Raw genomic sequence first — 121,896 nt, forward strand, 5'->3', positions numbered from 1 at the left:
GAGGCCTCCCACCCCCCTGCCCCCCACCGCAGATCCACACCTGAAGGAGCCACAGCCCAGCAGGCAGAGCTACGCACAGGCTGTGAGAGGAGCAACTGGCCCAGCCCCCACCAACCAAATGAGTGACATTAAAAGATGCTGAGTCTACTATGCTCACATGTGATAGGCCGAGGGTCATGGTAAGATGAGCACAAAAACTCCACCATCCTCACACTACATCCACCCAAGTGGCATGACACAAATTCTATCTTAAATGATATACAAATCACATTTGCAAAATAAGAGTTTACTTTAATTGAAAAATCCTATTTTAATAGTTCTAGTTGGATTGTGAGTGTTTGTCTCATTTTGAAGGTAAAGAGAAAAAAAAAGTTAGGAAATCTTTTTACGTTGCATGTTGGAATTTACAAGGTTTGAAGTCCTCTGCTTTTGGGCTAAAGAGCAGAAACCCAGACTTCCTGAAATAAATTGATGATGTTGATATTGTAGTACTACAGGAAACATGGTGCAGAGGTGATGTTTCCACTGGCTGTCCACTAGGTTATAGGGAGATAATCATACCATCCACTAAATTAAAAGGAATCAGACAGGGCAGAGACTCAGGGGGAATGCTAATATGGTATAAATCTGAACGAATGAATTCAATCGAATTGATCAAAACAGGATTCTTTATCTGGTTAAAAATCAACAAGGAGGCTATCTTGACAGATAAAAACGTCTTCTTCTGTGCCACATACATTCCCCCCTCAGAATCACCCTACTTCAACGAAGAGAGTTTCTCCATTCTAGAGGGGGAGATTAGTCACTTTCAGGCCCAAGGCAACGTACTGGTCTGTGGAGACCTGAATGCTAGAACAGCAGAAGAACAAGACACTATTAACAGTCATGGGGATAAACACCTACCAGGAAGCAACAACCTTTCCCTCCCCACATACCCCCACAGAAACAACTATGACAAAGTGAAAAACAAAAACGGAGTACAGCTCCTGAAGCTCTGTCGAACACTGGGTCTGTACATAGTCAATGGCAGGCTGAGAGGAGACTCTTTTGGTAGGTACACCTACAGCTCATCCCTTGGCAACAGCACTGTAGACTACTTCCTCACCGACCTAAACCCAGAGTCTCTCAGAGCCTTCACAGTCAGCCCACTAACACCTCTCTCAGACCACAGTAAAATCACAGTGTATCTGAGAAGAGCAGAACCCAACCATGAAGCATCACGGCCCAATAAATTACATGGTACTAAACAGGCCTATAGATGGAGTGCATCTACCAAAAAGCAATTAGTAGCCAAAAAATACAATCTCTCCTGGACAACTTTTTAGCCTTAACATTCTCCTTCAGCAATGAAGGTGTAAATTTGGCCATTTGGAACATAAACTTTATATTTGACAAATTAGCCTCCTTGGCTAATTTAAAGAAGCATAAGAGCAAACCAAAAATAACAGATAATGAAAAATGGTTTGATGATGATTGCAAAAATCGAAGAAAGTCATTGAGAAATATATCTAATCAAAAACACAGAGAACCAGACAACAAAAATATACGCCTTCAATACGGGGAAACACTGAAGCAACACAAACACACCCTAAGAACAAAACATACACCTTCAATACGGGGAAACACTGAAGCAATACAAACACACCCTAAGAACAAAACATACACCTTCAATACGGGGAAACACTGAAGCAATACAAACACACCCTAAGAACAAAACATACACCTTCAATACGGGGAAACACTGAAGCAATACAAACACACCCTAAGAACAAAACATACACCTTCAATACGGGGAAACACTGAAGCAATACAAACACACCCTAAGAACAAAACATACACCTTCAATACGGGGAAACACTGAAGCAATACAAACACACCCTAAGAACAAAAAAGGAACAGCTGGATGTAATTGAGGAATCTGTAACGGCTGTCGTCCTCCTCATCTGAGGAGGAGAAGTTTACAGGATCGGAAGACCAATGCGTAAATCAGCTGGATGTAATTGAGGAATCTGTAACGGCTGTCGTCCTCCTCATCTGAGGAGGAGAAGTTTACAGGATCGGAAGACCAATGCGCAGCGTGGTAAGTGTCCATAACGTTTATTTTAAAACATAAGCTGAACACTATGAAATACAAAACAATAAATGTGAACATGAACGAAACCGAAACAGTACCGTGTGGCAACAAACACTCACACGGAAACTAACACCCACAACCCCAACAGAAAACAGGCTACCTAAATATGGTTCCCAATCAGAGACAATGACAAACACCTGCCTCTGATTGAGAACCATATCAGGCCAAACGAAAACCCCACATAGAAACAGAAAACATAGAACCCACCCAAATCACGTCCTGACCAACACCAAAACAAAGAAAATACAAAGAACTAGGGTCAGAACGTGACAGTACCCCCCCCCCCCCCCAAGGTGCGGACTCCGGCCGCAAAACCTGAACCTATAGGGGAGGGTCTGGGTGGGCATCTGTCCGCTGTGGCGGCTCTGGCGCTGGACGTGGACCCCACTCCACCATAGTTTCAGTCCGCTTCTGTGACCTCCTAGGAACGGCGGCCCTCGCCGCCAACCTAGGACTGGCAACCCTACTAAAGGGCCCCACTGAACTGATGGGCGCCTCTGGACTGAGGGGCAGCTCCGGACTGAGTGGCAGCTCAGGACTGAGGGGAACCTCAGGACTGAAAGGCATCTCCGGACTGAAGGGCAGCTCCGGACTGAGGGGCAGCTCCGGACTGACGGGCAGCTCCGGACTGACGGGCAGCTCCGGACTGACGGGCGGCTCTGGCGGCTCCGGACTGACGGGCGGCTCAGGCGGCGCTGGACACACGGGCAGCTCTGGACTGAAGGGCAGCTCAGGACTGAGGGGAAGCTCAGGACTGAAAGGCATCTCCGAACTGAGGGGCAGCTCCGGACTGAGGGGCAGCTCAGGACTGAGGGGCAGCTCAGGACTGAGGGGTAGCTCAGGACTGAGGGGCAGCTCAGGACTGAGGGGCAGCTCCGGACTGAAAGGCAGCTCCGGACTGAAGGGCAGCTCCGGACTGACGGGCAGCTCCGGACTGACGGGCAGCTCCGGACTGACGGGCAAAACATAGAACCCACCCAACTCACGTCCTGACCAACACTAAAACAAAGAAAATACAAAAGAACTAGGGTCAGAACGTGACAGAATCCATAGAATCAAACCACTTCTGTGTTACGAATCCCGCTTCCTGAGTCTGTTTTTGCCTGTGTTCTGTCCTGGAGTGTTTTTTCCGGTGTCCTGGAACGCACCCTGTCTGGTTGCCGGGCGACGTAGCTAGTTGGAGGATCTCTGAGTACCCGCACCTGTATCCCATCAGCTATCTGCACACCTGGTCCTGATCATCACCCCTCCACTTCATAAGCGCTGACCTGACATCCATTCCCTGCCGGATCGTTAGCCATGAACAGTATGTTGTGCCAGCGTATCAGCCTCCAGTTTGATAGAGTTTGTTTTGTTGTTTTGTACGTCTTGCTTGCCTTGAACTTACCTCCGTTTTTTCTGTCTACAGTCATTCACCCGGAACACTCATACCATCCCTACCTGGTCGTCGGTGACTTCAGTTACTTCCTTGGATCTGCTTACTCAATTCCATCAACTCACCTCCGCTGCCCGCTCCGCTACTTGGATTTTTCTATCACTACATTTAAACTTGTAAATAAATACTCACCTTCGTCTTACTCTCCTTGTCCTGGTCTGCTTCTGGGTTCTACTTTAGAGAACCGTGACATTCTGGGAGAATTGGAATAAATTAAACAAACCTCATGATGAGGAATTGGCTATCCAAAATGGGAATATGTGGAGAAATCACTTTGCAAACCTCTACAGCAATATAACAAAGAGCCCAGAACAAAAATATATACAAGAAAAATTACAAATCCTTGAATCAGCAGTCAAAGACTATCAGAATCCTGTGGATACCCCAATTACAGAAGAAGAATTATTGGAAAAACTATGCACTCTCCAACCCAAAAAGGCCTGTGGTGCCTATGGTATTTTAAATGAAATGATCAAATATACAGACCACAAATTCAAATTGGCTATACTCAAACTCTTCAACATTATCCTGACTGCAGGTATTTCCCCCGATATTTGGAACCAGGGATTGATCACACCAATCTATAAAAATGGAGACAAATTTGACCCAAACAATTACAGAGGAATTTGCGTTAACAGCAACTTGGGGAATATTCTCTGCAGTATTATAAATAGCAGACTATATCATTTCCTTGACGAACACAACGTCTTGAGCAGAAGCCAGATTGGATTTCTAAAAAGTTATCGTAAAACAGACCACATTTACACCCTCCACACTCTAATTGATAAACAAGTTAACCAAAACAAAAAAAACAAATCGTGTTTTGTAGATTTCAAGAAAGCATTTGATTCAATTTGGCACGAAGGTCTTTTTTATAAACGAATAGAAAGTGGTATTGGAGGGAAAACATATGATTTTATTAAATCAATGTACACTAAAAACAAATGTGCGGTTAAAATTGGCAACAAGCAAACAGACTTCTTCTCTCAGGGACGGGGAGTGAAACAGGGCTGCCCAATAAGTCCAACACTATTTAACATCTACATTAATGAATTGGCAAAAACATTTGAAGAATCGGCAGCACCTGGTATCACCCTACACAACACTGAAATCAAGTGTCTGCTGTACGCAGATGACCTGGTGCTGCTGTCTCCCACTAAAGAGGGGTTACAGCAGCACCTAGATCGTCTTCACAGGTTCTGTCAGACCTGGGCTCTGACCGTTAACCTAAAAAAACCAAATATAATGATATTCCAAAAAAGGTCGGGAAATAAGGATGACAAATATAAATTCTATTTGGACACAGTTCTATTAGAACACACCAAAAACTACACATATCTAGGACTAAATATCAGCAACACAGGTAGCTTTCACATGGCTGTGAATGAGCTGAGAGACAAAGCAAGAAGAGCATTCTATGCCATTAAAAGGAACATCAAAATTGAAATTCCAATTAGAATCTGGCTCAAAATGTTTCAATCAGTTATAGAACCAATTGCTCTATATGGCAGTGAAGTATGGGGTCCACTCTCTAATAATGAATTTACCAAATGGGACAAACATCCAACTGAAATATTGCATGCAGAGTTTTGCAAGACTGTATTGCAAGTACAAAGAAAAACTCAAAATAACGCATGTAGGGCAGAATTGGGCCAATACCCCCTCCTCATTCGAATAGAAAAAAGAGCCATCAAATTTTACAACCATCTAAAAACAAGTGACCCTAAAACATTCCATCACACAGCTCTACAATGTCAAGAGATGAAACCAGAGAAGAGTCCCCTCAGCCAGCTGGTTCTGAGGCTCAGTTCACCAACCCAAACCAACCCCATAGAACCTCGGGACAGCCCTCAGAAAATCTGGCCCAACCAAATCATCACAAAACAAAAAGAAAAATATATAACCTATTGGAAAGACACCACAAAAAATCAAAGTAAACTTCAATGCTATTTGGCTCTAAACAGACAGTACATGGTGGCAGACTATCTGACCACTGTGACTGATAGAAAACTGAGGAAAACATTGACTAGGTACAGACTCAGTGAGCACAGTCTGGCTATAGAGACCGGTCGTCACAGACAAACCTGGCTGCCCAGAGAGGACAGGCTGTGCTCACTCTGCTCCAGGGGAGAGGTAGAAACAGAGGTGCATTTCCTACTACACTGTGACAAATACTCAGACCTAAGAGCATATTTCTGTCCCAAAATTATAACTCAATACAAAGAATTTGAAACTATAAAAGATGAAGAAAAAATCAAATATTTATTGGGTGAAAAGCCAAATGTTTTGGCAGCCAAATATGTGTCCTCCTGCCACAACCTGAGGGACAGCCAGTGAAAAATGCAAAGTAATGTTGATAATATTTCCCATCTTGTTTTGTTTAGTCTTTCATACCAGGTCATGTGTCTTCTCAGTCACATTGACACTGGTCTACTATCAGGTCATGTGTCTTCTCAGTCATGTTGACACTGGTCTACTACCATTGCTTTAATGTATTGTTGTTCTGATTAATATTGTTGTTGTAGTTGTTGTTAATGGTAATCCCATGTCCACTACTACTATTATTATTACTGTTGGTCCCACCATTTATTTATATATAAATATATATATATTTTGTATATATATACATATATATTTGATTTTTATTTTTCGATATGTATACTTTGACAAAGTAAGTAATAATGAACTTGCCATGTCAATAAAGTCAATTGAATTGAATTGAATTGAATTGAGAGAGAGAGAGAGAGAGAGAGAGAGAGAGAGAGAGAGAGAGAGAGAGAGAGAGAGAGAGAGAGAGAGAGAGAGAGAGAGAGAGAGAGAGAGAGAGAGAGAGAGAGAGACGCAAGGAACAAGGAAAAACTGCAGCCTCCCATATGCCCCAACTGCTTTCCAGATTCCACCTTGAGGTGGCAAGTGAAGGATAAATCCATATTGTGCCTTCTTGATGCACAATAGAGTACCACAGTATGAGTCGTAATACTCGTAAAAACCTAGTGGTCAAACGGGGAAATAGTTCCAATATTTTTTTCCACTATTCATGTTTCCCATAGGGCATTTTAGAAACACTGAAAATAAGGGCTGTGTTTCATGTTGGCTTAGCCTGGCGTGACATTCTGGTAACTGTGTAAATCTCTCTAAGACAAGGTGACTTTTATCAATATATTTGCCTATATTTACCCCAAAGAATTTAACACTCATTAGCTGCTAATGTGGCTATCATAAAGAACTACAAATGCCATGATGATCTGGATGAGACTGCCAAATCATGGCAAAGGTAAGAATCTCTGGATTAACTATCTAATGTTAGCTAAATGTAGTAATGAATAAATTGGCTACATTTCTTTAAATGGACAATTCTGTGAACTGTCTTGTGCAAGTTTTAAATTGACACAGTACCTGTTAGCAAAGGTGTCAGCTAGAGATGATGTGCAGGAGCTTGCAGCGATTTGTAGTTTTGCATGATGTCTTACTTTGATGCTAATTAGCATTTTCCAATCTGAGAGTAAATAGAGCCGAATATATTGCTAAAAGTCACCTTGTCTGAGAGAGATTTACATGGTTATCAAAACGTCACGCCAAGGTAAGCCTACAAGAAACACAGCCCTTATTTTCAGTGTTTTTCCTATGGGAAAAATTTATGGTGGAAAAATTATCGGAACCATTTCCCTGTTTGACTGCTAGGTTTTATGGGTATTATGACACCTCCACTCTTGGGCTCTATAGCAGTTGGGCAATTCCATGGAAAGAATTATGCTGAGACTCAAAAACCATTGATTTCTAAGTTTAGCAAACCAAACTCTATTCACAAGTACTACTTTTAACAATTTTTACAGAAAATGTAACAAAAACACATTGACTGGAAGAACTGTGCAGACGCCAAGTTTGGTAACAGAATAAAAGTAAAACCTCAGTTTTTTTATGAGAACATTTTTTCCCAAAACTCTGTTATATATCTGTTCTGAGATTCAAAGATGTCTGCAGAAAAAATGGGTGTCAGCTATGACATGAAACCTTGAGTTTGAAAAAAAAGCTATTTTAGTTATTGAACTACAGTAAGTGAAGTGGATTTACACCCAGTAACATAATTATAGGAATAGCAGCATGGGTCCATGATCTTTACTATACATAAATTAATATTTATAAATATGAATGTCATTCTCTTCATGGTGATCTATCCTGAATAGGTACACAAAGGTAGAAATATGCAATATCCTCGTTTGCATGTTTGGGTACTATGTTACAAACGGGCTATTATTCTAATGTATGTACAGTACAGCACAGTACAGCACACTTCATTATAGTACAGTAGAGTTCAGTACAGTAGAGTGCAGTAGAGTTCAGAACAGTACTGTACAATCCACTACTGTACTCTAATATGCTCTACTGTATTCTACTGTACTGAACTCTACTGTACTCTACTCCACTGTACTGTACGGAACTCTACTGTACTGTACTGTACTAAACTCTACTGTACTGTACTGTACTGTACTCTACTGTGCTTTACTGAACTCCACTGTATTGTACTGAACTCTACTGTACTGAACTTTACTGTACTGTGCTGTACTCTACTCTACTGTGCTTTACTGAACTCTACTGTACTGTACTGAACTCCACTGTATTGTACTGAACACACACACTGTACTGTGCCGAACTGAACTCTACTGTACAGTACTAAATTCTACTGTACTGAATTCTACTGAACTCTACTGTACTGAACTAAACTCTACTCAACTCTAGTGTAATGTACTGAACTCTACTGTACTGTGCAGCAATGACCTCTACTATACTGTACTGTACTGAACTCTATTGTACTGTACTGAACTCTCGGGTCCTCTACTGTACTGTGCTGTACTGAACTCTACTGTACTGTACTGAACTCTACTGTACTGTGCTGAACTCTACTGTGCTGTACTGAACTCTACTGAACTGTACTGAACTCTACTCTACTGAACTCTACTATACTGTACTGTGCTTTACTGAACTCTACTGTACTGTACTGAACTCTACTGTGCTGTGCTCTACTGAATTCTACTGAACTAAACTCTACTGTAATGTACTGAACTTTACTGTGCTGTACTGAACTCTACTGCACTGTACTCTACTGAATTCTACTGTACTTTACTCCACTGTACTGTACTCTACTGTACTCTACTGTGCTTTACTGAACTCTACTGTACTGTACTGAACTCTACTGTACTGTACTGTACTCTACTGTGCTTTACTGAACTCTACTGTACTGTACTGAACTATACTGTACTGTACTGTACTGAACTTTACTGTACTGTACCAAACTCTACTGTACTGTGCTGTACTGGACTCTACTGTACTGTGCTGTACTGTACTGTGCTGTACTGAACTCTACTGTACTGAACTATTGTACTCTACTTTTATTTACTTTACCTTACTGTACTCTTCTGTGCTCTATTGTACCGTACTGTACTGTACTGTACTGAACTGTACTGTACTGTACTGTACTGTACTGTACTGTACTGTACTGAACTCTATTGCACTGTGCTGTGGTGTACTGTACTGAAATCTACTGTACTGTACTGAACTGTACTGTGCTGTACTGAACTCTACTGTACTGTGCTGAACTCTACTGTGCTGTACTGAACTCTACTGCACTCTACTGAACTCTACTGTACTGTACTGAACTCTAGGGTCCTCTACTGTACTGTGCTTTACTGAAGTCTACTGTACTGGGCTCCGGGCAGCCGAGCGGAAATGGAGGAAAACTCGCCTCCCTGCGGACCTGGCATCCTTTCACTCCCTCCTCTCTACTTTCTCCTCTTCTGTCTCTGCTGCTAAAGCCACTTTCTACCACTCTAAATTCCAAGCATCTGCCTCTAACCCTAGGAAGCTCTTTGCCACCTTCTCCTCCCTCCTGAATCCTCCTCCCCCTCCTCCCTCTCTGCGGATGACTTCGTCAACCATTTTGAAAAGAAGGTCGACGACATCCGATCCTCGTTTGCTAAGTCAAACGACACCGCTGGTTCTGCTCACACTGCCCTACCCTGTGCTTTGACCTCTTTCTCCCCTCTCTCTCCAGATGAAATCTCGCGTCTTGTGACGGCCGGCCGCCCAACAACCTGCCCGCTTGACCCTATCCCCTCCTCTCTTCTCCAGACCATTTCCGGAGACCTTCTCCCTTACCTCACCTCGCTCATCAACTCATCCTTGACCGCTGGCTACGTCCCTTCCGTCTTCAAGAGAGCGAGAGTTGCACCCCTTCTGAAAAAACCTACACTCGATCCCTCCGATGTCAACAACTACAGACCAGTATCCCTTCTTTCTTTTCTCTCCAAAACTCTTGAACGTGCCGTCCTTGGCCAGCTCTCCTGCTATCTCTCTCAGAATGACCTTCTTGATCCAAATCAGTCAGGTTTCAAGACTAGTCATTCAACTGAGACTGCTCTTCTCTGTGTCACGGAGGCGCTCCGCACTGCTAAAGCTAACTCTCTCTCCTCTGCTCTCATCCTTCTAGACCTATCGGCTGCCTTTGATACTGTGAACCATCAGATCCTCCTCTCCACCCTCTCCGAGTTGGGCATCTCCGGCGCGGCCCACGCTTGGATTGCGTCCTACCTGACAGGTCGCTCCTACCAGGTGGCGTGGCGAGAATCTGTCTCCGCACCACGTGCTCTCACCACTGGTGTCCCCCAGGGCTCTGTTCTAGGCCCTCTCCTATTCTCGCTATACACCAAGTCACTTGGCTCTGTCATATCCTCACATGGCCTCTCCTATCATTGCTATGCAGACGACACACAATTAATCTTCTCCTTTCCCCCCTCTGATAACCAGGTGGCGAATCGCATCTCTGCATGTCTGGCAGACATATCAGTGTGGATGACGGATCACCACCTCAAGCTGAACCTCGGCAAGACGGAGCTGCTCTTCCTCCCGGGGAAGGACTGCCCGTTCCATGATCTCGCCATCACGGTTGACAACTCCATTGTGTCCTCCTCCCAGAGCGCTAAGAACCTTGGCGTGATCCTGGACAACACCCTGTCGTTCTCAACTCACATCAAGGCGGTGACCCGTTCCTGTAGGTTCATGCTCTACAACATTCGCAGAGTACGACCCTGCCTCACACAGGAAGCGGCGCAGGTCCTAATCCAGGCACTTGTCATCTCCCGTCTGGATTACTGCAACTCGCTGTTGGCTGGGCTCCCTGCCTGTGCCATTAAACCCCTACAACTCATCCAGAACGCCGCAGCCCGTCTGGTGTTCAACCTTCCCAAGTTCTCTCACGTCACCCCGCTCCTCCGCTCTCTCCACTGGCTTCCAGTTGAAGCTCGCATCCGCTACAAGACCATGGTGCTTGCCTACGGAGCTGTGAGGGGAACGGCACCTCCGTACCTTCAGGCTCTGATCAGGCCCTACACCCAAACAAGGGCACTGCGTTCATCCACCTCTGGCCTGCTCGCCTCCCTACCTCTGAGGAAGTACAGTTCCCGCTCAGCCCAGTCAAAACTGTTCGCTGCTCTGGCACCCCAATGGTGGAACAAACTCCCTCACGACGCCAGGTCAGCGGAGTCAATCACCACCTTCCGGAGACACCTGAAACCCCACCTCTTTAAGGAATACCTAGGTTAGGATAAAGTAATCCTCCTAACCCCCCCCCTCCCCCTTAAATGAGTTAGATGCACTATTGTAAAGTGGTTGTTCCACTGGATATCATAAGGTGAATGCACCAATTTGTAAGTCGCTCTGGATAAGAGCGTCTGCTAAATGACTTAAATGTAAATGTAAATGTAAATGTACTGTACTGAACTCTACTGTGCTGTGCTCTACTGAATTCTACTGAACTCTACTGTAATGTACTGAACTTTACTGTACTGTGCTGTAATGAACTCTACTATACTGTACTGTACTGAACTCTACTGCACTGTACTCTACTGAACTGTACTGAACTCTACTGTACTGTACTGTACTCTACTGTGCTTTACTGAACTCTACTGTACTGTACTGAACTCTACTGTACTGTACTCTACTGTGCTTTACTGTACTGTACTGAACTCTACTGTACTGTACTGAACTCTACTGTACCAAACTCTACTGTACTGAACTCTACTTTAATGAACTATTGTACTCTACTTTTATTTACTTTACCTTACTGTACTCTTCTGTGCTCTATTGTACCGTACTGTACTGTACTGTACTGTACTGAACTCTATTGCACTGTACTGTACTGTACTGAACTCTATTGCACTGTACAGTACTGTGCTGTACTGAACTCTACTGTACTGTGCTGAACTCTACTGTATTGTACTGAACTCTACTGTGCTGTACTGAACTCTACTGAACTGTACTGAACTCTACTGTACTGAACTCTACTATACTGTACTGTGCTTTACTGAACTCTACTGTACTGTACTGAACTCTACTGTGCTGTGCTCTACTGAATTCTACTGAACTAAACTCTACTGTAATGTACTGAACTTTACTGTGCTGTACTGAACTCTACTGCACTGTACTCTACTGAATTCTACTGTACTTTACTCCACTGTACTGTACTCGACTGTACGGAACTCGACTGTACTCCACTCTACTGTACTCTACTGTACTCTACTGTGCTTTACTGAACTCTAATGTACTGTACTGAACTCTACTGTACTGTACTGTACTCTACTGTGCTTTACTGAACTCTACTGTACTGTACTGAACTATACTGTACTGTACTGAACTTTACTGTACTGTACCAAACTCTACTGTACTGTGCCGTACTGGACTCTACTGTACTGTGCTGTACTGTACTGTGCTGTACTGAACTCTACTGTACTGAACTATTGTACTCTACTTTTATTTACTTTACCTTACTGTACTCTTCTGTGCTCTATTGTACCGTACTGTACTGTACTGTACTGTACTGAACTGTACTGTACTGTACTGTACTGAACTCTACTGCACTGTGCTGTGGTGTACTGTACTGAAATCTACTGTACTGTACTGAACTGTACTGTGCTGTACTGAACTCTACTGTACTGTGCTGAACTCTACTGTGCTGTACTGAACTCTACTGCACTCTACTGAACTCTACTGTACTGTACTGAACTCTAGGGTCCTCTACTGTACTGTGCTTTACTGAACTCTACTGTACTGTACTGAACTCTACTGTGCTGTGCTCTACTGAATTCTACTGAACTCTACTGTACTGATCTAAACTCTACTGTAATGTACTGAACTTTACTGTACTGTGCTGTAATGAACTCTACTATACTGTACTGTACTGAACTCTACTGCACTGTACTCTACTGAAGTCTACTGTACTCTACTCCACTGTACTGTACTCGACTGTACTGAACTCGACTGTACGGAACTCTACTGTACTGTACTGAACTCTACTGTACTGTACTGTACTCTACTGTGCTTTACTGAACTCTACTGTACTGAACTCTACTGTACTGTACTGTACTGTACTGAACTCTACTGTACTGTACTGAACTCCACTGTATTGTACGGAACACTACTGTACTGTGCCGAACTGAACTCTACTGTACAGTACTAAACGCTGCTGTACTGAATTCTACTGAACTCTACTGTACTGAACTAAACTCTACTGAACTCTACTGTAATGTACTGAACTCTAGGGTCCTCTACTGTACTGTGCTGTACTGAACTCTACTGTACGGTGCTGAACTCTACTGTACTCTGCTGGACTCTACTGTACTGTATTGAACTCTACTATACTCTACTGAACTCTACTGTGCTGTACTGAACTCTACTGCACTCTACTGTACTGTACTGAACTCTACTGTACTGCAATGACCTCTACTATACTGTACTGTACTGAACTCTACTGCACTGTACTCTACTGTACTGTACTGAACTCCACATTTACATTTAAGTCATTTAGCAGACGCTCTTATACAGAGCAACTTACAAATTGGTGCATTCACCTTATGATATCCAGTGGAACAACCACTTTACAATAGTGCATCTAACTCTTTTAAGGGGGGGGGGGGTTAGAAGGATTACTTTATCCTATCCTAGGTATTCCTTAAAGAGGTGGGGTTTCAGGTGTCTCCGGAAGGTGGTGATTGACTCCGCTGACCTGGCGTCGTGAGGGAGTTTGTTCCACCATTGGGGTGCCAGAGCAGCGAACAGTTTTGACTGGGCTGAGCGGGAACTGTACTTCCTCAGAGGTAGGGAGGCGAGCAGGCCAGAGGTGGATGAACGCAGTGCCCTTGTTTGGGTGTAGGGCCTGATCAGAGCCTGAAGGTACGGAGGTGCCGTTCCCCTCACAGCTCCGTAGGCAAGCACCATGGTCTTGTAGCGGATGCGAGCTTCAACTGGAAGCCAGTGGAGAGAGCGGAGGAGCGGGGTGACGTGAGAGAACTTGGGAAGATTGAACACCAGACGGGCTGCGGCGTTCTGGATGAGTTGTAGGGGTTTAATGGCACAGGCAGGGAGCCCAGCCAACAGCGAGTTGCAGTAATCCAGACGGGAGATGACAAGTGCCTGGATTAGGACCTGCGCCGCTTCCTGTGTGAGGCAGGGTCGTACTCTACGAATGTTGTAGAGCATGAACCTACAGGAACGGGTCACCGCCTTGATGTTAGTTGAGAACGACAGGGTGTTGTCCAGGATCACGCCAAGGTTCTTAGCACTCTGGGAGGAGGACACAATGGAGTTGTCAACCGTGATGGCGAGATCATGGAACGGGCAGTCCTTCCCCGGGAGGAAGAGCAGCTCCGTCTTGCCGAGGTTCAGCTTGAGGTGGTGATCCGTCATCCACACTGATATGTCTGCCAGACATGCAGAGATGCGATTCGCCACCTGGTTATCAGAAGGGGGAAAGGAGAAGATTAATTGTGTGTCGTCTGCATAGCAATGATAGGAGAGACCATGTGAGGATATGACAGAGCCAAGTGACTTGGTGTATAGCGAGAATAGGAGAGGGCCTAGAACAGAGCACTGGGGGACACCAGTGGTGAGAGCACGTGGTGCGGAGACAGATTCTCGCCACGCCACCTGGTAGGAGCGACCTGTCAGGTAGGACGCAATCCAAGCGTGGGCCGCGCCGGAGATGCCCAACTCGGAGAGGGTGGAGAGGAGGATCTGATGGTTCACAGTATCAAAGGCAGCCGATAGGTCTAGAAGGATGAGAGCAGAGGAGAGAGAGTTAGCTTTAGCAGTGCGGAGCGCCTCCGTGACACAGAGAAGAGCAGTCTCAGTTGAATGACTAGTCTTGAATGACTAGTCTCTACTGTACTGTGCTGTAATGAACTCTACTATACTGTACTGAACTCTACTGTACTGTACTGAACTCTACTGTACTGTGCTCTACTGTACTCTACTGTACTGCTGAACTCTACTGTACAGTACTAAACTCCACTGTACTCTGCTGTAATGAATTCTACTGAAATGAACTAAGCTCTACTGAACTCTACTGTAATGTACTGAACTCTACTGCACTGTGCTGTGATGAACTCTACTATACTGTACTGAACACTACTGTAGTGCAATTAACTGAACTATTTTGTACTGAACTGAACTCTACTGTAATGTACTGAACTATACTGCACTGTGCTGTAATGAACTCTACTATACTGTACTGAACGCTACTGTACTGCAATTAACTGAACTATTTTGTACTGAACTGAACTCTACTGTAATGTACTGAACTCTACTGCACTGTGCTGTAATGAACTCTACTATACTGTACTGAACTCTACTGTACTGCAATTAACTGAACTATTTTGTACTGAACTGAACTCTATGGTACTATACTGAAATGAACTCTACTGTAATGTACTGAACTCTACTTGACTGTACTGTACTGTACTGAGCTCTACTGTACTGTACTGTACTGTACTTTACTCTACTGAACTCGACTGTCCTGAACTCAACTGTACTGTACTGTACTTTACTGTATTGAACTCTACTGTACTGTACTGAACTCTACTGTACTGTACTTTACTGAACTCTACTGTACTTTACTGTATTGAACTCTACTGTACTGTACTGAACTCTACTGTACTGTACTGAACTCTACTGTACTTTACTGAACTCTACTGTACTGTACTTTACTGTATTGAACTCTACTGTACTGTACTGAACTCTACTGTGCTGTATTGAACTCTACTGTACTGTATTGAACTCTACTGTACTGTACTGAACTCTACTGTACTGTACTTTACTGTATTGAACTCTACTGTACTGTATTGAACTCTACTGTACTGTACTGAACTCTACTGTACTGTACTGTACTTTACTGAACTCTACTGTACTGTACTGTACTTTACTGAACTCTACTGTACTGTACTTTACTGTATTGAACTCTACTGTACTGTACTGAACTCTACTGTACTGTACTGAACTCTACTGTACTGTACTGAACTCTACTGTATTGAACTCTACTGTACTGTATTGAACTCTACTGTACTGTACTGAACTCTACTGTACTGTACTTTACTGTATTGAACTCTACTGTACTGTATTGAACTGTACTGTACTGTACTGAACTCTACTGTACTGTACTTTACTGTATTGAACTCTACTGTACTGTACTGAACTCTACTGTATTGTACTGAACACACACACTGTACTGTGCCGAACTGAACTGAACTCTACTGTACAGTACTAAATTCTACTGTACTGAATTCTACTGAACTCTACTGTACTGAACTAAACTCTACTCAACTCTAGTGTAATGTACTGAACTCTACTGTACTGTGCAGCAATGACCTCTACTATACTGTACTGTACTGAACTCTATTGTACCGTACTGTACTGTACTGTACTGTACTGAACTGTACTGGACTGTACTGTACTGAACTCTATTGCACTGTGCTGTGATGTACTGTACTGAAATCTACTGTACTGTACTGAACTGTACTGTGCTGTACTGAACTCTACTGTACTGTGCTGAACTCTACTGTGCTGTACTGAACTCTACTGCACTCTACTGAACTCTACTGTACTGTACTGAACTCTAGGGTCCTCTACTGTACTGTGCTTTACTGAACTCTACTGTACTGTACTGAACTCTACTGTGCTGTGCTCTACTGAATTCTACTGAACTCTACTGTACTGATCTAAACTCTACTGTAATGTACTGAACTTTACTGTACTGTGCTGTAATGAACTCTACTATACTGTACTGTACTGAACTCTACTGCACTGTACTCTACTGAACTCTACTGTACTCTACTCCACTGTACTGTACTCGACTGTACTGAACTCGACTGTACGGAACTCTACTGTACTGTACTGAACTCTACTGTACTGTACTGTACTCTACTGTGCTTTACTGAACTCTACTGTACTGAACTCTACTGTACTGTACTGTACTGTACTGAACTCTACTGTACTGTACTGAACTCCACTGTATTGTACGGAACACTACTGTACTGTGCCGAACTGAACTCTACTGTACAGTACTAAACGCAGCTGTACTGAATTCTACTGAACTCTACTGTACTGAACTAAACTCTACTGAACTCTACTGTAATGTACTGAACTCTAGGGTCCTCTACTGTACTGTGCTGTACTGAACTCTACTGTACGGTGCTGAACTCTACTGTACTCTGCTGGACTCTACTGTACTGTATTGAACTCTACTATACTCTACTGAACTCTACTGTGCTGTACTGAACTCTACTGCACTCTACTGTACTGTACTGAACTCTACTGTACTGCAATGACCTCTACTATACTGTACTGTACTGAACTCTACTGCACTGTACTCTACTGTACTGTACTGAACTCCACATTTACATTTACATTTAAGTCATTTAGCAGACGCTCTTATACAGAGCAACTTACAAATTGGTGCATTCACCTTATGATATCCAGTGGAACAACCACTTTACAATAGTGCATCTAACTCTTTTAAGGGGGGGGGGGGGGTTAGAAGGATTACTTTATCCTATCCTAGGTATTCCTTAAAGAGGTGGGGTTTCAGGTGTCTCCGGAAGGTGGTGATTGACTCCGCTGACCTGGCGTCATGAGGGAGTTTGTTCCACCATTGGGGTGCCAGAGCAGCGAACAGTTTTGACTGGGCTGAGCGGGAACTGTACTTCCTCAGAGGTAGGGAGGCGAGCAGGCCAGAGGTGGATGAACGCAGTGCCCTTGTTTGGGTGTAGGGCCTGATCAGAGCCTGAAGGTACGGAGGTGCCGTTCCCCTCACAGCTCCGTAGGCAAGCATCATGGTCTTGTAGCGGATGCGAGCTTCAACTGGAAGCCAGTGGAGAGAGCGGAGGAGCGGGGTGACGTGAGAGAACTTGGGAAGATTGAACACCAGACGGGCTGCGGCGTTCTGGATGAGTTGTAGGGGTTTAATGGCACAGGCAGGGAGCCCAGCCAACAGCGAGTTGCAGTAATCCAGACGGGAGATGACAAGTGCCTGGATTAGGACCTGCGCCGCTTCCTGTGTGAGGCAGGGTCGTACTCTGCGAATGTTGTAGAGCATGAACCTACAGGAACGGGTCACCGCCTTGATGTTAGTTGAGAACGACAGGGTGTTGTCCAGGATCACGCCAAGGTTCTTAGCACTCTGGGAGGAGGACACAATGGAGTTGTCAACCGTGATGGCGAGATCATGGAACGGGCAGTCCTTCCCCGGGAGGAAGAGCAGCTCCGTCTTGCCGAGGTTCAGCTTGAGGTGGTGATCCGTCATCCACACTGATATGTCTGCCAGACATGCAGAGATGCGATTCGCCACCTGGTTATCAGAAGGGGGAAAGGAGAAGATTAATTGTGTGTCGTCTGCATAGCAATGATAGGAGAGACCATGTGAGGATATGACAGAGCCAAGTGACTTGGTGTATAGCGAGAATAGGAGAGGGCCTAGAACAGAGCACTGGGGGACACCAGTGGTGAGAGCACGTGGTGCGGAGACAGATTCTCGCCACGCCACCTGGTAGGAGCGACCTGTCAGGTAGGACGCAATCCAAGCGTGGGCCGCGCCGGAGATGCCCAACTCGGAGAGGGTGGAGAGGAGGATCTGATGGTTCACAGTATCAAAGGCAGCCGATAGGTCTAGAAGGATGAGAGCAGAGGAGAGAGAGTTAGCTTTAGCAGTGCGGGGCGCCTCCGTGACACAGAGAAGAGCAGTCTCAGTTGAATGACTAGTCTTGAATGACTAGTCTCTACTGTACTGTGCTGTAATGAACTCTACTATACTGTACTGAACTCTACTGTACTGTACTGAACTCTACTGTACTGTGCTCTACTGTACTGCTGAACTCTACTGTACAGTACTAAACTCCACTGTACTCTGCTGTAATGAATTCTACTGAAATGAACTAAGCTCTACTGAACTCTACTGTAATGTACTGAACTCTACTGCACTGTGCTGTAATGAACTCTACTATACTGTACTGAACACTACTGTAGTGCAATTAACTGAACTATTTGTACTGAACTGAACTCTACTGTAATGTACTGAACTCTACTGCACTGTGCTGTAATGAACTCTACTATACTGTACTGAACGCTACTGTACTGCAATTAACTGAACTATTTTGTACTGAACTGAACTCTACTGTAATGTACTGAACTCTACTGCACTGTGCTGTAATGAACTCTACTATACTGTACTGAACTCTACTGTACTGCAATTAACTGAACTATTTTGTACTGAACTGAACTCTATGGTACTATACTGAAATGAACTCTACTGTAATGTACTGAACTCTACTTGACTGTACTGTACTGTACTGTACTGAGCTCTACTGTACTGTACTTTACTCTACTGAACTCGACTGTCCTGAACTCAACTGTACTGTACTGTACTTTACTGTATTGAACTCTACTGTACTGTACTGAACTCTACTGTACTGTACTTTACTGAACTCTACTGTACTTTACTGTATTTAACTCTACTGTACTGTACTGAACTCTACTGTACTGTACTTTATTGAACTCTACTGTACTTTACTGTATTGAACTCTACTGTACTGTACTGAACTCTACTGTGCTGTATTGAACTCTACTGTACTGTATTGAACTCTACTGTACTGTACTGAACTCTACTGTACTGTACTTTACTGTATTGAACTCTACTGTACTGTATTGAACTCTACTGTACTGTACTGAACTCTACTGTACTGTACTTTACTGTATTGAACTCTACTGTACTGTACTGAACTCTACTGTACTGTACTGAACTCTACTCTACTGTACTGTACTGAACTCTACTGTATTGAACTCTACTGTACTGTATTGAACTCTACTGTACTGTACTGAACTCTACTGTACTGTACTTTACTGTATTGAACTCTACTGTACTGTATTGAACTCTACTGTACTGTACTGAACTCTACTGTACTGTACTTTACTGTATTGAACTCTACTGTACTGTACTGTATTGAACTCTACTGTACTGTATTGAACTCTACTGTACTGTACTGAACTCTACTGTACTGTACTTTACTGTATTGAACTCTACTGTACTGTATTGAACTCTACTGTACTGTACTGTACTGAACTCTACTGTACTGTACTGTACTGTACTGAACTCTATTGAACTGAACTATTATACTCTACTTTTCTTTACATTGCTGTACTCATCTGTGCTCTACTGTACTGTACTGTACTGTGCCGTACTGTCCAAACTGAAATATTCAGACCAAATCTGAACCCCTCATGGACGTCTATGTTTGGGCCAAATCAAGGCCGGTCAGGACCGGACCATAAATCCATGTCTGTGGAGGTTGAAATTAAGGCTGGTCCGGACCAAAAAACTACCTCTGTGGACATTGAAATCAAGGCCAGGGTGGAATGACTAAATGTCAACTACTTTTCGATGTCCATGGACGTCCGGTGTCGGTGTGTGCTCAGTGGGTGAGGATGCTTGTTACAGTAAATGGAAAGAGCGTAGGTGGTAGGTGTCATGGTAGGTATAAGCAAAGCTCGGGAGAGCCTTAACTGGACAGAGAGAAGAGAAAGAGCAACAGAGAGAGGGGGAGAGTGAGGGGTTGTCTAGACTGTTTTCACAGTATTGCGTTGACCACCAGATGACAGAAAAATTAAGAAAACAGTTATGAGCTGAACACAACCAGTATGCCAGTGGAAGGGAGGACAGTAGCAGGTGACCCGATTGTGGTTTGTGACTACTATGATTTCCCATTGTAGAAAATGTAATTGCGGTAATTCCGTTACCGATTTGACAATCACTTAATAATTCATAAACAAACTTGATATCAGTAAAAGCACTATAACTAATTGGTAGGTCTACCTTTACTTGTTACTTCTGTGAACTTTCATTTTCCTCCCTCCTCATGAGGGAGAGATTAGAAAATATCTTAAAGATATTGGGGCAGAATTACAAGGCCCAAGGGAATGTTTCTTACAGAACTTACAGAAGGCAAATAATTTATCCAAAACTAAATATATGTTGATATCAGTTGGCAGGGGTCTTTACTTCAACATTAATGTGTTTTGATGATCTATTTCTAATACCTTTTAAGACTTTTTCTGGTGGATGTTTTCGATGACCCCTTTTCCGTATGTTTTACCAGAAATCAAAGCCTTTACTTTCCCCAGAAATATAGACTGTTAGCTTTCATTTATTATTATGCTCCTATGAACTTCACATGTTGGTCCTAATGGGGCGTTTTACAAGGAAATGCCCAGTTAGACGTTTAGAATACCAAATCCATGATCTTAAAACTTTTGTTGCATTTTTATGGCCGAAATGTTTAAATATGACGTCATTACGAAACAGCCCTCAGCAGCACATGTGAGTTGTTGCCAGTTAGTGTCCACTGTCCATACTTCAACCCATATGAACATTATTAAAATAGGTATTTTATTTGACTGTAAGGTTTTTTTATTTGACTGTAGGGTATTCTTGTCTAATGGTAATGATGCTATATGAAAGAAACTAACTCCACCGTTGTTTAAATGAAGGACAAAAATCGGCCTCACCACAAGCCCGTATACTCCCGTCAGAGAGAGAGAGAGAGAGCTTGCTGCTGCCGAGACCATAGAAGCAAAGATTTTTTATAACTAACCCAAGATAGACGAGAGCCTGTCGTTTCCAATGGGAGCAAGTTAATCATAGTGGGCAGAACAAGCAAGGAGGTGGGCAGAGCCAAGCACGAGCTAGCGAGATGCGCGTTCTAACATATATTTGCATATTTGAGTTAGGGAACTTCTACTCAGCGTGTGCAATGACTCAATTCGCCTTTGCACTCCTTCTAAAGAACGCAATTTTTTAAAACTTTGGCAAAGGGTAAAATCTAATAAACTTAGTCCAATCTGTTCGTAACGGATTGTAGTTTTGGAAACAGAATACTGTATGGAGATAAAATGTTTAATCGATGAGGAAATGTACAGAATGTCGGCCCAAATCCATTTCGCTCCATCTTCTCCCACTGCCGGCCACTGGGCTTCCTCTCATCATCAAATTTGGTAGTGATTGGAAACGCTAACCGGATGCTTCACATTTGTACATCCGGTGAAATATCTGGCTCATTTTCTATATGTGCTAGAACTCTTGTGGGCGAGACATTCGATTCATACAGAGCAGCAAAATGGCCGACCGTCAACCAACTGACTTTTCAGAGCTTTAAAAACGAATTATTCTGCACATTAGCTAGGTTTACGTTATCATAGTATTTACAAATCAAGAGCACCAACGAGTATTTGTCTTTGTTAGCCACATACTTCATTATTCGTTTAGGTTGTTTTTCATGTTTCTTCAACTAGGATTTCGCACTGAAGCACTTTAGCCACAGCAGATGAAAGGGGTAATAATATTTGCTTCTTTAGCTAGCTAACACGCCAGCTATATTTCATGTGATTCCTGAGGTGAGTATCATTTAGTTAATATGTCTAAAGTTGTTTGTTAGCTGCATGCATATTCCATAGTTGTAACGCAGACATTTTCTGTCGACAAAGGTGCTAAAATATGACCAACGTTAGCTAGTTTGCTATGCAACCGAATGGATGTCGTTGCGCGAGTGAGCATCTAGAGAAGTTATCTTGCCTTTGGATAGATTGCTTTGATTCCGCTCACGAATGAAGTAATGTAGCTAGTTAGGTAACTCAGGAGTCTGGGTCGTAATCTTGCAGTAAATTATGCTGGTATACTTGCATTTTCAAAAATATAGACGGTGGTGTTGTCTTGGTAGTTAGCTCAGCTTAGCAGTTAGCCGTTACAATATGTCTAACTAGCTGGTCGATATAGCTAGCTAAATAGCTACGTCTTATTTCATTTACTTTGCTTGATCGGTGCAAGACCCCGCGTGCACTAAAATATGAGTATTGGTTCATTTCCATTAGCAAGTTAAGCTAACGTTAACTAGCTACTCGGTTTCTTGATCTGAGCCCGTTTTCCGTGTCATGTGTCAATTCTTTAGCCCGCCATACCTTCATAACGATAGCCAACAACCATCGACATGCAGAATTTTTGTTGCTAGCCACGGTTGCTGAATGGCCAACACCAGGGCTTAGCATTAGCAAGCTGCGATTTTCGATAAGTTAGCTAGCTATATTGTTGCACCTTCATACTTGTATAGTTAGCTAGCTATGTCGTTTATTCCCATGCACGAAAGGTTGACATATGTACATGCTTGAAGGATAGCTGTTGCAGCTAACTAGTTACATAAGCCTTCCTCTGACCAGAGCCTCCGAAATCATGACCACTGTGGCCCGTGGCTTTAGCTATGTCACTGAGAAAGAAGGGCCACAAACAGCTGCACACTCTCATCATTATTAGTTTCGTTTTCCGTTACAGGTAATTTGCAAAGCATTGTCCATTATGTCCACTTAACTCTTATCAATAGTGTGGTGTCATGTCTATTTGTGATGTGCAAACACGGTTTTTGGTTGTAATGCATGGTTATGGATTCCTTTAGCTACATAACAACCTTATTTAGCATGTCTGGCCTTTCAGAAACAGTACCTGAATTCTAATAGGTGTGTCAATGCAGCCAGACTTCAGATCCCTTACCATAGCCCTGATGACAGCATTGTATAGGCCAGGGTTTCCTGGGTCCACCCCTGGGAGCATGTTTTTTTTGTTTTTTTGCCCTAGCACTACACAGCTGATTCAAATAACCAGCTCATCATCAAGCTTTGATTGTTTAGATCAGCTATGTAGTGCTAGGGCAAAACCTAAAAGGTGCACCCAAGGGGGGCCCCAAGACCGGGTTTGGGAAACGTGGTATAGGCTAGCAAACATTAAGACATGGCTTTAGAAATGTTTTGGAACATCAGAGCAACCTTGAGGTAATCCTATTTGAGTCGCTAAAGGATGTTCATATGATTAAGAAGAAATACAAAACCTTGCAGAGAGCATATCTAACCGACAATCTCGTTGAAAAATATATAAACGATTGGAACCAAGACTTAAAGAACTGATGTTGGCACAAGATGGAGGGGAAAGTTGGAGCATAACTAACGAAATTATAGTTAATGAAAATGTATGCTTAATACAGAATAAACAAATGTATAAAATGTATTATGCAAGAGAAATAATTCACATTCTACAGCTCAACGGCATGTAGTATAAAACTAACTTAGTATAAAACTAATAATGACTCAATAATCCATGTTTTCTGGGAATGCTCAGTCCAAAGTTATGGGTGTAGCAAGAACATTTCTCTCTGCATATTTCAAGACATGGTATATGGGGTGTAGTGAGATACCCAATGGGCTGGATGATTCTCTTATCACTCACCAAGAAAAAAAAACATACTAACAATGTTGAAATCACTCCCCCTTTAACACAAACAAATCTAAACTATTTATTGTTGAAATAGCATGGGCAACTGAGAAACACATTGGTACTTTTTAAGGCCAAGTGGCCAACAATAATGCAGGCACTCGGAATGGGGGTGTTAACATGCTGGGGTAGGGGTGTGAGCATGCAGGTACTAGGGATGGGGCTGTTAACATGCTGGCCTGGGGTAGGGGTGTGAGCAGGCACTAGGGATGGGGTCAATAGTGTGGGCATGCAGGCACTAGGGATGGGGTAGGGGTGTGAGAATGCTGGGGTGGGGGTGTGGGCATGCAGGCACTAGGGATGGGGGTGTGAGCATGCAGGCACTAGGGATAAGGGTGTGAACATGCTGGTATGGGTGTGAGCATGCAGGCACTATGGCTGGGGTATGGGTGTGAGCATGCAGGCACTATGGACGGGGGTGTGAGCATGCTGGTCTGGGGTAAGGTTGTGAACATGCTGGGCTAGGGGTGTGAGCATGCAGGCACTAGGGATGGGGGTGTGAACATGCAGGCACTAGGTCTGGGGGTGTGAACATGCTGGTCTGGGGGTGTGAACATGCTGGTCTGGGGTAGGGGTGTGGGCACTCAGGATGGGGTGTGAACATGCAGGCACAAGGGATGGGGGTGTGAACATGCTGGGGTAGGGGTGTGAGTAGGCACTATGGATGGGGTAGGTGTGTGAGCATGCTGGGGTAGAGGTGTGAGCATGCTGGTCTGGGGTAAGGTTGTGAGCATGCAGGCACTAGGGATGGGGTAGGGGTGAGCATACTGGTCTGGGGTAAGGTTGTGAGTATGCAGGCACTAGGGATGGGGTGGGGGTGTGAGCATGCTGGTTTGGGGTAAGGTTGTGAGCATGCAGGCACTCGGGATGGGGGTGTGAACATGCTGGTCTGTGGTAGGGGTGTGGGCACTAGGGATGGGGGTGTGAACATGCTGGTCTGGGGTAGAGGTCGGCCGATTTATGATTTTTCAACGCCGATACCGATTATTGGAGGACCAAAAAAGCCGATACCGATTAATCGGACGATTTTTATTTGTTTATTTGTAATAATGACAATTACAACAATACTGAACAAACACTTATTTTAACTTAATATAATACATCAATAAAATCAATTTAGCCTCAAGTAAATAATGAAACATGTTCAATTTGGTTTAAATAATGCAAAAACAAAGTTTTGGAGAAGAAAGTAAAAGTGCAATATGTGCTATGTAAGAAAGCTAACGTTTCAGTTCCTTGCTCAGAACATGAGAATATATGAAAGCTGGTGGTTCCTTTTAACATGAGTCTTCAATATTCCCAGGTAAGAAGTTTTAGGTTGTAGTTATTATAGGGCTATTTCCCTCTATACCATTTGTATTTCATTAACGTTTGACTATTGGATGTTCTTATAGGCACTTTAGTATTGCCAGTGTAACAGTATAGCTTCCGTTCCTCTCCTCGCTCCTCCCTGGGCTCGAACCAGCAACACAACGACAACAGCCACCATCGAAGCAGTGTTACCCATGCAGAGCAAGGGGAATAACTACTAGAAGGCTCAGAGCGAGTGATGTTTGAAACGCTATTAGCGCGCGCTAACTAGCAAGCCATTTCACTTTGGTTACACCAGCCTCATCTCGGGAGTTGATAGGCTTGAAGTCATAAACAACGCAATGCTTGACGCACAACGAAGAGCTGCTGGCAAAACGCACGAAAGTGCTGTTTGAATGAATGTTTACGCGCCTGCTTCTGCCTACCACCGCTCAGTCAGATACTTAGATACTTGTATGCTCAGTCAGATTATATGCAACGCAGGACACGCTAGATCACAGGTGTCAAACTCATTCCACGGGGGGCCAAGTGTCTGCGGGTTTTCGCTCCTCCCTTGTACTTGATTGATGAATTAACATCACTAATTAGTTAGGAACTCCCCACACCTGGTTGTCTAGGGCTTTATTGAAAGGAAAAACCTGCAGACACTAGGCCCTCCGTGGAATGAGTTTGACACCCCTGCGCTAGATAATATCTAGTAATATCATCAACCATGTGTAGTTAACTAGTGGTTATGATTGATTGTTTTTTATAAGAAGTTTTTAATGCTAGCTAGCAACTTACCTTGGCTTACTGCATTCGCGTAACAGGCAGTCAGTCTGCTTGTGGAGTGCAGGTCGTTATTGCGTTGGACTAGTTAACTGTAAGGTTGCAAGATTGGATCCCCCGAGCTGACAAGGTGAAAATCTGTCGTTCTGCCCCTGAACAAGGCAGTTAAACCACCGTTCCTAGGCCGTCATTGAAAATAAGAATGTGTTCTTAACTGACTTGCCTAGTTAAATAAAGGTATAAAAAAAATTATATATATATTTTTTTAAACGGCAAATCGGCGCCCAAAAATACCGATTTCCGATTGTTATGAAAACTTGAAATCGGCCCTAATTAATCGGCCATTCCGATTAATCGGTCGACCTCTAGTCTGAGGTAGGGGTGTGGGCACTAGGGATGGGGGTGTGAACATGCTGGTCTGGGGTAGGGGTGTGGGCATGCAGGCACTAGGGATGGGGCTGTTAACATGCTGGTCTGGGTTGGGCTGGGGTAGGGGTGTGAGCAGGCACTAGGGATGGGGTGGGGGTGAGCATGCAGGCACTAGGGATGGGGGTGTGAACATGCTGGTCTGGGCTGGGGTAGGGGTGTGAGCATGCAGGCATTAGGGATGTGAACATGCTGGTCTGGGCTGGGGTAGGGATGTGAGCATGCAGGCACTGGGGGTGTGAACATGCTGGTCTGGGGTAGGGGTGTGAGCATGCAGGCACTGGGGGTGTGAACATGCTGGTCTGGGGTAGGGGTGTGAGCACGCAGGCACTGGGGGTGTGAACATGCTGGTCTGGGATAGGGCTGTGAGCATGCAAGCACTAGGGATTGGGGTGTGAGCATGCTGGTCTGGGCAGAAGAGATGTAGTCATTGTTTGTCTGTAAGTTGTTCGTATGTAGAAGTTTGTATCTGGAGTAAAAATAAATAAATAAAGATGCACATTTTATTTTAAAAAATAAGAGCAACTGTGACCCTGCCTTTTCAACAGGACTGGGCCTTTAGCCTTTGAAGCTTATGACAAGACCTGAAAACTCCTTCCTTATTACATTGGCTAACAAGGCTTTGAGGGGAGGATAAGCCTGGAATTTCCTGCATGTTAATTATGTGGATAATTACTGTATGAACAGTACAGCACGTGTCCAGTAATCATCTGAGACCTAGGTCATGAATCATTTAGCAATTGTGGCGGCACAAGGAACACTGATTGTTCTAAGGACTGTTGCACGGGTTTGTGGTTAGCAATGTGTTTTTCTTCTCTCCCCCCAGAAAGGAGTATCAGGAAAGGGAACAGTAGTTCATGGAAGACAAAAAAAGGAAGAAAGAAGACAAAAGGAAAAGGGAAGCCTCTCAGAAGGTAAAGATGTTTCCATGCCAACATCCAACTTTACACTGAATGATGCTTAAATAAAGGTCGAGAACAAAAATGGCAAGTTTAAATTGTTGCAGTCTTGCCATTTTTCTTAGAACTGAAGTTTGCACACAAGTCTCACCTAGTTGTGATGGCCTGGCCAGCTGGGGCACATTCAGTATTTCAAAGTTGTATTTAATTTAATCTCTCTTGTGCACGTGAGACGGTAGCGTCCCACCTCTTCAACAGCCAGTGAAACTGCTGGGTGCCAAATTCAAATACAGAAATACTCATTATAAAAATAAAAAAAACAAGTCAGAAAACAAAACATATTTTACATAGGTTTAAAGATTAACTTATGAATCCAACCACGGTGTCAGATTTAAAAAATGCTTTACGGCGAAAGCATACCGTACGATTATTTGAGAACATAGCCCACTAGACAAATCATTACAAACAGTTGCTAGCCAAGTAGAACAGTTACACATGTCAGAAATAGAGATAAAATTAATCCCTTACCTTTGATGATCTTCATATGGTTGCACTCAGCAGACATTCATTTACTCAATAAATGTTCCTTTTGTTTGATAAAGTCTCTTTATATCCAAAAACCTCTGTTTTGTTTGCGTTTTCTTCAGTAATCCACAGGCTCAAACGCAATCAAAACAGGAAGACAAAAAAATCTAAATTGTATCTGTAAAGTTCATAGAAACATGTCACACAATGTTTATATTCAAACCTCAGGTTGTTTTTAGCCTAAATAATCGATAAAATTTAAACCGGACAGTAACGTTGTCTATTTAAAAGGTAAACAAGAAACGCACTCTCTCGGTCGCGCGCATGAAAAAGCTCTGTGACACTTTAGGGTCCACTCGTTCAGACTGCTCTTACTTCTTCATTTTTCAGAATACAAGCCTGAAACAATTTCTAAAGACTGTTGACATCTAGTGGAAGGCATAGAAACTGCAATTTGAGTCCTAAGTCAATGGATACTGTAATGGCATTGAATAGAAAACTACAAAACAAAAACAAAAACTACTTCCTGATGGCATTTTTCTCAGGTTTTCACCTGCCAAATCAGTTCTGTTATACTCACAGACACTATTTTAACAGTTTTGGAAACTTTAGAGTGTTTTCTATCCAAATCTACCAGTTATATGCATATCATATCTTCTGGGCCCGAGAAGCAGGCAGTTTAATTTGGGCATGCATTTCATCCAAAATTCCGAATGCTGCCCCCTACCCTAGTGAAGTGAATTACATTTAATGACTAGATCGTCAATTAGTCTTGTTATGCCTGGCGCTCTGTCCAGACCACAGTACTCTTTTAACGAGTCAATGCCACTGCCACACACATTTTACTGGTTTTCATCGCCCACCTGTGTAGGGATGGGCATTTAAAATTAAGTTTGATTAATATCATAATTTTTTCAGATATCTGTACTTTGGAAATCCATGTGTTTTAAAGAGATTAAAAAAAAACAACGTTTTTTGTATATTTTTTACTTGAATGGAGACCTGCTTATGTGACTCGAGTGGGCCGCTGGGCTGCACGGAGGGGGGGGGGGGGGCAGCCAAATCGACTCGCGATAGTTAGACCAACTTGTTGCTGCCATAGGTTATCTATCGTACCATCTGGTAGTGCCTTTCTTGACTTCATCAAATCGTTGTAAAGAAGCTAGCTAGCTACATTAGCCAGCTAGCAAGCTACAGTAGCAAGGCTATTTGAGGCTCTTTTGCTGCACTCCCCATCCAATGTCTACAATAACTCCATTCATATGACAACCTACCTGTTGGTTGAACAGTGTAGTCAACTCTTTCTCATTTAGCCAACTTAATTCCGTAAATGTAATTCTGTTTTGCATTGATTAGAAATCTCCCTCTTTACTTGCTGCACATGAAGCCTCTGACTGTAGCGCCGTTTTGATTGACCGACAGTAACAACAAGCTACACGTGTGAAGGCTACTGGTGATTTTTATTTTTATGGGGCACACTCATAACATTTTTAATGTAACGCTCTATCCTTATAGGCTCTGTAGCAATGTCATATATAATTTTATTGAATTTTAGGCAAAGCCTTTAAAATAAATTATACTCTCCCAAGTAATCTAATACTAACGTCCGTTTGGATATTTGAGTACTCAAATAACCGTGCCTACCCCTGTGCTGTTCAAACAGTGCTGTTTGTGATTAATGAATGAGTAAGAATATGCACATTCATGGTTTCTTGACGTTTTCTTGTAATATTTCCATATTTGGCAACTGATGTACATTTGTCTTGTTTCAGGTTGCAGAGCAAAAAAACAAAGGTGAGCAGTATCTTTGTATCCTCTGCTAGATTCACCTGGTTGCTATGTTCACAAGGTCCCACCTGTTTGTCAGCTTATGCCGGTCTTGTCATTATCAACGCTAGCAATTTTTGTGTTTGAGTCTTATTCCTTCAGTTTGTTTATAAGTTCTCGTAGACAGATGCACGTAACATAAATGGTAACATCTGTCGACAAACTTTGGGTTAAGACTACTAATGAGGAAATTTGTTCCAGTATGCAGATTTTTCATTACTTGTTGTTTGGACGAATCACGATTTCGCAGGTGCTCGCTTCTTTCGAATTTTGTAAGGGGAGGGTAGATTGGCCCGAAACTGGCTGAGTTTCCGTTTAGAGGGGTGGAGACCTTGCTAGTCTCTAAAGTACATTTTCTAACATTCGTCTCTCCCCAGAACTTCATCAAGCATCTGACACAGTTATGAAAGATTTTAGTTCTGGGTGTCCTAGACTGTTTGTTTATGCTGTTGGTTTTGTACTTTGTCACTGCAGTGACACACTATCCAGCAGATAAACAACAGTTTCTTTCCCTCTTCCGTCATTCTCACAAGTAGTTGAATATTGGAATACATTTGGAAAGTATTGGCATGTACCAGTCAAAAGTTTGGACACCTACTCTTTCCAGGGTATTTCTTTATTTTTACTATTTTCTACATTGCAAAATAGTATTGAAGACATCAAAACTATGAAATAACACATGGAATCATGTAGTAACCAAAAAAGTGTTAAACAAATCAAAATATATTTGAGATTCTTTAAAGTAGCCACCTGTTGCTTTGATGACAATTTTGCACACTCTTGGCATTCTCTCAACCAGCTTCATGAGGTAGTCACCTGGAATGCATTTCAATTGACAGGTGTGCCTTGTTAAAAGTTAATTTGTGGAATTTCTTTCCTCCTTAATGCGCTTGAGCCAATCAGTTGTGTTGTGACAGGGTAGGGATGGTATACAGAAGATAGCCCTATTTGGTAAAGGACCAAGTCCATATTATGGCAAGAACAGCTCAAATAAGCAAAGAGAAACGACAGTCCATCATTACTTTAAGACATGAAGGTCAGTCAATCCGGAAAATGTCAAGAACTTTGAATGTTTCTTCAAGTGCAGTTGCAAAAACCAGGTGCTATGATGAAACTGGCTCTCATGTGGACTGCCACAGGAAAGGAAGACCCAGAGTTACCTCTGCTGCAGAGGATACGTTCATTAGAGTTAACTGCACCTCCGATTGCAGCCTAAATAAATGCTTCAGAGTTCAAGTAACAGACACATCTCAACATTAACTGTTCAGAGGAGACTGTGTGAATCAGGCCTTCATGGTCGAATTGCTGCAAAGAAACCACTTCTAAAGGACATCAATAAGAAGAGACTTGCTTGGGCCAAGAAACACGAGCAATGGACATTAGACTGGTGGAAAACTGTCCTTTGGTCTGGTGAGTCCAAATTAAAGATTTTTGGTTTCAACCGCCTACTCTGCATCTTTGTGAGACGCGGAGTAGGTGAACGGATGATCTCTGCATGTGTGGTTCTCACCGTGAAGCATGGAGAAGGTGTGATGGTGTGGGGGTGCTTTGCTCGTGACACTGTCTGTGTTTTATTTAGAATTCAAGGCACACTTAACCAGCATGGCGACCACAGCATTCTACAGCGTTACACCATCCCATCTGGTTTGAGCTTAGTGGGACTATCATTTGTTTTTCAACAGGACAATGACCCAAAACACACCTCCAGGCTGTGTAAGGGCTCTTTGACCAAGAAGAGCGTGATGGAGTGCTGCATCAGATGCCCTGGCCTCCACAATCACCTGACCTCAACCCAATTGAGATGGTTTGGGATGAGTTGGACCCCAGACTGAAGGAAAAGCAGCAAACAAGTGCTCAGCATATCTGGGAACTCCTTCAAGACAGTTGGAAAGGCAATCCAGTTGAAGCTGGTTGAGAGAATGCCAAGAGTGCAAAGGGTGGCTACTTTGAAGAATCTAAATTAAAAAATATTTTTTGATTTAACACCTTTTGTAGATGCTACATTTCATGTGTTATTTCATTGTTTTGATGTCTTCACTATTATTCTACAATGTAGAAATTAGTAAAAATCCTTGAATGAGTAGGTGTGTCCATACTTTTGACTGGTACTGTATTTGAAAAATTCTCAACTGCACAGACAAGTGTTTTTTTCAAATACAAATGTTGAAATACTCCATGCATTTGAACCCAGGTCTGTATGGCCCTAGGGGAAATAAGTAGAAAGTAGTTTCAAGTTAGGCTTGGGTGGTATCCAGATGGTCATACCTTCATACCAACCTTGTGCCATCCTGAGATATTTGGTAATACTGGCACTGAACACAATGACCTCTTGCTGTTTTTTGAAGTTTAGTAATGCTAACAAGTACTTGTAAAATCCTATAGAGAATATTAGCTAAATGCTAACGAGCACATTGCAAACATTTTAAACGGTCTCTGACAAACCATTTGCAGGACAGACATCCCATCGCATAAAGTTATACATGTAACAAAAAAAATGCTACTCACAGTTTGCTGCACACCCAAAACAAATATTAGACAGCAAGATTCTTGATCCAGGAGGGGATTCTCTGTAACTAGATAACCTAGTGTGTGCTGCACAACAGTGAAGTGAATCAAGGCTCCGGTCTCCCGTCGTTGTGTGCTTGTAAACAAACAGCATGTGACTGGGGACTACCAGTAAGTTTCATAATGTGACTGGTGAAATCAACAATGCTATCTGCTTGAAAACCCTCAAATGTCGCTGAGTTAAAGCAGTTCTGCATGAAAGAGTAGGCCAAAATTCCTCCACAGCGATGTGAGAGACTGATCAACAAATACACAAAGCATTTTGTTGCAGTCATTTCAGCTAAAGGTGGCACAACCAATTAATGGTTAGCAATTACTTTTTCACACAGGGGAATTGGGTGTTGCGGATATTTTTGATATTTGTAGACTCCAGTTCCCTTTATCTAATATTAGGTTTTGGTTGAAGATCTAACATTCACAATCAAAAATATCCAAACTAGAGAAAATTAGAAAGGCGGAAATACTTTTTCACGGCACTGTATATTCGGCCACATTATTTGAACCCCGGTCTGGCCCGTTGTTTAGTTGCATTCAACAAAAATATGTCTTCTGAATTTAACTCAACCCCTCAGAGGTGTGGGGGGCTGCCTTTGTTGGTGGTGGTTAACTGCCTTGTTCAAGGTCAGGTTTTTTCACCTCGCGGATTCGAACAATTAACCTTTTCATTACTGTCCCAACAGTCTAACCACTAGGCTACCTGCTGCCCTTATTTCAAATGAAGATGATGGCTACATGCAATGCTGTACACTGTGTACAAAACATTAAGAACCCCTTCCTAATATTTAGTTGCACCCTCTTTTGCCCTCAACAGCCTCAATTCGTCTGGGCATGAACTCCACAAGGTGTCAAGCGTTTCACAGGGATGCTGGCCCATGTTGACTCCAATGCTTTCCTCAAGTTGGCTGGATGTCCTTTTGGGTAGTGGACCATTCTTGATGCACACATTGTTGTGCATGAAAACCCAGCAGTGTTGCTGTTCTTGACACAAACCGTTGCTCCTGACACCTACTACCATACCCGGTTCAAAGGCACTTCAATCTTTTGTCTTGCCCATTCACAATCTGAATGACACATACACAATTCATCTCGATTGTCTCGGGGATTAAAAATCCTTCTTTAACCTGTCTCCTCCCCTTCATCTACACTGATTTTGAAGTGGATTTAACAAGTGACATAAGGGATCATAGCTTTCACCTGGATTCGCCTGGTCAGTCTGTCATGGAAAGAGCAGGTGTTTTTAATGTTTTGTACACTGTTTATTATCCGTCAGGACATTTCCTCTGAATTTCGCATCACTATTTCTTTCCTCTATGCACCTTAATGACTTCTATAACTCTCTTCTCCTTCGTCATGCAGTGCCAGAATTGACCAAGCCCTCGTCCACCCAGTCTCCTGCTGCCCCCAGCTCTGCTTCTCCCAGCCCTGGACCCACCCCCTCGGCGTCCCCCTCCCCTGCCACCGCGGCTGCAGGCGTCGCCCCCCCCCAGGGTGGGAACAATGCGAAGCGGCCGGCGGTGGCCAACGGACAGCCCCCCGCAGCAGGCACCCAGGCCTCCCAGCGCTACATGCCCCGCGAAGTGCCCCCGCGATTCCGCTGCCAGCAAGACCACAAAGTGCTACTGAAGAGGGGCCAGCCGCCGCTGTCCTCCATGCTACTGGGAGGAGGCACCGGGCCAGGGGGAGGAGGGGGAGACTGCCCCAATGCAACCATGGCTGCTGCCTCAGGTAGGTGTCTGGAACGAGTCCCGACATGGAGCATCATGCAAGTTTAGACTCTGTTCAAATACTTTAAAAGTGAATCCTATACCTTCCTATTTCATTCTTGGTATAATGTTTTGGTAAAAAAAATAGTTTTTTCTGTGTCCAAGACTTATACAATTGGGCAACAGTAGATGTTTATTTAACCTTCCATTTTAATAATGTGCCTTTTATGTTTCCCGTTCAGATTCTAGTCCAGGCTATGTGGGTCCAGCTGCACCCTCACTGCCCCTCACCTCATCCTCCTCATCAATCGCTGCTTCTTCTACTACTTCTTCCAATTATGCAAATTCCACGTGGGGGGTTGGCTCTGGCAGCCTTCCCTCCTCTCAGGGCAGGGAGAAGGTCATCGTGGACGGCTCGGACCTGGAGGAATGGCCTAGCATTGCCGTTGGCGACGGGAACGGAGCAGGAGGAGGTGAAGCTTCGGGGACAGGAAGTGGTAGTGCTTCGTCGGGTGAGGGCGGTGGTGGAGTGCCGAACAGCAGTGCCTCGTGGAAAGGTGGCAGTCCCCCATCACCCACTTCCTCGTTCTCAATGCCCAATGAATGTATGCTGTCCGTCAGTGTGGTGTGGGGATCTGCTGCCTCACAGGGTCCTCCAGGGGCATCATTGCCCTCCATTCCCAAAGCCTCCCCTCTGCCAGTGGGCCCTGATGGCTCCCTTGGTGGCAGTGGGGTGATCCCTGGTGCCAACTTCAACCCAAATGCCAACCCTTCCGCCTGGCCTGCCCTGGTGCAGCAGGATGGGGCTGGGGCAGCTTCCTCTGAGGGTGCCCCCCCCCCTTCCCTTCTCCAGAGCCTGGCTGGGTGTCTCTCTGCCCCGGGTCTGGGGAACCCACCTCTAGCTGTGAATCAATCCGCTCATCAGCACCAACTTCACCAAATGCAATCCAGAGACAGAGAGCACCCGTCGGATGGGGGTTGGGGTGGAGCGGCACTGGAGACCGGAGCAGGACCAAAAAACGTGGGGACAGGGGAGGGAGCCGATACAGACTGTGGGGGAGGAGGCAATGGTGGAGAGAACCTCGCTGCCTCCCAAACCTCATCCTCCTCTTGGGGAGGCCAGCCTTTCCCTGCTGCTAACTCCAAAACGGGTGCCTCAAGGACTGATGGTTGGGAAGGGGGAGCTGCTGAGGGTGGTGGAGGCTCGGGGTGGAAGTACAGCGCGCAGGGGGGTAGTGGAGGGAAATCATGGGGCGCTGGAAGTGGGGGTAGCACTCAAACCCCCGGGGTATCTCAGGGAGGGGTTGCAGGAGTAGAGCGAGGGTCTTCAGTTGGAGACTGGGGAGGTAATTCAGGTGGGATGGGTGGAGGTGGAAATCCAGGAGGGGAGGCTGGTGGTGTCGGAGGCCGCAGCAGTAGCAGCAGCAGCAGTGGGGGCAGCAACCCCCCTGCCGCCTCTTCCTCTCTGACAACATCCACCACTACGACAAGAGCTTGGGACAATCAGAAGGGGGACGGAGGGGCAGGGGGGGACACAGGGGAGTGGGGGGGAGGCAAGGGCGGTAGAGGAGGAGGTCATTCATCCAGCGGTGGGGGAAACTCCAGAGGCAGCGGCAATCAGCACCACGGGTACGGTCACCACCGGTATTCCCACCCCCCGCCGCCCAACCCTGACGTGGCCTTACAGGCAATGCTGAGCCGCAGTGACCTGGACCCGCGCGTCCTCTCCAACACGGGCTGGGGCCAGACCCAGATCAGACAGAACGTGGCCTGGGACCTAGAACCAGGAAAAGGAGGGTCTGGGTCGTCTGCGTCATCCCAAAACGCTCCACCTCCCATAGGTCCATCTTCTCAATACTCCACTGGCTCTGCTACAACTACTGATCCAATGGCTCCTACCCCTCTCCCTGGCTCAGCTTCCAACCTGAACTCCAACCCTTCCCTGGGGACCCCTGGTGGCTCCGGGGAGGGCTGGGAGATTGGTAACAACGGCAGCAGTAGTGGCAGCAACTCCATGCCCAACCAAGGACCACCTCCCCTAGGCTCCAACATGAGAAACCCTCCTGGCGTCACTCAATCTGGGTCAATGACCACTGGAGCGGGTATGGTAGGAGGCGGTGGCCTTGGACCAGGCCAGGGGAAGCCTACAGGAGGCTGGGGTGGGGTAGGACCAGGGGAGAGTCAAGGAAAAGGATGGGGGAACGAAGGGTCGGAGTGGGGTGGTGGGAGGGAACGCAGTAGAGGAGGTGGTGGAGGAGGGTGGGGAGATAATGGACAACAGGGTAACCAAGGTGGAGGAGGAGTTGGTGGCTGGGGAGGCGGCCAGGAGGAGAAGGGGACAGGAGGAGGATGGAAGGAGATGGGGCGGGATGGAGGAGGGTGGGGTGGGCAGAGGGACAGGGGTGGGGGAGACTGGGGAGAGCCTAAATCCAGCGGTGGAGGATGGGGAGAGGATAGGAAAGGAGGAGGTGGAGGTAACTCCGGTGGGGGAGACTCAGAAGTTGATACGTGGGGTAGCTGGGACGAGGGAGTCCCGAGGAGATCCTGGGGGGCAGGAGGTACAGGTGGGGGGGGCGGAGGAGGGGTGGGGGGGGACATAGGATGTACCAAACCCCACCAGGGGCGTTGGGGTGGAGGTGGGAAGATGCACCCGTCACCGATGCCAAACAGCCAGACGGCGTCTGTGAAAGGCGCCATGGCACCGCAGCAGCAACAACAATCACAGCCCCAGCAGCCCCCACCGCAACAAGCGCTGGAACCTGGAGGAGGAGGGGGCTGGGTGAGACAACCGGGCCCTCAGCACCAGAACCAAAGCAGCTCGGGCTGGATTGCCGGACCCAACCCCAGTGGCCCTGGGGGAGGGGAAGGGCCAGAGTCCAGCGGGTGGGAGGAACCGTCACCGCAATTCATTAGCCGGAAGATGGACATTGACGATGGGACGTCGGCTTGGGGAGACCCCAGCCAGTTTAATAACAAGACTGTCAACCTGTGGGAGAAGAATGGCACTCCCGCTGGTCATCAGCCAGAAATGCAGGGGCAGGGAGCAGGACCACCGACCCAACAGCAGCAGGGGCCACCAGCTCTACAGCAGCCTGGACCTGGGAGGCAGCCCACTGGGATAGGAGGCAGGGACATCAACTCTGTGCCTGGGAGGCAGCCCACTGGGATGGGAGGCAGGGACATCAACCCTGGGAAAGCTCCAGGGATGGGTAAGAGATTAGGTGTTGGGCTAATGTGCTATACTTTATGATGATTCTGAGCTGTTCGTATTGATGTGTGAATACGAGATGTAGCCTATTATTTTGTAGACATGCGTTACCTTATGGTAACAATTTACCATAAGGTTCCATTTGTAAAGGGGTTATTATGTTATTAATCATTATTTAATCATTTGTAAATGCATCAGAAATAGGGATTCAAATTTTGGTCAATTTTGCTGCCGACTAACGGACCCTCATTAACTGGTTAACAAACGGGTACATTTTCTTCTAACAGTAAAATGACGTGACCAACAGAAAATACTATCAAGCGATGTGTATATAATGTTAAGATGCTTATTTTACCGCCCTAACAATGGTAGTCGTCCCAAGGCTGGAAGGCAGGCGACACAAACGCATTTGTCTTGTTTTAGACAGATTTTGCCGCAAGTGAAACCTCTCCCTTCACCTTTTCCGGACATTTTTCATTAAGCGCTTAATGGAACATTCAACAATTACAAGCATATTGTCTTACAGACAAAATGCTACAGCCTATAATTGAACATGCAACTCCTGTAATGAAGCTGCTAATAAAAAGTAATTTCCCGCAATTTAGAAACACCGTTCTAAACAGCGTACCTAATGTAAGCTGTTCCATATGTGACAGACATGAAAATCTGCGTTAGAAATGTAGCAAGATGGGGAATCTGTAACAACAACTAGGATGTGTTGCCAATATGACAAGGATTGTGCCGTTGACTTTTGGACAATGAAAGAAAGTTGATATGAAAACCAACAGAACAGTTTAGAAATGCTGGTTAATGGCATCAGGAAGTCTTTCTAAAATAATTGCCTCAATGTTTCAATGGATGGATTTTTGCAAGGCTACTTTGAAGCAAGGTAAGACATGCCTCGTTATTTGAAGTAAAGTAAAAATGTGCAGCTTTCAAATAACTGCCTCAGGCTCACATTGCAAAGTGGTGGGTGGCACACTGGTGGCATGCCTACTGTTGACTATAGCCTATATACTCAAATGAGAAGCATGCTTTAATTGAGAGTTGAGAAATAGAAATGGCTCCCTTTTTAATCGTGTTCGTCAACGTTTTTAACACATGATTGCATTTAGAATTGTTATTTGTTGTGCAATGACTGGGCTTGCAAAAGCAGGTTGTACTCCTGTGAGGAGCTGCTCTGGCGCTGTCTGACAGGTGGTAGGCTACGCCGCTCCTCAAACTAGGCTCTGTATGCATGTGATAAATAAGATGACTAACGGAAATACACATGCGGCAATTGAATTCCACCAAATTATGCAAATTAACCTATTCGATAAGCATGACTGGTCAAATGTATTTTCCTATTAATGGTTAACTGTTAACATCCCTAATTATAAACCATTTACTAAACGGTCACATCGCATTGGGTAAAATAGTGCAATAACTGGTCAGTGTTTGCCAAATGGTGAGCCAATATTTACCTCTAGTTATTAACCATTTTATAAATGCACTTACAAACACTTATAAGACCTTATTTTCAATAGTTGCACATTTGACCAATACTTTTCCCCCCCACTTTTGGGTGTGATCCATTGTTGCTCTGTCCCAGGAACAGTAGATGTTGGTAATCATGATGTGTCTTGACCCACCTTTGAAACCCTGATCCCTAGCCAAATTTACATCCAGGATGTTATTCAATCATCATTCCTAACATATTACCGCTTACCAGATTATATTAACACATTTACCACTTCTCTGTGATAGTGCCAAGTATGGTGAACGCCCTGGTGTGAAATGGTAACCGTAGTACCATTTCTTCGTGAAACAATAGAGGAGGTATCCTGTCATAACTTTGAATGTTTTGGTCTTCATACCCACCATTCATTGATTGAACATGTTTAACAAAGTGTTGAATCTTCTCTCTTAAAAATATATATATACTTTATATGTGACAGACCTATAAACATTGATATATTAGTTATCAACGTAACTGCTAAAAGTATACCTTATGCCACTTACTTTGATGTCCACCTCACCAACAAACTATCATGGTCCAAACACGCAGACGGTCATGGAGAGGGCACAACAATGCCTATTCCCCCTCAGGAGACTGAAAATATTTGCCATGGGTCTTTAGATACTCAAAGTTCTACAGCTGCACCATTGAGAGAATCCTGACTGCATCACTGCCTGCTATGGCTATTGTTCGTCATCCGACTGCAAGGCACTACAGAGGGTAGTGTGTATGGCCCTATACCAGGCGGTGTTCTCTCTGCTACCGCACAGCGAGCGTACCGGAGGGCCAAGTCTAGGTCCAAAAGGCTCCTTAACAGCTTCTACCCCTAAGCCATAAGACTGCTGAACAGTTAATCAAATGGCTACCCGGACTATTTGCAAAGTAGCTGCTGCTACTCGCTGTCGTATTATCTATGCATAGTCACTTTACCCCTACCTACATGTACATATTACCTCGACTAACCTGTACCCCCGCACATTGATTCTGTACCGGTACCCCCTGTATATAGCCTCGTTATTGTTATTTTTCTTAACGGCGTTGTTGGTTAAAGGCTTGTATGTAAGAATTTCACAGTAAGGTCTACCTGTTGTATAGATTTGACAATCCACTGACCATTAACAAATGAGTTACCAACATTTTATAACTGCTAAAAATATATCTTTAAAGAAAGTGGGAACCTACTGACCATTTATGACTGACCGGCTTGATTCAGTCTTATGTAGCAAAATTTGAAATTGTGTTTTTTACATTGGATAAAATTAGACTCAGAGCTAGAAAATTATATCATACACTACAGTTGAGGAACAATGGGAAAGTAATTCTGCTTTGAAAGTTGATAAACTTGAAACCTCACTTTTGACAAAATGGCCTTTGAATGGCTGCACCCATCTCGTTAAGGATTCACATGTGAGGCTATGTACTAAAACAAACAGATTTCAAGACTAACGACTGGTTTATACTACGGGTGTGTTTGTAAATTCAATCTGGAGTGCCAGAGTGCTCTGGGCGTTCGTAAACTCAGAGCGTTGTCAGATTGGCCGTTTGTAAATTCGTAGTGTTTAACTCTCGGGGCGCACACTGGACGCTCTGGCCTAAAAGTAGGGTTGATCCGAGCCTTCTGACCTACCAGCAGTCAAGCACCCAAGCTAACTGGCTAACATTAGCTAGCTTGCTAGCTACTTTGACACATGAGAACCGCTCACTCTGACCATTTTACTCGCCCTAGCAGAGCTGGTTATCCAGAGCGTTGGTGACTGCAGCTGTGCTGCTGGCAACAATTTAATTAAGCTTTTTTTTTGCAAACGTTTACTGACACTGGCCGTATTCCACAGGTGTTGAGCGTTCGGAAATTCGTCGGTTATTCTGCTCTCTTGCATATTCGGACGAGAGTGCTCTGAAATCGGAGTAGATAGCCAGAGCGAATTTACCAACTACATCTATCGACAGTTGTCACAGTAACATCAAATATTCTATTGAAATAGTTACTTGCATATTGGAGTCTCTTGTTTAGACATCTAGCTAGCTAAACAATGAACCCCATAATCCATAATTTTTATTTGTTTATTTAACCTATATTTAACTAGGCTAACGTTAGCTTGCTAGCTAACAGAACACTAACTTGAAATGAAAAAGACCTGACAATTTGAAACTTGTAAAACCGGAAATTACCCGTATACATGGATGGACGCTTCTCCCTCTGTCGCAGATGCCATGTTTGTCCTTAGTTTGAAGATGTAATCCAAAGCCTTCTGTGTTCTTTTTGACTCCATCTGCATATTTGCAATCAAACGCCAGAATTTTATCCTTAGCTATCATACTCTTAATTCCACTGATTTCAAAACTCAGTCCTCCAGAAGGTGGAGAGCAATACTTATGCAGAAAAAAGCCTCTTTAGGATTAACTACACATGCTGACTCATATTATAGACAGAGGCGTGCTACATGGCAGACTCATCTCAGCATGTCCAGCCCACTCATTATCTCAGCCAACCATGGCTAGCTGGAAGGTTGCCAACTTTTTCAATGGCTAAGCCACTCTGCTTGTAATTTTAACAATTTTATTTGTATTCGTAGATGGCATACAAGTTTGTTATTAACTTCTTATGGCTGCAGGGGCAGTATTGAGTAGCTTGGATGAAAGGTGCACAGAGGTGCCCAGAGTAAACGGCCTGCTCCTCAGTCATAGTTGCTAATATATGCATATTATTATTAGTATTGGATAGAAAACACTCTGAAGTTTCTAAAACTGTTTGAAATATGTCTGAGTATAGCAGAACTCATATGGCAGGCAAAAACCTGAGAAGTTCCACTTCCTGTTTGGATTTTTTCTGGGGCTGCTAGATTTTCAACCAAGCTCCCAATGAAATTACAGCAAGATATGGATGAGTTTTCACTTCCTACGGTTTCCACTAGATGTCAACAGTCAATAGAACTTTGTCTGATGACTCTAATGTGAAGGGGGGCCGCAGGAGACAGGAATGAGTAATCACTGCCATGAGGTGACCACGTATTGAATACGTGCGTTCACGTGATAGGCAGCTCTGTTCCATCTCTCAACTGAAGTCAATGTAATTCTCCGGTTGGAACGTTATTCAAGATGTATGTTAACAACATTCTTAAGATTGATTCAATACATCGTTTGACATGTTTCTACTGACTGTTACGGAACTTTTGGACATTTCGTCACGTTATATTGGACGCGCTTTTTGACTTTGGAATTGTTTACCAAACGCGCTAACCAAAGTAGCTAATTGGACATAAATAACGGACATTATCGAACAAATCAAGCATTTATTGTGGACCTGCGATTCCTAGGACTGCATTCTGATGAAGTTCATCAAAGGTAAGGAAACATTTGTCATGTATTTTCTGGTTTCTGTTGACCCCAACATGGCGGCTAATTTGGCTATTGTTCTGAGCGCCGTCTCAGATTATTGCATGGTTTGCTTTTTCCGTTAAAAAAAATTGAAATCTGACACAGCGGTTGCATTAAGGAGAGGTATATCTATAATTCCATGTGTATAACTTGTATTATCATCTACATTTATGATGAGTATTTTTGTTGAAACGATATGGCTATGCAAAATCACTTGATGTTTTTGGAACTAGTGAATGTAACGCGCCAATGTAAACTCAGATTATTTGTTATAAATATGAACTTTATCAAGCAAAACATGCATGTATTGTGTAACCTGAAGTCCTATGAGTGTCATCTGATGATAGTCATCAAAGGTTAGTGATTCATTTTATCTCTTTCTGCTTTTTGTGACTGCTATATTTCGCTGAAAAAATGGCTGTGGTTTGGTGGTGACCTAACATAATCGTTTGTAGTGCTTTTGCTGAAAAGCATATTTGAAGTCGGACACTTTGGTGGGATTAACAACATGATTACCTTTAAAATGATATAAGACACACGTATGTTTGAGGAATTTTAATTATGAGATTTCTGTTTGAATTTGGCGCCCTGCACTTTCACTGGCTGTTGTCATATCGATCCCGTTAGCGGGATGCAGCCATAAGAAGTTAAGGCACATGAAAGTTCACATGTTCAGGAAGGAATTTTTGCCAAAAAATGCTGTTTACATTCAAATGGCGCTCCTGTGAAATAGTGACATGCGCTTAGTTTTCTGAAATTAGTCACATTTATTAATGTGTTTGGCCTACCAATATTTAACTTCTAAAAATATAGCTTAAAAAATTTGGAAACCTTGTGGCCATTTCGTGAGTTGGAAACATAACAGCATATAATCTCAAACATGCAATACATAGTAAGAACAAAAATGTAATTTAATATGATACATTGGGGTGGGAGATAATGGCAGTGACTCATGTAGCCTATCATTGATACAGTGCGTAGCCTAACTAATTCAGATAAACAGGTGGTGTCTTTCTCTACTTTACAAGTCAGCTTAGAAATTGACAAGATATTAACTATTTAAAATACAACATTGGGTCTCATGGTCCCCTTCTACAGTTGAAGTCAGAAGTTTACATACACCTTAGCCAAATACATTTAAACTCAGTTTTTCATAATTCCTGACATTTAATCCTAGTAAATATGCCCTGTCTTCGGTCAGTTAGGATCACCACTTTATTTTAAGAATGTGAAATGTCAGAATAATAGTAGAGAATTTATTTCGGATTTTATTTCTTTCATCACGTTCCCAGTGGGTCAGAAGTTTACGTACACTCGATTAGTATTTGTAGCATTGCCTTAAACAATTTAATCTTTGGTCAAACGTTTTGGGGAACCTTCCACAAGATTCCCACAATAAGTTGGGTGAATTTTGGCCCATTCCTCCTGACAGAGCTGGTGTAACTGAGTCAGGTTTGTAGGCCTCCTTGCTCGCACATGCTTTTTCAGTTCTGCCCACACATTTTCTACAGGATTGAGGTCATGGCTTTGTGATGGCCTCTCCAATACCTTGACTTTAGTTCTTAAGCCATTTTGCCACAACTTTGGAAGTATGCTTGGGGTCATTATCCTTTTGGAAGACCCATTTGTCACCAAGCTTGAACTTCCTGTCTTGAGATGTTGCTTCAATATATCCACATAATTTTCCTGCCTCATGATGCCATCTATTTTGTGTAGTGCACCCGCCCTTTCTGCAGCAAAGCACCCCCACATGATTCTGCCACCCCCGTGCTTCACTTTTGGGATGGTGTTCTTCGGCTTGCAAGCATCCTTCTTTTTCCTACAAACATAACAATGGTCATTATGGCCAAACATTTCTATTTTTGTTTCATCAGACCAGAGGACATTTCTCCAAAAAGTACGATCTTTGTCCCCATGTGCAGTTGCAAACCGTAGTCTGGCTTTTTTATGGCGGTTTTGGAGCAGTGGCTTCTTCCTTGCTGAGCGGCCTTTCAGGTTGTTGATATAGGACTCGTTTTACTGTGGATATTGATACTTTTGTACCTGTTTCCTCCAGCATCTTCACAAGATCCTTTGCTGTTGTTCTGGGATTGATTTGCACTTTTCGCACCCAAGTATGTTCATCTCTAGGAGACAGAACGCGTCTCCTTCCTGAGCGGTATGACAGCTGCGTGGTCCCATGGTGTTTATACTTACGTACTATTGTTTGTACAGATGAACGTGGTACCTTCAGAGTTTGAAGGTAGTCCTTGAAATACATCCGAAGGTACACCTCCAATTGACTCAAATGATGTCAATTAGCCTATCAGAAGCTTCTAAAACATGACATAATTTTATGGAATTTTCAAAGCGGTTTAACTTCTCTGGGAGAGGGCATTGCAGTGTTACTGTAATTCCAAAAGTGTACATTCAGATTTTATTTTCTTTCGTTGAAAAGCCAGTAAAAATGCAGAGCGCCAAATTCAAATAAATTACTATTAAAAATCAAACTTTCATGAAATCACACATGAAAGATACCAAATTAAAGCTACACTTGTTGTGAATCCAGCCAACATGTCAGAATTCAAATAGACTTTTCGGCGAAAGAAAACGATGCTATTATCAGAGGATAGCACCATAGTAAACAAAGAGATAAGCTTATTTCAACCCTGCAGATGCGACACAAAACGCAGAAATAAAAATATAATTCATGCCTTTGACGAGCTTCTGTTGTTGACACTCCAATATGTCCCATAAACATCACAAATGGTCCTTTTGTTCGATTAATTCCGTCGATATATATCCAAAATGTCATTTATTTGGCGCGTTTATCCAGAAAAATACCGGTTCCAATTTGAGCAACGTGACTACAAAATATCTCAAAGGTTACCTGTAAACTTTGCCAAAACATTTCAAACGACTTTTGTAATACAACTTTAGGTATTTTTTAACGTAAATAATCGATAAAATTTAAAACGAGATGATCTGTGTTCAATACAGGATTAAAACAAACTGTAGCTAGCTTTCTGGTCATGCGCCTCTAACAAGCAGTACACAACAAGTGACCCTCGTTCAAGATGGCCGTACTTCTTCATTACACAAAGGAAAAACCCTCAACCAATTTCTAAAGACTGTTGACATCCAGTGGAAGCGGTAGAAACTGCAAGAAGGTCAATTAGAAATCTGTATTCTCAATAAACTCATTGAAAAGAGTGACCTAAAAAAAAAAAAATCTGAATGGTTTGTCCTTGTGGTTTCACCTGCTAAATACGTTCTGTTATACTCAGACATGATTCAAACAGTTTTAGAAACTTCAGAGTGTTTTCTATCCAAATCTACTAATAATATGCATATCTTATCTTCTGGGGATGAGTAGCTGGCAGTTGAATTTGGGTATGCTTTTCATCCAAACGTGAAAATGCTGCCCCCTATCCTAGAGAAGTTAAAGGCACAGTCAACTTAGTGTATGTAAACTTCACTAGCGACCACCAATTAAAGGGGTTAGCTAGTTATCACAAATACGCTAGCTAGCTAGATTCTAACAATTGGAACCACTAGTGTGCTGATAGGATGCTAGTTAGTTGGGGGTGGCAGGGGGGGTGGCAGGGTAGCCTAGTGGTTAGAGCGTTGGACTAGTAACCGAAAGGTTGCAAGTTCAAATCCCCGAGCTGACAAGGTACAAATCTGTCGTTCTGCCCCTGAACAGGCAGTTAACCCACTGTTCCTAGGCCGTCATTGAAAAATAAGAATTTGTTCTTAACTGACTTGCCTAGTTAAATATAAAAAAATAAAAAAGGTAAAAATTTGTAAGTCGCTCTGGATAAGAGCGTCTGCTAAATGACTTAAATGTAATGAAATGTAGTTCACTTACCAGGTACCTAGCTAGACAGACATGAGTTCTGATGTTAAATAATGAGCATGCTAATCTAAAAAAGATAGCAAAACAAATTGCATGGAATTTCTATCATGTCGATGTTCGCTAGCTGGCTGGTAACGTTTGCTAACTTGTGAAGCTAACTAGCCAGCAAAGGTGAACAACTTAGCTAGTTAACAATATCATGCCCAAGATTATCTCATGCTAAATCATCTAGCTGAATTCTTATATTTATAAAGCCATTTTAGGTTTGACCTAATGCTAGCTAGCTAATGTTTCCTAGCTAGGTAGGACAGAGATGCTACTTAGCTAGCTGGGCAGGAAGTTAAATCATCCATCAGAAATTATGTATCCAAAAGGGAAAAATTAAATTTATCTTGTTAATGTTTATTTTGCGTAATCTCTTCTGTCTGGCCTTTGCACACTTCTCATAGCCACGTCCATCCTGATTCTTCACAAATCACTGTCACATTGTCAGTATCAACACATAATTCTGAGCACGTCCCAGGTATTTATTTCAAGCGCAGATTCGAACATGTGCAGATGCTGTATCACAAAGTAGGTAATTTCTCAGAAACCAGTGAAACACGCCAATAATATGGCTTGAGATCTTCAGATGGAATAAATGGCTAAATTGACCAAAAATCATCAGGGGTTTAAACGTGGAGCAAGACACATCATGGGAGTTGACCATTGATCTGAAAACCAACCATTTCTGTTCCTGGGAAAGAGAAACGATGCATCACACCGAAGTGAGAAAATAAAAATTGTGTAACTGCAACCATTGAAAATAAGGTTGCATAGGGCCTCCTGCGTGGCAGAGCATCGCAGTGCTTGAGGCATCACTACAGACCCGGGTTCGATCCCAGGCTGTGACCGGCAGTCCCATAGGGCGGTGCACAATTGGCCCAGCATTGTCCGGGTTAGGGGGGGTTTGGCTCGGGGGGCTTTACTCAGCTCATTGCGCTCTAGTGACTCCTTGTGCAGGTTGACTTCGGTCGTCAACCTGCACATTGGTGCAGCTGGCTTCCGGGTTAAGCGGGCAGGTGTTAAGAAACGCGGTTTGGCGGTTCATGTTGGGGAGTTGCAGCGATGAGACAAGATCGTAATTGGATCGCAATTGGATATCATGAAAAAGGGGGTAAAATACAAAAAAAGAACATAATAATAATGTTCCATTATGATACATAAGGGTTCAATATTATATGCATTTAATAGCTGGAGGTAAATAGTGGCTCACTATTTGGCAAGCACTGACTATAGCACTACTATAACCCATTTATTAATGTTTTATAATGCATTTACAAATGACTAACCATTAACGTAAATATAAACCCTTTACAAATGGAATGTTACACTTTTTCATAAACCTATAGAGTACATAAATCAAACAAACCACTCACTGATGGATTGATCCCATTGTTTTCCTGTGTGTAGGTCCATCGTCCGGCTGGGACGGTGGCTCTCCCTCGGACCCCCCGGTGGACAACGGCACTGCAGCCTGGGGGAAACCTACTGAGACCCCCACCGGCTGGGAAGATCCTGGGAAGACCACCTCTGGCTGGGGAAACCCCTCACCCAACCCCATCAAATCTGGTAAGGGAACTGACCACTGTAAATCCTCAAAGATATGATGGCTGATTTTCTAACTATAGGTGCAGTGCATTCGGAAAGTATTCAGATCCTTTATAACTTTTTCCACATTTTGTTACGTTGCAGCCTTACTCTAAAATGTACAAATTTGTTTTTTCCCACATCAATCTACACACAATACCCCATAATGACGAAGCAAAAACTGGTTTTTAGGAATGTTTGAATGTGTGTGTGTGTGTGTGTGTGTGTACCTGTATTTGGGGAGTTTATCCCATTCTTCTCTGCAGATCCTCTATTTCTCTGTCAGGTTGGATGGGAAGTGTCGCTGCACAGCTATTTTCAGGTCTCCCTAGAGATGTTCGATCAGGTTCAAGTCTGGGCTCTGGCTGGGTCACTCAAGGACATTCATAGACTTGTCCGAAAGCCACACCTGCGTTGTCTTGGCTGTGTGCTTAGGGTCGTTGTCCTGTTGGAAGGTGAACCTTCGCCCCAGTCTGAGATCCTGAGTGCTCTGGAGCAGGTTTTCATCAACGATCTCTCTGTACTTTGCTTCGTTCATCTTTCACTCAATACTGACTAGTCTCCCAGTTCTTGCCGCTGAAAAACATCCCCAGAGCATGCTGCCACCACCATGCTTCTCCGTAGTGATGTTGCCAGGTTTCCTCCTGACGTGATTTTGGCATTCAGGCCAAAGAGTTCATTCTTGGTTTTATCAGACCAGAGAATCTTGATTCCCATGGTCTGAGACCATTGGGTGCCTTTTGGCGAACTCCAGGTGGGCTGTCGTGTGCCTTTTACTGAGGAGTGTGGTTTGGCCACTCTACCATAACGGCTTGATTGGTGGAGTGTTGAAGAGATCGTTGTCCTTCTGGTATGTTCTCCCATCTCCACAGAGGAATTCTTTAACTCTGTCAGTGACCATCGGGTTCTGGGTCACCTCCCTGACCAAGGCCCTTCTCCCCCGATTGCTCAGTTTGGCCGGGTGGCCAGCTCTATTAAGAGTCTTGGTCGTCCAAACTTCTTCCATTTAAGAATGATGGAAGCCACTTTGTTCTTGAGGACCTTCAATGCTGTACAGGATTCAAATTGAATCCTACTACACCGGCTCTGACGCTCATCGGATGTGGCATGGCTTGAAAACTATTACAGACTACAAAAGGAAACCCGGACGCGAGCTGCTCAGTGACACGAGCCTACCAGATGACTGCGATAACGCACCCGCTATGCCTTTAATGCTCGCTTTGAGTTAAGCAACACTGAAGCATGCATGAGAGCACCCGCTGTTCCGGAAGACTGTGATAACGCTCTCGGTAGCCGATGTGAGCAAGATATTCACAAAGCCACGGGGCCAGGTGGATTACCAGGACGTGTACTCAAAGCATGTGTGGATCAACTGGCAAGTGTCTTCACTGACATTTTCAACCTCTCCCTGAGTGAGTCTGTAATACCTACATGTTTCAAACAGACCATCATAGTCCTTGTGCCCAAGGAAGCAAAGTTAACCTGCCTAAATGAATACCGCCCCGTAGTACTCACGTAGGAAGTCAGGAAAGGCTGATCATGGCTCACATCAACAGCATCCTCCCGGTTACCCTAGACCCACTCCAATTCGCATACCGCCCCAACAGATCCACAGATGATGCAATCTCAATCGTACTCTATACGGCCCTTTCCCACCTGGACAAAAGGAACACCTATGAGAATGCTGTTTATTGACGACAGCTCAGCGTTCAACACCATAGTGCCCACAAAGCTCATCACTTAGCTAAGGACCCTGGGACTAAATACCTCCCTCTGCAACTGGATCCTTGACTTCCTGATGGGCCTCCCCCAGGTGGTAAGGGTAGGCAACCACACGTCAGCCACTCTGATCAGATTACTGCACCTGTACATAGCCCATCTATAATTTAGCCCAAACAACTACCTCTCCCCTTACTGTATTTATTTATTTATTTTTGCTCCTTTGCACCCCATTATTTATATTTCTACTTTGCATTCTTCCACTGCAAATCTACCATTCCAGTGTTTTACTTGCTATATTGTATTTACCTCGCCAGCATGGCCTTTTTCTGCCTTTACCTCCCTTATCTCACCTCATTTGCTCACATTGTATATAGACTTATTTTTCTACTGTATTATTGACTGTATGTTTTGTTTATTCCATGTGTAACTCTGTGTTGTATGTGTCGAATTGCTATGCTTTATCTTGGCCAGGTCGCAGTTGCAAATGAGAACTTGTTCTCAACTAGCCTACCTGGTTATATAAAGGTGCAATAAAAAAAACACTGGGGCCCCTCAGGGGTGTGTACTTAGTCCCCTCCTGTACTCCCTGTTAACCCACAACTGCATAGCCAAACACGACTCCAACACCAAGTTTGCTGATGACAGTGGTAGGCCTGATCACCGACAACGCTGAGACAGCCTATAGGGAGGAGGTCCGAGAACTGGTGGTGTGGTGCCAGGACAATAACATCTCCCTCAGTGTGAGCAAGACAAAGGAGCTGATCGTGGACTACAGGCAAAGGCGGGCTGAACAGGCCTCATTAACCTCTCTGGGATATGTGGGACGCTAGTGTAGACTCCGTCTCATGCTACCACTAGAGTGAAAGAACCGCCAGCATTCAAAAGTGACCAAAACATCAGCCAGGAAGCATAGGAACTGAGAAGTGGTCTGTGGTCACCACCTGTAGAACCATTCCTTTATTGGGGGTGTCTTGCTAATTGCCTATAATTTCCACCTTTTGTCTATTCCATTTGCACAACAGCATGTGAAATTTTGTCAATCAGTGTTGCTCCCTAAGTGGACAGTTTGATTTCACAGAAGTGTGATTGACTTGGAGTTACATTGTGTTGTTTATGTGTTCCCTTAATTTTTTTGAGCAGTGTATATATATACAGTGGGGAGAACAAGTATTTGATACACTGCCGATTTTGCAGATTTTCCTACTTAAAAAGCATGTAGAGGTCTGTAATTTTTATCATAGGTACACTTCAACTGTGAGAGACGGAATCTAAAACAAAAATCCCGAAAATCACATTGTATGATTTTTAAGTAATTAATTTGCATATGTGTATATATAATTTTTTGTAATAAATGACAATTACAACAATACTGAATGAACAATCAACACTTTTTTTTATTTTAACTTAATATAATACATAAAATCAATTTAGTCTCAAATAAATAATGAAACATTTTCAATTTGGTTGAAATAATGCAAAAACAGTGTTGGAGAAGAAAGTAGAAGTGCAAGATGTGCCATGTAAAAAAGCTAACGTTTAAGTTCCTTGCTCAGAACATGAGAACATATGAAAGCTGGTGGTTCCTTTTTAACATGTTTTCAATATTCCCAGTTAAGAAGTTTGTAGTTATAGGAATTATAGGACTTTCTCTCTATACTATTTGTATTTCATATACCTTTGACTATTGGATGTTCTTATAGCCACTTTAGTATTACTGGCCTAATCTCGGGAGTTGATAGGCTTGAAGTCATAAACAGAGCTGTGCATCAAGCATTACTAACAGCTGCTCTTTGAGTGAATGCTTGCGAGCCTGCTGCTGCCTACCACCGCTCAGACTGCTCTATCAAATATCAAACCATAGACTTAATTATAATATAATAAACAGACAGAAATACGAGCCTTTGGTCATTAATATGGTCAAATCCGGAAACTATAATTTCGAAAACAAAACTTTTTTTCTTTCAGTGAAATACGGAAATGTTCTGTATTTTATCAAACGGGTGGCAACCCTAAGTCTAAATATTACTGTTACATTGCACAACCTTCAATGTTATGTCATAATTATGTAAAATTCTGGCAAATTAATTACTGTCTTTGTTAGGAATAAATGGCCTTTCAACAGTTCGCAACGAGCCAGGTGGCCCAAACTGTTGCATATACCCTGTTTCTGCTTGCACTGCACGCAAGAGAAGTGACACAATTTTGCTAGTTAATATTGCCTGCTAACATGAATTTCTTTTAACTACATATGCAGGTTTAAAAATATATACTTGTGTACATTATTGCAACGATTGTGCTTTTTTTTGCAAATGTGGTTTTGTTAAATAACCCATTTGGCGAAGTTGAAGTAGGCTGTGATTCGATGATCAATTTAACAGGCACCGCATTGATTATGTGCAACCTAGTAATTATTAGTTAATTAGTTAACCTAGTAATATCATCAACCATGTGTAGTTAACTAGTGATTATGTGAAGATTTTTTTGTTGTTGTAATAGATGAGTTTAATGCTAGCTAGCAACTTAACTTGGCTCCTTGCAGCCACAAGGTCCTTTTAACGCTGCACTCGCGTAACAGTTGGTCAGCCTGCCACGCAGTCTCCTCGTGGATTGCAATGTAATCAGCCATAATCGGCATCCAAAAAGGCTGATTACCGGTTATGAGAACTTAAAATCTGCCATAAATAATCGACCTCTAGTCCAAACACACCAAGACAGTCGTGCCCTCTTCACGACTAACACCTTTTCCCCTTCAGGAGACTGAAAAGATTTGGCATGGGTCCCAAATCCTCAAAAGATTCACCATCGAGAGCATCCTGACCGCTTGCATCACTGCCTGGTATGGCAACTGCTCGGCATCTGACCGTGAGGCGCTACAGAGGGTAGTGCGTATGGGCCAGTACATCACTGGGGCCAAGCTTCCTGCCATCCAGGACCTAAATAATAGGCGTGTCAGAGGAAAGCCCATAAAATTGTTAGACTACAATCACCCAAGTCATAGACTTTTCTCTGCTATTGCATGACAAGCGGTACCGGAAGGCCAAGTCTAGGACCAAAAGGCTCCTTAACAGCTTCTACCCCCAAGCCATAAGACTGCTGAACAATTAATCAAATGGCCACTGGACTATTACATTGACCCCCCCCCCCCCCTCCTCCATTTGTTTTGTATACTGCTGCTACTCACTGTTATTATATATGCGTAGTCACTTCTTCCCTACATACATTTACAAATGACCTAACCTGTACCCCCGCACACTGACTCTGTATCCCCTGTATGTTTTTTTGTTTACTTTTTATTATTTTATTTACTGTAGTTTATTTGGTAAATGTTCTTAACGTGCAGTTCAAGAAGAGTTAAGGGCTTGTAAGTAAGCATTTCACAGTAAGGCCTACACTTATTGTATTCAGCTCATGTGGCAAAGTTTGATTTGAATAAGGCTGTAACAAAATGTAGAAAAAGGGAAGGTCTGAATACTTTCCAAGTGCTCTGTATGTCATAAGCGTAGCTGTGTGACGAGTCACCCTTGCAGAGTGACATGGTTTTGTCTCCCAAAATATCCAGACAGTCACAGATTTGCATTGTCATCATAACACAGCATTTTGTTAATATGGTATTATGTTCTTATGGTGTAATAATGCTACTCATTGTTATATCCCTAGCAGGTTCAAAGTCTATGCAAGAAGGAAGCTGGGGTGAGGGTGACCAGGGCTCTGTGGCGGCCTCTCGTCACTCCAGCTGGGAGGAAGAGGAGGAGGGAGGTGGAGGGGTGTGGAGCAGCGCTGGTTCCCAGGGTAGCAACTCTTCCTACAACAGTGGGGGCTGGGGCCAAGGTCACGGGGGCAAGAAGCCCAACAAGGTAGAAAAGCATTCACAATGGGGGTGGTTTGTTTGGTTGTTGCCTCATTCAAATACTTGATAGGAGTTGGATTTTTGATGAGGTCTTTTGGTTTGAAGATGACTATTTGTTTGACAATGTTTGTGCCAGAACAAAAAACTACTGCCAGAAATGTTATATCTGTATGTTTCTGTCTCAGGCTCCATTGAAGAGTGGAGGAGGAGACTCCTGGATGAACCCCATGAACAAACAGTTCTCCAACATGGGGCTCCTGGTAAGTTCCAGAGCAAATACAAGGTTTAGGGTCCATGGGCAGGCATAGGTTGTGTGTTGAGATACTGGACATAGTGAGATGTTTTGTTGTAGTTATTACAGTGAGGATGTCATGCCAAGCAGGGCCTAAAATTTACTTTTTGGTCCATAAACCTGGCAGGTAGATGGCGAGATATACTCAGCAAAAAAAGACGTCCTCTTTTCAGGATCCTGTCTTTCAAAGATAGTTCGTAAAAATCCAAATAACTTCACAGATCTTCATTATAAAGGGTTTTAACACTGTTTCCCATGCTTGTTCAATGAACCATGAACAATTAATGAACATACACCTGTGGAACGGTCATTAAGACACTAACAGCTTATAGCCGGTAGGCAATTTAAGGTCACAGTTATGAAAACTTAGGACACTAAAGAGGCCTTTCTACTGACTCTGAAAACACCAAAAGAAAGATGCCCCTGCTCATCTGCGTGAACGTGCCTTAGGCATGCTGCAAGGAGGCATGGGGACTGCAGGTGTGGCCAGGGCAATAAATTGCCGTACTGTGAGATGCCTAAGACAGCGCTACAGGGAGACAGAACGGACAGTTGATCGTGTCGTGGTAATTTCCTGTATTACTCAATAAAGAGAGATAGCCAACCACACACAAGTCAGTTATTTTATAAAGTACATCTTTAATATATATATAAGCTTCACCAAAGCCCTTTTTTGACTCAGATCAATTCAGTGTCTATAAATGAATTCTCTGAGTGCTTACAAAACAATTCTTAGTTTCATTTATAGCCAAGATACACCCCTCTCAACTTACAAAGAATCCTTTACCCGAAAGAGGAGTATCCTATCGCTAGACAGCATCAGCTATAAATCATCGTTCAGTTTGGTCTCCCAAGACAAGGTTTCAATCTCATGCTTGATACTTCACTGTCTACCAAAACATTACCTCATCCAATGGCATATATCAATTGTCATTTGAGATACTCCCATCTCAAATACACCCCCTCCTGGATAAGCTCAGAAAAGACAGTGAGCCTCTTAGGTCATATACTAGATCAAGATAAGGGCAACCTCAGAGGGGACATACAATGGTTCCAAACACGGCCAAACTCCTTCCCCCTATGGGAAAAGTAGGGAGTGACTGGCGTACAGCCATTGTATGAGAACTAACTGGTTCCCCAATTAATAACACCATCCCTTCACATGGTTTAGGAATAGTTACAGACACATTCCCATAAGAACACAACGTTCCACTCTGTCCTCCTCCCCTTCTGATATTCTACATAGCACCACATGGTTTAACATATACATTGACTTATGTAGACAAGCCTGACCTCTCCCCTCTCTGGCCCCAAGTTACTAAGTCCTATCACAGAAGGGGAAAATGCACTGCCAATCCTATAGTCCAAAGGGCACCATTCTAATGACAAGTATCTCACAAGCATATGATGAAAATAACATCTTATCTATCTATGTTACTTAGCTAAATCTGATTCTGCCACGACAATCGTCCTCGCAGTGGCAGACCACGTGTAACACCTGCACAGGATCGGTACATCCGAACATCACACCTGCGGGACAGGTACAGGACGGCAACAACTGTGCGTTCCTGGTGTAACTCGGGCAATCTCTCCATCAGTGCTCAGACTGTCCGCAATAGGCTGAGAGCGGCTGGACTTTGGGCTTGTAGACCTGTTGTAAGGCAGGTCCTCACCAGCAACATCGCCTATGGGAACAAGCCCACCGTCGTTGGACCAGACAGGACTGGCAAAAGTGCTCTTCACTGACGAGTCACGGTTTTGTTTCACCAGGGGTGATGGTCGGATTCGCATTTATTGTCGAAGGAGTGAGCGTTACACCGAGGCCTGTACTCTGGAGCGGGATCAATGTGGAGGGTCTGTCATGGTCTGGGACGGTGTGTCACAGCATCATCGGACTGAGCTTGTTGTCATTGCAGGCAATCTCAATGCTGTGTGTTACAGGGAAGACATCCTCCTCCCTCATGTGGTACCCTTCCTGCAGGCTCATCCTGACATGACCCTCCAGCATGACAATGCCACCAGCCATACTGCTTGTTCTGTGTGTGATTTCCTGCAAGACAGGAATGTCAGTGTTTTGCCATGGCCAGCGAAGAGCCTGGATCCCAATCTCACGATCTCACGTCTGGGACCTGTTGGATCGGAGGGCTAGGGCCCCCCCCCAGAAATGTCCGGGAACTTGCAGGTGTCTTGGTGAAAGAATGGGGTAACATCTCACAACAAGAACTGGCAAATCTGGTGCAGTCCATGAGGAGATGCACTGCAGTACTTTATGCAGCTGGTGGCCACACCAGATACTGACTGTTACTTTTGACTTTGACCCCCCCCCTTTGTTCAGGGACACATTATTCCATTTCTGTTAGTCACATTTCTGTGGAGCTTGTTCAGTTTGTCTCAGTTGTTGAATCTTATGTTCATACAAATATTTACACAGTTGACAGTGAGGATGTTTTTTTGTTGCTGAGTTAGTTTTTTTTGAAAATTATGGAGAAAACAAACTGACTATGCCTAATATTTATAAAAAATGTATTGTGACGTGAGTCTTTAAATCAAAATATCAGATGAGTTAAAGGGCGAGAGGTTACCGTGGTAATGGTGTCACTGAAGTCTCAAGTGTGTCTGAGATTTTGGATCTGACTAGTAGACAGCGGAGAGATGCTATCAGTTGAAGCAGCAGACTCAAACTAACATTGAAAAACAACCGACCTTGTGATCAAAACAATCTAAATTGCCAAGAAACACGAGGACAAAGTCTCACTTTGTAGACTTTGGAGTAAATTAGACCAGCTTTTATGCCTGTGCGCAGTCTCCAAAAATGAATCTATCAGCACACTGCACAAAGCTCCCTAGCCAGGCAGTGTTGCTGCGCGACGTGGTTTATAGATTCGTATTTCTTTGTGCGATTAGCAGCTATGCAACATAACCACAGAAATACTCTCAAAACAAGCTACTGTAGGGCCTCCCGAGTGGCGCAGCGGTCTAAGTAGACGCGTCACTACAGACCCAGGTTCGATCCCGGGCTGTATCGCAACTGGCCGTGATTTGGAGTGCCATAGGGCGGCGCACAATTGGCCCAGCGTTTTCCGGGTTAGGGGAGGGTTTGGCCGGGGGAGCTTTACTTGGCTCATCGCGCTCTAGCAACGACTCGTCAGTTGGAACAGTGTTTCTTCCGACACATTGGTGCGGCTGTCTTTCAGGTTGAGGGCGGGTGTTAAGAGGTGCGGTTTGGCGGGTCATGTTTCGTAGGACGCATGACCCGACCTTCGCCACCAGATCGTACACGTGTGCTCATCCTTTACTTTTTACTCCTATTTCTATTCGTGAATGTAATGCTCGCCCTGTAGAGCCCTGCAAATCGACCACCCGCCTACGTGGCTTGTGAAATATAAATTTTTACTCTCCAATACCTCAATTCACCCTCATTTGGCAGGTGTTAATTTTACGCCACGTCATAACTATGTTGGGGTTGATGGTGGTAGTGAAGATATGTGCTGTGTTTGTAGGGTGATGATCCTAGCGGGCGGCCTCTGGACCTGGCCCCTGGTCCTCCTCAGGATAAGAAAATGGAGGGAGAGAAGCGAGGGATGGGCCTGAATGACTACAATGGAGAGATGCGTAAAGGAGGGCAGAGAGGAGTGGGAGGAGGAGGGATGGTCTACCGTTCACCTGGTTCCAAAGAGATTGGACCTGGTGACCCTGGGCCTTATGACAAGGTTTGTACCTCAGACACATCGCAAACCTCTCTGGATACGTCCCAAATTTCACCCTATTCCCTGTATAGTACATTAGTTTTGATCCGAGCCCTGTAAGCCTTGGCCAAAAGTAGTGCACTATAAAGAGAATAGGGTGCTATTTGAGGCGCACACCTCTGTACTGACTGACTTCTCCAAGTCCCTCTTGTCCCGTTAACATTTTCTTCTCTGTATTTCTTCCTTTCCCGTCTTCTTTTGGTATCCTTCTTCCTGCCCCATCATTTGGTATCCTTCTTCCTGTCTTGCCTACTGCTTCCCCCAAATTGGGCAACTACTTCGATTGGCTGTCACTGCGATCAGCAGCCCTTGCCGTTCACCAATCAGGATGGGTGCCTTGGGGAGGAGTACTCTCCACCCACTGTCTACAAGCCCTCCCCCCTCTACAGCCACACTATCCCCCCTAGACAAGTAAGGCTGTGTCCCTCTGTCTCCATCAGACCATCAGCTCATTGCTTCACTGCTAACCTGGTCCCCGATCAGTTTGCTAATTTATATATTTTTAAACAATAATTGTGAAAAGTATTCAGACCCTTTACTCAGTACTTTGTTGAAGCACCTTTTGCAGCGATTACAGCCTGGTCTTCTTGGGTATGACGCTACCAGCTTGGCACACCTGTATTTAGGGGCGGCAGGTAGCCTAGTGGTTAGAGCGTTGGGCCAGTAACCGAAAGGTTGCAAGATCAAATCCCCAAGCTGACAAGGTAAAAATCTGTCGTTCTGCCCCTGAACAAGGCAGGGGAACAATAACCCACTCTCCCTAGGCCGTCATTGTAAATAAGAATTTGTTCTTAACTGACTTAAATAAACAAAAAAAATTGGGAGTTTCTCCCATTATTCTCTGCAGATCCTATCAAGATCTAGTTGCCGCACAACTATTTTCAGGTCTCTCCAGAGATGTTAGATCAGGTTCAAGTCCGGGTTCTGGCCCAAGGACATTGAGAGACTTTTCCTGAAGCCACACCTGCGTTGTCTTGGCTGTGTTTGGAAGGTGAACCTTCTCCCCAATCTGAGGTCCTGAGCACTCTGGAGCAGGTTTTCATCAAGGATCTCTCTGTACTTTGCTCCGTTCATCTTTCCCTCGATTCTGACTAGTCTCCCAGTCCTTGCCGCTGAAAAACATCCCCACAGCATGATGCTGCCACCACCATGCTTCACCGAAGGGATGGTGCCAGCTCAAGGAAGAGTCTTGGTGGTTCCAAACTTCTTCCATTTTAAGAAAGATGGAGGCAACCGTGTTCTTGGGGACCTTCAATGCTGCAGATATCTTTTGGTACCCTTGCCCAGATCTGTGCCTCGACACAATCCTGTCTCGGAGCTCTACGAACAATTCCTTCGACCTCATGGCTTGGTTTTTGCTCTGACATGCACTGTCAACTGTGGGACCTTATATAGACAGGTGTGTGCCTTTCCAAATCATGTCCAATCAATTGAATTTACCACAGGTGGACTCCAATCAAGATTTTGAAACATCTCAAGGATGATCAATGGAAACAGGATGCACCGGAGTTCAATTTTGAGTCTCATAGCAAAGTATCTGAATACATAAGTAAATTTAGTATTTCAAGTTTTTTTTACTTATAATATATTAGCAAAGATTTTTTTTTTAACTGTTTTTGCTATGTCATTATGTGGGGTCAAGGGGTCTGAATACTTTTCAAAGGCACTGTCTATGAGATTATTATGGATAAGAGCGAGTTTGTCAAACAGTAACCAAGCATCGATCATCATGTCACCAGAATAAGTCCCTCGATATTTATTGGAAAGTAGCATCAAGCTCATCGCCTTCCACTTTCACCATCCTGTGAAGTTCATCATTTATTTAATCTGTAGCCTAACAAACTGCGTGCTTTCCCGAGTCATAGTGGGAGGACCACACAACATAACATGGGGTGACTCCAAGTTTACTTCGATATGATAGTTATTATAATAAAAATGTATTTTCACCTCCATTTCTCACAAAATGTATTTTACCTACACAAAACGATCCCAGCTAGTCTAGTGTGTTTTGTTGTCATTTAGAATGTTTACCGGCAAATGTTCTGTTTCAGGCCTGCCGTAACTTTTTTTTTATCCGACATGTACTTTACTCTCGCAAAAAGTTTGGATGGAGACCTGTTTATTGTTGTACCGTTCTCTTCATCTGTAATTTCCTACCTTATCTCCCCCGTCTTAATGTCTAAGAGTCAGCCATGTTTGTAACCCTCTCCCTCTCTGTTCCCCTGTCAGGGTGGTCATAACATGTTTGGTGGCAGCGGTGGTGGGATGACCCAGTCCAGACACCAGCCCGGTGTGCCACCCATCAACACGTCTGCTGGGATACGAGCGCAAGTGCCTCATCAGTACCTGTCGCCTCAGGTACCATTGTTGTATTTGATCAGACTGTAAAAGTAATCAGCTGTTTTAATGTTAATCTTTTCTCACAGCTTTTTTCACAATACTTGCTGATCAATATCCCTGGTGCAAATCAGTCTACTATATGCCACAACATCTGCTCAGGAACAATAGATTTTTGGTCTTTTGGCTTCTTAGTCAGAACTTTATGTGCAACATGTTTCCAGGGATGTGATTTATTTTGCCAGCTTGCTCTGGATCATTAGCTAATGTGAGTGATTAGGTGAACTCACTCGGTGGAGGAAGAAAACCTCACCAAATCGATAGTAGTAGTGCACCACTGATTTTCTGTTTATTAGAGGGAATGTGCTAGACAGAAGGTGCTTTGTGTTTATGTTCCACGTTCCCATGGTAACACCGATGTTCCAGGTGCCAGGTTCCATGCTGAAGCAGGTGGCACCTCCCAGTGCCGGCGTGGGTGGAATCGGGGGTGTGGGTGGGGTGGCGGGTGTAGGAGGGGGTGTCTTCCCCCCTCAGCTGTCCCCCCAGCACATCGCCATGCTGAGTGGCATCTACCCCCCCCATATTCAGTTCCAGCTGGTGAGTAGCTGTACTCCTATACAACTCTAGAATGAAAACCGTAGTGGCCAGAGAACATAGCCTTGAGGAACACCAAAACTAACCATAGATTTGTTCTAATTAAAGCGTTGTTAGCTGACACGTCAATGTTTTTATATACCTATATAGGCCTATGACAAGTCAGTAAAAGTACCAATTTGTTTTACAAATTAGAGACGTTACAGCTCTATCAGACATCTACCTCTGTTCATACCCCTTCTTCCTCTAGCCACTGTCAATGTTTCCTCTGGAGAGAGAAATAGCAGTGGGGGGATTGTTTTGGGGTCCCTCCCCAAATACATTTTATGTAGAAGGACTGAGAAGCTTAGTTGTGGAGACTTTTTAAAATGACATTCTACTCCAAAATAAAATTATGAACATGAGAACATATGAAAGCTGGTGGTTCCTTTTAACATGAGTCTTCAATATTCCCAGGTAAGAAGTTTTAGGTTGTAGTAATTATAGGACTATTTCGCTCTATACGATTTGTATTTCATATACCTTTGACTATTGGATGTTCTTATAGGCACTTTAGTATTGCCAGTGTAACAGTATAGCTTCCGTCCCTCTCCTCGCTCCTACCTGGGCTCGAACCAGGAACACATCGACAACAGCTACCCTCGAAGCAGCGTTACGCATGCAGAGCAAGGGGAACAACTACTCCAAGTCTCAGAGCGAGTGACGTTTGAAACGCTATTAGTGCGCACCCCGCTAACTAGCTAGCCATTTCACATCAGTTACACCAGCCTAATCTCGGGAGTTGATAGGCTTGAAGTCATAAACAGCGCAATGCTTGAAGCATTGCGACGAGCTGCTGGCAAAACGCAGGAAAGTGCTGTTTGAATGAATGCTTACGAGCCTGCTGGTGCCTACCATTGCTCAGTCAGACTGCTCTATCAAATCATAGACTTAATTATAACATAATAAAACACAGAAATACGAGCCTTAGGTCATTAATATGGTCGAATCTGGAAACTATCATCTCGAAAACAAAACGTTTATTCTTTCAGTGAAATACGGAACCGTTCCGTATTTTATCTAACGGGTGGCATCCATAAGTCTAAATATTCCTGTTACATTGCACAACCTTCAATGTTATGTCATACTTACGTAAAATTCTGGCAAATTAGTTTGCAACAAGCCAGGCGGCCCAAACTGTTGCATATACCCTGACTCTGCGTGCAATGAACGCAAGAGAAGTGACACAATTTCACCTGGTTAATATTGCCTGCTAACCTGGATTTCTTTTAGCTAAATATGCAGGTTTAATAATATATACTTCTGTGTATTGATTTTAAGAAAGGCATTGATGGTTATGGTTTGGTACAGTCGTGCAACGACTGTGCTTTTTTTGCAAATGCGCTTTTGTTAAATCATCCAACGTTTGGCTAAGTTGGCTGTCTTTGTTAGGAAGAAATAGTCTTCACACAGTTCGCAACGAGCCAGGCGGCCCAGACTGCTGCATATACCCTGACTCTGTTGCAAGAGAAGTGACACAATTTACCTAGTTAAAATAAATTCATTTTATTAGGCAATATTAACTAAATATGCATGTTTAAAAAATATATACTTGTGTATTGATTTTAAGAAAGGCATTGATGTTTATGGTTAGGTACACGTTGGAGCAACGACAGTCCTTTTTCGCGAATGCGCACTGCATCGATTATATGCAACGCAGGACACGCTAGATAAACTAGTAATATCATCAACCATGTGTAGTTAACTAGTGATTATGATTGTTTTTTATAAGATAAGTTTAATGCTAGCTAGCAACTTACCTTGGCTTCTTACTGCATTCGCGTAACAGGCAGGCTCCTCGTGAAGTGCAATGTGAGGCAGGTGGTTAGAGCGTTGGACTAGTTAACCGTAAGGTTGCAAGATTGAATCCCCGAGCTGACACTGTAAAAGTCTGTCGTTCTGCCCCTGAACAAGGCAGTTAACCCACCGTTCCTAGGCCGTCATTGAAAATAAGAATGTGTTCTTAACTGACTTGCCTAGTTAAATAAAGCCGTAAAAAAAAAAAAAAAAAAAGTTTTTGCCAAATCGGTGTCCAAAAATACCGATTTACGATTGTTATGAAAACTTGAAATCGGCCCTAATTAATCAGCCATTCCGATTAATCGGTCGACCTCTAGTCCATATTATCAGTTATGCAATAAGCATATTACCTGCAGCCCAATTGATTCAGAATAGTGGCTGGCTATAAATAGGCTGACGCATGGGGTTGCCTATTGGGCTAATCATTAGCTAGATACCAAATGTCATCTTTTATCTAGTTAGCATCCTATTGATGTATTTTATGTCCCAAAAAACTTGGATAAACACAGTAAATATAATGGAGGCCTTCCTGTTAAGGAAACTCGGGGTAACATGCCTGTACTTCTCGCAGAGACCACTTCATGTCACTATTTTCTCCCCCTAACACTTTCCCTGGTTACCACTACTCTTGCTCAACAAAACATTTCACCTGTCATCACAATTAGTCACTCCCCCAAATTATTTCGAGGTAGTCAGAATGCATGTTTCCCTCCATATGGCACTCGTAACTTGAATGCGCCTCAAGGAATATTTCTCTCCCATAGAACACGACAACAAGCCGACTAGGTAAACAGATGAACTATTATACTATGGGGTTGTCAGATTTTTCTGTTCATTGCTCATTTTGTTTGCAGAGGAAAAGTAATGTGGACTGTTCTAGTGTCTTAAATGTGGACTGTTCTAGTGTCTTAAATGTGGACTGTTCTAGTGTCTTAAATGTGAACTTCGCCAGAAATATTTGTTCATGTTCCATATTTTTGGGGGTGTGGCACCAATGAGTTTGCCGTGGCGCCGCAGCAAACACTGCACTGTGTTGAGACTGCCTTCCTCTTGGGGTGTTGTAACAGGTCTCTCCCTCTCCCCCAGGCCTGCCAGCTCCTCCTCCAGCAGCAGCAGAACCCCCAGCAGCTCACCTCACCACAGCAGCTACAACAGCTCCTACAGAACCAGAGAAAGTTCCCCCAGAACCTACGCCAGCAGGCCGACCCACAACAGGTCAAACTGCTATTACTGTTACAGCTGCTACTAATACTACTGCACTGGAAACAACACAACCAATGTTCCCTCTAAGCAGCGAGCGTGGCCGTTCTTCTGTGATCTAATCAACATATCGGTCCCTTTTCAATGCAACAAACCAAAACACATCTAACTTTGCAAGATTGAGTCTGTGATTTTGTTGTAGGCAGAGCCAGAACGCAACGGAGTAGAATTCTATTGGCAGGGGTGGCCCATAAGCGGTCTTTCAATCAGCTGCGAGTGAAGGCACTTTTCAGATCAGTGAGTTATTATCCCAGTTATACATAAGTATAGGTCAGCAATGGGGAGTTGCTGCTTCCTACAAGAGCACAAAACATGTAGGCTACATTTCTTTGAAAAGCCAGTCTTAAGGTAAAAAGCTTGTCTTAATCAAAGGGGCAGTGTTGTATTTAGAGACAGGCATGAATAAGCCAATAGGCAGAGGGGTAGCCTACATTATCTAATTCTCTGTATGGTAATAATAATACATTTTATTTTATAAAGGGGTTTCTTGCATCATACAATGCAATTTTACAGTAACCTATTTGGTCCATGGTGTTACAGGCCAAGTAAAAAATCATGAATTAATGTCAAGCCCTTCATAATGTAAAAGTCTCATGCAATGTAGGCCTGCATTGAACACCACATATAGGCCAGGTCATATAATTCAAAAGCTATTTCGATGTGAAATTGTTATGGGATTTGCTCCATTGGTTTTGTTCGTAGGCCTACATTATGCTCAAATAGCTTATTGGCTACTGTCAAACTGTAAGGGTACAGCCTCAGTGTTCACTGTGAATGCGCACCGGAAGTTGCATGAAATTCTCACACTGTTCAAGTTTCCGCTCGCAAGAACCTAAAATTTGCTCAGTGCCTCAAAAAATGTGAATGAACATTGAACGAAACCCTAGTTATTTCAACGGAGAATGAAACGTGCCCGCTATGAATCAGGTGAACCTCTGTACTTGAGAAAATACTATATGTTTTGAACACAAATGTTGAATTCTGATTTGTATGACTTTTCACATGAATAGTCATAGGCTGGTGTTGCACCCATGTTGCATGTCTGCTCACAGGGTTCCCAATTCCACTCATCCCTCATCTCTCTCCTCAGCTGGCCAGGATCGTGGCTGTTCTCCAGCAGCAGAGGCAGCAGCAGGGTGTCGGAGGGGGCTCCAAACTATCACCCTCTGACCTGGGAGGAGGAGGCCCCAAACTGCCTATGGCCGACTCCCTGCCCCATCCAGGCATGGGTGGCTCTGTGGACCTGCACCAGAAAACACAGGGCTACTCTGGTGAGCGCTGTAAATAATGACATGAAAGGACGTAAAGGATAGATGATAATCTTTTTTGAAAAATGCTTGATTTTCCTTTTTACCCAAGAGAACGTCCCACTCGTTTTGACACAACTGTGTTATACATCTTATTTTCAATACAAACCACTAACAATGTTAGTTTTATTTGTCGTATGTACAGGGTACACACCGTCCAACCAAATGCTTACTGTCAGTGTAAACCGTCTTGAGGATTTTCATTGCATACTGACTGATTCTCTGCATGTAATTGAGTCATACAGGCCCCCTGCCATCAGCTCTAACCCCTACCTGTCCCCCTCCCTCTCAGGCTATGGTGGAGGAGTGAACCTGTCTGGTCTGGACATGGGTGGCTCGGTGATGGGAGGCCCAGGGGGGATGAAGGACATGGGGGGGCAGCAGTCCCGCTTCAAATGGATGATGGAGGGTCACTCTCCTGCCCCCTCCCCTCCTGAGAGCCTCAACAAAAACGGTGAGAGAGTCCTAACACTGTAGTGAGTTTACGGAATTAATTATAGTATGACATGGGGCAGCAGGTAGCCTAGTGGTTAAGAGTGTTGTGCCAGTAACCGAAAGTTTGCTGGTTTGAATCCCCAAGCCGAAAAATATGCTGATGTGCCCTTGAGCAAGGCACTTAGCTCCAATTGCTCATGTAAGTTGTTCTGGATAAGAGCGTCATCTAAATGACTAAAATGTAAATGCCAACATGTATATGTTGATTGTTGACCCATCTTCTGCTTTTTCATCTGGCTATATTTGTCTTTCTTCATCTCTCTCTCCTCTGTATCGCTCTCTTATTGTCTTCTCTTCTCCCTCTTTCAATCCCCCTCTTCCTCTCAGGTCCTATGTCCACCCCTATGAGAAGGGTGGGCTCTCCATACTCCCAGTATGACATGATGGGAGGGGAGGGGCTAGGCATGCCCCTCCAGAGGGACAACTGGCACCGTACGCCTGGGAACAAGATGGGCTCCAAGCCCCAGGGCACGTCCAGCTGGCCTCCTGGTGCGTGGCCATTCTAAATACCAACTGAATCTGCCGGATTTTGATCTATCCAACCACTAACACACCTGATTTGACCAAATCCCCTGAATCAGTTAGTGTTGGGCTGTAACAAAAGCCTGCAACACCCTGTAGCTCTCTGGGACCAGGGTTAAGTCGATGAGGTGGCTTCATCTGTTTTCAAAATAAAAATCAATAATTTCTGTTTGTCAGAGTTCCAGCCCGGCGTGCCCTGGAAGGGGATCCAGAGCATCGACCCCGAGTCTGACCCCTACATGACCCCAGGGAGCATGATGGGAATCCCTGGGCCGTCCAGCCTCAACGACACCGAGCACCAGTTGCTAAGAGACAACACGGGTACCTACCGAGACTCAAGCAGAGTTGCAACTATCTATGACTAAGTCCACTTTCTGAGCACCTGTTGATAAGAGACCAGCTGACCTGACATATTACATAACAATAACACATTACATAAGTATGCTGTCATCAGCCCTCGTCCTCACAAAGTCAAATAAACTAGTATACCACTGAAATCATATCCATCAATGCATGCACCAGTTAAAAGTCAAGTTGTTAATAATATACTCTATTTTACTATATCCGGGATGGACAACTGGTGGTCCGTGGACCAATTTCAGATTAAAAAAAATTGGGAACTTACAAATTTGCTTTAAAACTGCTAAATTGTCTCTATGCCCTGTGGAAAAATTTGTCGAATTGCATGACATAAAATATAAAATATTTGAAGTTAATCTTCGCTGTCACGAAGGGGGCCGCTAAAATGTTTTGCTCACAAGGTGGGGGGTATGGATGTGGGTACGCAGACCCACGAGCCACCGTGGCCCCCATGAGTTAAGCTTGTTGTGTTTGTGTTCCAGAAGCCAACCCCTCCCTGAACACCTTGCTGCCTTCACCTGGTGCCTGGCCCTACAGTGCCTCAGACAGCCCCCTCAACAACGCACACAACTCGGGTAACAGACTGAAAACGTAGTAACACTATGAATGTGCTATGTATGCTTTATGGATGTGCTATGTATGCTTTATGGATGTGCTATGAAGTCCAAAGGTGCCTTTCACCAAAACAGCTATCACGTTAACTTAGCGTGCGTCTGTAAATTCACTCTGCCTATCTACTCTGATTTCAGAGCACTCTCTTCTGAGTATGCCAGAGTGCAGAATAACTAATAAATTTACAAACACTCAACACCGGTTGAATGTGTTAGTAAACGTCGACAAAAACTCGTGATTAAATTGTTGCCAGCAGCACAGTTAGTCACCGACTCTCTGGATAACATGAAAACAGCCTTACCAGCTCTGCTAGGGCGAGTAAAAAGGGTCAGAGTGATCTGTTCTCTCGTTTTTCTCTGGAAGTAGCTAGCAAGTAAGCCAGTTAGCTTGGCTGCTTGACTGCCGTTGTGAGGTCAGAACGCTTGGATCAACCCTACTTCTCACCCAGACCGTCCAGTGTGTGCGCTCTGAATGCTCCGAGAGCGAAACACTCTGAATTTACGAACGCCCAGAGCGCACTCTGGCACTCCAGTTCGAATTTATAAACACACCCTAAACATTCTCCTGGGGTTCAAAATAAACACTCTGCTTTTCCTTTTATTTACTCTCAAATGTTGTCGTTCAGGGTGTCAAGTTTCAACTGTCTGTCTGAGTTTAGTCTGGCTGTATTCATCCTGCTGTTAGTCAGACCCAGGTCTGACTAGTTAATTTCCTGTTGCCCATAGCAAAGTACACAGAGTACAAGACCAGCTGGCCCCCTGAGCCCATTGGACACAACAAGATGTGGAAGACCAATCGCAACCAACAGTCCCAGCAGCTGTCACGCCCACCCCCGGGACTCACCAATCAGAAGCAGGCCTCGCCGTCCCGTGGCCCGTGGCAGGCCCGTGGCTGGGGCAGCTCGAGCGGGAGCCAGGAAACCAGATATGGCCCTGGTAATGTCATAACAGGGTGTTTGAGTCTTTCCACTCTGGTCTGTCCTGCCTGCTGCCTGGTGAAGTATTAAATGTACCCAGATGTCCGTTGCCTTGATCTGCTTCCACATCCCTAATGGCACCCTATTCCCTATTGGCCCTGGTCAATAGTAGCGCACTATAAAGGGAATAGGGTGCCATTTGGGACAGAACCCCAGAGAAATTGCATAGCTAGGTGGTTAGGCCTTTTATTCACCAAGCTTGAAGTACAGGGCTTATTTCTCCATTGGTCCAGAACTGGCTGCCGCAGGTACAGAGGTAGGGGTTGACTACTATGTGGAACTGATCCCCGTGTGTGGTTTGGTGCTAATAGGCTCTGCTTGGAGTGATGGGGGGACCTCCAGAGGAAGCTGCTGGCTGGTGCTCTGCAATCTCACTCCACAGGTACACACACACACACACATCATCCCTCATAAAGACTACACACACACCATTCCTCAGGACAACACACACGCATGTGCACAGATACAGCATCACTTCTCTTGCACATATCACCTCTACCGCACAAGTCATCCCTAACCCCAGTCCCTCCATGTTGTCCCCTCCTGCAGATCGACGGCTCCACCCTCCGTACCATCTGTATGCAGCATGGCCCCCTGCTGACCTTTCACCTCGGCCTGACCCAGGGCAGCGCTCTGATTCGCTACAGCACCCCACAGGAAGCTGCGAAGGCCCAGAGCGCACTACACATGTAAGCCCCTCTTAGCCTGTCAATCATGGTGTAGTTCTGTAGATGAACAGGCAGCAGCTCCACTGTGTTTTATTGCCGGCTTTACAGATGATTACAGACTCCTTTTCAGACAGATACTTTTTCCACTTAAATTAACTAGGCTACTTTTCAGTTTTCTAGTTAGAAACAAGTCTGCTGAGCCCTCTCCCGCTAGAATGAACGTCATGCATCTTCTACCCATATTTTGATAGGCAGTGTGCCTGTCGGTCACAAATTGAGCGACGACAGACAAACACTGCTGGTTTGACAGTGCTGTCTGTCCCGCCTCTCGGTACCTGGGTTTGTGTTGTGATTGCAGTTGATTTTCTACACAGAGGGAGAGAGGATGAATTTGCACATCCTGTATAGTCGAAATCCACTTATTGTTTTCTGGCACAGTCATTTATTTTCTTTAGCGTGCAGGGTCCAACATTAACGATGGCCCTTCGGGGCCAGTAAAAACCCTTTGGGCCAGTGGATCTCATCAATGGCCAGTAACTTTTTAGATCATTTTTGCATTCGTGTAAAATATTTACCTGCTCTTTCAGTCTACCATTGAAGACTACACTCGTAAATGTCATGCTATTTGTAGTTGATCAATATGATTGGCCGTTCATTCAAGCACCACCACACTTCCGTTAGTCACAGCTGTCCAGAGCTAAAAGAAACGCCCATCAATCTACTCAGAGTTTATTTATTTTAGGGAAAGTGATTTACAAAAGTTAACCTTGAGTAGTGAACATACTAGCAATATGCTGGCTACTGTTAATAGTCTGCAAAAAGAATGCTACAAATAAACAGCTAGCCTACTGTCACCATGTCTATCTCTTTTGGAATGTTGGTCTTAAAGGGCGTTCGTTTTTACTCTGTTTATTTAGAACCTAACGGACAACTAGGAAAAGTGCAAACCAAGTTTATTCACCCAATGGGTCAGACAGCTGAAATGTTCCCACCAGCACAAGTATTTATACCCCACTTTAGGTGAAATCTCCTTTTCTCAAAACATTACATCTTTGTTGCTAGGCAGGCTAAGTGATGTGTGTAATAAACTGTTCCTTCTCCTTTCATCTGACCTGACCTCGGCCCACATTCCTCACTAATCCATAGCTATCCAACCTTATCAGTGACCGCAACCATGTGATTGCCTTTTCCCTTACTTTGTAACTCTCAAAGCCCATGGCTCATATCCACCCTTAATTGACCCCCACCATATACATTCCTCATATATGTAACCATTAACTTCTGGTGTAGCAAGTATTTCAAACTACAACCCAACATCCCATTTTCTAATCTTCTCTAAGTGACATACTTTAGAAACAAAATACATGAATACATTGTAGTCCTGAAGAATATAGTAATGACTTGCTTAATTATATTACACAGCTTTAATACACATCATCATAACCAAATGTAGCCGATTAATATAAAGTATGCCAACCTATAGGCTAGCGTTTCCCCAAACTCTGCCCTCTGCACCCCAAGGGGTGTGCACGTTTTGGTTTGTGACCTAGCACTACACAGCTATTTTTATTTGTCAAACTTGATGATTATTTGAATCAGCTGTGTAGTGCGAGGGCAAACACCAAAACTTGGGGTCCCGAGGACCGAGTTTTGGAAGCGCTGCTATAGGCCCTGCATGACCCCAATGCATTTAAGAACTACACCATATAGAAATTCTGTTCGGGCCATTCGATTTTTGGCCAACTGGCCCTGCCACGGATTGGTGGTGCCTAGGCTATTTACTGTGCTTTGATTGACAAACAGCGAGCTTGACTAGTTTATAAAAGGTGTCGAATTGACTGAATAAAGTCTTTCATACAGTGCATTCGGAAAGTATTAAGACCCCTTCATTTTCCCACATTTTGTTACGTTATACCCTTATGATAAAATTGATTAAATAGTTTTTTCTCCTCAATCTATACACAATACCCCATAATGATGAAACAAAGAGATTTGTTGGAATTTTTGCAAATGTATATAAAATGAAAACACATTTACAAAAGTATTCAGACCCTTTACTTAGTACTTTGTTGAAGCACCTTTGCCAGCTATTACAGCCTTGAGTCTTCTTGGGTATGATGCAATAAGCTTGGCACGCCTGTATTTGGGAGTTTCGCCCATTCTCTGCAGATCCTAAAGCTCTGTCAGGTTGGATGGGAAGCGTTGCTGCACAGCTTTTTTCAGGTCAATTCCTTCGACCTGATGGCTTGGTTTTTGCTCTGACATGCACTGTCAACTGTGGGGTCTTATGTAGACAGGTGGGCCTTTCCAAATCATGTCTAATCAATTGGATTTACCACAGGTGGACTCCAAGTTGAAGAAACATCTCAACAATGATCAATGGAAACAGGATGCACTTGAGCTCAATTTCAATTCTCATAGCAAAGTGTCAGAGTACTTATGTAAATAAGGTATTTCTAAAAACCTGTTTTCGCTTTGTCATTATGGGGGTGTTGTGTGTAGATTGAAGAGGGAAATTTCGATTTAATCCATTTTAGAGTAAGGCTAACGTTACAATGTGGGAAAAGTCAAGGGGTCTGAATACTTTCCGATTGCACGGTATACGTCCATTGTATCTCATTCGGACAAGTAAACTAAAGAGCTCGTTTGTCAGGACTTGCCAGACACCTGCCCGCCCGCACAGCATCACTACTCTGGACGGTTCTGACTTAGAATATGTGGACAACTACAAATACCTAGGTGTCTGGTTAGACTGTTAACTCTCCTTCCAGACTCACATCAAACATCTCCAATCCAAAGTTAAATCTAGAATTGGCTTCCTATTTCGCAAAACAAAGCATCCTTCACTCATGCTGCCAAACATACCCTCGTAAATCTGACCATCCTACCGATCCTCGACTTTAGCGATGTCATTTACAAAATAGCCTCCAACACTCCACTCAACAAATTGGATGCAGTCTATCACAGTGCCATCCGTTTTGTCACCAAAGCCCCATATACTACCCACCACTGCGACCTGTACGCTCTCTTTGGCTGGCCCTCGCTTCATACTCGTCGTCAAACCCACTGGTTCCAGGTCATCTACAAGACCCTGCTAGGTAAAGTCCCGCCTTATCTCAGCTCGCTGGTCACCATAGCAACACCACCCGTAGCACGCGCTCCAGCAGGTGTATTTCACTGGTCACCCCCAGGGCCAATTCCTCCTTTGGCCCCCTCTCCTTCCAGTTCTCTGCTGCCAATGACTGGAACGAACTACAAAAATCTCTGAAACTGGAAACACTTATTTCCCTCACCAGCTGTCAGAGCAGCTCACAGATCACTGCACCTGTACATAGCCCAAACAATTACCTCATCCCCTACTGTATTTATTTAGTTATTTAGCTCCCTTGCACCCCAGTATTTCTACTTTGCACTTTTTGTTGTGATTATCCGCAAATATATTATTAAAACATTCAATGAGGATGGTGAATCCTCCTCACTGCAAGAACCATTGGTAGACTAGAAAGAGCCTCACTGGTCCAAAATATGATAAAAGAGAACTGATTTAATTGTTTTAAAAGCTAATGATACTTAGATGGTATTTTCAAAGATATTAGCATAGCATGTCGCAACCGGCCGTGACCGGGACACCCATGGGATGGTGCACAATTGGCCCAGCATCGTCCGGGTCAGGGGAGAGTTTGGCCGGCAGTGATGTCCTTAAAAAGGGGTGAAAGTTTTTTAAATTCAAGAAAATTACAAAAAATGCCTCTTAAATGGAAGCTTGAAGCCTGTGGAAGTCAGCATAATTACAGGATTATTTTAAAGACCGAGTGCAGTCAGAATGTACTTTCCCTGTGTTTTATATCATATTGTACAACAGCTGATGAATCGAAACCTCTAAAAGTATGTAAACAAATGTGACCAGCATTATGTCCTGATAGTTGCTGGTTGTAAACGCAATCTAGCATTAGAATGTACCAGAGGCCACTAAAATAGTTTTTTTTGCCGAACAAGCTCTATCTCAACCCACTCCCCACCGGAGCCTGGCCGGCTACTTATTCGATTTGGCTGGCTACTCCATGTGCTGGTGGAAAGAACACTGGTTCAATAGACCAACCATAGACTGAAAATCAATGACATTCCATGCAGACTGTCTGGTGAGCTAGGAATAAAGTAATTTCATAGTAAATGGGAAAAACCTGCATGGACTTAATGAGGGGGTTACTATAATAGAATGTTACGACTAATAGATAACAGCCAGTGAACACAAAACAACATTAAATCACTCGTTACACTCTCCTCTCTCTTTCCAGGTGTGTCCTGGGCAATACCACCATCTTGGCCAAGTTTGTGAGCGAGGAAGAGGTTGCTCGCTATTTTGCACATTCCCAGGCGGGAGGAGGGGCCAGCGGAAGCCAGGCGGGGCCCACAGGGACAGGTGCAGTGGGGGCCAATAGCAGCGGAGGGAGTGGAGAGAGGGAACGAGACAGAACCAGAGGAGGAGGAGATTGCTCTGTCCCTGGAGGAGGAGGCAGCTCGGGGCCCGTCAGCTCTGGCTGGCAGAGTTTGGACAGTACAGGAGGCTGCCTGGATACTACCCCTGCCCAGGGGCCTGGCCTGAGCATGTTTGCCCAGTGGAGCAGCAATGGTGCTGGGGTGGCTGGGGGTGGTGAGCCCAGCAGACAGGGTTTGTGGGGAGGGATGGGGGGTGGAGGGTACCCCAGCAGTAGTATGTGGGGGTCCCCTGCCATAGAGGATCCACACCAGATGGGGAGTCCTGCTGCTCTGCTGCCTGGAGACCTGCTAGGAGGAGGGGCTGATTCCATCTGAATGACCACACCTAATACATGAACCTACACGCGAATACAGTATAAATGTATTTATACTGTGTGTACACACCGAATAAACATGCACTTACACATGTTCTCACACACATATACATACTTAAACACACACAGATGAAATGACACTAGTCACAAACACGCAGATCCTCTGACGTTAACTCTCACACATTGTGTCATTAATAGACCGTGACATGCCAACACTACTCAACATACATACATCTTTTTCCCTTAAATGAAGACTTCAACAGCAAGACTTGAACAGACCAAGGTGGAATCCGTTAGACTCACTCATCTGGATGACGACTCTTCACCCATTAACCAGACCTCACTGAGATCCTATCATTCAGGCCTGTAGAGAAACCAACAACGTGACAACACATGGAGCTCTTCCTATGTGATGTGTAACACCTTATTACAACACCCCTCTACAAACCTACAGGATCTTGTTTTCACAGTACCTACCTACCTGGCCCAACCCTTTCTGACTCTCTCTTTCTCACCAGTTACACACTGCTATGTCACTGCTATGATGTCTAATGTATCTTGTTGTATGTTGGTTAAATTGTGGAAAAATCCAAGATGTCCTTTATCTCTTTAGTTTTTACTTCAAAATGCTGACCTCGTTACGTTTTCTTACTCAATCAAGTTGGTTCTTATAATGCCATGCTGATGATGACTGATCACTTGTTACAAGCTGTACAAGGTGCCCTCCTGCCTGCCTGTGGAACTGTGCATGAGACGAGTGACGGGATAGGAGGAGTCTGTGGGTGCGTTTCACAGCTAAGACGAGGTGACGCAACAACCAATGTTTGCCTGCCACGTCATCGACTGACAAATTGTTATAACATGAAGTGGTTAGCTGATACTCAAAATACCTATCCAGGCGTAGTAAGAACTGTCAGGCATCAGCAACGTCTAAGCATAGGAACGCGCCCTGTGTGTGTCGTTGCCGTGGTCAATTCCTTTTGGCGATGAGAACATGATTAACAAGCGCGTGATGGTGTGTGGGCTGGTGATGTGTGATAGAGAAAGTGTGTGTGTCTGAAATGCTCTTCCCTTTCAGGGAGGCAAATGTTTGTGTGACCGCTTACATCAGGTGTTCTGTGTGTGTGTGTGTGGCTGGAAGTTCAACAACATAGGCACTAATGCATATTTCTCTTAAGTTGTGGTTTTAGCAGCATTTTTTTTTTGTTGGTCTGAATTGCAATAATCATTTTTTTTTTTTTTTAAGAAGCAACCAACTGAAGGCATCCATGTTAAGATGCCAAAACCTACCAAACCAAGCAGAGCTGGAGCAGTGTTTCGCAAACACTTTAAAGTTACTAATTGTAAAATGTTTTGTGTATCAATTTAAATTAAGGTGGGCTTTATCACTCCTGTTCAGGTTATTTTAGTTTCTTTTTGGATTTTACAAAGGAGGACATTTTAATTTAAGCAAACAAGAACAAGACAATAAAGGTTGTATTAAAGTCTGGTTGTCATTGGTTTGTACCACACCACTACTTCAGTGACCTGTTGTCCTTGACTGAACATCAAGTAAACCTTTACCGTGGCTTCTCTGTAAACTTTTACCATGAGCAGTCTATTGGCTTGCCTAGTTAAATAAAGAATTAAATGAGAACACCATGCACAGACGAACTAGAACGCTTTCAGTAGAATGAGCAGCCTTGGACCGTGCACCAGCTCACGACGTTCACAACAGTGCGGCAGTTAGCCTAGCGTTTAAGAGTGCTGAGCCAGTAAAATAAAGTTACCTGGTTCGAATCCCGAGCCGACTAGGTGAAAAATCTGTCGATGTGCCCTTCAGCAAGGCACTTAAACCTAATTGCGCCTGTAAAATAAGAGCTTCTGCTAAATTACTAAAATGTACAGGTGACAGCTGCGTGATGCGTGGTGTCTTTAAGGCAATCCGGGCATTTTCTTATGGTTTGTGCTGAATGACATCATTGATATTGTCAATGGTATAATAACAGGTGAGCGAGAGGGGATAGCTGGATTTCTGAGTTTACACCAAAATATCTGTAATTCGCAGTGCAGATTAGACCAGATTATACCGCGGGACGTTGACATCTGGGTCAGGACGGCGGTGAGGAATGGTTTGTAAAACTCCGCGGTCGTCTTTCTCTGTCCATGGTGCTGTTTGAATGATAACGTCCTGATCAGCACCTCGGTGGAAGGAAGGCAGCAGTCCCTGAAGAGCTTGATCAAACGGGTGAGGGGAGGAATGTCACGGGTCCACTGCTAAATCGGGGAATTGTGTTTGTGATTGGGGTTTGAACAGGAACCTAAACAGGCGAGTCAGAATCAGAAGGTAGGTTAATAGTTTTTCTCGACCGAGGTTTTCCCAAGCCAAGGGTGCGGCTTTGTGCAAATTTTGACACACTGAACCTGAATGCGAATGTTTCTAATGTAGCCCTAATTATATGAATTAGACTTTTTGGATAGGTTTCATCTAGCTTCCCAGGTCTGGTTTACTCTTAGATCTACAGTAAATTACGTTGTTGCCCCTGGCATCTTGCTACAGAGCAGCGCTACAACCTTGCAACAACAATAGGGCTACATTTTGTAATAGGCTTGTAGGGTAGGCTAGGCTATTTACCGTTGACTGACTTGTGGATTCATGAACAAGAGTTTGACCTTAAATTAAGTTGGTTTTACAGTGTAAAATGATCATGGTAAGATTATAAGGGATTGCATGTAGATTCTACAGATGTAGGATCTTAATTTGATCACACTGTTGCAGGAAATTCAAACTTATAGTATATTTGAGGTTTAAAAGGCTTCTGAAGTTTGAAATTTCACACTTGATTTTTCTTTAAGAAAAATACACCAACCCCTACGAAAATGTCCGTTAATTATAATACACATGATAATTCATATTTACTCTTGCTGCAGGATTATTTTCCTGCTGTAGCAAACTGGCTCAAATTAAAATCCAACATTTGTGTCATCTATCATTACCTTGCTTCATCTTCATCGTCTTCTATCGATGTTAGGATTTATCTCATCCACCACCATTATGTATGACTGTGGAATAGTAGAACAGAATACAATGGAACTATATTAGTTCATCTGTACTAATCTGTATAGAGTTCATCTGTGACAAATCACAACCTTTACAGATAAGACACCAGCGGGGCATCTTGAGTGCACTGCCCTTACAAAGCATAAATAGAAATGGTAAATGTGTTAAATTGCTGTCTTTATCATCAGTGTGCCTTCGCTATGTATGTATTTAAACACCACCACAGCCATTTTCCAGTGTTAACTTCTCCCTGTATTGTGATGGAAGAAAATGTATTTCACTTAGTTTCTTTGGGGACTCAGATTATTAGGCTATGCTAATTGTTTGTGTATATATTGGTTTCCTTTGAGGTGAGATGGCTTGTTCAAAGTGCTGAATTAATGAAGTCACATTCACACTGAGTTTTCTCCTACATTTGCCCTCTCCCAACTCATGATCCTTCAAATCCATAGGTAAATCACCCAACTTTCTTCTAAGTAGTAAGAAACTTTTTTCTAAATCACCATTTTAACCACACTTTTTTTCCCCACTCCCACTCCCACTATTTTGGCTTAAATCATGTTTTCTCCTTTTTCCATGCCTGGCTCTGTCTTCATTTTGGGCCTTCTCTTGTCCCAGCTCTCATTTTGTAACCAATTCTCCCTTTTGTAACATCTTATTTGAGTTGGAGCCCTTTGAGATTGTGGTGGAACTGGGCTGCGTCACATTTTCCTTCTGCTATATCGATCTACAGTTTGATTGATGACAGTTTGTGTGTCCTCCTGTATGTCTGCCCCCTCAGTGAATTGTGAAGACAAGCAGGAACCATGGAGCTGAGAGTGGGAAACAAGTACCGCCTCGGCAGGAAGATAGGGAGCGGCTCTTTTGGAGACATTTACCTGGGTAAGACCTTCATTTTAATGGAGCTCTAACACGACTTATTCCCACAAACCTCTTAATTAACATACTCTAGGATGGACTGCCTTCCATACAAACGTTAAATTCTGTCCCAACACATTTAATCATTGAACACATCAAAGCTGGGCATAAAAATAAAATATTGTGTCAGAGTAGGCCATGGTGATTGCATCATCAAAAAGGTGGTCATGGTATGTGTCACTTCCTGTGTCTCTGTCAGGCGTTAACATTGCCACGGGTGAGGAGGTGGCCATTAAGCTGGAATGTGTGAAGACCAAACACCCACAACTCCACATCGAGAGCAAGTTCTACAAGATGATGCAGGGAGGAGGTGAGAGAGGATTAAGACAAGAGGGTGTGGTCAGGGGTGGGGGTGGGGGGGCGACTGTTGGGGAAACCCTAACCTGAAGACTTGTGTTGGTTTTTCAAGCTAATGCCTAGGCTTTAGCTTAGAAGGGCTAACTCCATTTTGTGACACGTAGGACCTGGGATCAAACCCCAGTCAGTCACATTAGCTTATACAGTGCATTTGGGAAGTATTCAGACCCCTTGACTTTTTCCTCATTTTGTTACGTTACAGCTTTGTTCTAAAATGTATTAAATACATGTTTTCCATCATCAATCTACACATAATACCTCATAATGACAAAGCGAAAACAGGTTTTTAGAAAATGTTGCTACCTTTGCTATGAGACTCGAAATTGAGCTCAGGTGCATCCTGATCCTGAAAACATGTAATCGCTGCCAAAGGGGCTTCAACAATGTACTGAGTAAAAGGTCTGAAATACTTACAGTTGAAGTCGGATGTTTACATACACCTTGGCCAAATACATTTAAACTCAGTTTTTCACAATTCCTGACATTTAATCCTAGTAAAAAATCCCTGTTTTAGGTCAGTTAGAATCACCAATTTATTTTAAGAATGTGAAATGTCAGAATAATAGTAGAGTGATTTATTTCAGCTTTTATTTTTTTCATCACAGTCCAAGTGGGTCAGAAGTTTACATACTTGGTAGCATTGCCTGTAAATTGTGTAACTTGGGTCAAATGTTTCGGGTAGCCTTCCACAAGCTTCCCACAATAAGTTGGGTGAATTTTGGTCCATTCCTCCTGACAGAGCTGGTGTAACTGAGTCAGGTTTGTAGGCCTCCTTGCTCGCACACGCTTTTTCAGTTCTGCCCACAAACTTTCTATAGGATTTAGGTCATGGCTTTGATGGCCACTCCAATACCTTGACTTTGTTGTCTTTAAGCCATTTTGCCACAACTTTGGAAGTATGCTTGGGGTCATTATCCATTTGGAAGACCCATTTGCGACCAAGCTTTAACTTCCTGACTGATGTCTTGAGATGTTGCTTCAATATATCCACAGCATTTTCCTCCCTCATGATGCCATCTATTTTGTGAAGTGCACCAGTCCCTCCTGCAGCAAAGCACCACCACAACATGATGCTGCCAGCCATGGCTTCACGGTTGGGATGGTGTTCTTCGGATTGCAAGCCTCCCCCTTTTTCCTCCAAACATAACGATGGTCATTATGGCCAAACAGTTCTATTTTTGTTTCATCAGACCAGAGGACATTTCTCCAAAAAGTACGATCTTTGTCCCCATGTGCAGTTGCAAACCATAGTCTGGCTTTTTTATGGCGGTTTTGGAGTAGTGGCTTCCTCCTTGCTGAGCGGCCTTTCAAGTTATGTCGATATAGGACTCGTTTTACTGTGGATATTGATACTTTTGTACCTGTTTCCTCCAGCATCTTCACAAGATCCTTTGCTGTTGTTCTGGGATTGATTTGCACTTTTCGCACCAAAGTATGTTCATCTCTAGGAGACAGAACGCGTCTCCTTCCTGAGCGTTATGACGGCTATGTGGTCCCATGGTGTTTATACTTGCGTACTATTGTTTGTACAGATGAACATGGTACCTTCAGGCGTTTGGAAATGGCTCCCAAGCATGAACCAGACTTGTGGAGGTCTACAAAAAAGAATTCTGAGGTCTTGGCTTATTTAATTTGATTTTCCCATGATGTCATGCAAAGAGGCACTGAGTTTGAAGGTAGGCCTTGAAATACATCCACAGGTAAATCTCCAATTGACTCAAATGATGTCAATTAGCCTATCAGAAGCTTCTAAAGCCGTGACATAATTTTCTGGAATTTTCCAAGCTGTTTAAAGGCACAGTCAACTTAGTGTATGTAAACTTCTGACCCACTGGAGTTGTGATACAGTGAAATAATCTATCTGTAAACAATTGTTGGAAAAATGACTTGTGCCGTGCACAAAGTAGGTGTCCTAACCGACTTGCCAAAACTATAGTTTGTTAACAAGACATTTGTGGAGTGGTTGAAAAACGAGTTTTAATGACTCCAACCTAAGTGTATGTAAACTTCCGACTTCAACTATATGCAATATTTCCATTAAAAAAATTGCAACAATGTCTAACCTGTTTTTGCTTTGTCATTGTGGTATTGTGTGTAGATTGAGGAGGTAAACAATTAAATTAATTTTAGAATAAGGCTGTAACGTAACAAAATGTGGAAAAAGTCAAGAGGTCTGAATACTTCCCGAATGCACTGTAAATCACTCTCACCTCCATTCCCTACAGTGGGCATCCTTATAAATCACTCTCACCTCCATTCCCTACAGTGGGCATCCTTATAAATCACTCTCACCTCCATTCCCTACAGTGGGCATCCTTATAAATCACTCTCTCACCTCCATTCCCTACAGTGGGCATCCTTATAAATCACTCTCTCACCTCCATTCCCTACAGTGGGCATCCTTATAAATCACTCTCTCTCTCCCTTCCATTCCCTACAGTGGGCATCCTTATAAATCACTCTCTCTCTCCCTTCCATTCCCTACAGTGGGCATCCTTATAAATCACTCTCTCTCTCCCTTCCATTCCCTACAGTGGGCACCCTTATAAATCACTCTCACCTCCATTCCCTACAGTGGGCATCCTTATAAATCACGCTCTCCCTTCCATTCCCTACAGTGGGCATCCTTATAAATCACTCTCTCACCTCCATTCCCTACAGTGGGCATCCTTATAAATCACTCTCTCCCTTCCAATCCCTACAGTGGGCATCCTTATAAATCACTCTCACCTCCATTCCCTACAGTGGGCATCCTTATAAATCACGCTCTCCCTTCCATTCCCTACAGTGGGCATCCTTATAAATCACTCTCTCACCTCCATTCCCTACAGTGGGCATCCTTATAAATCACTCTCTCCCTTCCAATCCCTACAGTGGGCATCCTTATAAATCACTCTCTCACCTCCATTCCCTACAGTGGGCATCCTTATAAATCACTCTCTCCCTTCCATTCCCTACAGTGGGCATCCTTATAAATCACTCTCTCCCTTCCATTCCCTACAGTGGGCATCCTTATAAATCACTCTCTCACCTCCATTCCCTACAGTAGGCATCCTTATAAATCACTCTCTCCCTTCCATTCCCTACAGTGGGCATCCTTATAAATCACTCTCTCACCTCCATTCCCTACAGTGGGCATCCTTATAAATCACTCTCACCTCCATTCCCTACAGTGGGCATCCTTATAAATCACTCTCACCTCCATTCCCTACAGTGGGCATCCTTATAAATCACTCTCACCTCCATTCCCTACAGTGGGCATCCTTATAAATCACTCTCACCTCTATTCCCTACAGTGGGCATCCTTATAAATCACTCTCTCACCTCCATTCCCTACAGTGGGCATCCTTATAAATCACTCTCTCCCTTCCATTCCCTACAGTGGGCATCCTTATAAATCACTCTCTCCCTTCCCTTCCCTACAGTGGGAATCCTTATAAATCACTCTCCCTTCCATTCCCTACAGTGGGCATCCTTATAAATCACTCTCACCTCCATTCCCTACAGTGGGCATCCTTATAAATCACTCTCACCTCCATTCCCTACAGTGGGCATCCTTATAAATCACTCTCTCCCTTCCATTCCCTACAGTGGGCATCCTTATAAATCACTCTCTCCCTTCCATTCCCTACAGACAGTGGGCATCCTTATAAATCACTCTCTCCCTTCCATTCCCTACAGACAGTGGGCATCCTTATAAATCACTCTCTCCCTTCCATTCCCTACAGTAGGCATCCTTATAAATCACTCTCTCCCTTCCATTCCCTACAGTGGGCATCCTTATAAATCACTCTCTCCCTTCCATTCCCTACAGACAGTGGGCATCCTTATAAATCACTCTCTCCCTTCCATTCCCTACAGTAGGCATCCTTATAAATCACTCTCTCCCTTCCATTCCCTGCAGTGGGCATCCTTATAAATCACTCTCTCCCTTCCATTCCCTACAGTGGGCATCCTTATAAATCACTCTCTCCCTTCCATTCCCTACAGTGGGCATCCTTATAAATCACGCTCTCCTCCATTCCCTACAGTGGGCATCCTTATAAATCACTCTCCCTTCCATTCCCTACAGTGGGCATCCTTATAAATCACTCTCCCTTCCATTCCCTACAGTGGGCATCCTTATAAATCACTCTCTCCCTTCCATTCCCTACAGTGGGCATCCTTATAAATCACTCTCTCCCTTCCATTCCCTACAGTGGGCATCCTTATAAATCACTCTCTCCCTTCCATTCCCTACAGTGGGCATCCTTATAAATCATTCTCTCCCTTCCATTCCCTACAGTGGGCATCCTTATAAATCATTCTCTCCCTTCCATTCCCTACAGTGGGCATCCTTATAAATCACTCTCTCCCTTCCATTCCCTACAGTGGGCATCCTTATAAATCACTCTCTCCCTTCCATTCCCTACAGTGGGCATCCTTATAAATCACTCTCACCTCCATTCCCTACAGTGGGCATCCTTATAAATCACTCTCACCTCCATTCCCTACAGTGGGCATCCTTATAAATCACTCTCACCTCCATTCCCTACAGTGGGCATCCTTATAAATCACGCTCTCATCTCCATTCCCTACAGTGGGCATCCTTATAAATCACTCACCTCCATTCCCTACAGTGGGCATCCTTATAAATCACGCTCTCCCTTCCATTCCCTACAGTGGGCATCCTTATAAATCACTCTCCCTTCCATTCCCTACAGTGGGCATCCTTATAAATCACTCTCACCTCCATTCCCTACAGTGGGCATCCTTATAAATCATTCTCTCCCTTCCATTCCCTACAGTGGGCATCCTTATAAATCACTCTCACCTCCATTCCCTACAGTGGGCATCCTTATAAATCACTCTCACCTCCATTCCCTACAGTGGGCATCCTTATAAATCACTCTCACTTCCATTCCCTACAGTGGGCATCCCGTCCATAAAGTGGTGTGGAGCAGAGGGAGACTACAACGTGATGGTGATGGAGCTGCTAGGCCCCAGTCTGGAGGACCTGTTCAACTTCTGCTCCCGCAAGTTCAGCCTCAAGACTGTCCTGCTGCTGGCTGACCAGATGGTACAGCACAACGCCTTCTCTTCATCATCACATTTACATTTGAGTCATTTAGCAGACGCTCTTATCCAGAGCGACTTACAGTTAGTAGGATAGGTAGGTGGGACAACCACATCACAGTCACAGTACGTACATTATTTCTTAATGAAGTAGTTATCAACACGGTTAGAGCTAGTTAGAGTGGAAAAGCCAAGTGTGAGTGTTAGTTTAGGAAAGGCATTTTCCTCCTCCATCTCCTCCTCCACCTTTTTATCATATCATATGGTTTATAGGTTAATCTGTAAGCTTTATTGTGATGGCATTTTCAAAGGATACCCCTTGATTATATACACTGAGTGTACAAAACATTCGGTACACATTCCTAATATTAAGTTGCATCCCCTTTTGCCCTCAGAACAGCCTCTACAGGGATGCTGGCCCATGTTGATGCAATGGCTTCCGACGGTTGTGGCAAGTTGGCTGGATGTCCTTTGGGTGTTTGACCCTTCTTGATACACACGGGAAACTGTTTAGCATCAAAAACCCAGCAACATTGCCGTTCTTGACCCACTCAAACCAGTGCGCCTGGCACCTACTACCATACCCCGTTCAAAAGCACCTACATCTTTTGTCTTGCCCATTCACCCTCTGAATGGCACACATAATCCATGTCTCAAGGCTTAAAATCCTTCTTTAAGCTGTTTCCTCCCCTTCATCTACACTGATTGAAGTGGATTTAACAACTGACATCAATAAGGGATCATAGCTTTCACCTGGATTCACCTGGTCAGTCTATGTCATGGAAAGAGCAGGTGTTCTTAATGTTTTGTACACTCAGTGTATAACGTTAGTGGATTTAATCAAGAACTGGAACTGATGATAGTCAACATTCCCTATCTCCTACCCCTCCCCACTTTCTCCCCTCCTCTCTTCTCCTCCAGATCAGCCGGATTGAGTACATCCACTCTAAGAACTTCATCCACAGAGACGTGAAGCCTGACAACTTCCTGATGGGCCTGGGCAAGAAGGGCAACCTGGTGTACATCATCGACTTTGGCCTGGCCAAGAAGTACCGCGACGCCCGAACACACCAGCACATTCCCTACCGCGAGAACAAGAACCTGACCGGCACCGCGCGCTACGCCTCCATCAACACACATCTGGGGATAGGTTCAGTACTACTTGCAGTATTGTGTGTTTGTGCATGTGTGTTTGTGCATGTGTGTTTGACCCTTTATAGGCTGTGTGTAGTCATGGCTGGATTCTCAGAACTACTGTAGTAGGACTCTCACCAGTATTGCCCCTTCTCTATCTACTCTCTCTTCCTCCTTCCTCCCTCACTCCCCTCTTCTTTTCTTTCTTTTCCTTTCTCTCTTCTATTCTCACGTCCTCTTCTATTCTCCTGTCCTCTCTCTTCTATTCTCACGTCCTCTTCTATTCTCCTGTCCTCTCTCTTCTATTCTCCTGTCCTCTCTTCTATTCTCCTCTCTCTTCTATTCTCCTGTCCTCTCCTCTCTCCTCTTCTCCTCTCCTCTTTCTCCTGTCCTCTATTCTCCTGTCCTCTCCTCTCTCCTGTCCTCTCCTCCTATTCTCCACTCTTCTATTCTCCTGTCCTGTCCTTCTATTCTCATGTCCTCTCCTCTCTTCTACTCTCCTCTCCTCTCTCCTCTATTCCCCTGGCCTCTCCTCTCTCCTCTATTCTCCTTTCTTCTCTTCCTATTCTCGTGTCCTCTCCTCTCTCTTCTATTCTCCTCTCCTCTCTCTTCTCCTCTCTCTTCTATTCTCCTGTCCTCTCCTCTCTCCTCCTTTCTCCTGTTCTCTATTTTCTCCTGTCCTCTCCTCTATCCTATATTCCCCTGTCCTCTCTCTTCTATTCTCATCTCCTCTCTCTTCTACTCTCCCCTCTCTTCTATTTTCCTGTCCTCTCCTATCTCTTCTGTTCCCCTATCACCTCCCCTCTCTCCTATTCTCCTCTTCTCCTGTCCTCTCTTCTCCTGTCCTCTCTTCTATTCTCCTATCCTGTCTCTTCTATTCTCATGTCCGCTCCTCTCACTTCTATTCTCCTGTCCTCTCCCTTCTACTCTCCTGCCCTCTCCCCATTCTTATATTCTTCTGTCATCTCCTCTCTCCTTTCATCTCCTGTCTCTTCTATTCTCCTCTCCTCTCTTTTCTATTTTCCTGTCCTATTCTGTCCTCTCCTATTTGTCCTCTCTTCTATTCTCCTGTCCTCTCCTCTCTCTTCTATTCCTCTCTCCTCTATTCTCCTGTCCTCTTCTCTCTCTTCTGTTCCTCTCTCTACTATTCCTCTCTCCTCTATTCTCCTGTCCTCTTCTCTCTCTTCTATTCCTCTCCTCTATTCTCCTGTCCTCTCCTCTCTCTTCTGTTCCTCTCTCTTCTATTCCTCTCTCCTCTATTCTCCTGTCCTCTTCTCTCTCTTCTGTTCTCCTCTACAGGCATTCATATGGTTTTGTTTGAAATAAGATCAGTATAGTGTGTCTCCTCTCCTCTCTCCCTCTGCAGAACAGTCTCGTCGTGATGACCTGGAGTCTCTTGGTTATGTCCTGATGTACTTCAACCTGGGCTCTCTGCCCTGGCAGGGCCTCAAGGCCGCCACCAAGAGGCAGAAGTACGAACGCATCAGCGAGAAAAAGATGTCCACCCCTATCGAGGTGCTCTGCAAGGGATACCCCTGTGAGTAGCTGAAGTTTCATCTCTGATATATAGGGTTTCTTTATCCTGGGTTTACAACACTAACTATGAGTGTGTTAGTTTAGTTAACTCACTTCAAGTAGTCTTTTAACACCAAGCTAAATCAATAGCTGTGTTTGAATACTCATTCTAACCGTACTGTTTGTGACGTAAATTGAGTATATAGTACGCATATTGGTCATAGTATGGCTTCAAAAAGATTTCAGATTTGAAAGAAATGGCAGAAAATATGCAGCCGACGTGCGAGAGTGCATATACAAATTCGTTGCTTTAACTAATTATAAAAATGTTGAGCAATGTAATAAAGTAATGAATTTTCTAAGAAGTTAAATTACATTTTACATTTTACATTTAAGTCATTTAGCAGACGCTCTTATCCAGAGCGACTTACAAATTGGTGCATTCACCTTATGATATCCAGTGGAACAACCACTTTACAATAGTGCATCTAACTCTTTTAAGGGGGGGGGGGGTTAGAAGGATTACTTTATCCTATCCTAGGTATTCCTTAAAGAGGTGGGGTTTCAGGTGTCTCCGGAAGGTGGTGATTGACTCCGCTGACCTGGCGTCGTGAGGGAGTTTGTTCCACCATTGGGGTGCCAGAGCAGCGAACAGTTTTGACTGGGCTGAGCGGGAACTGTACTTCCTCAGAGGTAGGGAGGCGAGCAGGCCAGAGGTGGATGAACGCAGTGCCCTTGTTTGGGTGTAGGGCCTGATCAGAGCCTGAAGGTACGGAGGTGCCGTTCCCCTCACAGCTCCGTAGGCAAGCACCATGGTCTTGTAGCGGATGCGAGCTTCAACTGGAAGCCAGTGGAGAGAGCGGAGGAGCGGGGTGACGTGAGAGAACTTAGGAAAGTTGAACACCAGACGGGCTGCGGCGTTCTGGATGAGTTGTAGGGGTTTAATGGCACAGGCAGGGAGCCCAGCCAACAGCGAGTTGCAGTAATCCAGACGGGAGATGACAAGTGCCTGGATTAGGACCTGCGCCGCTTCCTGCGTGAGGCAGGGTCGTACTCTGCGAATGTTGTAGAGCATGAACCTACAGGAACGGGTCACCGCCTTGATGTTAGTTGAGAACGACAGGGTGTTGTCCAGGATCACGCCAAGGTTCTTAGCACTCTGGGAGGAGGACACAATGGAGTTGTCAACCGTGATGGCGAGATCATGGAACGGGCAGTCCTTCCCCGGGAGGAAGAGCAGCTCCGTCTTGCCGAGGTTCAGCTTGAGGTGGTGATCCGTCATCCACACTGATATGTCTGCCAGACATGCAGAGATGCGATTCACCACCTGGTTATCAGAGGTTACATGTTATGTTGACTAACAATTTGTTAGCTACGCTATCCTTACGAACTACATAGCATATCATTACAGCAGTATGTACCAGGTATGTTAGCTAGCTACTGTAGTTGGCTACTAGTACATCGAACTTGCCAGTATATTTACTTTATGCTATCTAACTACCCAACGTTTATTGACTTGATTATTCACGTCATTCATAGCTTAGCTAACTAAGCTTAGCTATCTACTCCGATTTCAGAGCACTCTCGTCTGACTGCCAGAGGTTGAGCGCAGAATAACTGATGAATTTCCTAACGCTCAACACCGTTGAATGTGGCCGGTGTCAGTAAACGTTGGCAAAAAAGTGTAATAAAATTGTTGCCAGCAGCACAGTTAGTCACCGACTCTCTGGATAACATGAAAACAGCCTTACCAGCTCTGCTAGGGCGAGTAAAAAGGGTCAGAGTGATCTGTTCTCTCGTTTTTCTCTGGAAGTAGCTAGCAAGTAAGCCAGTTAGCTTGGCTGCTTGACTGCCGTTGTGAGGTCAGAACGCTTGGATCAACCCTACTCCTCACCCAGACCGTCCAGTGTGTGCGCTCTGAATGCTCCGAGAGCGAAACACTCTGAATTTACGAACGCCCAGAGCGCACTCTGGCACTCCAGTTTGAATTTACAAACACACCTGATGTCTAGCTAGTAATTTGTTATGCTAACAAGCTAGCAAGAGGTTGCATAGCAACAGCATCAACTTCCGGTAGACAGGCGAAGCGCTAGTACACTCAACTGAAAGGATACCGTTTGTTTACAGTATACTAAAATGAACTAATAGTATATACTCATTAAGTATGTAGTATACAGTATGTTAGTATGGGTAATTGAACACAGCTAATGTGTATTTGACCCAAGTCTTTGGTGACCCTTTGTGGCCCACTTTATCCACAGCTGAGTTCTCCACCTACCTGAACTTCTGTCGCTCTCTGCGGTTCGACGACAAGCCAGACTACTCGTACCTGAGACAGTTGTTCAGGAACCTGTTCCACAGACAGGGCTTCTCCTACGACTACGTCTTTGATTGGAACATGCTCAAGTTTGTGAGTACTGTATCCAGTGCGTGATTTGGGCAGGAGCTCACTGCAGCTGAGTACCGGCACCACAATGTTCTACTGCTTGAGCTCCTGTTCCTCTTCTAGAATATTAAATAAAAAGTGTTGTGGAGCTCCTGCACCTAAATATAAACAGTTCCAGCACCCAAAATGAGTACCTCCACAATATTTCAGTCTAGAACTGACTGCATCCCTATGAACAATTATTGCACGTCTATTATTCATTTATTAACCATTTATCTATTTTGTCCTTATTTTTCATTCAATTTCCACTCATTTTAAATGCAATTACACATGAGTTCTATATTACATGAACACAGTTGATTATAAACATGGTTCATTTTGAATCCCTGCCACCTTTCCTAACTTGCATTTTCATCTTTCTGCTTCAGGGGGCCAGCAGGACAGCCGAGGATGGGGAGCGGGAGAGGAGAGAGGTGGATGAGAGGATCGGAGGAGGACCTAGGGCATCCCGTGCTCTACCCCCGGGCGGCAACCCCCCAGGGGGCGTAGACAGGATCCGAAATGGCCCCAATGCAGCAGCTTCTAACCCTGCCTCCAGAGGAGTCCCACAGTCAGGTGAGTCATGAGGCAGACAGTAACCCTGCCTCCAGAGGAGTCCCAGTCAGGTGAGTTATGAGGCAGACAGTAACCCTGCCTCCAGAGGAGTCCCAGTCAGGTGAGTCATGAGGCAGACAGTAACCCTGCCTCCAGAGGAGTCCCAGTCAGGTGAGTCATGAGGCAGACAGTAACCCTGCCTCCAGAGGAGTCCCACAGTCAGGTGAGTCATGAGGCAGACAGTAACCCTGCCTCCAGAGGAGTCCCACAGTCAGGTGAGTCATGAGGCAGACAGTAACCCTGCCTCCAGAGGAGTCCCACAGTCAGGTGAGTCATGAGGCAGACAGTAACCCTGCCTTCAGAGGAGTCCCAGTCAGGTGAGTCATGAGGCAGACAGTAACCCTGTCTCCAGAGAAGTCCCAGTCAGGTGAGTCATGAGGCAGACAGTAACCCTGCCTCCAGAGGAGTCCCACAGTCAGGTGAGTCATGAGGCAGACAGTAACCCTGCCTCCAGAGGAGTCCCACAGTCAGGTGAGTCATGAGGCAGACAGTAACCCTGCCTCCAGAGGAGTCCCAGTCAGGTGAGTCATGAGGCAGACAGTAACCCTGCCTCCAGAGGAGTCCCACAGTCAGGTGAGTCATGAGGCAGACAGTAGTAGAAAAAGAAGGTCTGCATTCTTAGAATGAAGGCGAAATAACAAAGAAAAATGTTATTCCATTTGGACTAAAACATTATTTTCATTTGTACTTTAATTCTAAGAGTCTGGACCTTCTCTGTTTCTACTACTGAGTATATACAGGTCTATGCCCCAATTACTTAGGAATACTACGAGTGTGGAAGGTTTTTACTTACTTCATAAGTTAGACATGAAATGACTGTCTAAACACGAGGGAGGGGAGGGTGTGTAAACTAAACCACTTGCTGAATTCATGACTCCAGTTTGTAGCCCTCTAGTTCCCCATTAGTCTCTTAAACAATCTGTTGTGTTTGGACTCAGCTGAGGAAACTATGAGGAAAGTCCAGGATGTGCAGGCTTTTGTTCCAACCCAGCACCAGATTCCATTTCACCAATTGTGTGTGTGTGTGTGTGTAGGGAACCGGTCCCCGCAGGCTGTGTCCCGTGCGGAGCGAGAGAGGAAGGTGGCCATGAGGCTCCACCGCGGCGCCCCCGCCAACATCTCCTCCTCTGACCTCACCGCACAGATGGGCCAATCACGCATCGCTACATCACAGGTCAGCTACCTACCATTGTATAGCTCTCTCTCGCTCTGCTCCCCTGAACCCCACAGCTTCCCTTGCTGAAAGTGATTGACGTTTGTCTGCCTGTGTATGTGACTGTATAGTATGTCTGTTGAATGCACTGCACCTTATACTAACCCTATGCCGTCTGTTAACCCCCTCTCCTCTTCGTCAGGTCAGTGTGCCATTTGAACACCTGGGGAAGTGAGCTGCTCCTCAGGCCCTCTCGACACTGGCAGGTAAGGACCCGTCAGACAACACTCAGTCAACTATGGACCAACTGTAACCTGTAATATCAATGCATAATTGAATATAATAGAATATAGACGGGTTGGTTGTTTAGCAACAAAACCGACTTGAGCGCAACTATGAGGCAAAACAGACGGGGTTGGCTTAGATTGGAGACATGTCAATTATATTTAGTCTCCAACGTTTATTGAAAACAAACTCATTTTCATAATGAGCACTTGTTGTCTCTCAAATACATCGTTACAGTTGTTGGTTAGCTAGCTAGCAAATTTTAACGATATTAGCATAGATATCAATTCAGTCAAAACACCTTGAAACAAGTCACCTATTATTTGCCACATGGCAGCTTCTTGTCATTGTTGCTATCTGACTGTTAAGAATCACAACAAAGCACGGCCTCCGGCCCCATCAATGCGCTCACATCATTTTCGTGACGCTGTTAGCCAACCCGTCTATCTGTGTGTGTGTGTGTGTAATAATAATGTATATAATCATAATATACAGTATAATATATATAATTATAATATACAGTATAATAATAATATATATATATATAATCATAATATACAGTATAATAATAATATATATAATTATAATATATATATAATCATAATATACAGTATTATAATAATAATATATGAAATTGAGCAGACGCTTTTATACAAAGCAACTTAGTCATGCATGTAGACACTTTATGTATGGGTGGTCCCAGCAGGAATCGAACCCGCGCCATGCTCTAGTCTACCGTCTTTTCCAGACAGGCCCTACTCATGTTAGTGAGTTAAATACACAGCTCTCAAGTTTGGATTTGCCCCTTAGTATGCTTATGCTTAATTGAATGAAATTTGTTGCAAATGTGTGTAAAAAGGGAAGTAAAAACAGTAAATGTATTACTATTTTTTGCAGCCATGGTAGCAGGGTATCAAATACCTACTCAATTACTTTTGAAATTGTTGGATTAAAAAACATGAGTGTGTCAACGACACTGAAGACGGATTAAAGAATGAAGACAGAAGAGAATAAAAGGAGAGGAAGTTCCAATGAATGTGAGAAGGGAACGCCTGTCCAATATGACTGTAGTTAACTGGGAGAAAAGATGAAGGATTGACAAGTGAAAGACACTCTCTTGGCCTAGCCTTGCTTCCCAGGCTTGTGAGACCTTCGCCTCGGCTGGTGAATGAGTCCTGGTTCACTCTCATTATGCTGGCTATGTGATCCGTGGGACCAGACACGTCTCTCAGAAGCTCAATGCCCCAAAAAACATGTCAGTACAAAATGGACAAATTCTGATTATTCTAGCTGTTTTCATTGCTGAGGTGGTGTTGTATGGGCAAATGTGTTGGTTGAAAAACACACACAGTCGAAACCGTTTGTCTCACGTTGAATGTCTAATTTATGACAGCTACATTTCGAGCTAAGGTGTATGTTTATAATAATAATATCTGGGAATATTACAGAGGGTCAAGTAGTCGGCAAGAAGATCTGTCAAGAGGAATTTTGGGGAAATGGAAGATATGCAGAGAGAAGGTAGGAAGAGATGTGGAACAACATTGTTCAGGAATGAGGGGGAAATGGAAGATATGCAGAGAGAAAGGTAGGAAGAGATGTGGAACAACATTGTTCAGGAATGAGGGGGAAATGGAAGATATGCAGAGAGAAAGGTAGGAAGAGATGTGGAACAACATTGTTCAGGAATGGGGGGGAAATGATGAATAGGAAAGAAGGGAATGAATGTGAAAGTGTTTGAATCAGAGTTGCCTATAGAGGTGGGGTTGCATATAGTCTGTATATGTCAATGTCTTATTGTCTTACTGTTTGTTTTTCGTACTCTTGGTTTCAGCAAGCCAAGGACCGACCGCAAGTCAGAGGAGGAAGGGGATGGTAGGAGACTTAGAGAGATGGACTGTCACCCATTTTCTCTTAATGTCTTCGCTGTTTAGGAATAATTATGAGTAGTTTTTAACAAAGCGTTAAACAAGGACATTTTGGTTCTACAACACTTCCTATTAACATTATTGACACATTTACATTGAGGTTTCACTCCCCTTTGCTGTGTGTGTGTGCTCACAGTATTCTATTACATTAGTCAACAGCAGAGAGCTAATAATATCCCTTCAAATGATGGTGGACAATGTAATAAAGGACCTTATCATTAAGAGGTGGAGGCTTTGCAAAAGCAAGAATATTGTTGAGTATTGAAGTATTGGTCTTGGTTATTATGATAATAAGTCAACAAGCCTTATTACTCTGAAGATGTGAGAAGGAGCATGGGAGAAATGAAGAGGTTGGATTTCAAAGTTATATGCTCAATTGCTGTTATTTATTTTTTATCTCTGTAAATATGATTTTGTGTAAAGCCAGAATGTGCTAGGTTGTTTTAAGATGTCAATGTAGTAATAGAGATTTATTGACCTGCTGGAGAGCTTGGTTGGGTGGAGGGAGTCAGATGAAAGGTAGGCCTATGCCTGCATGGGCCAGGGCAGATAATAATAAAGATGGAATGTGGTTTTGTGGGTTCTTTACCATGCTTAGTCTTTATTACAACAATATTGTGTATAATAATTATAATAATTATTATTTTATTGTGTCCCTTTTCATAAAGTTGACTTGTTGCATCTCAAACTCAACAGCACAGCATCACCACATATCGTGCATAAATACATAGATATAACGATGTAAATCACGTGCTATAATACACGAATCAACACTTGTGGACACAGTTCATGGGATAGGGCTAAACTACAGTTCGTACCGTTTATATTCATGGGGGGGGGGTGGTATATTTTGAGTCAATAAAGATATGCACAACTTATAATACTGTGTTTGTTTTTAGGTAATTATTTTGAAGTCATTTTGATTGTTTCTTCATTATTATTTAAGAACTATGTAAAACTTAACAGACCTAGGATCAGATCTGGCCGTAAATGTGATTCGACTCAAAATAGATGTAGCCAATCGCATGCACATTGTCACAAATCACGACCCATCCACTTCCTGGTCCTAGCTGTTCATTGGCTGTGATTGGTGTAAATAGGAGGCTACATCTCATTCTAAAGTACCCACGGTACGCAATGGACGGGACCGAACAGAGTTGATCTACTGTAGCTAATCCTAGTGGATTCCGTCTGTGTGGCAAACGCCTAGGTAGGAAAAAGGGGAGAAAGGAATATCGGAGTTTACAGAGCAGGACAAAACTGATATGTTACCTGTATTGTTCATAACAGAATGAAGAAAATACCAAGACACATTCAAATTAGATGCAAACCTTAAAAACATATATTTTTTAACGGATTTAACTCTTGGATCAGAACGAAAGATTTCTAGTCGAGCAGGACTGGAAAATGAACATGGATGTCGGAGTAACGATGGCATCTTTGTGTAATTAAATCAATTTCTATCTTCTTTCTGGCACTAAAACTGCGCCGGCCGAAGTTTGCTCTATATTCAACTATCGATTATAGGTAAAGTGATTTTACTTGCCCATTTGAAGGGAAATAAAACAGATTAAAGTAATGTATTGTTTTACTGCATTAGTCGCTACTACTATGTTTCTCTACTGAAAACAATGTTTCTCTTCCAGTTGTTTAGCCTCTTGGCATGAATAGACCTCCGGAGTGGCGCAGCGGTCAGCACCACCTGAACAATCCGAATTAAAAAATAATATTATTATACTGAACAAAAATATAAACGCAACATGCAACGATTTCAAAGATTTTGCTGAGTTACAGTTCATATGTATAAGGAAATTAATTAATTAGGCCCTAGTCTATGGATTTCACATGACTGGGAATACAGATATACAACTGTTGGTCACAGATACCTTAACAAAAGAGGTAGGGACGTGGATCAGAACACCAGTCAGTATCTGGTGTGACCACAGTTTGCCTCGTGCAGCTTGACACATCTCCTTCGCATAGAGTTGATCAGGCTGTGAATTGTAGCCTGTGGAATGTTGTCCCACTCTTCAACAGCTGTGCGAAGTTGCTGGAAATTGTCTGGAACTGGAACACGCTGTCATACACGTTGATCCAGAGCATCCCAAACATGCTCAATGGGTGACATGTCCGGTGAGTATGTAGGCCATGGAAGAATTGGGACATTTTCAGCTTCTGGGAATTTTATTTGTATTTATTATGGATGGCAGCAGCTACTCTAACTTGGGTCCAGCAAAATTAAGGCAGTTTATACAATTGTGTGTACAGATCCTTGCTACATGGGGCTGTGCGTTATCATGCTGAAACATGAGGTGATGGCGGTGGATGAATGGCATGAGAATGGGCCTCAGGATCTCGTCACGGTATCGCTGTGCATTCAAATTGCCATTGATAAAATGTAATTGTGTTCATTGCCAGTAGCTTATGCCTACCCATGCCCTTATGCCTACCCATACCATAACCCCACCATGATGCCTCAGAAGTCCTCAACTGGCAGCTTCATTAAATAGTTACCGCAAAACACCAGTCTCAACGTCAACAGTGAAGATGGGACTCCGGGATGCTGGCCTTCTAGGAAGAGTTGCAAAGAAAAATACATTTCTCAGACTGGCCAATAAAAATAAAAGATTAAGATGGGCGAAAGAACAGACACTGGACAGAGGAACTCTGCCTAGAAGGCCAGCATCCCGGAGTCGTCTCTTCACTGTTGACGTTGAGACTGGTGTTTTGCGGTAACTATTTAATGAAGCTGCCAGATGAGGACTTGTGAGGCGTCTGTTTCTCAAACTAGACACTAATGTATTGTCCTGTTGCTCAGTTGTGCACCGGGGCCCCCCACTCCTCTTTCTATTCTGGTTAGAGCCAGTTTGCGCTGTTCTGTGAAGGGAGTAGTACACAGTGTTGTACGAGATCTTCAGTTTCTTGGTAATTTCTCACATGGAATAGCCTTCATTTCTCAAAACAAGAATAGACTGACGGGTTTCGGAAGAAAGTAATTTGTTTCTGGACATTTTGAGCCTGTAATCGAACCCACAAATGCTGATGCTCCAGATACTCAACTAGTCTAAAGAAGGCCAGTTGTATTGCTTCTTTAATCAGAATAACAGTTTTCAGCTGTGCTAACATAATTGCAAAAGGGTTTTCTAATGATCAATTAGCCTTTTAAAATTATAAACTTGGATTAGCTAACACAACGTGCCATTGGAAAACAGGAGTGATGGTTGCTGATAATGGGCCTCCGTACGCCTATGTAGATATTCCATTTAAAAAATCTGCTGTTTCCAGCTACAATAGTCATTTACAACATTAACAATGTCTACACTGTATTTTTGATCAATTTGATGTTATTTTAATAGACAAAAAATGTGCTTTTCTTTCAAAAACAAGGACATTTCTAAGTGACCACCAAATTTTGAATGGTACAAAAGTAGTGCACTGGACCTTTACTAGTCCTGTATTAGCCATCTGTAGTGCGTGCAAACAAATTATAATCAGCGCCGCCCCCCCACACACAAAACAATTGACTTTATGCCATTGAAACTTTTTTATTTTTCTTGTTGCTGCCAAGCATCATCTGTTCCCTACCTGCGGAATTCAATTTTCTTCCTCTTTTCTCAGCCACTAGCTGGCTGTAACCCATATCATTTCTTAATATTATTACTTCACTCACACACTTCCATCTGTTGCTTTATGTGTTCCTCAGTCTGTCAGGCAGCCACATCATTCCACTGACTGCCCTTTTGCCTTTCAAATGAGACACAATGTCCCTTTGCCTCAGCAGAACTTCACTTCCCAGTCGTGTGTGTGTGTGTGTCCCTCTGTCTGTCTGCCACTGATGCATTCACTCCAGCCCTTTTCTGCATGTTGATCTGCTGATTCTCTGCAAACCAATACAAATGACCCCTGTATCTCTCTCACTCACTCATTCTCACTCACACTCACACACACACACCTGTGTGTTCGCATGCCTGTGTGTGTGGAAACAATATACTGGCACAGTTTGTCATGACTCATGCTATGCTGCTATTAATGTGACTTATGGTTGCTATGCAGTTTGGCAGCCAAGCCCTGATAGGTCAGTTTAGACACGTCCTCTATGTGCTGTCCACTGTTGTGGTCTCAAGGTCTCTGTTGTGCTTGAGAAAGGTATTATGAGTCATAGCAGACTATTTTTAGTCTCACGTGTTATTGTGTGGCCTTTTGAAGTGGACTGTATTTCTTATTTTTCTATGATTATGTCAATGACAGCACCAACTGACGTTGAGTTTGTTATCGCCTGGCAGATCCTGGCAATACAAACATCTGATGCTAAACTTTGAAATAGGGATTAATGATGATAAACCTTGTGTTTGGTCTTCCATAGAAAAATACTGTAGTTAACAGACAAGTTGAATGATACAGTACATGCTTTCAGATCAGTTTAACCCAAAACTGTCAATAGAAACCAAATGATTTTAGGCAGGAGGGAAAAGCCCTGTCTATACAGTTTAGTAGTAGGGTGAAACACTGGTTTGACAGTGGTCTCTCTCCATCTCTCTCTCTTTCTCTGACTCTTCAGTAAACAGTACTACCCACCTGACTCATTGTGTCTTTCTTCCTTTATCAGATGCTCTCATCAACGTAAATTACAGTATCGATAACTGGTTGATGATTGATAGTTACAGTCTCTCCAATAATGCTCTGCTTTCCACATGTACAGTATAACTGGAACGTATCAGAACGTATGTCTACACTGTTTATGTATCATTAATGTAGACATAAAGGACTTGCGTTCTCTCTGTTCGCTGGTCTCCAGATGAGTCGTCTGTGGAGGCGTGACGTGCCCCTGTCTGAGCGGCTAGGACTAGGTGTCGGGGTTGGAGAGGACCACCCCCTGGGTGTGGCCCCTGGTCCCCGTCCCACCATGACCCCCCCGGGCCCAAACATCTCCTGGTTCCCAGAGGCCCCCCTGCTGACCTCAGAACAGCCCACCTTCCTGATGACCCCCGCTGCCCAAGCCGTATCGGGCTTCTTCGTCTGGACCGCCCTACTCTTCACCTGCCACCAGGTAATACACACACACAGACTGACACACACTGTATCACCGCCTGGTACGGCAACTGCACCGCCCGCAACCGCAGGGCTCTCCAGAGGGTGGTGCGGTCTGCCCAACGCATCACCGGGGGCAAACTACCTGCCCTCCAGGACACCTGCAGCACCCGATGTCACAGGAAGGCCAAAAAAACAACCACGAGAGCCAGTGCCAAAGCTGGGCCCGAGAGACTGAAAAACAGCTTCTATCTCAAGGCCATCAGACTGTTAAATAACCATCACTAGAACCTTAGAGGCTGCTGCCTATAGACATAGACTATGAATCACTGGCCACTTTAAGGAATGGAACACTAATCACTTTAATAATGTTTACATATTTTGCATTCCTCATCTCATATGTATATACTGTATTCTACTGTATTTTAATCTATGCCGCTTCGACATTGCTCGTCCAAATATTTATATATTTTTAATTCCTTTACTTTAGATTTGTGTGTATTGTTGTGAAATTGTTAGATATTACTGCACTTTTGGAGCTAGAAACACAAGCATTTCGCTACACCCATAATAACATCTGCTAAACACGTGTATGTGACCAATAAAATTGTATTTGATTTGACTCCCCACATCTCAAAACAAAACACTCAATCCACTAAAAATAAACACCATTTGGTGTTTCTGTCGACAGTTGGCTGTGGCTGACTCAGGTGTCTAGGTGTTGTCTGTCCCTCTAGGTCCTACAGTGGAGGAAGGGAGGGTTATGTAACTACAGGTTCCACCTGGGGTGATGCTAGAGGAATAGATGCATCTGCGCAGTGCTCAGAGAGCACAGGTTGCCTAGCAACAACACACAATCCCTGTTTGTTTAACTGAACAAGTCAACACATACTGCACACATACCGCGTCAAAGGCTACCTGTCTTTCTGTCTGGAATGAGAGTCTGGTGGCTTCTTACAAGTTTTGTTTCTTACTCTATCCCTCTCTATTTCTATCCCCACCCTCCTCTCTATTTCTATCCCTCTCTATTTCTATCCCTCTCTATTTCTATCCCCACCCTCCTCTCTCTAGATACACTGAATGTACATTTTAGTAATTTAGCAGACGCTTATATCCAGAGCGACTTACAATAGTGAGTATCAACATTAGGAACACCATGACAAACTGACCAGGTGAATCCATGTGAAAACTATGATCCTTTATTGATGTCACTTGTTAAATCCACTTCAATCAGTGTAGATGAAGGGGAGGAGATGGTTAAAGAAGGATTTTAAAGCCTTGAGACAATTGAGACATGGATTGTGTATGTGTGCCATTTAGAGGGTGAATGGGCAACACAGATTTAAGTGCCTTTGAACAGGGTATGGTAGTAGGTGCCAGGCGCACTCAAGAACTGTAACGCTGCTTTTCTTGACACACTCAAACCGTGTCTTTCTCTCCCTCCCTCTTTCCATCTCTCTCTCTGTCTCTCCCTCCCCTCTGACTCTCCCTCCCTCCATCTCTCTCTTTGTCTCTGCCTCCCTCCATCTCTCCCTCCCTCCATCTCTCTCTCTCCCTCCCTCCATCTCTCCCTCCCTCTCTCTCTGTCTCCCCCTCCTTCCCTCCCTCCCTCTGACTCTCTCTCTCTCCCTCTCTCCATCTCTCTCTTTGTCTCTGCCTCCCTCCATCTCTCTCCCTCCCTCCATCTCTCCCTCCCTCCATCTCTCTCCCTCCCTCCACCCTCCATCTCTCTCCCTCCCTCCATCTCTCTCCCTCCCTCCATCTCTCCCTCCTTCTCTCTCTGTCTCTCCCTCCATCTCTCCCTCCCTCTCTCTCTGTCTCTCTCTCCCCCTCTCTCTGTCTTTCCCTCTCTCTCCCTCTCTCCCTCCCTCTCTCTCTTTGTCTCTCCCTCCCTCCATCTCTCTCTCCCCCTCCCTCCATCTCTCCCTCCCTCTCTCTCTGTCTCTCTCTCCCCCTCTCTCTGTCTCTCCCTCTCTCCCTCCTTCTCTCTCTTTGTCTCTGCCTCCCTCCATCTCTCTCCCTCCATCTCTCTCCCTCCCTCCATCTCTCTCCCTCCCTCCATCTCTCTCTGTCTCTCTCTTCTTCCCTCCATCTCTGTCTCTCCCTCCCTCTCTCTCCATCTCTCTCTCTGTCTCTCCATCTCTCCCTCCATCTCTGTCTCTTTCTCTCCTTCCCTCCCTCCATCTGTCTCTATCTCTCCCTCCCTCCGTCTCTCCCTCCCTCCATCTGTCTGTCTCTCCCTCTCCATCTCTCTCTCTGTCTCTCCCTCCCTCCATCTCTCTCTCTCCCTCTCTCTCCTTCCCTCCCTGCCTGTCTTTCTCTGTCTCTCTCTCCTTCCCTCCCTCCATCTCTCTCTCTCTGTCTCTCTCTCCTTCCCTCTATCTCTCTCCATCTCTCTATCTCTCTCTCCATGTCTCCCTTTCTCACTCCCTCCATCTCTCTCTCCCTCCCTCCCTCCATCTCTCTCCCTCCCTCCATCTCTCTCTCTCTCCCTCCCTCCATCTCTCTCTCTCTGTCTCCATCTCTCTCTCTCTCTGTCTCCATCTCTCCCTTCCTCCCTCCCTCCATCTCTTTCTCTGTCTCTCTCCCTCCATCTCTCTCTCTCTCTCCCTCCCTCCCTCCATCTCTCTCTCTCTCTCCCTCCCTCCCTCCACCTCTCTCTCTCTCTCCCTGCCTCCCTCCCTCCCTCCACCTCTCTCTCTCTCTCTCTCTCTCCCTCCCTCCATCTCTCTCTCTCTCTCCCTTTCTCCCTTTCTTCCTCCCTCCATTTCTCTCTCTCTCCCTCCCTCCCTCCATCTCTGTCTCTCTCCTTCTCTCCCTCCCTCCATCTCACTCTCTCTTTCCCTCCCTCCATCTCGCTCCCTCCCTCTCACCATCTCTCTCTCTCTCAGATCTACATGCACCTGCGGTACTACAGTTCTCCTAATGAGCAGAGACACATCGTGCGGATCCTCTTCATCGTGCCCATCTATGCCTTTGACTCCTGGCTCAGCCTCCTCTTCTTCACTAACGAGGAGTATTATGTCTACTTTGACACCGTCAGGGACTGCTATGAGGGTAAGAGACTAGCGTAGAACAGAAGTGAATGGCTTCACCATGGAGATCAGCTGTATTGTGATACTTCCTCACCCAGTGTGTGGAGGTCATGGTGCAGCCCCATGGACAGATGGCTAAATGCTGCTCTGCCTCAGCGCTATCTCTTGTTGTTCTGAGGCCTGCCCAGATTTCTGTGTAGGAAAACCTGTTGCATAGCAACCCTGTTCACCCTACAGGGCAGCCCTAATGATGAGGTCTCAACCAAACTTGCTGGGACACACACACACAGAGAAAGAAGACAACTCTCCCTTATCAGAGAATCAGCTGTTTATCTGGTCTGGCTTATGCAATACTCCTAGTCACAAGGTATACACTCACCAACACACACTCTGACACACACCCTCCCATACTGTCTGTTACACACCCAACACACACTCTGACACACACCCTCCCATACTGTCTGTTACACACCCAACACACACTCTGACACACACCCTCCCATACTGTCTGTTACACACCCAACACACACTCTGACACACACCCTCCCATACTGTCTGTTACACACCCAACACACACTCTGACACTCACCCTCCCATACTGTCTGTTACACACCCAACACACACTCTGACACACACCCTCCCATACTGTCTGTTACACACCCAACACACACTCTGACACACACCCTCCCATACTGTCTGTTACACACCCAACACACACTCTGACACTCACCCTCCCATACTGTCTGTTACACACCCAACACACACTCTGACACACACCCTCCCATACTGTCTGTTACACACCCAACACACACTCTGACACTCACCCTCCCATACTGTCTGTTACACACCCAACACACACTCTGACACTCACCCTCCCATACTGTCTGTTACACACCCAACACACACTCTGACACACACCCTCCCATACTGTCTGTTACACACCCAACACACACTCTGACACACACCCTCCCATACTGTCTGTTACACACCCAACACACACTCTGACACTCACCCTCCCATACTGTCTGTTACACACCCAACACACACTCTGACACACACCCTCCCATACTGTCTGTTACACACCCAACACACACTCTGACACTCACCCTCCCATACTGTCTGTTACACACCCAACACACACTCTGACACACACCCTCCCATACTGTCTGTTACACACACTTGAATCCCCCTTTAGGGGTTAATAGATAGTACAATGGTGTAAAGTGTGTTGGTCATATGCAGTGAGGGATCAGGGCTGGGCCTTTCCTCTGTCATATTGGTCACATTGATGCAATACAGACAGAGAAGGTCATAGACAGGCCACTGGATACATCCTGTAGGTAGTCTTTCATTGGTTCAGTCAAAGGTGAGAATAGATTGTGTGTGTCCATTTCCTTTGATATGACAGTCATTGTCTAATCGTGTCTCTTGGGGGAATGGAAGAGTACTGGGTTTGAGATTTTTTTCCATGCCCATATTAGGAGGGCAATTATGATGTAAAACATGTCCGAGTAGTTTAAATGTTTGTGTTGTTGACTTCTTAAATGGTCTTTTTTTGATGATGTGTGTGTCTCTCCTGTGCAGCGTTTGTCATCTATAACTTCCTGAGCCTGTGTTATGAGTACCTGGGAGGAGAGAGCGCCATCATGGCTGAAATCAGAGGAAAACCTATTCAGTGAGGCTTTTCTTCCACGTGTGTGTGTGTGTGTGTGTGTGTGTGTGTGTGTGTGTGTGTGTAGTTTTGTGTATAGTCAGTGTGTGTGTGTAGTTTTGTGTAGTCTATTTGTGTGTGTATGTTGAACATCTCTCATTACCCGATGCCGTATTTAACAAGGTGTTTTCCTGCGTCTCCAGGTCCAGTTGTATTTACGGTACATGTTGTCTCTGGGGGAGGAGTTACTCCATTGGGTTCCTGCGGTTTTGTAAGCAGGCCACGCTACAGTTCTGTGTGGTCAAACCCCTCATGGCCATGGTCACAGTCATCCTACAGGCCTTTGGAAAGTACCGCGACGGAGACTTCAAGTACGATACTGTGCTTCTTCTTAAGCAATCGTAGAATATCTCATACCAACGCTTTATAATAAGACTTTCAACTACTCAAAATACACTGTGCTTCTGTGTGGATAGATGTATATCCAGTGATACAGGTTCGTCCTAATGCTGGTTTACACTCAAATCTAATCAACTGTCATGTCCCTGTCTGTCCCCCCAGTGTGAACAGTGGGTACCTGTATGTGTCCATCGTCTACAACATCTCTGTCAGCCTGTCTCTCTACGCCCTCTTTCTTTTCTATTTCTCCACCCGGGACCTGCTCAGCCCCTACAGCCCCCTGCTGAAGTTCTTCATGGTCAAATCTGTCATCTTCCTCTCCTTCTGGCAGGGTGAGACACACACATACACACATACACACCAAGCATCTAAATACAGATTGACATTTTTAGGTAATTGAAGCGCTGTTGGCAATTGATTATGAATGAGGTCATTCATATCATATCCATACCCAAATCAATATTATTATAGTACTGTAGTCATTCTTCACATACCAGTATTTGTTCATTAATCTCTGTTTATTTGCCATCAGGCATGTTGCTGGCCATCCTAGAGAAGTGTGGGGCCATCCCCAAAATCAACTCACCCGAGGTGTCAGTGGGAGAGGGAACGGTTGCCGCCGGTTACCAGAACTTCATCGTCTGCATTGAGATGTTCTTTGCCTCCCTGGCCCTGCGTCATGCCTTCACATACAGGATCTACATGGACAAGAGGCTGGACTCTCTCTCTCAGGGTAAGGAGACTAACTTTTAGCTGTATTATTTACTGTGGCGTCGACCTTCTTGACGTTGGTCCAGCTCATTGGGCTGTGGTACTGTAATATTTTCACATTTTGCAGAACTTATCTTCTCTCTATAACATGATGTCAGGTCTTCTCTTTTCACTGACTCACACTCTCTTTTCTCTCTGTTCCCTTGTCAACATACGTTTCCAAATTTGTCCTCGTCCTCTCCATACTTCTTTATTATCCTTTATCATCTTTCATTCATCTTTGTTTTTGGAATACCTCCTTTCCTTCATTCTTTTTATAAACGCCTATCTTGGTTCATTGGTCATCCCTCCTCTACCTATACTCTGGGTCATTTTGTCTTTCTTATTCTTCCTTCCATATAATTTCTTTCTCTTTCCCCATGCTGCGTTATCAAGGCCCAGTTCCTATGTATGGAGAGTCTGGTAGGTCTACCACTGAGTCTCTTCCCCAGCTTTACGCTTCTTTCTACTTCTTACAATCCTATGTTCAATGTTGTGTTCCTTTTGTCTTACTTTATATGAAAAGTTGCTTTCTGTCAAATCAGTGGTTGTCCTTGTTGCTGTTTTTACATTCACTGCAGCAAGCTTCCAGCAGTGATTTCTCACTGTGTTTAGGTTTTACATTATTCACAATTACTACACAACTCCTACTTGACCTTTTTGATATTTTATCTCTTACCTGTTGTCCTTTCCTCCACCCCATATTCTCAGGTCGCTGTGCCCCAATGAAGAGCATCTCCAGCAGCCTGAAGGAGACGATGAACCCTGGAGACATGGTCCAGGATGCTATCCATAACTTCTCCCCGGCCTACCAGCAATACACCCAGCAGTCCACCCTGGAACAGGGTCACTCTGCCCCGCCTGTGTCCCGCACGCACAGCACCATCAGCACCCGCGACAACGAGAAGACCCTGCTGCTCAGCTCGGATGACGAGTTCTAAGTTAACACACACCGGCCCCAGCCAATCACCTCTTTACTGACTGTTGGGGTGAGGTACTACCTCCTGGTCTTATGGAGTATTGGCAGGGGATTTAAAGTGTGTTGTTTGGGGTTGGCATCGACCTCAATACAGGACCATATGACTTAGCCTGGTCCATTCAATATCCTCTACTACACACAATTCAGGACTTTACAGGAACTCTTCTCTTGGTAGAATATACGCTTATTGGGAACATGATGTTATGGTTGAAACCATTGTCTAAAAAAACTTCAATGGTTGGTTATATAGGATTTATAGGGATTTTCTGAGAGAATTATACTTCACTAGAGAGACATTTATGGTTTGAATAAAAGTGATTTTATCGTTACAAAGTGTGTCTGCTTGCTAGCTAACATCCAATGAAGATGGCCCATACTACTTTATATTAAAGTACTTTGGCTATGGATGGCATTTTATTTGTCGTTTTGGTTTAAAATGTTCAGTTTTAAGACCATTCTCCATGGTGACAATTTTGAAAGTTGATTTGAAAGGGATGGTGTGGGGGAGTGGTTTAGGGGAGAACCAGCTGTGTGGACTGGAGTATGGGACAGGGACAGATGAGAGAGGGGGATGGATGGGGGAGTGGTTTAGGGGAGAGCTAGCTGTGTGGACTGGAGTATGGGACAGGGACAGATGAGAGAGGGGGATGGATGGGGAAGTGGTTTAGGGGAGAGCTAGCTGTGTGGACTGGAGTATGGGACAGGGACAGATGAGAGAGGGGGATGGATGGGGAAGTGGTTTAGGGGAGAACTAGCTGTGTGGACTGGAGTATGGGACAGGGACAGATGAGAGAGGGGGATGGATGGGGGAGTGGTTTAGGGGAGAACTAGCTGTGTGGACTGGAGTATGGGACAGGGACAGATGAGAGAGGGGGATGGATGGGGGAGTGGTTTAGGGGAGAACTAGCTGTGTGGACTGGAGTATGGGACAGGGACAGATGGGAGAGGGGGATGGATGGGGGAGTGGTTTAGGGGAGAACCAGCTGTGTGGACTGGAGTATGGGACAGGGACAGATGAGAGAGGGGGATGGATGGGGGAGTGGTTTAGGGGAGAACCAGCTGTGTGGACTGGAGTATGGGACAGGGACAGATGAGAGAGGGGGATGGATGGGGAAGGGAGGGATAATGGTTGGTTTGACAACACTTGATCAGATTCCAGATGAAGAGAACTGCTCCAGTGTTTAGTGGCTGTAGCATGCAGACCAGCAGGGTGAGGGCAGACGAGCAGTGTGGTAGTCTGGATTATACTGTTGTAATTGGGGCATTATTTGTATGGTGAGGATTAGGCCTTCATCCAGCGAGGCTCACTCTGTCACCAGACCTCTGCTGGCCTCTAATGTAGGTTAGTCATCTAGGGTAAACACCTTAGTGAAACCGATCTGTGTGATCAGACAACGCAATAAGTATAGTTAAATGTTATGCTACATGGTTATAATGTAGGACATTTTTATATACTTACAATTCCAATTAGACAAACATTGCACAATTTCAGGCAAATAAAGTGTAACTCGATACAATAAAATATTCAGCTTTGTAATGAAGTGTGGGTCAGTTTTAGACTCACTTTTAGTGTTGTATACATGTTTTCATTACACAGAAGTGAATGTTCAGTGCTTACAGAGAAAATATATTGCGTTATCCATAGTTTATATTTTAGTTCATTGTAGACAGTAGGGGCGCCACTTTGGTTTTAGATGTGGGAGGGGGGGACATATATATTTTTTTCAGTCAGATAAACACTCCAAACAGCCTACCCGACCGCTCAGAGCCGTACGCATGGTCCTAAAGCACACTGTTGCCTTTAAGATTTTTTTTTATCACATACCAATGATAAAACGGGGGGACAAATGCAATTTCAGAATATGGGGGGAGATGTCTCCCTGTCCCCAGTAAAAGTTGTGCCCCTGGTAGTGAGTAATACGGGACTGGCTGCCATTATACAGTAAAGACATGTTGAGTCCCTGCTGCTCCATGCTCAATCCTGCAACCAGAGCGCAGCAGGGAGACTATTATATTTGGTGACTTGACACAGACAGACACACACACAAATCTATCAAACACAGACTGATCATGGTAACACGTTATGCCTGCAGCCTGCACATTCTGTCTGCTAGAGAAAGGAATGCTGTGTCGTGGAGTGGAGTCCCAGCCTCCGTCTATCCTGACCTCTCAATTTTTGCTATGTGTGATAGCTAGGCCCAATATGCGTAGGAAAGCCAGGGTCCAGAGAGGCTATTGTCTGTTGGATGGGTCAATATTTCCCATTAAGCAGTGGTGGAAAAAGTACCCAATTGTCATACTTGACTAAAAGTAAATATACCTTAAAAGAAAATGACTCAAGTAAAAGTGAAAGTCACCCATTAAAATCATATTTGAGTAAAAGTTTTAAAGTATTTGTTTTTAAATATACTTAAGTATCAAAAGTAAATGTAATCGCTAAAATATACTTAAGTATCAAAAGTAAAAGTATAAATCATTTAAAATTCCTTTTATTAAGCAACCCAGATGGCACGATTTTCTTTTTTTTATTTTTTATTTACGGATAGACAGAGGCACACTCCAACAGTCAGACTAATTTACAAACCAAGCATTTGTACTGCCAGATCAGAGGCAGTAGGGATGACCAGGGATGATCTCTTGATAAGTGCGTGAATTAGACAATTTACCTGTCCTGCTAAGCATTCTAAATGTAATGAGTACTTTTGGGTGTCAGGGAAAATATAAGGAGTAAAAAGTACATTATTTTCTTTAGGAATGTAGTGGAGTTAAAGTAAAAGTTGTCAAAAATATAAATAGTAAAGTACAGATACCCCAAAAACTACTTAAGTAGTACTTTCAAGTATTTTTACTTAAGTACTTTACACCACTGCCATTAAGGTATGGCCAGAATGTCTGCTTTATTTATCATGTGGAGGCCAGTGTGTAGCATGTTATGGAACTAAAGTAGGCCTTGAGAGGAAAGGCCAGAGCTTATTATGATATGTCTCCTGTAGCATTCAGTTGAGTCCTCTAACACGTTGAATATATTATGATGGTTTGGACTCATCCCCAAACATTTAGAGTTTCTGGTACAGAGAGAATCACACCACAAGACCATTTCATTCTCCATTTCCTATTTTTCTGATATCTTCTCGCTCTGCGCTCTCTCTCTTTATCTAGGCCTAGGGTGCATTTTATTAACCAGATGTTATTATGCTATTTCTTAGATGTCTTATGATTTTATGATAAATATAGCTCCAAATCACAAGTGAAAGAGTGGGAAATCTCATGGGGAGACATATCTGCTATTCTCTTCTGAAAGTACATTTTACATGAACATTATATCTGCTTTTCTCTTCTGAAAGGAAATTTTACATGGACGTTTACCATTGCTTATTTTAACCTCCCTAGTCAACAGTAGTTGTAGTTCCCTAAAGAAAACCGCTCCCTGCTGTTGTACATACACTATGGTTTCATTCTTCTCCTTTCTGCTTCCCTCTCATACATTATGAAACCTGCCAGTGGGGAAGAACTGGCAAAAACAGCGTGATCAACAACTACATGATCAGCTGTGTGACATGGTCAGCCATTACAATTTAACAGTGGTCATAGTAGCGGTGTTGGTAAACTATCAATTGAGTCATGACTGACTTGAATTGGATTTATATTACTTTTTTGAAGTAGTCAATGTGCTTTGCATTGTAAGGGGTGAAAGGGGACTCACCTCACCCTCTCCACCAGTGGAGCAGGTTGAGAGCTTCAAGTTCCTTGGTGTCCACTCACCAACAAACTAACATGGTCCAAGCACACCAAGACAGTCGTGAAGAGGGCACGACAAAACCTATTCCCCCTCAGGAGACTGAAAAGATTTGGCATGGGTCCTCAGATCCTCAAAAGGTTCTACAGCTGCACCATCCTGACGGGTTGCATCACTGCCTGGTATGCAATTGCTCGGCCTCCGACCGCAAGGCACTACAGAGGGTAGTGCATACGGCCCAGTACATCACTGGGGCCAAGCTTCCTGCCATCCAGGACCTCTATACCAGGCGGTGTCAAAGGAAGGCCCTAAAAATGGTCAAAGACTCCAGCCACCTTAGTCATAGACTGTTCTCTCTGCTACCGCACGGCAAACGGAACCGGAGCACCAAGTCTAGGTCCAAGAGGCTTCTAAACAGCTTCTACCCCCAAGCCATAGAACTCCTGAACATCTAATCAAATGGCTACCCAGACTATTCACATTGTCCCCCCCCACTTTTACACTGCTGCTACTCTTATCTATGCATAGTCACTTTAATAACTCTACCTACACGTACATATTACCTCAACTGGTGCCCCCGCACACGGAATCTGTACCAGTACCCCCTGTACATAGCCTCACTATTATTATTTACTACTGCTCTTTAAATATTTGTTACTTTAATAACTTTTTTTAAGGTATTTTCTTAAAACTGCATTGATGGTTAAGGGCTTGTAAGTAAGCATTTCACTGTAAGGTCTACACCTGTTGTATTTGATTTATATAAATGATCACAATCCCTCCATTGTATTCACAATATATACAACATTTATTTCAGTTATTAATATATAAAATAGACAATGTACTTAATTTTCACCATAGAAAAAATACATGTAATAAATACAGACCATTTTAGTTTTGCTGTACAAAACATCCAGCACAATTTGACAATCTTATGAGACAGAGGATAAATGCTATGCAACATTGATATTGAGAAGATAGCTAAGTATATCTTAATGGAGTATTAATCAACACAATATAATGCGTCATATTATTGACAGTTTAAATGTATATTGCCATTCATTTCCGAATGTCGAATCAAACTGTCTAGTGGAGTCAGCAGGGGTTTATTGATAAATCATGGATGTTACAAGGCTTTCAGGTGAATTAAGCACCACCTCATCTCTGTCCTCTCTTTGACCTCCTCATTCCCCTCCCAAATCCTCTCTACCACCACATCTTTTCTTCATATCCATCTATTTTTCTTCTACCATTCTTTTCCTTCGTTCTTTCTCCTTACAGTGTTTGTCTCCCTTTCGAGCCAGTTCAGAAAACAAAACGTAAAATAATAATTATCATAAATAACAATATGTATCATCGCAATCACCTTGGTACTTTATAGAAAAATAGTATCCCTACAACAAGCCACTCGACTCACTATGAAATTAGTACAAATATGGTGTACACACATACTAAAATCATCTTACAGCAACATGACCGTCGGCTTTAGCATATCTAAAACAGCTCATTACAAGTTAAACATTACAAAAATAATTGTCACACACTTCATACAACAATTAGACTTGAGAATTTCCCCAAACTAGTCATATCCAGGTATTTGAAACATACATTACATCACAGCACTCATTAGCTTTGTAATATCTATCCTTTAAATACACATAAAATAGAATACCTCTGAATAAACGGTTGCGCAAACATTTGTCTCTTGTATAAACATTATAAAATAACAGATAAAGGAATGCATCAATTGATTTTTGCATTGACGTAGCATTCTACAAGATGTTGATTATTCAACTGTTTCCAGCAATGACCAACTTCTGCAAGTTGGGGAATCTAGAGACAAGCAAAGGATGTTTTTTTTTATAGCAAACCAAAATGTGCACTGTGGTACAGTTGAAAACACCCATGTAACCACTACACACGGCAGCACAGTGAAGCACAATAGTATCGACACACTAGAAGTACAGAGGAACAACACTCCAAGACGTGTACAGATGTCAATAGTGATGCCATTTAAAAAGTCAAAGCATTAGAAGAAGCGGTGGAAGAGTCTGATTAACCCAGACATTGTGTAGCAGGGCTGGATGCCATGCCAGAAGGCAGAGAGCTAGCTGGCTCGGCCTGTTGAGTAGCAGTTACAGAGAGCACCAGCAGCAAAACTGGCTTTGTCCACAGATGGTGTCTGTGTCCCTGTTTCGCACGTCTGTCGTACTTTAGTTGGATTCGTCAACCGTCGTGTTTCCATAAGTCCACGCATGTCTGAGTGTGTGTTGGCTGGGTTTAGAGACTATTTGTCACTGCCTGTGAACACTGTACGTCTGTGTGTGTGTGTGTCATCCGAAGCGCATGAGCTTCATAAGTGCCTATTTGTCCTATTCCTCCAATCCTCCTGCTCTCTCCAAGTGTGCATGTGTCTACCTGTGTGTGTGTGATATATATATATATATACGTGCCTGTGTGTGTGTATATGAGAGTGCATGTACAAGCGTTTGTCCATCCCCAGCCCGGTCGGTTCCTCCTAGGACCCCCCCTGCTCTCTCTGGACGTGGGCCTGTGGCGGGGTCTTCACTATAGTAATGACAGAGGCTGTGTTGAGGCGTGGGGCTGTAGCCAGGAGGTTGCCCCCTCCAGACTCTAACCCACGGGCGAACCTCTGCAGGGCTGCCAGCCTGGCCCCTAGGCCCTCCAGCTCTCTCCTCATCCCTGCGTTCTCCACCCCCAGCCTCTCCACCTCCCTCTGGAGCTCCTTCTTCTGCTGCTCCAGGGCCTCGCGCTGGGACACGCGCTTCACCCGGCAGCTGGCAGCGTAGCCACGGTTCTTCAGAGTGCGCCGGCGCTGCTTGAGCTTCTGGACCTCCTCGCGGGACAGACCCCGCAGGTGCAAGTTGAGCTCCCGTACAGACAGGGACATGAGCTCGCTGTCCGACAACACCGGAACGTTCTCACCACACTCCCGCTTTACCTGGAGAGGGAGGATGGAGAGTTTTATAATTTTCTTTTAGAGAAAGCGCTGTGACGTGCGTGTAAAATGCACTTTAAAATCGAATGAACTCCAAACGTTATCATAAATGTATTCTAATTCTACCTTCAGGGCTTTGCTGCTTCTTTCTGACGTCATCATCTGGCTTTATCCTGTGTCTCCGACACCAATAAACACAGATTTATAGACGGTCTACAAAAGAGAGTGAGAGAAAGGACATGATTACATTTGAAGCATTTGAGAAACGTTAATCTAATGAAGTTCATGTGTTCCCTTATGTACATACACACTACACCAGTGTAGTAGGATATAAAGACATTCCATCTTGGACTGAAGACCTTCCCTTGAAAAGAAAAAACATCAACCACACTTCTGCGGTCTATCATTCAACTGTCTAAGTGGGAGTAAAGTGAGGTTTTGAAAGTTTAAGATTTCTCCCCTGACTGGAATAGTGAAGGGAAGTTAAGTCTATCATGTGCCCATCCCACATTGCTCAAATCAGGTGTTCCCCTCAAACACTAGTAACCACTTCCTAACGCTCACAGCAGAACTGAACTAATATGAATACAGTTATAACCTAACAGATTGGACATATTGTGCATTTCCAAATGCTCAAAGTATGGGGCTGGGTTCAGTGGCGGTCGGTGACGTTTAAGATGGGGGGGTGCTTTTTTTATGAGCAAGGCCTTATGACAGCATACTGTCATTCATATTCCATTCACCCAGCTCAATGTAACAGTGATAGGTTTAGGCTACAACATAATACTCAAATTTTCCCAATACCCATCATGAGGTTGCTACAACCTAGTCTATGAATGAAAGTTTAAAACATAGGTGCACAGGTCGTTAGAATTTTGAGTAATCAAGGTGACAGACAGTGACACATTCAATAACGCCTTGCACACTCATGCCTGCATCTAGCTGATCTAGGGTGTAATCATTAGTCCAACAGTTGCAAATGTGAATTTCTATTTGACAAATTAATCTATTTTTTTTTATTTTTTTTTTTATTTATTTTTTATTTTTATCCCCTTTTCTCCCCAATTTTCGTGGTATCCAATCGCTAGTAATTACTATCTTGTCTCATCGCTACAACTCCCGTACGGGCTCGGGAGAGACGAAGGTCGAAAGTCATGCGTCCTCCGAAGCACAACCCAACCAAGCCGCACTGCTTCTTAACACAGCGCGCCTCCAACCCGGAAGCCAGCCGCACCAATGTGTCGGAGGAAACACCGTGCACCCGCCCCCCTCAGTTAGCGCGCACTGCGCCCGGCCCGCCACAGGAGTCGCTGGAGCGCGATGAGACAAGGATATCCCTACCGGCCAAACCCTCCCTAACCCGGACGACGCTAAGCCAATTGTGCGTCGCCCCACGGACCTCCCGGTCGCGGCCGGCTGCGACAGAGCCTGGGCGCGAACCCAGACTCTGGTGGCGCAGCATAGCACTGCGATGCAGTGCTCTAGACCACTGCGCCACCCGGGAGGCCAAATTAATCTATTTTTATACCTGTTCTGTTCACTTCAGTCTAACTTAAAAAAAATATATATATATATATTTTTTTTTTATATACCAGAATCGGCAGAATGAAGACACGATAACACGCAAACAGAGTTCCCTTTCATAGCAGCCACATAAAAACAGAATGCTCCCTTTGCTCGTTGTATATATCAAATCAAATTATATTTGTCACATACACGTTTAGCAGATGTTATTGCGGGTGTAGCAAAATCCTTGGGTTTCTAGCTCCAACAGTGCAGTAATATCTAACAATTAACAACAATACACACAAGCTAAAAAGTAAAAGAATGGAATTAAGGAATAATTAAATATTAGGATGAGCAATGTTGGGTTGGCATAGACTAAAATACAGTATAATAGAATACAGTTTATACATGAGATGAGTAAAGCAAAAATATGTAAACATTAACGTGCCTAGTGTTCCATTATTAAGTGGCCAGTGATTTCAAGTCTATGTATATGGGGCAGCAGCCTCTAGGTGCAAGGTTACGTAACCGGGTGGAAGCCACCTAGTGATGGCTATTTAACAGTCTGATGGCCTTGAGATGGACAGAGAGAAGCTGTTTTTCAGTCTCAGCTTTGATGCACCTGTAGCAGGAAGAACAGGAAGTTGCTCAGGTGGTTGTTATCATTGGTGATCTTTTTGGTCTTCCTGTGACATCTGGTGCTGTAGGTGTCCTGGAGGGCAGGTAGTTTGCCCCCGGTGACGCGTTGTGCAGACCGCACTATCCTCTGGAGAGCCCTGCGGTTGTGGGCGGTGCAGTTTCTGTACCAGGCGGCGATACAGCCCGACAGGATGCTCTCAATTGTGCATCTGTAAAAGTTTGTGAGGGTTCTAGGTGCCAAGACAAATTTATTCAGGCTCCTGAGGTTGTCGAGGCGCTGTTGCGCCTTCTTCACCTTACTGTCTGTGTGGGTGGACCATTTCAGATCGTCAGTGTTGTGTACGCCGAGGAACTTGAAGCTTTCCACCTGCTCCACAGCGGCCCCGTCAATGTGGACAGGGGCGTGCTCCCTCTGCTGTTTCCTGAAGTCCATGATCAGCTCCTTTGTTTTGTCGATATTGAGTTTGAGGTTATTTTCCTGGCACCACACTCCCAGGGCCCTCACCTCTCTGTAGGCTGTCTCGTCATTGTTGGTAATCAGGCCTACTACTGTTGTGTTGTCTGCAAACTTGATGATTGAGTTGGAAGCGTGTGGCCATGCAGTCATGAGTAAACAGGGAGTACAGGAGGGATCAGCGAAGTGGAGGTGTTGTTTCCTACCTTCACCACCTGGGGGCACCCGTCAGGAAGTCCAGGACCCAGTTGCACAGGGCGGGGTTCAGACCCAGGGCCCCAAGCTTAATGATGAGCTTTGAAGTTACTATGGTGTTGAATGCTGAGCTATAGTCAATGAACAGCATTCTTACATAGGTATTCCTCTTGTCCAGGTGGGATAGGGCAGTGTGCAGCACGATGGCGATTGCATCATCTGTGGATCTATTGGGGGCGGTAAGCAAATTGAAGTGGGTCTAGGGTGTCAGGTAAGGTAGAGGTGATATGATCCTTGACTAGCCTCTCAAAGCACCTCATGATGACAGAAGTGAGTGCTACGGTGCAATAGTTCAGTTACCTTTGCTTTCTTAGGTACAGGAACAAAGGTGGACATCTTGAAGTGGGGACAGCAAACTGGGACAGGGAGATTGAATATGTCCATAAACACTCCAGCCAGCTGCTCTGAGCATGCTCTGAGGACACGGCTAGGGATGCCGTCTGGGCCGGCAGCCTTGCGAGGCATAACACACGAAAATGTCTTACGCTGACGCTGGCCACGGAAAAAGGAGAGCCCACAATCCTTAGTAGCGAGCCGCGTCGGTGCCACTGTGTTCTCCTCAAAATGGGCGAAGACGGTGTTTAGCTTGTCCGGAAGCAAGACGTTAGTGTCCGTGATGTGGCTGGTTTCCCTTTGTAGTCTTGCAACTATCTACGTCCTCTCCTCTTCTCACCTTTTCCCTTCGCTTGTGGACTTCATTGCACATCAGCTGTCTATGGCCAGGCACAAAAACCTTTCCAATCCAAACCTTCACACCATGACCGCTAACCGCTACACACAGCCTACATCGTTGTCACGCCATTGTCAACATAGCTACTAGAACTGACGCGTAAGTAAACCTTCTTTAATCATGCAGTACAGTGCAGTCAGAAAGCAGTTCAGCAGTTACACCGGCAGGCCCCGGTGGCAATAAAATAAAACCAAAAGCTTACCTTGACTTGGAAGAGTTCCAGTATTTGATAGCCAGCAAGCTAACATAGCCAGCAAGCTCTCTTTTTGAGCAGGGTGTTTGAGTAGGCTAAAACTAGCGAGCTGCATTTGCTTGCTAAGTAAAAGTTAAACTTTAAAAAATACAACCTCTCACTTCTTAATTTTGAAGAAATTAATTTGTTCAACTATTGGTCTCTCAGTCAACTACTCACCACATTTTATGCACTGCAGTGCTAGCTAGCTATAGCTTTCAGTACTGGATTCATTCTCTGATCTTTTGACTGGGTGGACAACATGCTAGTTCATGCTGCAAGAGCTCTGATTGGTTTGGAAGTTGTCATAATTACTGTGTAAGTCTATGGAAGAACCATGAGCCTTCTAGGTTGTGTTGAAGTCAATGTACCCAGAGGACGAAGGAAGATAACTGTCTTCCGGCTACACCATGGTGCTACCCTAGTGCTGCTGAGGCAACTGTAGACCTTCAATGCAAAACAGTGGATTTTAAATCAATTATTTGGTGACATTAATATATTTAGTATAGTTTTATCTAAAAAAGGTTAACTTTAATGTTTCCATTTATTTTCACGAAATTCACTGAGGATGATGGTCCTGCCCTTCCTCCTCTGAGGAGCCTCCGCTGGTTGGGTTGGACTCTTGCATGTGAAACTTGGTATTTGGAGGATCTCTTTTACATTTTAATATATTCAGGACAAGTGGCAGCTATGTTTTGAGTGTTATTTTAGAAGTTAGTCTTGTGTTTGATGTAGGTTATCCTCATGTGTTGTCACAATCATTAACAATAAAATCCCCTTTCCCCAATTAGGATAAGGAACGAGATCACAACAAGAACTGGCTAGATGTAAAATAGAATGACGACTCAGCTCTAACATTGACGTCTAGACGGGATTATAATTATTGTTCTAAATAAAGGCTCTGGTGAGTTTATGGTGGATCCTTGACCTTACTGTTTCCCGAAATGCGTGGGAAGTGACCTTACACTCAAAAACGTCTGTCCTACCACGAGGCGCCGTTGTAAACCGATGTGACCATTTCATAAAGTCATAGTGATTCAGCAATAAGCTGCCCACCGCTAGTTTCTAACGGGCGACTACACTCTCTCGTACATGTATTGTGTCAATAAAACCTCACTAAATATTGAACGATACTCGTCTCCTAAATTCTGCATTTAAAGCAGTATTTTGTGCCTAATAGTGTTATAACACAATACAGTTCTGACGTTAGTTGTAACGTATAATCCAATTAGCCGAGAAGGAGAAACACAAAGCTATATTTACCTTTGAAATTATATTGATGTTTGATAAGCTAACTTTCATTATTAACAGATAAACATTTAAGATTTGTGCCTATGTAAACATTTAATTCTCAATAAAAATCCACCCATTTCCTTAAACTTGAAGGGAGCTGGCGACCTAGCTCAATGCGATAGTAAACACACGGCAACTGCGCAGGTCGCCATCCATTTTTTTTAAGCAACGTTTAAATAGCTCCTTTTAATCTTAAAAAATGAGAACCTATACAATGTTATACAAAACACCACATATCGAGAACAATACCCGACATGCATCTAAGATGTGTAAATAGTGAATATGTGGTCGTATCATTGTTGCCAAATTGTATCAATTTTGAAAGGCTAGCTAAACAACATGCTAGTAGCATTAGCCAACAACACAGATTAGCAAATGCTAGCTAGGTGGCTGGCTAACTCGAAAAGCAAACAGCTGCCTACTTACTTGTCCTTAGCTATGTCGTTGGAGAGTACCAACTGCTAGTCTTTGAGTTGTCGACACAATTGTATAAATAAATGTTTCAAAACACGGAGAAAAGTCAAATACTGTGTTCAGTCGAAGTGAGATAAGCGACAAAATGTCAGTCCGCCTTTTCCCGGAATTACTCTGTTCGGTGGGGTTAGATTCTTTCATTCACAAAAAACACAGTAACAATTACGTAAGCTCGAAGGAATGAGGGTGGATCCCACCCGCCCCCACAGCGTACGAGCTGCAAGCAAAGGATCGGGATGTAAACAATAAGGAATCCATGAGTCCCAAACATTTTTAATGATGATGACCTGCGTCTCCTTTCATATTCTTATTGATTTAGAAAGGCGATGTATGGAAAAGGAAAATAGATTAGGGAAAAATGACATTCCAAATGAATAGTCAGCTGCACACCTAGTGAATGTAGGTGAAAATGACTTTCATGTTTATATAAAGGTGAAAAAAAGCAACAACCCTGAAATTACAATAATACTTATATTGTAGAAAGGGAGAGTCTGACTCCTTGCTCCAATACATTGCATTTTGAAATCACAAATGTTGAGGCTCTCCTTATAGTGGATTACTAGCCAAAGATCAGTATGCATCATACATAAATACTAAAAACGATATCTAAATATTAAACACAATTAAAAAAATTACAGTTGTTTTGTTTAATCATTAAACACTCTATAAGACATCTCGTACGACAGAGGGCGCCATTTATTTTAGAGAGTCAGGCAACTGACAAATTTTCCCGTCATCCAACGCACATGTAGCTTACCCGAGTGACCTCAGATTGTCGCAGGACCAATGCACGCTTCTTCTGTCCAACATTTATGCAAGCCGGGGCAAAAGCAATAATTAAACGATAAAATATTAAATTACTGATTCACCCTTTCACCGATTGAGGTACATTTTGAGTTGCTAATCACACCGGCTGGTAAGAGGCGTGAGAACAGTTTCCCATGGCTGGAATCGAAGAGCTATCACCGGCTGTGGGCCCAGTCGATACCCGGCCCCCAGAAGGCGAGATCGACGAAGATGAAGATGAGGAGGTATTGATGAATGGAAACTTGACACCTGTCAAACCGTAACTGTCATGCACCATCATACATACAATTTCATTTGAATGGGTATGCTTATTTTACTAGCTACATCTACTGAGGGTCAGTCGTTATGCTAGTAATTGCTCACCGGTGTTAGCATGGTAGCTAGCTAGCGAACCATCACGTGCACAACTAGGATAGCTGTTTTACATGTAACGTTACCTGTACTGGACATGGCTGTACATTAAATGTAACTCCATGAACTAAACTAAACAAGATAACTAAGCCAGATGTCCCATGGTGGGGGCACATACATTGTAGGAATTGTCTAAAACTGTCATGTGTCATTCAGTAATCTGAAGGTTTTCAATACTAGTTAGTACCTCAACAAAGCTGGTTACTTTTTGGACATGAAAATCCTTAATTAATGTAGTTACTATATACCTCCATTCTCTATTGGGTCTAAAATAAGCATGTTATCAGTGTTGTAGTAACTTGTGTCTCCCTCCCCTCAGCTGGATGAGACTTTTATTGAGAGGCTGTGGGGTTTGACTGAGATGTTCCCTGATACACTGCGTTCTGCGGCTGAGGTGACCATATCAAGCTCAGTCACTATGGCCAAGAAGCTGTACAGGTGAGCGTTCTCCTGAAAACGTCTGAAACCTCTCGTTTTAGAGCTTCACCATACACAATAATGACAGGAGCTGTGTGTGGATGGAGCACTATATTGCATTCACAGTTCTGAACAGCTCCTCTGTATTCCAAGGAGTGTCTTGCCTGACTGCCTGCCCCTGGTCTTTCCAAAGAGTCAGTTACGCCATCTTTAAAAATATAAAAGATCTACTCATCTCATCATGTCTGTTTGTTATTTAACCCCCACCTTTCCCTCTCATCTCACCTCCTGTCGCCATGTCTCTTCCAGTTTCTCCCGCGCTGCCCTGTGGGTGGGCACTACCTCGTTCATGATCCTGGTCCTTCCGGTGGTGTTTGAGACTGAGAGACTACAGCTGGAGCAGCAGCAGCTACAGCAGCAGAGACAGGTACTGTACTATCCCACTGACAGACCATCTTCAGTTCCAAATACACCACTAGCCCCTACCACTATGTCCTAGCTAGGCTCTTGTTCTTCTGAAATTAAAGAAATATGGCTAAAAGTATTAGCATTTCAGACAGGAAGGTGGATATATAATCATATAGCCTATACCTATCCTATACTTTTCAATCTATGTGAAAAGTCTTTGGGGCTTTGATTTGGAATTGGGTAAATCATTCTTTCGTTATGAGTCATTCGAATCTGCGGTGTTGTCAATTAATAAATGAACTAATGTTTTTGTAATGCCCCTTCCTTGTGTAGATCCTGTTGGGACCCAACGCAGGGATGTCAGGTGGAATGCCAGGAATGATGCCTCCCGCTCCAGTGAAAATGTGATGAAGATGTCACTCAGACAGCCTTAGAGCTTTAACCAACGAGGGAAAGGGGAGGCTCGGAAGAAGAGAGAGAGACAAAGAAGAGGGAGGAAGAGAATACAAAGCTGCATCTGGTCAGCACACATGCTCATTCCAACATCCAGGATTGGTCATTTAAGGAGGTTAGAGGAGGATGTCACGTCCTGGGTGTTGCAATAATGAACGTCCCTCTTGCTGTCTCTCTTACTCAACATCCTGCAGAGACTGACTTCTGAGCACTGTCCTTTTAATTCATTTCTTTTTTTATATGTATAGCGATATAAATATGTATGTGTTCCACAGAGTTTGGACCAGGTAGATAATTGAAGAAATTGGGATATTAGTGCGGTTATAAGAGGTTACCAAGAGTGTGTATGGTCTGAAGAACAATGTTTTAATGTGGGTGTGTAGCTACATTTGGCCTCAACTATTGTTACCTGTGTTTGGTTTGGGAACGTGTTCATTCCACTTGTAAGTGGGAAAATCATGGTAGACTAGACATGACTGTCATCATAGATCTGTCATATTCACAGTCACAGCTGGTCATTGAGATCTATAGTGTCTGCTGATTTTCGTTGTACCTCTACATCAAGAACAGGCTTACACTAGAGAAGCCAGGTAAGGTGACCATGCCCATTGAGTTGGTGACTTCTTGGAATATGCATCTACTCAGATGCAACAAAAGCCAGCAGGCCACAAGACTCTGCAAAGACTAAGCCATAGATAGGGTGTTAAAGTGTTCTTTGTTGTGAGTGTTATAATTCCCATTGAACAACTGCACAGGGATACCCAATTGAAAAAGTGTTCGTGATCAGAGAATGTCTGTCACGTGATGCTTGAGACTTGATTTCTTTTGGGCATTAAAGCCAATCCATCACAAAATATGCATCACAAAAAGTATATTTTGTTAAGATTCAAACAGCATTTTCCCTACATACAGTATAAATCTGTAAATATATTATGTCAATGTACACATAGTCCTGTCAAGCCTGAGAGAACGTCAGTTACTTTTCTCTGTTGTCACTCCCAATGGAATTTATGGTCTCTTACCTCAGCTTCCAGAGCTAATTCTACGTCTGTGTTTTCGACATGATTGCAGGAATAAAAACACCAACGAAATGGACATTAACATGTGCTGCTTTGCCTCTTTTACAGTTAACTTGTTTGAAATTATTTACATGTACCTTAACTTTCCTCTGAGACATTACATTTGTATACTGTAGTAAAGTACAGGTATCTTAGAGATAAATACTATAAATTGACTTTGTAACATCTGTGCATCAAGATCAATCACTTCTAAAGATTGTTGCTGATGAGAGCATCTCACGCATTCAATTTGATTGACAGTTTACTTGATTGTTGCTGATGAGAGCATCTCGCGAGTGTAACACTTTTGATTGACAGTTCTCAACTTTCAAACACGAGCGTGATAAAGGACTTCTGTTAAACTTTCCCGCCACCTGAATAATAAATCTCAGGTGGCAAGTCATTTTTCATATTGATAAGCTGAAGGTCATCATCATTAGCTTTGCAACATTTTATATACACTTTCTATTTTTACAGGGCTGTCAAGTCAGTGAAGGAAGCGACCTAATTCTGTCGTTCTGTCAAATCTTTCAGGAGCAATAGCTTACGTTGGCTAGCTAGCTAACTAACTTATCGCTTGCTAATATTTTCTGACATAAGATATTTCTAAGTTTTTCCACATTTATTAACTAGTAGCCTATAGCCAGCTAGAAACAAAAACGATATATACTTTAAGACATTGCGCCTATCAATATGAAAGCCGCCGAGGATCAAGTTGTGGAGGATGATGCCGGATACCAAGATGATGAGGTAACATTAACCTGGCTAGCTAGTTAACTCTTTTAACACATTCAACCCAGAGGTGCAACATAGCGAGACTTGCGAAACAGGCCCAGTTTGGGGTTTGAGAAGGGAACAATTCTTTCTTAGCTAATTTTCTCGACATCTAAAGGCACAACGTAAATTCGTGCCAATGTTAAGTAGTGACAAACTGACACGTTTTCATTTTCGTCAAAAACAACGTATCGAAGGAGTGGCTTTGATTTTGACAGCCTGCACATACCCAGTTTGACAAGAGACGACCGTTAGACCCGGTGACGTGATTCTACGCATTCCTTTATGCTACGTTCACTTTCTTGTCGGAACTAAGAAACTTCAACATTTCCGGCTTGCTAATTGGTTGAACGTGACACGTGTATATTAATTACAACCTATTAGCAAGTCAGAAATTTCCGAGTTTCCTAGTTCCGACAAGCACCTGAACGCGGCATTAGCTAGCCAACGTCGCCATGACATCGCCTACAAGTGAGGATTTCTATTTTAGAAATTGAATTAATAGAACGGACGTCCGCATTTAAGGCAATGATGTCATCATGGGTGGACTGGCGAGTGTACCCGCAGTGGTCTAGGGCAGTGCATCGCAGTGCTAGCTGCGCCACCAGAGTCTCTGGGTTCGCGCCCAGGCTCTGTCGCAGCCGGCCGCGACCGGGAGGTCCGTGGGGCGACGCACAATTGGCCTAGCGTCGTCCGGGTTAGGGAGGGTTTGGCAGGTAGGGATATCCTTGTCTCATCGCGCTCCAGCGACTCCTGTGGCGGGCCGGGCGCAGTGCGCGCTAACCAAGGGGACCAGGTGCACGGTGTTTCCTCCGACACATTGGTGCGGCTGGCTTCCGAGTTGGAGGCGCGCTGTGTTAAGAAGCAGTGCGGCTTGGTTGGGTTGTGCTTCGGAGGACGCGTGGCTTTCGACCTTCGTCTCTCCCGAGCCCGTACGGGAGTTGTAGCGATGAGACAAGATAGTAATTACTAGCGATTGGATACCACGAAAATTGGAGAGAAAAGGGGATTAAAAAAATAATAATAAAAAACCCATAGGAGCAAATCAGGAATTAAAAGCAGGAAATGTACCCATCAATCTGTGCTGTGATATTTTGAATCAACTCAACTGTCATTACAAAAAGTACATTCCATTGCATGAGCCACATCAGCTAGCATCATTTGAATGAACATTCTACATTACCATGGAAATGATTGCGTCACAATAATAGGCTGCCATTGCCAGTGTACCCATGAGTTTGCCTGCCAAATCGCCAGGGTTAGAGGATCCAAGCCCATTCTAATTCTATGATTTCTTAGAGCTGGCCAGGTTGTAGTTCTAAAACCCGGAAATGAGTGACCTCTGGTTTGTTCAGCCATACCTAACGGAAGAATGAATGGGAAAATAATAGGGTTATGTAATAAACGCCGAAAATAAGATGTGAGGTTAACACAGTCATAAGAGATCTTGTACATTTTGTTCTATGAGATAAAAGCAGTCAGTTAACATGACCTTTATGAATTATGAAGCCTTTATGTGCTTTATGCATAGCCGCAGGAAATAGGGTTGCCGAAGGTGATGCAGCACCCCCTAAAAAATCTGAATTTAAAAAAAGAATGAATACAAAATATATATTATTTTTTGAAAAATATATTGTTTCTCTAAAGTGTGCACTGGGCCTTTACTAGTATTAGTGGACTGATATAGAGGTCTGTAGTGCAGGCAAAACATTTTTTTTCATAATGAAGAACAATATCTTGCAGGATTCAATAGTTGGAATTGTAAGAGTTGTTGCCCTGACCCTGTCGCTGTGATTGTCATTCAAATAGGATCCAGA

The 121,896-nt window shown here is 43.9% G+C and overlaps 5 protein-coding genes across 18 annotated transcripts; 4 read left to right on the top strand and 1 right to left on the bottom strand.

Annotated features, from left to right (window-relative positions):
- The first annotated feature begins 21,853 nt into the window (after positions 1-21,853).
- LOC139571290 (trinucleotide repeat-containing gene 6B protein-like) lies at positions 21,854-74,693 on the top strand. Of its 6 annotated transcripts, none has more exons than XM_071394029.1 (22): positions 21,854-22,331; positions 27,581-27,668; positions 29,951-29,972; positions 33,927-34,295; positions 34,516-37,482; positions 47,645-47,803; positions 53,201-53,397; positions 53,576-53,650; positions 57,183-57,392; positions 57,732-57,839; positions 59,658-59,786; positions 60,192-60,362; positions 63,285-63,413; positions 64,549-64,729; positions 65,058-65,219; positions 65,588-65,749; positions 65,960-66,103; positions 66,625-66,717; positions 67,480-67,689; positions 68,042-68,112; positions 68,280-68,419; positions 72,694-74,693. In XM_071394029.1, the coding sequence occupies exons 2-22, from the start codon at positions 27,612-27,614 to the stop codon at positions 73,208-73,210; spliced, it is 6,273 nt and encodes a 2,090-aa protein (XP_071250130.1). In that variant the 5' UTR covers positions 21,854-22,331; positions 27,581-27,611; the 3' UTR covers positions 73,211-74,693. The 6 variants fall into 6 exon arrangements, with proteins under 6 accessions (XP_071250130.1, XP_071250131.1, XP_071250132.1 ...); XM_071394030.1 differs by having other exon boundaries at positions 57,735-57,839; XM_071394031.1 differs by having other exon boundaries at positions 53,204-53,397.
- A 221-nt stretch (positions 74,694-74,914) lies between these two features.
- On the top strand, positions 74,915-92,210 carry LOC139571293 (casein kinase I-like). Of its 3 annotated transcripts, none has more exons than XM_071394044.1 (11): positions 74,915-75,535; positions 77,031-77,131; positions 77,367-77,477; positions 82,435-82,583; positions 83,501-83,729; positions 85,080-85,250; positions 87,490-87,638; positions 88,043-88,229; positions 89,303-89,442; positions 89,624-89,687; positions 90,604-92,210. In XM_071394044.1, exons 2-10 carry the CDS (start codon positions 77,056-77,058, stop codon positions 89,654-89,656), a joined length of 1,245 nt encoding a protein of 414 aa, XP_071250145.1. In that variant the 5' UTR covers positions 74,915-75,535; positions 77,031-77,055; the 3' UTR covers positions 89,657-89,687; positions 90,604-92,210. The 3 variants fall into 3 exon arrangements, with proteins under 3 accessions (XP_071250145.1, XP_071250147.1, XP_071250146.1); XM_071394046.1 differs by having other exon boundaries at positions 91,538-92,210; XM_071394045.1 differs by having other exon boundaries at positions 74,915-75,436.
- A 521-nt stretch (positions 92,211-92,731) lies between these two features.
- On the top strand, positions 92,732-103,806 carry LOC139571322 (transmembrane protein 184B-like). Of its 6 annotated transcripts, none has more exons than XM_071394094.1 (9): positions 92,732-92,841; positions 96,427-96,678; positions 99,551-99,716; positions 101,279-101,369; positions 101,549-101,716; positions 101,907-102,076; positions 102,277-102,477; positions 102,891-102,917; positions 103,206-103,806. In XM_071394094.1, the coding sequence occupies exons 2-9, from the start codon at positions 96,427-96,429 to the stop codon at positions 103,433-103,435; spliced, it is 1,305 nt and encodes a 434-aa protein (XP_071250195.1). In that variant the 5' UTR covers positions 92,732-92,841; the 3' UTR covers positions 103,436-103,806. The 6 variants fall into 6 exon arrangements, with proteins under 6 accessions (XP_071250195.1, XP_071250197.1, XP_071250198.1 ...); XM_071394097.1 differs by having other exon boundaries at positions 92,741-93,158; positions 102,012-102,076; XM_071394092.1 differs by having other exon boundaries at positions 92,742-93,158.
- Positions 103,807-107,998: 4,192 nt separating this feature from the next.
- On the bottom strand, positions 107,999-115,909 carry LOC139571324 (transcription factor MafK-like). Of its 2 annotated transcripts, none has more exons than XM_071394098.1 (3): positions 115,704-115,909; positions 110,295-110,381; positions 107,999-110,171 (listed from the first exon to the last, which is right to left on the bottom strand). In XM_071394098.1, the coding sequence occupies exons 2-3, from the start codon at positions 110,328-110,330 to the stop codon at positions 109,728-109,730; spliced, it is 480 nt and encodes a 159-aa protein (XP_071250199.1). In that variant the 5' UTR covers positions 110,331-110,381; positions 115,704-115,909; the 3' UTR covers positions 107,999-109,727. The 2 variants fall into 2 exon arrangements, with proteins under 2 accessions (XP_071250199.1, XP_071250201.1); XM_071394100.1 differs by lacking the exon at positions 115,704-115,909 and adding an exon at positions 113,955-115,666.
- Positions 115,910-116,445: 536 nt separating this feature from the next.
- LOC139571295 (mitochondrial import receptor subunit TOM22 homolog) lies at positions 116,446-119,342 on the top strand. Its single transcript, XM_071394047.1, has 4 exons — positions 116,446-116,782; positions 117,289-117,407; positions 117,696-117,813; positions 118,128-119,342. Exons 1-4 carry the CDS (start codon positions 116,693-116,695, stop codon positions 118,200-118,202), a joined length of 402 nt encoding a protein of 133 aa, XP_071250148.1. The 5' UTR covers positions 116,446-116,692; the 3' UTR covers positions 118,203-119,342.
- Positions 119,343-121,896: the final 2,554 nt, after the last annotated feature.

Source organism: Salvelinus alpinus, chromosome 3, assembly GCF_045679555.1.
Source record: "Salvelinus alpinus chromosome 3, SLU_Salpinus.1, whole genome shotgun sequence".
In the NCBI taxonomy this organism is placed as follows: Eukaryota; Metazoa; Chordata; class Actinopteri; order Salmoniformes; family Salmonidae; genus Salvelinus; species Salvelinus alpinus.

Excerpts from the sequence above, each read along its gene's own strand:
- LOC139571324 (XM_071394098.1), bottom strand. The coding sequence starts at position 110,330 with ATGATGACGTCAGAAAGAAGCAGCAAAGCCCTGAAG. Across the intron at positions 110,172-110,294 it reads GAAGCAGCAAAGCCCTGAAG|GTAAAGCGGGAGTGTGGTGA; the intron begins GTAGAATTAGAA and ends CTCCCTCTCCAG.
- LOC139571290 (XM_071394029.1), top strand. The coding sequence starts at position 27,612 with ATGGAAGACAAAAAAAGGAAGAAAGAAGACAAAAGGAAAAGGGAAGCC. Across the intron at positions 37,483-47,644 it reads TGGGAAAGCTCCAGGGATGG|GTCCATCGTCCGGCTGGGAC; the intron begins GTAAGAGATTAG and ends TCCTGTGTGTAG. Across the intron at positions 65,220-65,587 it reads TGAGAGCCTCAACAAAAACG|GTCCTATGTCCACCCCTATG; the intron begins GTGAGAGAGTCC and ends TCTTCCTCTCAG.
- LOC139571293 (XM_071394044.1), top strand. The coding sequence starts at position 77,056 with ATGGAGCTGAGAGTGGGAAACAAGTACCGCCTCGGCAGGAAGATAGGG. Across the intron at positions 82,584-83,500 it reads TGCTGCTGGCTGACCAGATG|ATCAGCCGGATTGAGTACAT; the intron begins GTACAGCACAAC and ends CTTCTCCTCCAG. Across the intron at positions 89,443-89,623 it reads CACGCATCGCTACATCACAG|GTCAGTGTGCCATTTGAACA; the intron begins GTCAGCTACCTA and ends CCTCTTCGTCAG.
- LOC139571322 (XM_071394094.1), top strand. The coding sequence starts at position 96,427 with ATGAGTCGTCTGTGGAGGCGTGACGTGCCCCTGTCTGAGCGGCTAGGA. Across the intron at positions 96,679-99,550 it reads TACTCTTCACCTGCCACCAG|ATCTACATGCACCTGCGGTA; the intron begins GTAATACACACA and ends TCTCTCTCTCAG. Across the intron at positions 102,077-102,276 it reads CTTCCTCTCCTTCTGGCAGG|GCATGTTGCTGGCCATCCTA; the intron begins GTGAGACACACA and ends ATTTGCCATCAG.
- LOC139571295 (XM_071394047.1), top strand. The coding sequence starts at position 116,693 with ATGGCTGGAATCGAAGAGCTATCACCGGCTGTGGGCCCAGTCGATACC. Across the intron at positions 116,783-117,288 it reads ACGAAGATGAAGATGAGGAG|CTGGATGAGACTTTTATTGA; the intron begins GTATTGATGAAT and ends CCCTCCCCTCAG. Across the intron at positions 117,408-117,695 it reads ATGGCCAAGAAGCTGTACAG|TTTCTCCCGCGCTGCCCTGT; the intron begins GTGAGCGTTCTC and ends TGTCTCTTCCAG.